At 47.5% G+C, this 118,524-nt stretch overlaps 7 protein-coding genes and 3 long non-coding RNA genes across 15 annotated transcripts; 4 read left to right on the forward strand and 6 right to left on the reverse strand.

Moving 5' to 3' along the window:
* Positions 1 to 2,927: 2,927 nt before the first annotated feature.
* On the reverse strand, positions 2,928 to 4,451 carry LOC139050992 (uncharacterized). The gene is made up of 2 exons (XR_011509179.1): positions 4,247 to 4,451; positions 2,928 to 3,097 (listed from the first exon to the last, which is right to left on the reverse strand). It is a non-coding gene; the product is annotated as an uncharacterized lncRNA (long non-coding RNA).
* A 294-nt stretch (positions 4,452 to 4,745) lies between these two features.
* On the reverse strand, positions 4,746 to 5,450 carry LOC139050323 (uncharacterized). The gene has a single exon (XM_070526556.1). It carries the CDS (start codon positions 5,448 to 5,450, stop codon positions 4,746 to 4,748), a length of 705 nt encoding a protein of 234 aa, XP_070382657.1.
* Positions 5,451 to 12,180: 6,730 nt separating this feature from the next.
* LOC139050990 (uncharacterized) lies at positions 12,181 to 17,795 on the forward strand. The gene is made up of 3 exons (XM_070527925.1): positions 12,181 to 12,511; positions 15,446 to 15,729; positions 17,631 to 17,795. The coding sequence occupies exons 1-3, from the start codon at positions 12,379 to 12,381 to the stop codon at positions 17,637 to 17,639; spliced, it is 426 nt and encodes a 141-aa protein (XP_070384026.1). The 5' UTR covers positions 12,181 to 12,378; the 3' UTR covers positions 17,640 to 17,795.
* Positions 17,796 to 23,333: 5,538 nt separating this feature from the next.
* On the forward strand, positions 23,334 to 77,988 carry LOC135915116 (uncharacterized). Of its 4 annotated transcripts, XR_011509178.1 has the most exons (4): positions 23,334 to 23,493; positions 25,585 to 25,720; positions 55,825 to 55,903; positions 77,307 to 77,988. It is a non-coding gene; the product is annotated as an uncharacterized lncRNA (long non-coding RNA). The 4 variants fall into 4 exon arrangements; XR_010568513.2 differs by lacking the exons at positions 55,825 to 55,903; positions 77,307 to 77,988 and adding an exon at positions 36,604 to 43,247; XR_010568512.2 differs by lacking the exons at positions 55,825 to 55,903; positions 77,307 to 77,988 and adding an exon at positions 34,159 to 35,882.
* On the reverse strand, positions 26,592 to 47,845 carry LOC139050994 (uncharacterized). Of its 2 annotated transcripts, XR_011509181.1 has the most exons (4): positions 47,682 to 47,845; positions 47,340 to 47,460; positions 35,881 to 36,025; positions 26,592 to 27,165 (listed from the first exon to the last, which is right to left on the reverse strand). It is a non-coding gene; the product is annotated as an uncharacterized lncRNA (long non-coding RNA). The 2 variants fall into 2 exon arrangements; XR_011509182.1 differs by lacking the exon at positions 47,340 to 47,460 and having other exon boundaries at positions 26,593 to 27,165.
* On the reverse strand, positions 56,141 to 58,635 carry LOC139050989 (uncharacterized). Its single transcript, XM_070527924.1, has 2 exons — positions 57,707 to 58,635; positions 56,141 to 56,285 (listed from the first exon to the last, which is right to left on the reverse strand). The coding sequence occupies exons 1-2, from the start codon at positions 58,532 to 58,534 to the stop codon at positions 56,277 to 56,279; spliced, it is 837 nt and encodes a 278-aa protein (XP_070384025.1). The 5' UTR covers positions 58,535 to 58,635; the 3' UTR covers positions 56,141 to 56,276.
* Positions 63,294 to 65,872, reverse strand: LOC139050991 (putative mediator of RNA polymerase II transcription subunit 23). Of its 2 annotated transcripts, none has more exons than XM_070527928.1 (2): positions 65,310 to 65,872; positions 63,294 to 63,460 (listed from the first exon to the last, which is right to left on the reverse strand). In XM_070527928.1, exon 1 carries the CDS (start codon positions 65,746 to 65,748, stop codon positions 65,344 to 65,346), a length of 405 nt encoding a protein of 134 aa, XP_070384029.1. In that variant the 5' UTR covers positions 65,749 to 65,872; the 3' UTR covers positions 63,294 to 63,460; positions 65,310 to 65,343. The 2 variants fall into 2 exon arrangements, with proteins under 2 accessions (XP_070384029.1, XP_070384028.1); XM_070527927.1 differs by having other exon boundaries at positions 65,321 to 65,868.
* Positions 77,989 to 80,472: 2,484 nt separating the features above from the next.
* LOC139050983 (solute carrier family 22 member 7-like) lies at positions 80,473 to 82,837 on the forward strand. The gene has a single exon (XM_070527919.1). It carries the CDS (start codon positions 80,594 to 80,596, stop codon positions 82,511 to 82,513), a length of 1,920 nt encoding a protein of 639 aa, XP_070384020.1. The 5' UTR covers positions 80,473 to 80,593; the 3' UTR covers positions 82,514 to 82,837.
* Positions 82,838 to 92,088: 9,251 nt separating this feature from the next.
* Positions 92,089 to 92,550, reverse strand: LOC139050324 (uncharacterized). The gene has a single exon (XM_070526557.1). The coding sequence runs from the start codon at positions 92,548 to 92,550 to the stop codon at positions 92,089 to 92,091; it is 462 nt and encodes a 153-aa protein (XP_070382658.1).
* Positions 92,551 to 92,937: 387 nt separating this feature from the next.
* LOC139050984 (uncharacterized) lies at positions 92,938 to 108,208 on the forward strand. The gene is made up of 7 exons (XM_070527920.1): positions 92,938 to 93,278; positions 94,806 to 94,932; positions 98,133 to 99,013; positions 101,491 to 101,549; positions 103,207 to 103,330; positions 105,775 to 105,937; positions 106,849 to 108,208. Coding segments are annotated over exons 1-7 (1,881 nt in total). The 5' UTR covers positions 92,938 to 93,277; the 3' UTR covers positions 107,375 to 108,208.
* The last annotated feature ends 10,316 nt before the right edge of the window (positions 108,209 to 118,524 follow it).

Here is a 118,524-nt window from a genome sequence, read left to right on the forward strand (position 1 = left end):
GAGGAACACACCAAGTCTCAGGAGCTCGAGTTGTGTAGGGGGTTTCTCGTTTTGTGAGATTAGCGAGAGAGCTGAGGGCACCAATATTTTTCTCATATCTTCTGTAGGTTGACAACAAGCGCAGGTTTAATAGGGCAGGCAATTTAAGGGTTTTAAGCGTGCTGAAAAGAGGAGCGGAATGAAAATCACGAGGCTTATTACAAATGACACGAAGAAATTTCTTCTGGATTACAAACAGCTTTTGAATATTTGTGGCTGAAGTTGTCCCCCATACGAGGCAGCCGTAATTTAGATGACTGAAAAAAAGTGAGTTATAAATCAGCAATTTCACGGAATGCGGCAGGTATCTAAAGGAATAGACAACACCCAAAACCTGTGACAGTTTGCCGGTGAGGAAATCTACATGAGAGCGCCATGTCATATCATGATCGAAGTGAACACCCAGACATTTGATTGATTGGACAACTTCAATAGTACTGGAGTTAAGGACAATATCTCCAGGTAGCACGACATTCATATTTCTTGGACGAAAGAGCAAGGCTTTGGTTTTTGCGGAGTTGATTGTGAGACCATTTTCAAGGGACCACTGGTGTACTTTCGAGAGCACGCTGTTAGCACGTAAGACCAGGTCATCCAGACATTTGGATGAAAAAAGAAGTGTGGTGTCATCGGCATACATAATGTACGTTATGGCAGAATCAATGTTAATAAAGTCATTTACGAGAATATTGAACAAGAGAGGGCCTAAGATGCTTCCTTGTGGGACACCCACATGAACAGGAAGGACACTGGATGATAATCCATTTACATGCACAAATTGATTTCTGTGATTCAAGTAAGATTCAAGTAAGCTGAGAGCAATGCCACGGATGCCATAATAAGTTAGTTTATGAACCAGAAGTTTATGATCAATAGAATCGAAGGCTTTAGATAGGTCGACAAAAACGCCTAACGTTAATAAACGTGCCTCAAAATTTTCAAGGATTAGTTCTTTCTGCTTAAGGAGTGCTAGTTCAGTCGACATGAACCTGCGGAAAGCGTGTTGATGTGGGGTTAATAAGTTATGTTTGTCAAGAAAACAGGATAGCCTACAAAATACGAGGGCCGTTTTTTTTTCAACCTCCGATAGGCTACAAATAAAAGACAAGTTCATCTAAAACAATAATTTTATTACCAAAATATTAGTACAGTTACGGCTACTTTTCGACATAATCACCGAAGAGATTGAGGCATTTGTCATATCGGTGGACAAGCTTTGCAATACCGTCTTCAAAAGAAGTTGCCGCCAATGAATTCAAGTAGTCCTTGACGTTGGTTTGAAGGTCGCCATTGGTTTGAAAGCGCTTCCCACCAACCACTTCTTCAGTCCAGGAAAAAGATGAAAGTCACAGGGTGCTAAGTCTGGACTGTATGGCGGATGATCGAAAATGTCCCATCCAAATTGTTCGAGAAGCCGTTGAGTTGCTCCAGCAGTGTGTGGACGGGCATTGTCATGAATCAGAACAACTCCAGCGGTCAACTTTCCTATTCGTTTGTTCTGAATGGCTCTACGCAAACGTCGTAAAGTTTCACAATAAACAGCTGCAGTGATTGTGGTTCCGGGCTCCATAAACTCCACAAGCAACACACCTTGTTGATCCCAAAACACAGTAGCCATGGTCTTTCTGTTGTTGAAGGTTTTTTTGAATTTCTTTGGTTTGTTTGGTGAATTTGAATGCATCCATTGTTGTGATTGTCGTTTTGTTTCCGGTGTGTCGTATTGAATCCAGGTTTCATCCCCAGTCACGGTTGATTTCAAAAGGTTGTCTCCTTCATCCTGATAACGCTCAAGGAACTCCAAAGCTGACGCCATTCGTCGAGTTTTGTGGCCGTCCGTCAACATTTTTGGGACCCAACGTGCACAAAGTTTTTTGTAGCGTAACCGTTCAGTAACAATAGAGTACAAAACAGACCTTGAAACTTCTGGAAATTCCGTAGATAAAGCAGTAATGGTGAATCTGCGGTTTTCTTTAACCATACCGTCAACTCGTTGAACCAGGTCATCTGAAACGACAGATTTGCGTCCTTGGCCCCCTTCATCATGCACATCATTACGTCCATCTTTAAAATTTCGACACCATTCACGCACACCACCATCACTCATGAAGTTTTCCCCATACACTCGACTCATTCTCCGATGGATTTCTGCAGCACCATGGCATTCAGCCTGTAGAAAACGAATAACACTTCGCAATTCACACTTGGCGGGAGCAACAATAATGGCAGCCATGTTTACGTGGCTGTAGCACAATGCCGGCCGACGCCTGAATGTCAACAATGGCGGAGTGTGTAGCGCGAGAGCTGCGCAGTTGCCTACAGCGCATGTCCGCTTTCTGCTGCCCGCGTAGCGCCTGCACGGAGCGATCGGAGGTTGAAAAAAAAAACGGCCCTCGTATTATCTTCTCTAGTCCTTTGGAAAAAATCGGAAGTATGGAGATGGGTCTGTAGTTCGAAATTGGTGTTTTATCACCTTTCTTAAAAATCGGAATCACCTTTGCCACCTGCATTCTTTTTGGGAATTGGCCTTGGGAGAGACAGATATTGTAGATATGAGCAAGAACAGGTGAAATAATATCAAGCACGTAGCTGACAGGCCTGATTTGCAGGCCATCAGCATCACAGGCACTACTATTACTCAGGTTACGGAAAAGCAGTGTTATTTCATGTTCATTAGTAGGGTTCAAAAATATTGATTCCGTGCAATGAGTATCTATAAATTGACAGGCACTCAGGCTGGCAGTTTGGTGACATGTGCTGGTGAAATGATCATTAAAACAACCAGGAAGCGCATCACTACAGATTTCCTCACCGTTAATGACAATGTGCATCTCGGGTGTATGATACGGTTCTCTGTTTGTTAATGTGTAACTTCTGCCAGATCTCACGGCCATCATTTCGGCATCTTAAAAGGTAAAAAATAAAATCTTAAAAGGATAAAACCTTGGAAAATATGGAAAAGAAACAAAAATTGCCGCCGGTTAAATCAACGAAGTTCACGCTTGCTGCACGGATGACGAACTCATCTGCGAGGTGGCGCCGAAAGGCTGTCCTACTGATCCTGAAATATGAAAGAGACGGAAAAGTTAGGTCGAGCAAAACCAGGCGCATAAAGAAAAGGCCAAGTGACAGACAGATACGGCAGTACGAATGGCATGACACCGTTCGAGACTAGACTTACTGAGAATACTTTGTGGGTGTATTGCCAGCGCGGAAAAGACCAAGGTTATGAGCGAAGCTAATCGGCGAGCAATCCCGCCTTCCGTGGCGTTGGTATATTCACAATATTGTCGATTATAAGTACGATAAATTGCGCATTCCCGCCCACACGGAGTTTTACTGTAATTGGAAGGCATGTAGTTCCCGAAGTTGCACTGGAAGGCAACGAGGGCGCTGGCATAACGCTGTTGCATTCCCCACAGCATACGTACACCGCAGCAGAGAATGGAACCAGGCCTCTAGCTCAACTGCTGAACATTGCCGTCGTCTAGGAGCTGCAGCGGGTACTGAACGGCACGGAAACGCTGCACGATTCGACAGGGAATGAGGGGCAGGCAAGATGGGGTAAAAGAAAGTTGGTGCAACATCGACAACGGTACGCGTCACCTAGTACTTGCACTGACACATCCACCCTGTACGCGCTTTCTGCAATTTAAAGATGCGTATGAACCGCGAGGTATCGCGTGTATGACCAAACAGCCAGCAGAGCAGGTTGCGAGGCTGCGAAAAGTAAGGGTCGAAGGTAGCAAACGACGCAAATGGCCCACGTTACGTGCTTGCGAACAGGCAACGACACGGGGAAGCAAAAATAGAGAATTTGCGTTTTTAACTGGCCGCCACGGGGGCATGGTGGTTACGGCTTGCTGCTGCTGAACACGAGATCCGGACAAAGGCGAAGAAAAAAAGCAACGATTGCATACCATCTTCAAACGAACGATAAAGAACCTCAGTTGGCTAGCTAGAAACCAGAGCACCTCCCACTACGGCGTTTTCAGATGTTCCCTTGTTTTGGGGCGCGACATTCAATTCACTGCCATAATCCTGCATCGGCTCGGCATGTTCCGTATTCCATAGCAGCTCCTGAGCACGAACGCCTTGGTAAATTACACCTACGACGGATGCTGTATGCTAGGTCCCTTCAGTCGGAAACGGCCATGCGCACTATACCTGAAAGAGCGGATGCCGGAAACGTTCACTCTCGAGAACTAACCGTTCACCGGTCCTCGTCCCGCATGTGATCCGGATCCTTGACGCGAGGACGGCGTTGCGGGCTGGGCAGTTTCGCCGGGGCCGGCTTCACTGGATCACGTACTGCGCTTGCGCTGTCGTCCGTCACAGAAGGTTCGTCGAAGATGGCCGAGGAAACATTCGCGTCGGTGGCGTTGGTGACAGTTTCATCAGATCCAACGGACATTCCAGTCATGCAAAAGGATAGACAGTTGGGCGAGTTGGTACGGTAACATGATTTTGGCTTCTAGCGCGAAGTGAAACACTCCAGTCGCACTGACTGTGCTCTGCGCGTACGACTCCACGGACGTCCCCGTCAATGGCAGTCCCGAAGAGACCTTGTGGCCAAAGCGGAACCCAGCGGACGTCGTCCCTTCACTTCCGCTGACGTCCATCGGGGATTTGCGGTTCCTCGCTCGTGGGCGGTTGCGTCGCCTCCGATGGGTCGGGGTTCGTCTCCGCTAGGGCAGGCGCAGTTTGGCTTACGGTCGTCGCTTCTGGCGGCAGGAAGCAGCCGCGTCCGGACTTGCTGACGGAAACGTCCCCTCTGAAACTGTACCGAGCGCCTCCGATCCTTCCGCTGGAGGAGCCATAGCAGCGGCACCCGTTCCCGACGAAGACGAGCGAATACTTCCACTGGCCGCCGTGGCTTGAGAAAATGGCCCAAGTGACAACGACTCTGCCAGTGCAGAGGTCCTAGAGCTGACGCTCAGTTCGTCATCGGCCGAATATTCCGCCATGCTTCCAGAAGACAGTGATATGTGGTGTTTAATGGCGCAAGGGCCAGGTTTGGCCAAAGAGCGCCAAGACAGTGTCACCGAAGACAGGCGAGGATGTGTGCCGGCCAGCGCCCCAGTTGTCGCGCTTTTGCTCGCCGCCTTTTCCGAGGAAGAAGTCAGCTGGCGACTTTCGATAGAGATAGTCAACGCAGTTGTCTCCGTCGACGGGCTGCTATAGGAAGACCCACTGCTATCGGTGGACGTACTTGTGGCACTCGGACGGCGTTGCGCTTCCTCAGCTTCACGGACTTCGGAGGCCGTGTCCATGCCTTCCTCGCGCGTTGACTGTTCCGCTTCCTGCAGTTCCGGTCGCTTCGTGCTTGCCGCCTGCGAAGGCGAACCATCACGTAGCCTCTTCAGGCAGTCGTCGCAGGTCTTGCAGGTGCAGGAGCTGCCACCGGAGTCCATGGTTGCCTGAAAACTATCTGCGATTACCGGCTAGAATGGATGATTGCGGCCACCGGCTGCCCACGCTGCGACGTTCCTTGTAATGCATCCGCCTCAAAACCTTTGCAATATGAGGCAGGCTGTGTGTGACGTCATCGCATCGAACAAGCGAACAGCGCACGGCATGTGTTTGTGGCTCACCGCGTGCATAGCGCATGCGCGGAGGACAGTAGATAATCAAACGACACCAGACTGCCGTCACGCCTTCGATTGAAGCACATGAGTCTATCGCGCGTTCCTTCGGTAAGTACAAGCCGGTAGTGAAACCGTACTTCATGATTTGAATGGGCCGGATTTCAGCACTGTCTGACCAGTCACGTAACATGCTTCGGCAGTGACGACATTTGACTATGGCAGTGTAATGAGAGGGCGCGATGCGCATGCTTTACCGCACATACAATAAACTGCAACTTTTCTATCTGCAAGGGGTCCCGAAATTAAGAGCGTACGGGAAACCTAATAGTACAAAACATCGTTAATAATTCTTCTTTTTTTTGCATGTCACAGAAACTCTATTGTTTCTATGACACAAATACTCCCAAGCTCTGTCAACAATATTTGGTGGTATGGCTCATGCGCAATTGTTGCTCCGATACCTTTCAGCATCGTCACATTGCGTGCTTGCTTTGGCGCCCAGACACTACAATATTCAGTGCAACATTGGATCGGTGTAGTCAACCTAAATTCTGGCGGCAAAAAAGATCGACTGGGGAGGAAAGGCACCAGCTTTTTTTGCAATCGAGTTCTTGTTCTTTTTCTGACAAAATTATTACATATTTATTAACCCGTAACACTTCAGTATAATGGTTGTACTTGCTTGTTAGTAATTAACACTCCTTTATGACTGATATTTTGCTTTTCCTCTGCTCCTCATTTTAGCGGTACTTCGTGCATAATTGTTGCCTAATTGGTTGTTCTATCATTCGTGAGTTCCTACAACCATAATTTCTGTATCACCCCCTTACGCAATGCCTTTCTAGGCCTGTAAGGCATATTGAAATACATACATACATGCATACGTACGTACGTACGTACGTACGTCCATCCATCCATCCATCCATCCATACATACATACATACATACATACATACATACATACATACATACATACATACATACATACATACATACATACATACATACATACATACATACATACATACATACATACATACATACATACATACATACATACATACATGCATACGTACGTACGTACGTACGTACGTACGTCCATCCATCCATCCATCCATCCATCCATCCATCCATCCATCCATCCATCCATCCATCCATCCATCCATCCATCCATCCATCCATACATACATACATACATACATACATACATACATACATACATACATACATACATACATACATACATACATACATACATGAGGTCGCGGGATCGAATACCGGCCATGGCGGCCGCATTTCGATGGAGGCGAAATGCGAAAACACCCGTGTACTTAGATTTAGGTGCACGTTAAAGAACCCCAGGCGGTCGAAATTTCCGGAGTCCACTATGGCGTGCCTCATAATCAGAAAGTGGTTTTGGCACGTAAAACCACATAATTTAATTTTTTAGCTGAGTATAATTTTGGCAGTCTGAATATGATTAAGCTCGGCTGGGTAGAATTTAGTAAATCTGAGTATGAGGTATCTCAGCTGCGTGGAATTTTGGCAGTCTGAATTCGATTGGGCTCGGCTGGGTAGAATTTAGTAAAACTGAGTATGAGGGATCTCAGCTGAGTAGAATTTTGGTTAGTTTGAGTCAGAGCAAGCACAGCGAGCAGAAATTTGGCAGATTCCGCGTCAGAGCAAGCTTGGTTGAATGTAGATTCGGCTGAGTCTGAGTCCGGGTGAGCTCGGCTGGGTAGAATTCGGTGAATATGAGCCCGAGGTCTAAGTATAATTTTGCTGAGTCTGCATGCACATGCCATTAAATCACATCACGGAATAAATCAGTGAGCAGCCCCATCTCACAAGCTAACAACAAGATTCAGAAACACAAGCTTTATGCTGTATTTGCACATCTTCCAAGGTGCATGATACGTTTATTATCAAGGCAGTAATGACAGGATACGGTTATACGAATTTGTGCAGTAATAAATGTGATCGCAAGCTCATAGAAATCTTTCTTATGTATTGTTGGGCATGGCCTATGCCTCGCGATAGGTCTACGAACTTGATTAGCTGTGGACGTGCATGAACCATGCGAACTTGGGTTGATGCTATCTTCCGCAGGAACAGATGCAAGTGGCTGACTTCACTGCATGATTATGATTTGGTTGTGTTCAACGTGCTGCCTTTAGTTTATAAAAAAAGTGTTTGCTGCTTTCCACATTGTTGCATGTGTTTTACGGGAGGTAGAAAGAGAAAGCTACGAGGAAAGGCAGGGGTGTTTACGGTGAAGTAGCTTCTTAGAACACTCTGATATGTTACGACCACCATAAATTAAAAAAATCGGTTCACTGAAATTCACGGGTGGCAGTGACGGACAAGTCGAAGCCGCTCTCCAGGAAGCTGTCGACACTACAGAGCCCTTTCTAACCGGCACGGGACTCCGGTGCTCCCCAAAGAAATCGGAGCTCCTTCTCTACTGCCCAACTAGAAAGGGCCGCAAGCCACAGAACTGGAAAGCCCCCACTAAAATTGACATTAATCTCTACACCAAGTGCGGAGATACCATTCCCAAAGTCGCGGCCATTCGAATCTTGGGAATGACACTCGAAGGGGCGGGCACGAATAGCATCACCATTCACAAACTAGCAAAAAAGGATAGCGTCATCGGTCTAATCAGGCGGGTAGCTAACAGAAGGAGAGGCCTGAACGAAGAGAATCTGATAAGGCTAGTCCACGCTTTCTTCTTATGCCATTTCACGTACGTAGCGGCCATGCACGTCTGGAAGAGGGCCGAGCGAGACAAGCTAAATGCCATGATAAGGAGGGGGATCAAGAGCGCGCTCGGACTACCAAATTACACATGCATCGACCGACCCCTGCTGTTGGGTATTCATAACACCCTGGAAGAAATTGCAGAAGCACAAGAAAGGGCACATATCCTCAGGCTCTCCGGCACCAGGGCAGGCAGACGACTCCTAATAGAGATGGACGTCCTACCGGCCACTGTCGAAGACGCCTACCAAGGCCTTCCGAAAGAGCAGAAAGATAACATCATCATATCGCCCGCCCCGCGCAATATGCATCCCGAGCGCAACGTAGAAAGAAGGAAGGCCAGGGCGGTGGCGCTCCTACGCCGCGCGACAGAACTCCCTGGCGGCAGCTGCTTCGTTGACGAGGCCCAGTATGGAAGCGGCAACGATTTCACGGTAGTGTCGATCAACCACAGGGGTTCGACCGTTAACGCCGCTTCGGTACGAAGCACGTCGTCGCGTGCGGCCGAGCAAGTGGCCATTGCCTTGGCCCTCCTGGACGCCAAACATGCTAATATCTTCAGCGACTCCAGGGCAGCCATCCGCGCCTATAGAGCGTTGGCGCTGTGTGTAAGGAAGCCTGTCGCATCCTCGATGGCAAAGACATCGCTGCCCATACCCTCACGTGGTTCTCCGCTCACATGGGATCCATCATGGGAGGCCCCACAAATCTGAACGAGCTGGCCCACGCCAAGGCGCGAGGTCTCGCTTTCCGCGACCACGGAGAACTCCAACGCCAGCCCGCAGTGGTGGAGAACAAAGATCAACCGACCACATACAATGAAATTGCTCAGCACTTTTATCTCGGCAGGAAAGACTTTCCCCTTCCACACAAGAAGTTAAATAGAGCGCAGGCATTCACCCTCAGATTATTGTAAACATACTCGTATCCCAGCCCGGCTTTATACCACGAGCTTTATCCCGACACCTATGCCACTAGTTCTTGCAGGCACTGCAATGACATCGCTAGCCTAGACCATATGCTCTGGCGTTGCCCCTCGTTACGAGGCACAGAACAAATCAATGAGGAGAAGTGGCTCTCCGCTATCAAGAGCCCCGATGCCGGGGCGCAACTATGGGCTGTCCAGAGGGCCCACGATGCTACGTTCGGGCATGGCCTGACTGTCCCAACGTGGGAGCGGCCCACAGCGCGCTGAGCCGCGTACCTCAGTACATTCATTAAAGTCTTGCATCCATCCATCCACTCACTGAAATAAGTGCAATATGCAATTACCATTTAAAGTTGGTTAATACAGGTGCTGTAAGGATAAATAGTCTGGAACATATTGTAGGTTTATTGCGTTCGGTACAGTGAGAAAATAACTCATCAGAAAAAAAGCTATAAAGCTGATTAATTTATGCTTGTGCATTAATGCTTCGAAAACACATTAACTATGCTGTTTATTTCTAGTGAAAGCGTTAAAAACGCTATTGTAGAACATTCGTTGCGACATGAAGTTTGGACGTTTGCTTTGCGAGCTTGTAGTTAAGCAATCACACTCGCAGCGGAAGTATCGACAGCTTAATGTGACGCTTAGTGCGACGCCTAATTCACTGGGAAACCTACACGTGAAAGCGGACGCGTAGAACGCGACCTTGAAACTCCGGATACTATGCCGTCATGTCATATCCCCTCATCGACACAGCGTTTGACCGTGGCTACATATCTTTTATATTGGTGCGTACGCGTGATACTTAATCATGATACATATATGGCCATAAAAAAACATACCGTGCTATATAACTGTGGCGTTTTCGCATGTGATATCGCAAGCAGCGTGCACAGAACAAATCTGAAACTTGGGAAGGCATTCCGAAGGTCATGTCTTCTCGAGAGGGACACCACGCGGTGCTTACAATTCGCAGTGCGTGTAAATTAACGAAAGGCGCGCAGAAGTACGTACTGTCACCATCTGAAGCCGACGTGAAGAAAATGTGGCCTTAAGTTAGCAACGTAGTGTGCCAACAAATGCACAAATTCCCGCACCGAATCGTGATACATGTTTCACAGCGCAAGCTGTTATGGATGGATGGATGAATAACTTTATTGAGGTTCCTCGCTGCGCGCGATTAGTGCGCCGTGGGCCGCTCCCACATCGAGACAGAGAGGCCATGCCCCTCCGCCGCGTTGCGGGCTCGATGGACAACCCAGAGCTGTGCTTCAAGGTCCGAGCTGCGTAGAGTTCGGTCCCACTCTTCTTTGGGGCTCCTGGCCCCTGGCGCCAGGGGGCGACCCCAAGCATGTGAGCAAAGCTAGCTATATCGTTACAAAAGCGCCACGCATTGTGAGGATGCGCATCCGGAAAGATTTTGTGCAGGAAGGCCGGCCATGCCCGTCTGAGGCCACCTCTACGTGACTTGTGCTTTATTGAGTGCTTTGTGTGGTAGCGGCATGGTTCTCTTGACAAACTCATAGTGCTGGGTGAGATCGTTGTAAGTGACGAGGGGGTCGCGCTCGTTCCTCCATCTTGCCGAAAGGGAGGCCGGGCTCGCACGGTGAGTTAGGTCTCTTTCGGCCTCGTGTGCGGTCTCGTTGAGGTTAGGGAACGGCCCCTCAAATGGTCCCATGTGTGCCGGGAACCAATTGATGTAGTGTGGGGTGAGGTGTTGCGTACCAAGCATTCTGCCGTTATGGGCTCATTCCAATAGCCCTTCCGGCTGGCGATGTTATCCGCCGCCGCCTCCGGTGTCCGCCGCAGCTATCGGCAGGAATGAGAAACAAGATACCCAGTTCCTTACTCGTAATTGCTAATACTTTAATTGCTAATAGTACTCCCTCATTGAAACTGAAAATACACAACCGATAGCCACAAAAATGAAACCACGAGTAGCAGACGGTAACTTGGATGCAAAGGTAGGAAACAAAAAAAAAGCCTATCGAAATTTACAAGTAGGGTGAGAAAGAAATCAAAAGAGTAAATCTGGGCGATAACAGAAAGCGGTCGGGCCTCGTTATTTAAGGCCCGATATGTGTGCGTGAGGAATAAGAGGTGCCGGGGGAGATAGTCGAAACAGGAAGAGGCATGAGTGTGCTCAGTAAAAGTTTGGAAACGACTCAGCGCATTGTAATGGCGTGCCAAAGTATTCACCCAGTAAGACCCGTAGGTATCACCGACCTGCCAGAAGGACTGTTATTTTGAGCGGATGGAAGCATAAACAGGTCAGACGTTTAGAGCATATTGGTAAAAAGAAAGCTGGTATGACATCAACAGAAGCTGAGTCGATGCAAGCATTGGTAACTCTACAATACAGCGAAAGATGTTTTAATGAAGAAAAAAAAAAGATCGAGGAGAGGTATAGCAAAATGCTACACTGCGATATATGTACCTGATTAGACCAGACAGGCTACAGGGGACTATTTTTCGTTGCGCCGGCTTCGAAGAAAATGGCAATAGAAGTCATCTTGCTCATCATCGGCATGTGTAGATACGGCACGCATACACGAGCACGAGGTCAGGAATTAGGTTGGCGGCCATAGCTGCAACACTGAGATGGCAACTGATTACAAAAACCCTCGTATCACCGTGCATTGGTTGCAATTCAGGCGAGCTCTCTGAAATGATCGGCCGAATACGCCGTCAGGAAGCCATTCACACGGTGCCTCGCCAAGCCTCCATTGACCTTGATTACGTCATCACGTAACCATCGCATGCATCACGTAACCACTGAGCATCGTTACATCTTCATTGAACATGTCGTCACGTGGTCCACACACACACACACACTCCCGCACTAATCGTTACACCGTGGAGGCGATAGCCAAGCGCGCACGCCCTAACACATCAAAGGTTCGATAAGGTTACCAGCTAGGTCTCCCATATATCGAAACAACGGCAGAGGTCGCGCTCAGTTGGCCAGCAGCAACGCGAGTAGAGTGGTTCCCCCCGGCACTCCGAGCGTACGCCGAACCTTTTTCCTGTCAGCACTGCTTCAAACTACCAGTGACGGACACAGCTATGTCGCACATGCTCGGTTTGTGCTGCTGCAAGTCGTGCGAAGACTGCCAAAAGCGGCTACGTGCCCGGATGCCGTCGTGCCTGGGTGGTGGGGAAGGAGGAGAAGAGGAACAGCAGCCGCAACAGCAGCAAGGTACACCCTCGCAAGTTTTTTTTTTTCAATAATCCGCGAGAGCGTCGACCACACGGCGTATCAGCGGCCTATAGTATACCGGCGAGCGGTGGCGTGACTGGCGAGCTTATGTGCGGGCGCGCAAGACGATTTCTAGTTGGAATGTATTCTGTCGACGCTGTTGACTTGAGGAGTGCCCCTCCCCATCGCCGGCCGGGCCGTTGACACTGGCTGACACGCCATGCGGTCGACGCTCGCAACGTATCACGTAAAAACATTGTCCAGATACCACGCGCGGTGGGAATCGATGTTAAGGCCAGAATACATGGAGCGAATATGCGACGAATAATCGGCGTTCGACGCCCGGCGGCGTACGCGCGACGGCGGAGGAAACGTCGTTCGCCGCCGATCTAGCTGGCGCAGAAAAGTTCGTCGGGCGTCGACGATACCGGAAGCGGCAAACGAGCGGCGCCCCAAATTGAGCCAATCAGGCCTCACTATCCGCCCCGACTTCCGACTAGGCTTCCCGCCCAGTGTTGCCACAACGCATAGCATCGCCGCTTTCTTTAAACTACATCGGCACATGAAAGCCTCAAACACATAAAAAAATACTAGAAATCATTTCTGAACAAAATTTTACGCGTTTTAGAGTGTTCTGCAATTCAAAAGCGATAATAGTTGTCGTAAAAGTTTTTTTGTGTGTGTCATGTGTTTCACTACAGCGCAATTGCCTCTTCTAGCCACACTGATAACAACGCCGCGAATCGCCGGCGGCGGCCGCCGTGCCTTCGCTCCATGTAGCGCAGCCCGACGAACATACGGCGTCGCGCCGCGGCAGATTTTCGGCCGCCCGAACTTCGTCGTGAAAGTTCGCTCCATGTATTCTGGCCTTTATGCGAAGGATTTTGCAGGTACCTGGTTTTCCAGCATTGTCTGCGCTTCCGCAGGACGATACTCGGCTGGCCAACGTGTTCCCGTAAATTGAGTGGATGTGTGGGTCGAGGGCGCACGTGTATGTGACGACAGCAGCACGGCGATGACCACATTGATGACGATCGCATGGTGGCAACGCCATAATAACGCTCGCGCCAACCGTTAGACGCGAGCTTCTGACAAGCCACTTGGTTTCTACGTAGATAAGGGACGAACTTAAGGGAGAGGAAGGCGGATTGGGACGTCATCAGTAACTGCGCGTTGCGAGATCGTACGTATCTGCAGCTATGTTTTGTGGTCTATATAACACCTACGATGACATTTTGTTTACTACGACGAATAAATTTTAAAGCACGATTAACGTAGGCGATCATAAATTTGGTATACAACGTAGCACAATTTCTACGCAGCGCTGTATGACGAAAGTACTGATGACGGTGGACCGATGCAGAAGTGCGGCCTGACACAGCGCTTCAGAGCACGAGTTGTTACAAGGAAAGAGGAAGGAGTGGCACGGGACGCACGCGTGGAGCGTTTCGAAGTTGGGTGGCTTTTCAACGAGAGAACCATGCATGCGATCGTGGCTTAATCGTTAGCGCGCCGAGCCAGGGGAGTGACATAGCTATAGATCCACGGGGACGATTTGTCTTCTCAAGAACACCTCCCGGTTGCATGAGGCAAACGCATAAGGCCTGTGGGTATACTTATTGAACATATAATTTAAGTAACTAAACTTTTGGCTTCGTTGCTTCCTTCTCACTGTATTTCTTTTTGCCAGCACTTGTCATAACGGTAATGTGTTTATTTTCCGGTTTTACAGCAGAATAAGCAGGCAAACTCTGGATGAAGTGCAAAACGTATTGAGCCGCGTCACACGATCCGTAACGAATCCAACATGGCTGTGCTCGTTTGTCGCGCCCCCTAGCGCTGCTTGAATTCTGCTAGCGCTCTCGCTCACTTTGCAAATTACGTCTTCCGCGCTACGCCGCTGTGCACCTCATTAGAGAGTTTTAGATTAAGGGACGCAAGCTGCTTGCGTACTCAAGAACTAAGGGCCACGGTACTGCGCAGACGCCTCAGTCTGAGTCTGCGCATGCGCAGTACCGTAGCTCCTCGTTCTTGCGTGCGCAAGCCGCTTGCATCCCCTAATCTAAAACTCTCAATTTTATTGCACTCGCAGGAACGTGTGTATTTTCATCACAGAATATATATGCCACTTTTAATCAAGTGTTTATTTCTACGTACGAAACCACGTAGCCCTATGTGCTACAATTGCAGCACGTAAAATGTCGCCACGCATCCGCAGTTCCAGAGAACGCTGAATAGATGCTTGATCCGCCGTCTCGTGGAGCTGTCGCGCCGCTTTTTCGCTGCAGTATACGCGCGGTAAACACGTCCGTGCCGGCGCAAAGCCGGTCCAACTTCGCTGTGTCAGCTTTCGGCAGTGGTCCGTCAGCGCGTTACACGCAACGTTCCTCGATTGTTGACTTCGTTCGCGCGCACCCCGCTTTCTGCCTCTGTTTTTGCCCCCTTTTTATGTCTAGGTGCGTCATCGCCTCAGTCTGGTAAAAGCTCCGCCTGCTCTGCTGGCGCCGCCACTCACGACGCATGAACAAAAGTCTGCTTCAGGCTGCCGCTCGCGCTGCTTATTTTTGTGGCACGTGGGCGGGCAAAACTAGTGTCCCAGTATATATAGGTTAAAAAATGCAGGAAATCCGCTTCAGATTGCCTCTGAGGCGCTGCCGTAGTTCGATTGTGTCTACACCGTCGCGATGAATCTCTACTTTTGTCATCCGCACTGACCGGGCTGCTGTGCTCGACGGCATAAGTTCCATTCCACCGTCGGTTCAACATTGGTTTCTTCTTATTAAAGCGAGACGATAATCTAGCTACCTAGCTGCCTGCCGCAATGTGCCAAGACCAAGGCAAATTGATGATTCGCATTGAAATTGCGCACGTGCACACGTGAACAGGCATGCCGGCCTTCGACAAATCGCATCCTTCGCTATCCGCCACGTCCAGGTGCAGTCACCCAAGAGCCTTCGTCCGCGTCTTCCGAGGGTGCCATCCCTCCGAGTGCAGCTGGTCCTGCTGCGGCAGCGGCTGGTGGAAAGCGCGAAGACTGCTCAAGCTATTCGGACACGTCGTCCACGATCAGCGAGGACAGCTGGCGCCCACCGGCGAGGCTCCCACCGGCGACGCTCCCACCGACTGACTCCCCCCAGCCCGGCCCCAGTGGTATGTCAACGGTCAGCGTCGATATGGTCAAGAACCCGTCCTACACGACCAGCGAGGACTCGGAGACGGTAACTCTCTTCGCTTAATTATTGCGCGAACCGCTCGTCATAGCTATACCTGCTCCGAGCGATCGAAAAGGCGAGCACAAAAAGAGGCTTTACAGTTTGCATAGGTATGTTTAATGAAACACTACAGGGAACTTATTTGATGTGTATTAGCAAGTTACCCAGCTACAACCCAAGAACGGGGGGATAGGCCTGTTGAGCCAAGCAAGAAAAGCGGCTTTACAGCTTGCATAGGAATGTTTATTGGAACAGGGAACGGGGAACTTATTTGAGTTACCCAACTACAACGTAAGGGGAGATGTGCCTGTTGGGCCAAAAAGGAACAAGAACGAAAGACGGTGTGAACGCCGCCCTAAAGTTCCCGCACCAACTCCTCACCATTGCGTCATGCAGGTTGAATGCGTCTGTTTTCGCCTAGCTAACCCTTCACCGGCTACGATGGACAATAACGTATTCTAAAAGAGCCAATGAGTGAATTTGGAAAGTCTCCAATAACTGCTTCTGTGCTAGAATGATCGGGACACGGAAAAAGTACTCCTAAATCCGTGACGTCGCTTCCTTGCTCGCGTTTCAGCGCTATTTAATGCGTAGTTCTTGCTTTTGTCCGCAGCTCTTGCTATGCTCGTGGCCAAACTCGGCTACAGTGTCTGAGGAGTGGTGCGATTTAACCCCGTTTTTTTTTCTTTATCGTAATAACATTTTGTAGTGAAATTAACGACAATGCACTCGTTAAAAGGGATGCATTACCAGTCTCCTGGTAAACTCCTTTATTCTTTCTGTTAATTTCGTATGCCGCGTGCTGGGGCTACCGTCAGAGTGGCCACCACCACCAGGTTCAGGTGTCGTCGTCCCAGCTGCTGTTTAAAGGCTGCTAACGATAAAATACCATTACCCCTTTGCCAACAGTGATTCGTTGGTATACATTATACTAATTTGTAACAAACTTGGTCAAAGTGAAATTTTATTGTAGTTTGCCTTTTAAGCGCTAACGTAGAAAAGAGACTCTGTTAAGACAAACGACCACTGTTAACAGAAACCTCTTGCCTGTGCACTGACTTCTTCCTGTGTGTGTCAGTGCGCTTAAACGTTCCTGACAATGCCTGACCGAGAAGGCCGAACCTTAGCGCTCGTCATTCTCAGCTCGGTTTGGGCGCGCGCGGTATTCAATGTTAGGCTTTCAAAGAATCCTTCGCTCCACTGTCGGTGTTCTCTGTTCGCCCTTCTCTCTGCAACTGTTTGTTTACCCCAGTTTAGCTGCATGAGCGAGCGGTTGCCAAAAGTGGCGCCGCATTGCATACACTTCAAACTGCCTCACCTAAGGCGGCTCGCACGTTGCAACGTTTGTGGAGTCTTCCCTTAATTTCTTGGCATCCATAGCAGCGACGGGCATCTTGCCTGTAGACTGCTCGTGAAACGAGGGACGCCGCTTCTTACCGTGCTGGTACCAACACGTGGCGGGTGTGTCACGTCATGAGTGCATCATTTCATGACGCGCACGTCGCTTTGCGTTTGGATGCCGTTTTTCACCGGTATCATGAATGTTATGCATTGGTGGCTCGGTGCAAAACGCACCTGTCGTGGTGTCAGGTTTCTTGTTTACTCTTCATTGATTTTGACCACCTGATCTCAAGTGCCCGGGTGTATCTGCATTTCGGCCCCATCTATACTCCGGCCGGCGTGGCCGGAATGATACCCGCCACCTAGAGCTCAGTGGCGCAAGGCCATAGCCACTTGGATACCGCTGCGACGTACCTGGTCACGTGTGCCCTTTGTATGACGTGTTCGCCTGTCTGCCTTTTCACGGATATATATATAGGCTTGCAGCTTCATTGCCGTATTCTCGTATGCCCGTTGCTTCGCTTTTCCAGTGTTTTTATTAACAGCACTCAATACTTCAATTTCAGCCTCCTTAGGTGCTGCTATTCAACCTATAGGTGCATCACTCCTACAGAGGACAGCGAACCGCAAGGACATTGTCACTACTTTTATGCCACAACTCTCCCGTAACTTTCTACCACCTGCGAACATTTTTATTGCTTTTTTACAAATAAACCTTCTTGTGAACCTTTGCAGAAGCCTTTTGTGCGTTCATTCTTCGTGATTACTCCCTGGTTCGCAGCGGCAGTCTCTCATGCTTTCTGCCTTCCTCGTTGACCAGCTTCAGTTTCGCAATTGCATCAGTACACGTTAAAATCATCCAAACTACTGTGGATGCACTTCACCAGCATCCACTTTGCAACGGGTCAGTGGCTAGTGCAACCAAGTACCTTATTTTTTACCTTTTTAGGCAGCTCTGCATCTTGGTGACGCGTATTTCCTCAGAACCTAATGTTTTTCATTCGCAGCATTCGTTGCCTCTTACCCGGTACTTCAGTCAACAGGTTGTAAATATTACGTTTCCGACGCTGGGATCGTATCCGACACAAAAGAAAGCGGTTTCATATTCGTTACTCGGAATAGTCTTAGCAGAGGACGCAAAGCTCCCACATAGTCATTTGCTAATTACTAACTTGGCTCCCAGCTAACCTACCCATTCTCGCATACTTCGTTGTTGCGCTCCGAGATACGGCGCTGAACGACTCTAAGGTCAATAGCCGTGCTTTCCTGTGAAAAAAAAATGGAAGGCTATACACATGCATCCCGGCTTGCCTAAGAAACAACATTGCACGCGGGGAAGAGCCAGGGAGTTGCATATTCATAGAGCCCATGGGGACATTCTTTGTCTTGTCATGAGCGCCTCCTGGCTACAGTCAAACGCAGAAATCCTGGCAAGTAGTATAGTTATTGCAGTATTCGTTACATTACTTCACTCTAGAAAGGGAAAGAGGGAGAAAGCAAGAAAGCTCTTTCTTGAAAATGCGTAGTTTTTAGCCAGCGTATTTTCGCTTACATGCTGCTCTGCAGGGAATAGGACGCAGAAGAAGAAAGGCCCTAGAAGGAGGTGGGCAGAAGAAAAAGGAAAATAAAAGGAAAAAATGCAGATCGTGTGATGTTATCAGTAGTAGAGTAAGTGTCCGATGCGGCGCATGTAGAGTGTAAATGCACAAGAAAATAAAATCCGTCTTGATGAGACGACCTGCGTGACTCATAGTTTAGATCGAAAACAAATTGACTCCATATATAAGAACAAGAAGGCCAGGGATTTGAGCTGTTTTGATGGGAAAGGCCAGGGACCCAGCATCCGTGTCATTGTCTAGGGGACTGTCCGTGTTGATCTTGTATTGATGGCGCTCGTCTCTGTATGCTGGGCACTCGAGCAAGATGTGCTCTAGAGATTCTGCCGCGCCACAGTTGTCACAACATGGATTTGTAGTCTGTACATTGCGGAAAAGATTGTTCATGTATGCAACTCCCAGTCGAAGCCCGTGACAGAGGGTCTCCAGATGGCGTAATAGCCATTCCGATAGCCTTGACTGGAGTTCTTGGTCGATGTTGAATAAAGACTTGTAATTGCCTGAAGTTGAAGACCATCTCCTACGCCTTTCACTGAGTACATATCAATCAATCAATTTTATTTACCAGAAACAAAAAGAACTGGAAGGACACCTGGGCAGAAAGCTGTCGCAGCAGCTTGACGGAGGCTCAGGGTCCCTTACGTGGTAGTAGCACTCGCTTCGCCAAAGCTGAAGCTTCACTCTTCGTGAAAACACTCGTAAATGTTATGTGAGCGTGTCCTTTATTTGCGGCCTGCCTCATCCGCTTTTTCATTACCTATTACACCGAAATGTCCTTGAAGCCACTGAAGTCTCATCACATATCCAGCGTTAGATGCCAAGTGGTGTAGGTATGCTATGTCGTGGAGCAAGATAGAGAAAAGGGTGCATAGAAAGGCAGGGAGGTTAGCTAGAGGCAGTTCCGGTTGGCTACCCGGCACGGGGGGAGGGTGAGGGGGATAAAAAGAGAAAGAGAGCGCAAGGGGGAAATAGAAAGAAATAGCGACGAGCACAACCAAACCTCGTACACTACAGAGCGGTAGGGGGCGGCGTTCTTACAGTCTATCGTGAAGCCCCGCAGACCGCAGGAACCTTAATTACGCGAGTAAGGCCTTTAGCGTAAACGTTCTGAGGGATTACTGACCTACAGCTTCGAATTCTGATAAAGGACGATTCTCCAACTGGTCCAGTATACTCTGCACAGCACTTGTCCCTGGGCACAATATCGCGGGCAGACACAGATATGTGCGAGAGTCCAATTGATGTTGCATGTGGCGCACGTTGGGCTGTTGGCCGTTCCAATAAAGAAAGCACACGAGTTCGTAAATGCAACGCCTAGCCACAGACGGTATAGCGTGGTCTGTTCACGTCGTGGTAAGCCAGGTGGTAGGTGCATCCGTATGTCTGGAGACAACGAACGCAAACGACACATGGTGAAAGCGTTCGTGTCCCACAGAGTCAAAGTACATTCGCGGGACATCAGTCGCAGCCTAGCCGCAGCGTCTGTTCTCGAAAGCGGAATGAAGACACGTTGACCGCATTCATGTGCAATTCGAGCGACTTCGTCGGCTTGGTCATTTCCGCTGATGCTGTAATGTCTTGGAAGCCACTGAAACATGATGTTCTGTCCCTTGTCATGGCTACGATGATACATGGGTAGAATTTCTGAGGCCAGTTGTTCATTGGGTCCGTGGCGCATGGGGCTTTGTATGCACTGAAGGGCTGCCTCGGAGTCACCAAAGACTGCCCTTTGTTGCGGTGGTTCCTGATTAATTAAATCGAGTGCAGGACGTAGTGCCGCAAGTTCAGCACCCGTTTATGTGGTCACACATCAAGTTTTTCATTTGATTTCGTCAGATTTTGCCGGGATGATGACTGTAGCAGCTGAGCTGTTGAGTTTTATGGAACTATCTGCGTAGACATGTTGCCGGAATCTGTGTACGCTGTGAATGTGTTCCAATGTTAACTGTTTCAAAGCTTGCAACGGCGCTCCAGCTTTCTTTCGGATTCCTGGAATTGTCATTTGCACTTGCGGCTGGTGCAGACACCACAATGAATCTGATAATCGTGCAGCAGGCGTAAAATCTGATGGCAAGTAGGACTGATGTCTTACAACACTTTTGGCAAAGGTTGAATGTGGCCTTTTTGCTGGCAAGCAAGTAAGATGGTGTGAGGGAATCTGAGTCTGGTGTCGGATATGGGCTATCAGGACATCTGTATCTATATAGACTGTCAAAGGGGTGTCTCCGGCAATGGTCACTGTCGCAATCGAAAACGTAGTTTTGAGGAGACCGAGACAAACTCTGAGTGCTTGTGCTTGCACACTCTGAAGCTTGCGGATATTTGTAGCGCAAGTATTTCCTAGCACAGGTAAGCTGTAGTGCAGGAAGCCCAAAAACAGTGCTTTATATAGTTGCAACATTTATGGTACTGTTGTGCCCCAGGACTTCCCGCCGAGAAATGCTAGAAGGCCCCCGATGGCGGCCAAACGCTTTGTCATGTACGAGACGTGAGGGCTCCAAGACAAGTCCCTATCAATGATGACGCCAAGAAAGCGGTGCGTTCGTCTGTATCGTACAGTTTGGTCATTAATCCACAAAGCATACGGGGCCATCGTTTTGCGAGTAAAGGCAACGAGTGCAAATTTCTCAGGGGAAAGCTCCAGGCCTTGCATTCTTAGGTGTGTTGACACGGCTGTTGAAGCGTTCTGAAGTCGAGCGCGGACTTGTAGACGTGTCACTCCTGAAGCCCATATGCAAGTGTCGTCTGCATATATACGGAGAGCTGAACGGTTTGCGGTAACGAATCGGCGAGACCAATGAGCACCAGGTTGAACAGGGTCGGGCTGAGTACTCTGCCTTGCGGTACACCACGACTGGTATAGCTAGACGGCGTTGGTCCGTCTTCAGTCAAAATAAAGAAAGATCTTCCATTCAACCCAAATGTAATTGCTTCATTAAGTGCTCTTCGTGCAGAGGCTTTGCAATGCTGATTTTGAGTCTGTGAAGATTGTCTATTGCTGATGAACTTGTCGTAGTACGTATTTTAGCGCCTGTTTCATCGCGTACAGCTCGGACAGTGTTCACGACCTTACTCGTTCTAAACGCCATGAAAATGCCTGGTCTGTGGAAGGAACGAAAATACCACAGCAAGAGCTATGTTACGTAAAGGAACCGTCAGTAAAAATGTGCTTTGTATTAGAGTACTTCTCGCTCATGCAGGCCAGGCTGTCTGTAAAATAGCGGCTTGAGACATGTTCTTGGACTCTATTCCAGGAATGTACTTTCGAATTTGTTGAGGAGACAGCATCCATAGAGGGTACTGTAATGCATGATCTGTGGGGCCTGTTTGGGAATAGTGAGTCGAATTCTCCTAACAGCTTGCCCGAATCCGGAATTGTTTAGCGTTTTGATGTTACTCGTGAAGCCATTGTTGTTTTGGAACACGTTTCTTATTTCTATGCAGGTGGTTTCCTGAATTCGCAACAGGTCAAGACTTAAACACTGGGCCTCAGCTGCTGTCCCTATACAAGAATACGCTTCCAAGCTTATTAGTTGGGCACAGTCTCTGCAGGATAGGAAGGCTGTAGCGCACGAGGCCATCAACGTAAGCATTATGCAGCATCACCATCGACCGGCAGTCGCTACCCCACCAGGGTCCAGCAAGAAAACTAATTTGCTTACTTTGCGAGTACCTAGTACGAAGCTACTTCGTTTTTTGTTTTCCGGTTTTACAACAAAATAACTTGGTAAACTCTGGACGTAGCTCGAAACGTATTGAGCCACGTCACGACAACCCGTAATAAATCCAATGTGGCCGTGCTCGTTTCTCACGTCCCCTAGTGTTGCTTGAATTCGGCTAGCATTCTCGTCCACTTCGCATGATGTCTTTCTCGCCACAAAGTTCCAGAGATGGTACTTAACCGGAGCTCTGTGTTGGCTCGCTGTTGTGTTATGACTCAGCGTGTCTTATCAGTAGTGTTATCAGTATCGGAGGCTTCGTTGCGAAGGCGAATCGAGGTTTCTTTTTTTTTCTGCGTCCTCCACTTGTTAGGGTGCGAGTCCTGACACCACTCTCCACTGTTTAAAGCTCCAGCGCCAGGTGACCCTTTTCACTGTTTAAAACAGAAGCCGGCAGATTTCAACCATTTTCCTTGTGTAGATAACCTCAATTTTACAAAGCTAGTCGCAAGCTACACACATGTACCATTGTTAAGCCATTGCGCGCCGTTCTGTATCTCAAAACGTAGGCGGAGGCTTTCTGTACATCAAAAACACCGTGAACACACGCTCTTTGTTCCGGCGTAGCAGACTCATGAAGCAGGCGACAGGAAGTTACATGGGGCCGCAGGCTAGCTCGATGCAGGTATTGCGTGTACGAAACTGTCTAACCGGGTATAACTGTGCGCGCTTTCATCGCGGATGTTTTTCCTCCCTCAAAGCAGGCTGCAATCGAGCACGCGCAACCGCTATGTGAGTGGGCACCAACAGCACGCATCTGCCACCTGAACATCGCCCCCGAGTGCTCCGTGGTCTCTGCGCATGCGTTAGCTGAGAGAAGGTGAGAAAGGAGGACAAATTGACTTTACCGGATGTGACGTCACAGTGTTGCTTGTTTTTGCTTTTTCGAAATACCTACCCTCGAACTCAGACGCATGGCTTGCGTCTCATTCGCGCGCGTTCGTATGGCTGTGGTACAGAGGCTAGAAGGTTTTCCTTCTAGCCTTTTGGCGAATGCTTATAGAAGCTTCAAGTTGCGGACACTACGGTGGGCCAGGGCTTGATGACATTTGTTGCCCAGCTGCTGGTGCTACCGCGACGTACTTGGAGCAACGGTAAGTGTTGTGCGATTACCCGTTCTCTTGCTGACACGTAAAAAACCGGTTGCGCATTCGAGCTGTGGTCGATGTGATCTCGAAATTCGAAGGAACACGAAACGGTTGTCGCAGGTCCCGCAGTGATCGCAGTATAATTTATTCGTTCGTGCCTTCAACACTGCAGTTCCTACGCGTTGCACCGATGTAAAAAAATTAACAAAAAAAAAAACAGCGACATCTTCCACGCGCCAGAAATGCATGCACTCAACTAGCGTGGATGTCGTGCTTCAAAGTGTTGTTTACACTGGCTTTACTCAACAAAGTATAACAAAAACATAGACGTTTCGCCACCTATGCGGGTGGCATCGTCAGTACATAATGGCAACAAATGAGAAATACATCCTATTTATCTATGAAAGTGCCGTGCCATGCATGAGGCGCTTAATGCCGTCCATCATGCCATTCAATTTACATGTGAGACGGAGAATAGTGGCAGCCTAGCCTTTCTAGACGTGCTGGTACAACGGAGCGAAGGAGGTTCGGTGGAGACAGCCGTATATCGCAAATCTTGCGATAGCGGGAGTGTGCTGAGTTTTGACTCTCACCACCCTATAGAACACAAACATGCCGTGGTACGCACTCTCCTGTCTCGTTGCGATGCGCTCTCGTCAACGCAAACTTTGAGGGAGCAAGAATTAACGAATGTGGCCACTCTTTTGCATAAGCGGAGTTACCCTGAGCATTTTGTCAATGATACGCAGCGCCGCATGCAAAAACCTCGTGAGAGCAAGGCCGAAAGGCCAGCTTCCTTTGTGTGCATTCCATATGTCCGCGGTGTATCAGAAGCAGTGCGCAGGGCTTTACGGCCTTTAGGTGTTCGAACTGTGTTTAAACCCTCGTACACGTTGGCAAACGTGTTCCCGAAGCCAAAGGACCGCACACCTCCGGACGAACAAAGTGGTGTCATCTACAAGGTCAACTGCTCGGACTGTGATGCCAGCTACATTGGCGAGACAGGGCGGCGACGTCGCACCCGTATCAAGGAACATCTAAGAGATGCTACGAAAGCCACCCATGCTACACGTGCCAAGACAGAATTGGTTGATCATTGTTTATCAAAGGGACACGCGTTTGATTTTAACAATGTAACCACACTAGCACGGGAACACCGATGGGGCCCAAGAAAGTTCGTAGAATCATGGTTCATCCGTCGTAATCAATCTTCATGTAACTCTAACCGTGGCCCCCTGCCGGATGTTTACGGCACTTTCATAGATAAATAGAATGTATTTCTCATTTGTTGCCATTATGTACTGACGATGCCACCCGCATAGGTGGCGAAACGTCTATGTTTTTGTTATACTTTGTTGAGTAAAGCCAGTGTAAACAACACTTTGAAGCATGAGTTCCCCTGGCTTTTGGAACATTTTCTCACGTGGATGTCGTCCTATGATGTTTATCGCGTTCTTAAGTCTATTTTTCTCCATCTCTATAGGATGACTACGCTATGCCCTTCTTATTTACCCATGCAGCGCATTGCTGCATTTAATTAACTTTCTCACTGCTGACCGCGGTATGGGCGTCAGAGGCTTTCATTCGTTGCAGTGAGATAACGAAAGCGTATTTCCTTCACTTAAAGCTTCTTAGTAGCCCCTTTGCGAGCCGTCGAGTTAAATCATACAATGCGTACGTTGTGAGCGAGATGGTAAACGAACCCACTTTACTGCTGCTGCTACTATCGCTTTTACTGGAACTTTCAAAATTAAACATATATGAGTATGAATCGGCTCACCAAGCTTTATATGCACGTCCGTTGCTTTCGTTCATAGATATTGTGCGTAGCTTTGCAACTGTGACCGATATTTAAAAAACAGCAAGAAGGCAGATGACACAAGTAGTGTGTCTGCTTTAATTGTTGTCTGTGCTGTTTTTAGAATATCAACCAACTCCACGCACTCGTGCTGTTTACAGCTAAAACGTGTTTTTTCTTGTTGCATGAGGAGCATTTGCTTCTAATTGTGGCAGTAACGTTGTGAATTGTCCTCGGCCCAGATCGCTGACTGTGTGCAAATTTGTCTAATTTGTTTCACTTTACTGCTGTCTTTACAGCTTCTGCTTATTTCCTCTGCCTGCACCTTATATTTGTTGTGTTTATTGAGACCTGGCCTGTCTCTGCCTCGTTGAAGACAAATGGACACAAGTACTGGTCGCTGTTGGTTTGTTTGGTTTGCTCAGTCTGAGCGTGGTATGTATATGCATTTGCTAAAAGGGTATGCTGCTGCATCTAATGCAGGTACTGCTTATCTAAAGGTAGATTTAATTAGTAGTGGTTTGAGTGATGTATGACACCAGGGAGTTATTGTTCTAGAAAGGTGACAAAACTGGTCCACAAATTTAAGGTATGGAGATGCTTAACCATGTAAGTGTTCTAAGTTGCCGTGAAGTATTACACACATTTAAAATTTCAGTTGCAAAAGACATAGTAGAAGAATCCAGAAGATTTTTGCTGCCAGATGTCTTGAGACAATACATTGTAGAGAAAGCATTATAGTGTGAGCTGCCAATGATTGTCGTCAGCTCTAACCCATTTTTCTATATAGTCATTGTTGCTTCATAGTCTGTTGCCATCATATGCTTGTTATAAACAAAAAATTGAGCTGCGTGACTCCCCTGATTTTTCTCGCTCATAAGCTACAAATGTTTTGATTTCGGCTGCCTTGGTTCCTCATGGTAGAAAACGAGTGTTTATTAGCCACTTGCCAGCTTCTAAGATCATGTACTTTGTAGTATGGGTGTTTTAAAGGATACTTAACATCTGCCATCATGACTGTGAGTGCTGCTGCCCAGCACTCTTAGGGCTATGCTTAGTACACATGCGCAGCTATCCAAGAAAATTGACATCGGGACAACTGCCATTGAAGCTCACTTGGTAGAGCATTGCAAGCACAAGGCAGAAAACGTGGGTTCAGCTTCGTTGTCTCTTGTGCAAAGCATTACCATGATCCGTCTCCTGGCTTCTTCGTACATCCAGTCAGATAGGCTCAATAATAGTAACGTGCCTGATGGTGGGTCGTTAGTCTGGGTCCTTAGTGCAGCAGCCCAATTCTTTACCCATTAGGCTACAGGTGCATGCATAGCACGCCAGATTAATCTCACTGGTTCTCTCATAGCAGCTGATTCTTTCAGATGTTATGTGACACAGAGTTTGGGATTCTCCCGTTTCAGCTCAGATGCAACATAAAGCAGACGTGTCTATTTTGGTGAGAAGTTGTGTGTGCAGTTGTTTTGGTTTCTCTGTGTTGACGTATTGTGCTTTGTATTTCATGTGGTGTTAGGCATTACCTCAATTGCAGCTTCAATGCTGTGCCCATAAAAACAGTTGTAGGTAGGTGCTCAGGAGTAATGGGAAGCTCATTCTTCCTAATTCTCTCTTGCATACAGCAGGTAGTGCGTCCAGTTTAGTGCCACGCACCTGTGTGGGGCATTTCCTTGTTCTTATTCTGCTGATGTGTTGTACATAGGGGGAAAGTCAGTCCTCTACATCATGGTTGTCAGTGCCGCTGAATACAGTGCAGTCTCAGCCTCGCTGCCTTGAAATGTCATAAGAGGTGACATCTGGGCATAAAGTAGCATCTTGCTGTCCCTTGTCATTGGGCATAGCCAAGGTTGTGGTTGTGCAACCCAAGGATCCTGGAAAAGGAGCAAAAACGTTTATTGAGCTCTAGAAAAATTTAATGAATTTCGCGGAGTCAAATGGTGTCTTCCATCTTTTTAGCAATAACCCTCTGCCTCTAGTCCAGGGCTCCGCTGGATGCCGCTGCCAGCTGGGCCCGTCGGATCAGCCCTAGTTGGATGTCCTGACAGTCGCTAGAGAGCATTCCTTTCCATTGCTCCGCACTCAGGTTTGGTGCCGCGTTTGTTTTCTGGCAGGCCCACGTTATACGGTAGAGCGTGGGTGTTTCCTGGCACCATGGGCATTTGTCAGTGTACTGTGTGGGTTGTATTTTACTGAGTGTGTAAGTTCGTATATGCACCCGTCTGTAGCAGCCTCCAAGCTATGGAGTCCTCTCTAGTGAGAGACCTATGCAGTGGGGGGTACCGCTTCCTGCTGCCCTTATAGTGGTTTAGGATAGCCGAGTATTCTCTGGGGACTGGCTCAGTTTCCTCGAGGTCATTGGTGGAGGGTGCTCGGTATGCTGTGTATTCTCGAGCTACCCTGTCAACCTCACGGTTGCCTTCCACGTCCGTGTGACCCGGCGTCCACACTATCGTGTGTCTAATTGGTTGTTCTTTTTCTGGGTTTTGTGTGTGGTGATCTTCAGAGCGAAGTATGTGGAGCGCTCTGTGACCTATTCTGCCTAACATGTAGTTTCGGCATGCTGTTTGGGAGTTGGTTAGTATTGTTAAAAACCACCTAGTCCGATAGCCCTCCGCTGCTGCTAGAGCGACGGCCGCTTCTTCAGCCTCGACTACCGTGCAGTCCCGTAGAGACGCGCTGACGATTTCTCGCATGTCCGAGTTTATGCATTTGTACATAGCCACCCACTTTTCAACATCGGCGCCATCGGTACCGCAAAAACTTCCAGGATCCTTATTTATAACCCCAACGCAGTAGCGGCGGTGATAAATAAGGATCCTGGAACTTTCTGCGGTACCGATGGCGCCGATGTTGAAGAGTCGGTGGCTATGTACGAGCGCATGAGTGGAATCAACAGATGGGACCCTACGCATATGCTAGTTAACCTGTTGTTCTACCTAAGAGGCATGGCAAAAGTGTGGTACGAAAACCACGAAGATGAGCTAACAAGCTGGGACCAACGCAAAGAGAAGTTGACAGAGTTGTTTGGCAAACCAGCCGGCCGTAAAATTGATGCAAAACAGGAACTGGCCTCCTGTGCCCAATCCCCCATGGAGTCCTGTCTCTTGTACATCCAGGACATGCTGGCACTTTGTCGTAAAGCAAACCCGATCACAACATAACAGAAGCTGAGAAGGTCGGGCATGTGCTTAAGGGCATTGCTGACGACGCCTTTAATCTGCTCATGTGCAAAAGCTGCCCTACAGTTGATGTTATCTTTAAAGAGTGCTGAGAATTCCAGCAGGCCAAAAGCCGATGAGTCTTGCAACCATTCGCCAGACTTCCTAATACTGCTGCAATGCAGACATGTGAAGATCAACCCACACAGCAGCACGCACCGCCATCGGAGGACGTGGTGTGAATCGTTGACATGAACTGGATGTGATGGCGCCTGCATTTCTGTTCGCGTATCCCTGATGCTACATTTTCAGTCCCCTTCTCACAAGCTATCATTCACCAGGAACTTGAAAACATTGGTTTATGTTCTGTCTGTGCTCTTGCCAACACCAGAGCTAACAAATACCCTTCTACTATTTTTGCTCCATCCCGACGCTTCTGTCCGTGTTATCGCAACCCGACTGAGTGGACAACTGCAGACGACCAGCCGATATGTTTCATCTGTCGCCGCATTGGTCATGTCGCCTGATACTGTCGCAGCTCGTCGCCCTTAACACTTCGCACGCCGACCGACCTGAGCCGTTTTGATGAAAATGTTTCGCCCACCGCTGAATCTAACAGCGCCAACTCTGCTAGGAACATGTGGTACAGTTGCTCACCATCGTCGCACGTACACCAGTCTCGTTCACCGCAAACATGTTGCCCATCTTCCTGTTCGCTGCAGCCATGTCGCCTTTCGTCCCCTGTGGCATTTGGCCACACCCGTTCGTAAAACTAAGAAATGCAGCCCTCGGAGGTGGTGCTGCATTGCCTAATGCTGCAGCAAATCCTCTGTCTATGCCCACAGGAATAAGTGTAATTGGCGTTAAAATAGACAGCATAGCTGTCCAAGCACTCATCAACAGTGGAGCCCACATATCTGTGATGAGTGCTAGCCCGTGTAGACGTTTAAAGAAGTTCCTCACCCCAGCAGCTGCCCGAGTGCTTCATATGACTGACGGTGGCATGCTGGTTGTTCTTGGAATGTGTACTGCAAGTATAGCTGGCCGCCCTAGTTCTGTTCTCTTTGCTGTGATCGTCTTCCCTCATAACGTTATCCTTGGATTTGACTTTTTATCCACTCATTCTGCTCTCATCGACTTAATGACCGGCGTTCTTCAGTTAGAACTGCCTCAACTAGCTGATGCTCCGAGCACCGCCTCCCCGCACTTGTGCTCACTTCACGATGTGCGTTTGTCACCCGATGCAGTTACTTACGTCACTTTGACCGCCCAGCCACAGGTTCCTGATGGTGAATATGTTCTTTGCCCCATCATCGATGTGCTTTGAACCAGTCACGGTTACTAATAACGACATCGTTTTACCACTTCTTAATTTCAGCCTGTGCCCTGAAGTGATTCCAGCCAGCATTTTCTTGGACAGCGTTTCTAGTGGTTCTGAATTTGATGTTGAGAGTCTGCATTCTGAGAAGGGTTTATTAGTGCCAATTGCAGCTCCCAGCTCTGGTTCATTAACGGATGACTTTGCAAAAATGACTGCACTTAACCTCACCTCTACACAGGCCAGGGACATACGTCTCCTGCTTGAATCGTACAATGGCATCTTTGATTTTGGCTGCAGGCCTTCAGGCCGAACATCTGTTGTTCACTACCGTATAAACACTGGAGACACAAATCCTATTTGTCGGCGTCCCTATCGTGCATCGCATGAACATCGAGTCATCCAACCAGAGGTGGGCAAAACGCTCCGCAAGGGGGTCATCGAGCCATCAGCCAGCCCTTGGGCTTCGTCCGTGTGAAAAAAGAAAGATGGTGCCTGGCATTTTTGCGTCAATTATTGCCACTTAAATGGGATCACACGAAAAGATGTCTACTCACTACCATGCATTGATGACGCCTTGGACTGCTTGCACAGTGCTAAATACTTATCGTCCATCGATCTTCGATCCAGCTACTGGCAGATTTCAGTTGATGAAATGGTTGGAGAAGACAGCCGTCATCATGCCGGATGGCTTATATCAGTTCAAAGTCATGCCCTTTGGCCTATGCAATGCTCCAGCGACATTTGAACGTCTGATGGACTCTCTTCTGCGAGGCTACATATGGACCACCTGTTTTTGTTACCTTGACGAAGCTGTTGTTTTTTCTCCCATGTTCGGCAGCCGACTTACCCGACTCGCTGCCATTATTGCGGTCTTCTTAAAAGCAGTCTTCCAACTGAATTCCACGAAGTGTCAATCTGGGCGTCGTCAGATTACAGTGTTGGCACACCTCATTGACACATCCGGTGTTCAACCAGATTCGGAAAAAGTTCGTGCCATACGCAGTTTCCCTGTGCCACATTCTGCTTCTGACGTGCGCTGCTTCGTCGGCCTGTGTTCTTACTTTCGCCGTTTCGTCAAAAACTTTGCCAACATTGCTCAGCCTTTAAAGGGCCCCTGAAACGGTTCGGACAAATTTTGTAGGCGCATAGGGTACAGCTTAAGTCGAACATTCGCACCACAATTTAAGTGAAGCGTTACGTATTAATGGAGTTACAAGCGATTAGAAGTTACCCTCCTCCCTAGCCATGCCTTTCCTCCTCAACTCGCTCGCCGAGCGAGCGGCGCTAAGCTCCGCCTTCACTGGTCCTGCGTCACTATGCGACGTCACATCGTCTACTTCCGGTTGTTGGAGCACGCCTCCTCCCGCGCGAGACCTCTCCGCTGGCCGCTTGGCCGTCGACCGAGAGCCATCGAAGCAGCGTGCGTTGCGAGCATTCTGTCGTAGCGCCGAAGGTGGCCGGTATTCCGGTAACCACAGGCAAGCTGGTCATTTCGGCAAATGACTGGAGGCATAAACTCAAGCTGATGAAGGAACTTCAGAGTAGGCGTACGTGAGCAGGCTGATTGGTCTGCACTGTCCAGACACTTGTTGGCGCAGCGCTTAACCAGTTAAACGAAGCGCTAATATTGCTCTAACCAAGTGTAAAACATTTTAAACATTTATAAGAACAACGTGTTGATGATTACACTCCTGCGAAAAATACACACCAGCAGCAAAGAAGAATGCACTTCGTTGCTGCTACTGTGTATGGTTGAGCTCTGTGCCACCAGGTGGCTGCACCGTGCAGACCATTCACATTTACCTTTCTGCTCATCTCATGGCTCATCCCGGCGCAGTCAAGCGACCAGACCCTGTCCCCTTGCGCTTGTGTTTGCCCTAATACCGGACTTGCGAAACGCTATTGCGTTAGTAATCTTCCGCTGTAAAGTGACGGCCACAAACGCGCAAATCCTGGCGCCTATCGGATAGCCGCAGTCCGATGCGCAGCAGCCAGTTCGCTCGTATGCTGCCATGCAGAGAGACACGATTTCGCAACTTCACATCTTCCCAGTCGCTACGTCTGCAGCCCACAGCGCAACAAGGGTGATTCATCGTGCTCACGAAAAGACTGATCGACACTGACGGCGGAGCTCTCGTCAAAGACTGCGCACGTTGTAACACAAGCAGACGACACTTGCTGTGTGCCGGAAGTGCTCAAGTGTACTAAAAAACTATTCTTGTGTATTCTCTTTAAGTTATTTTCTTTTTACAAAAACAAAGTAACTAACATTCCAACTATTACGAGCATCATTTGTTCACCATAAAGTTGGAAAAATTATCGACCGCGCGCCCTGGTCAGCCAATCAGATATCTCGCCCATGTGACGTCATATGGGTTATTTGCATCATATGGGTAGGGGCGGCTTAAAATTCCGCCGAGCAGTGCGCTGCGATCGAGAGCGATGTGCATTTTTAAAACCTTATAATAAATTACACGCTTTACGCAGAACACTTAGATGTGTCAATTAATGATCAGAAGGACCTACTCTAACGACTCAGTACGTTTGCAGAAAATCGCCAAAATCGTTTCAGGGTCCCTTTAACAGATCTTCTAAAGGAGAACACGCCATTCTCACGGGGCCCAGAGCAGGCTCACGCTTTTGCCGCTCTCATCGGGTTTCTGACCACCCCTCCCATACTTGCCCACTTTGATCCATCTGCACTGACCGAAGTCCACACTGGTGCAAGCGGTCACGGCATCGGCGCTGTTCTCGATCAACAACACAAGGGTACCGAGTGCGTGATAGCTTATGCCAGCTGCCTGCTGTCACCTGCCGAGAGAAATTACCCCATCACCAAGTGGGAGTGCTTCGCTTTAGTTTGGGCTATCGTCACGTTCCGGCCATATTTGTACGGCTGCACATTTTCGATCGTTACAGACCACCATGCACTCTGCCAGCTGTCTTCCCTCCGGGACCCGACAGGGCGGCTTGGTCGCTGGGCTTTGTGGCTCCAGGAATTTTCATTTATTGTCACTTACAAGACTGGATGCCTCCAAAAGGACACTGGCTGCCTCTCGTCACCCCGTGGATCCACTTAATCCTTCTACGCATGATCCGATGACCTGCGTGATGGCATTCACTGACATGACTGACATGCACGGCGAACAACGCGACGAGTCCTTACAGCCCATCATCGCCGGAATACAATCACTCCAGCAGCACTGACGGCACATGCCGCATGTGCGTGCCGCACAACGGCATCCTCTACCACAGCACTATCAACGCTGATGGCCCTGAGTTGCTCCTTGTCCCTCCTTGTCATCTGCAATCTGTTCTTGAACGTCACGATGCACCGACAGCGGGACACCTTGGAGTTTTGCGTACATACGATCACGTACGACACCGGTTCTTCTGGCTGGGTCTCTACTGCTTACTGCACTCTTATGTCGCAACTTGTGAATTGTGTCAGCACCGAGAGAAACCTCCCCGACCACCTGTCGGATGACTTCATCCAGTTGAAGTTCCTTCCGAACCGTTCTCTCGCTTAGGCCTTGACTTGCCTGGCACTTTTCCGACGACTAGAGTTAACAAGTCGATTGCCGTCGCTACTGATTACATGACACGCTACGCGATAACAAAGGTGTTGCCGACTATAGTTGTGCAACAGACGTCGTTGATTTTCTCCATCACTGTTGTGAATGTGACCAAGTTCTCGCGGCATTATATTGTAAATACAGTCTTTCTATACTTCCAACATCCCCATAACAGTATGCTTTGCCTCTGGCATGTTCATGATCACCGATGGCATACAAAATAGTGATGCAGACTAAGCTTCGCAAAGAATTAATGTTCCATCTCTTCCTTACAGGCTGCTGTGTTTCAACTAAATCTGCATTTCCTGTGTCCAGTGGTCTCGTTGCTCAATTAGTGCTTGCCTATTTCTGTTGCACTGCAACCCACTAATGTTAAAATGTGATACTTCTCCTCTTTTCCGTTGTCCTCCTGTCCTTTTACACTGCTGCAAACTTTTAGATTTCGATGCTCGAATGATTAACACAACCATTGATGCTACCATATTATGTGAAGACTGTCATGATGGCAATAATTTAGGTGGACCTGAAACTAAATGAAAAAAAAAAGAAAACAGACGTGTGAGTAGGAATAACTTGTGACCAAACTGGCTCCATGCGAAACTTTGCCTCAAGGAAATTGGTCTTAAAAGTCTCAAACCCTTTTCGTGCTCTCGTGACTGTCTAATAGACAGTCACGGAAGTTGCACAAAAAGGAGTGCCTTTCTGTTGGGGAACTGTTTTTATCACGAGTATGCTATACAGCACCAGTTGTGCTATGAGCAGGCACAACTGCACATACAAGCTATAGCCTGAACTTTAAAATAATTTCAGATCTATTTGTGAACTTCCCAAGCCACTTCACAACTGCAAGCTGAATCTGATGTATGCTGTCTCAGGGTCATGACCTATATTTGGGGGAAGACTAAGAATGCAGCCTGTGACTGAAGTTTCAGTGTTTTGAGCCCACCATTTCGAAATGCTTTTTATGTGCACTCAGTAGGAGACAGTTCTCCAAGCTTCTTGATATGATTTTCAGTGATACTAGAAGCAAAGCTTATTAGTTGTATTATACTAAATTTTCATATTTTCTCTAATATACTGTGGTCGCGATAACACCACACTGCTTAAAAGACATAGAAAATAAAAAAGCTACTTATTTGCCCTAGTATAATGTAGAAATCTGCATTCTGCAGTCTGAAAAGTGAAAACAAAAACATTATCGTTGCAACATTCACAACCACTTTAGCTGCTCATAAAATCATTGATGTACATGTAAAGAGCCTCTATGTTGTGTCTGTTAAAAACATGCTCCATCATGCTGCAGCATTATGCACATTAGCTTTGTGTAGAAGCCACAGCAGTTGCAATGTGCTGCACCGCAATGCACCTTGGTTATGTGGAAAAGCTACCATTGTTGCTATGCTCTTTACTGTTATACACGTCAACCTTGTGGCAAAGCCACTGCACTTGCAATGTGCTGCACCTCAAAACGTTTCAGGTATGTGGGAATGCACACTTGCATGCGCTAGATTTGGGCATTTTTAATGCAAATAATTATTTTTTCATACCAAGCACTTTGCAGTAGGCAATTTTACGTCCCGACTCGTTTCGGTCTTCTGCATTGAAAACAAAAATATGTTACAGTGACCCCGAACCTGTTTCCCAGCATAACAACCTGACACTCTAGCCATTTGACCACTGTCGTGCACATACTTCTTGCTCTCCAATGCATTGCTGTGTGTATGGGATAGTGGCACGTGTATAACAGTGCATAATACATGTCAGAGCATGTGTGCATATACAAGTTGCTTATCAAACTGTGAGCATGTCAGTTTCTCCCATTCTTCCTTTGTAGCTGGACTTCGAGGTGCTTTGTTAGAATGCACCACCTTCGGGATTCGCTCACATTTCCAAGTCCCCCTCACTGTAGCAGCTAGCACAACATGGACACTGTACCTTTATGCTGTAATGTTTCTTCACTGGAGTACAAAAAGGAATTGTGTAGATCCAACATACATGTTAAAAGTGGTTAATGAGAATCTATGAAACATTCATATTTAATGCATTGTTGCAATCCAAATGATGGAAAGCGTATTTGCGTTGGCAAGCTAGCAGTAGCAGATGTCACAGGCATGTTATGCAGGGAAGCCACCTTATCACCTATAGCTGTTCTCTGTGCAGTGAGGATGAAGGTGACATGTGCTTGTTTAGTGAAGAACGTTGACAAGAGGTGTATGCACAGAGACATATGACACTTATCTTAATACTACATGTAAGGCTTGTATACTTGTGTCGCAGCGACACATATCTATTCTATGAGATGGGCCTAGAATAGGCACGTGCCCATTTGCGCATACTGCATAAGCCAAGTTTTCCACTCGTCAAAACAGCTGCCACAACAGTGTTAGGAAAGAGGCAAAGAAACCATGCCTTTGCATTCATACTCTCCTCACAAAGCTTGTGTCATATATGCAATCACTCGCCATACACAAACACATTGGTCAACACTGCAATGTTTGGAAGAACCCAAACCAACGCTACATAGCCATTTACCTGCAACATAAATCCCGACTGTGTCTGGAATCTACATAATGTTTCTTAATTTTTCAGGCATTTGGTGGTAGAGGCCAGCGCATTAGACAGAAATCCTTCTTGACTGCAGCAATGTTCAGAATGTAGTATGAGGTACTCTGTCTAGCTGGAAGTTGAAGATGGAAGTTATATTAGTAGTTAAAATATGGTAGCTAGTACTGAAACTACACATGCAATCAAGGCTGAGCCACATGCAAACACGGAAGAGCAGACACACACGGTGGTCACTTGAGCTGGCATTGTGTAGCTTTACCAACAAGCCCAGCTGGACACTGAAGTAAGGCATGTTGTTGGGTTAGTCAGCTTGTAGCTTCAGCAAAATTTTAAACTGTGTGAGGAAGACAGGACATGAACAAAAGCATAGATGCATGCGCAAAGTATAGACTTCCGACTGGCTTTGTTTGGTGAAGGCAGAGAGTTTATAAGGTTCTTCAAAATGGCAAAACAAAAAACATTCGCAAAGAAATTGTGCAAGAGGCAGATATGAAAAATAGCAAGGCCACCTGTGCATTAAGAGTGCAGTAGAGTCCCAAGGTGCCCATCTAAGAATTCTATTTCTTTCCTTGATAGGTATCAAGAAGGTGAGCTAACTTAGTTCTCACAAATTTTAGCGATGTGGAATGCTTTGATGACTTCTCTTTCTGCTTTTGAGCTTGCCTTCGAAAGGAATTTATTCTGTTCCAGATGAGGCAGGCAGCTTTTGCTTTCGCAGCTCCTGCACTGCAAGAGGAGATTCTCAAGGAAATAATTGCCTGCATGTAAAAGAAGTTTCTGGAAGTTATCGATAGGTTCCATCCACTGTCTTTCACTGCAACTTGTGTTATCTAAATGCATGTGTGCGCGACGTGAATAATGTGAAACTTTGTGAAAGGCACGCGGGTCCCAGCGATTGCTCTGGAACATTCGACGACAGATGTATAATAGCCGATGCGCTTGACCCGCTCATCAGATTTTCGATGACCACCGATCGTGTTCGCCGCTACCATCCTTCTTTGAGTGTAGCCTGTTTTTGAGGGCACAAGTTCGCCCAATAAAACGCTCGTTTCATTAATCACAGTTTTGCTGCCCACGTGACAATATTGGGGAGTGCCAGGAATTGAGAGATCGAGACAGACCGCCACTAGAAGTTCCCTGGGCCAGGTGACAACTCAAATGCATCCAAATATTTCTATATTTCACTATATGAACTTTTGTAGAATGAGGAACTTTTCAAGGGTGCAGTTGTTTCACACAAAAGAAAACTATTACTAAATAGTGACCAGTTTCTTTTGTTTTGTAAGCCAGATTGCATGTATTTGACATTGCTTACCGACTCTTACTTATTCTCGCTGTCCGATACAAGCATATGCACTCACATGTTTTCAAACAATGTGTGGAGCCATGTTTTTGGTGGAATAAAATTGGTCCCAATACAGAGCTTCGTGGCACACCGGATCTTACTAGCAATCACGGAGAAGAAAATTCATTAGTAGTTACAAATTGGTTCGCGTTAGTTAAAAATTTACTAATCCAATTTGTAGTCCTGTCAATTCAAAGTTTACTGTCTTTTGTGTATTGGACCAAGCCGATGACCCCTGGCCTGGGCGGGCCCTGGCACTTTACCTAGTGGTGGCCTTTGAAAATAGCAGTGTGGCACCAGTGGTTGCATCAGGATCTAGGCTCATGAAGATAGACAGCAACGTGCACAGGGCAAGGAGTTTGGTGGCCTGGTACTCGTCACAGTTGTGGAGTACACTATAGTTTTTGCGAGTCCTAGCCCCTACCTAGGGTACCAGTCTGTGCACTGTGTATATATATATATATATAGGATGTGCAGGATTGCTCGTTGGCAGCACGTGATCATGCGGCAGCTGACAGGCCTTCTATGTGTTTTGCCCTGGTAGTGCGGTCGTCTTTGTGATTCTAGAGCTGTGCTGGCATTGCCCAAGAACAGGATCTAACGGCATGGTGCAGAATTGCAGAGTGGGGGTGCTCCATTCTATTCCCACTCCATTCCTTCAGAGTTGTGGTTATGCGATTCCAGTCCTTATAACTTGTCAGAATTCTGACAGTTGGACCAGTCCCACTGTTTGAGTGGTCAAACTAATCTACTCCAATCCTCCAATTACAGTAAATAAAACGCTTCCCGTATAATTACTTACTACTTGCGCCCCGATACAGCGATAGCGTAAAGGTAGAGCATCCGCCTCACGTGCAGAAGGACTGTGGTTCAAATCCAGGTGCCAGCATACTTTGCCCCGGCTGACCTTCCACATATGCCCCCATGGGTAATGTCCAAAATACCAGTACGTCTATCTATTCCCGGAATTTCTAAAAAATCGCGAATACCTACCGTCGGCCTCAGACATTTAACACTTGAATATATGTCGAAAGAATATGACTCCTCGGTGAGCGTGTATACAGACGGCTCAGTCTCGTCGTATGCGTCTGGTGCGGCTTTTGTCGTGCCTGCGCATCAAGTCATTCGACGGTTTCGTCTGCATAACAAGACGACTACAACATCTACGGAATTAGTGGCACTAAGAGAGGCCGTTCAATATATTGCGCGGCAGCCTCCTCAAATATGGACAGTTTTCAGTGACGCAAAATCGGCTCTTCAACTACTTAGAGTGGTGTTGAAAGAAAGCGCTTACAGAGTGTTGGCTCTTCAAACTGCCGAGCTCTACACTTTAGCGCAAGAAAACGGCCACCAGATCACATTTCAGTGGATTCCTAGTCACTGCGGTATACAGGGCAACGAACTGGCCGATGCCGAAGCGAAGAAAGCACTCGAAGAACGAGAGTCACTGCTTTCAATTCCTTTTTCAAGAGCGGACGCCAACTGTCTCCTCTCCAGTGTCATCCGAAAATTGACAGCAAAGCACTGGGACAATCCGGATAATCGCCACAGACGACTCCAGAGATTGGACCCCACCATGAATTTTAGGCTACCACCGATAATTCAACGAAGCTGTGCCAGTCTTCTGCACAGACTAAGGCTGGGGGTAGCGTTTACGCGCGGATACGTGGACCTCATGCGATGCACCGAGTCTCCACACTGTGAGGTGTGCAATGTGACTGAGACTATAGGTCATGTGCTTTGTGACTGCCCTAAGTTTGTGGAAGAGCGTGATAGGTAGGTCAAGGACCTTACGCGTCTCGACAGCGCACCGTTGTCGGAGGACGTTATTTTAGGCCCTTGGCCAGACGCTCAGTCGAGTTTCAAGGCGATCAAGGCATTACCGAACTTTTTAAAAATTACGGGCCTGGATTGCAGACTTTGAGCATGCCAAATTGCTTGCCATATGTTCTACATCTTCCTTCTATCGTCATCGTCACCCATCATGCACCTCTTTCTTCCCTCTTTCTTTCCCTCTTCCCCTTCCCCCAATGCCGAGTAGCTGGCTAGAGGAATATACCTCAGGCCGACCTCTCGGCATTTCGTGTCATTAAACTTCTTTCTCTCTCTCTCCGGGTGCCACTCAATTTTCCACCGGATAAAAAAAATCCATGTTGATACAGTTGTATAAACAGGCCTGGTGGCCTGACCCCAGTGACCAGAACTGGTAATGCACTCCCTTACCAGAGCAGGATTGGCCACAACCTCCTATATGAATAGAACAATCAAACCCCGGCCCTCGGTCCCCAGCAGCTGCGAAGCAACTGACCACAGCGGCGGTCAGACCTGTGACGCCACAGAGGGTGCTAATAATCTCTGGATCCGGACAGGCCACCATTGGAATCTGAACCTGGCAACGTTTAACGCTAGAACGTTCTCTAGTGAGGCGAGTCTAGCAGTGCTATTGGAGGAATTAGCGGGCATTAAACGGGATATAATAGAGCTCAGTGAGGTTGGGAGGACAAATGAAGCATATACAGCGCTAAAAAGCAGGCACATCCTGTGCCACCGGGGCTTAGCGGAGAGACGAGAACCAGGAGTTGGATTCCTGATTAATAAGGATATAGCTGGTAACATACAGGAATTGTATAGCATTAACGAGAGGGTAGCAGGTCTTGTTGTAAAACTTAAGAAGAGGTACAAATTGAAGGCCGTACATGTCTAGCCGCCTACATCCAGTGACCAGCAAGTCGAAAGCTTCTATGAAGACGTGGAATCGGCGATGGATAAAGTCAAAACAAGATACCTTTCTCCAGCCTGCTTCTTGCCTACCCTGGCATTGAAGTCGCCCATCAGTATAGTAGAGTTTGCAGAATGGAATAATTTGCGGACAATGAATACCTTCTTCCGCAAGTGGGATAACCGAAAGTGGACTTGGAGGAGCCCGAATGGCGAGACTAGAAATGAAGTAGACCTCATACCCTGCGCTAACCGTGGCATCATACAAGATGTGGACATGCTCGGCAAGGTGCGCTACAGTGACCATAGGATGGTAATATCTCGAATTAGCCTAGACTAAAGGAGGGAATGGAAAAAACTGGTACATAAGAAGCCGATCAATGAGTTAGCGGTAAGAGGGAAAGTAGAGGAATTTCGGATCAGGCTGCGGAAGAGGTATTGGGCTTTAACTCAGGAAGAGACCCTCCTCAGTGTTGAAGCAATGAACGAAAATCTTATGGGCATCATTAAGGAGTGTGCAATAGAAGTCGGTTGTAACTTCGTTAGACAGGATACCGGTAAGTTATCGCAGGAGATGAAAGACCTAATTAAGAAACCAACCCTTATACATAGCTTTCATTGATTACGAGAAAGCGTTTGATTGAGTAAAAACCTCAGCAGTCATTATGGAATCGGGGTGTAGACGAGCCTTATGTAAAAATACTGCAAGATATCTACAGCGGCTCCACAGCCACCGTAGTCCTCCATAAAGAAAGCAACAAAATCCCAATAAAGAAGGGCGTCAGGCAGGGAGATACGAACTCTCCTATGCTATTGACGGCGTGTCTACAGGAGGTATTCAGAGACCTGGATTGGGAAGAATTGGGGATAAGAGTTAATGGAGAATACCTTAGTAACTTGCGATTTGCTGATGATATTGCCTTGCTTAGTAACTCAGAGGACCAATTGCAATGCATGCTCACTGACCTGGAGAGGCAAAGCAGAATGGTAGGTCTAAAAATTAGTCTGCAGAAAACTAAAATAATGTTTAACAGTCTCGGAAGAGAACAGCAGTTTACGATAGGTAGTGAGGCACTGGAAGTGGTAAGGGGAATACATCTACTTAGGGCAGGTAGTGACTGCGGATCCGGATCATGAGACTGAAATAATTTGAAGAATAAGAATGGGCTGGGGTGCGTTTGGCAGGCATTCTTGGATCATGAACAGCAGGTTGCCATTATCCCTCAAGAGGAAAGTGTGAAACAGCTGTGTCTTACTAGTACTCACGTACAGGGCAGAAACCTGGAGGCTTACGAAATGGGTTCTACTTAAATTGAAGACAGCGCAACGAGCTATGGAAAGAAGAAGAATGATTGGTGTAACATTAAGGGGATAAGATGAGAACAGATTGGGTGAGGGAACAAACGCGAGTTAATGATATCTTAGTTGAAATCAAGAAAAATGGGCAGGGCACGTAATGAGGAGGGAAGATAATCGATGGTCATTAAGGTTTATGGACTGGATTCCAAGAGAGGGGAAGCGTAGCAGGGGGCGGCAGCAAGTTAGGTGGGCGGATGAGATTAATAAGTTTGCAGGGACAACATGGCCACAATTAGGACATGACCGGGGTAGTTGCTGTTTACGCAAGCATTTTGCAAATGCGGCTCACTTTTAAGCACCCCTCCTTATGTCTAAAAAAACAGAAATAAACATTCAGTATACTTTTTCAACTTTTACTAAGCTTATCATATAGCTCAGTGTTAACATACAGTAATCACAGGTGAGGTTACAAAAAGCAGTAATAATTGACAGTAAACACTGCTTGGATGGTGAAAAACATGGGAATCAGGTCATTTTATTTTTGACAACAACCTTTTTTGGCATAGGAGGCTCAGGAAATGGTGATGTAGCAACACTGTAAAGACTGAATAAGATAGATGTGGAATGCCTTGATGACTTCTTTCTGTTTTCTTTATTTTGTCTTCGAAAGGAATTTATTCTGTTCAAGATAAGCGAGGCAGCTTTTGCATCTGCAACAGAACATCGGTGGATGTTGTGTGAAGCACTTTTTCTTTGCTTTTTCACTACCTGAGCAAGGTAACTTTCTTTGTGCTTCATCGCGCGATTTCTACAGTCAACTTCCATTAATTCTACCCTGACGAGACTGACGGGTCGAATTAAGATGCAAAAACCTGCTGAAACACCGTTGATTCATTTGGCAGTATGTGCTTGCGCAATTTGCCTCTGAAACGAACATGCATCAACTTTCTATTTGTCCAAAGTATAAAACTAAAGTAGAAATGACAACTCCAAACCAAAGTGGAAACCTATGCATACCTGATTTTTTAGTATGCCAGCCAACTTTCTAAAGTCAGCTTCGCTGTATTACAGCCATGATAAGCGGTAAAGCATATACTGAAAAGATTTCGCGCCAAAGAACAACACACACAAGAAAGACGACGACACCATGGGCGCCTGTGGTGTCGTCTTTCATGTGTGTGTTGATTTTTGGCGCAAAATCATTTCAGTATGCAAGATCACCAACTAGCCCAGCAGTTAACTCTTCTAACGTGAAGCATATGAATGCTACAAACATGGTTTTAGTTTCGCACTTGATTGTACAGCTAGGCAATTTTCGGCACAATGTCCTTGGAAAACAAAAACTGTTCGTTAGAATCAGATACGTACTACAATCAGACATTGTCAGCTACCGTTACAGCTTAAAAATCTTTCTCAGCTGGGTCAAAAATAAGCATTTCAGGCAGGAGATAGCGTTTGTATAACACATTCACTGTCCCCTAAGCTCTGCTCAGGCAGACGTTGCCACTAAAAGGGGTCGTTATTGGGGTCTGGTCAAGTTCGCATTATATGGCGAATGCCAGTTTTAGGATCAAAATACTGAATGTTTAGGCCCATAGAAATGCATGGGCACCGGCCAGGACCGAATTAACTGAAAAATGAAATTAACGAGAGTCGGATTATTGGAAGTTTACTGTACACCCTTTTCTGTTCTACAAGGACTTGTCATTTTAATATGTAGTTTTCTTCTATCAGTGTGGCAGTGGTGCTAAATTTAGCATTTGAAATCATCCATCGTTCCAAGGACAAGTTGCAAAGTAGGGGCACATTTTGAGACTTGAAACATTTGCACATATAAAGGCAGGACACATTAACAGCTGTCCACTTAACATAAGTTGGCTGTATTATCTGCATAGTATGTGGTTGCTTTTTTGGAATGTGGTCATTCTGTAAAAGAAAGTTTTATTTGTTTCAAATAAATTGCTGAACTATTGCTTGTGTGTTTTCCTGTGCTCTCTGTGCTGATTGCGCTTTTGAAAGTGCAGTGAGCGACTGCAGACTGAAATGCACAAGGGTTCACTTCATCATGTCAGGAAGGATTTTTTGGCTTGACCAAGGAGCCTTAACCCCTACCATGCATACACACTTTTTTGTATAAACACATCAAATGAAAGAGAGTGACCTCATCTATTTTAAAGCCTGGCAATGTTAGACAGAGTGAAGTACAAATACCATTTGCTGTTAAGAGGAAGCCTTAGCTCGGGCCCATCTTCGACGCGGCCTATTCAAATACATGTAAAACGCAAAAATGTTTTTCTGAGACTACACCTGGACTGATTTTAATGAAATTTGTTGCATTTGAGAAAGAAAGTTAAATTCTAGTGACTGTTGGAAGTGGAATTTCGATTTAGGGCCTGAATTTTGTTAAAAAGATTTTCAAATATTCGACCGTTTGAAAAAAAAATAGAAGCACGTTTACAAATTTATAGGTCTGCATCAAGAACAGACATCGCGGTTCGGTAAACAGCATACATTAGATCGTTCAAAGCGGACAAATTCGATAGGTCATTTTACATCTTACGTGAATTTGTTACGTTGGTTACAAGGGTTCTGCAAAAGTTGTATTTCCATATTGCTAAAATTTTTTATATTCATGTGTACATCAATTTTGTCCGCTTTAGATGTACTATTAGATGCAATTCACAGAATTGTATTATCCTTCATCATTGTCAGTTAGAGTTGTAAACTTGATAGCTTCGTATCTTGGAAATTTTCAATTTCTGCCAATATTTAATAAAAAATTAATGACCTAAATCGAAAATTCGGAACCAACATTCACTAGATTTTAAGCTTTTCTTTTAAATGCAACAAACCTCATCAAATTCGTTGCAGTGGTTGCCGAGAAAAATCAATTCTCCTTTTACATGTATTTAGATAGGAGCACCTGAGCTAAAGCTTCCTCTTAAGTATTGCTGCTAAAACCTCATGTTTGTGTATAGTATGCACATGCAGTGCTGGCTATGCCGTGGTTGAGCCCCGAAACAGCTTTCTCCACGCTGCTTGCTATAGCATTGCTGTGTTCTGCAAACTGAGGGCAAAACTATAAATATCTAGAAGTTCAGCAGTGCAATTGACAGCTATTTCCGTATGTTTGATGCACTCCTGGCCAGGGACTTTTCGTCCTGTAGGCAAAATAGATGGCCGCCTCGGACACTGTTTTGGAAAAAGTGCAGCATACCTCGAAAGCTTCCTCAGAATGCTTCACCAGCAGGTTCTGCCAGCGAGTGAAGTGGGGCACAATAATCTGACTTTACATGGTGCGGCACAATACCTTAAAATGCTGCTGCTTCTGGCTTCCATTTACTATGACATGCTGGTGCACCTGTGCACCTCAACATGGAGCAACCCCATTTTACTAAAATTCTGAATTCTTCTACCAACATGGTGTGGTGTGGCTATCTATGATCACTGTATAAAACTAGGGCAAAAAGCATGTCTAGAAAGTACAAAAGCTGGTATAACTGTAATGAATGACCTGCAGTCATCCAAAATGTGTAAAATCACAAGAATTGGTCAAGCTCAAACACTGCAGAGTTTAACTAGTCCTGGCATAATTTTTTTTCTTATGCATGTGTAGCTGTCATTCAGTCAATTACACTACGAAACTTCAAATTTCTTCTATGTGCAACAAATATATCCTTAATGCAAACATTTAAACATGTGCCAAAGGCAGTGTGGCCCCATAACCTGGTGACAACATTGCATGGTAGGTCACAAACAAATGATGCATGCTGCAGTTCATAAGTAAGCCATGCCATTATTAGGTCATTGAATACTGAGCATGTTAGGACCACTATGCAGCACAACATTGGTCTTTCCTTTCTGTCTTGGTGCACACTGTGGAGTGGGTGCATTTTAAAAACCTCAGGCGATTAAAGTTAAGCCGGAGTCCGCAACTATGGCATGCCTCGTAATCGTATCGTGGTTGTGACTTATAGAACACTAGAATTAAATTAATTTTAACTTAGATGTTTGAAAAGAGTCATAAGAAAATTTATGTAGTGAAGCAAGTCTTAGCACGCATTAAGAATCCCTCAAAGCACACGCAGCTTTCAGTGGCATGGTATAGTCATAAAAGTTGCCATGTAGAACCAGATTAATATAAAAAAGTCCAGTCCAAAAGTTTAATGTCAGTGCTCCTTTACATGTAAGCATGAGGGACACATCTTTAAAGGCATCATCTAAATCCTGTGTAAGTATATATTGGTGAATATCAAATGGCCCTACGTCTAAGGAAGTTATAGGGTGTTATAACAGGAAGCCACAAGATTTTTGGTATGCACTCTTCCTATAGAGACAATATAGGGCAGCAACAAAATAGTTGGGCCTTGTGAAGAATTCATTCAAGATCTTCGCCAATTTGGCAGGTTCAATATTACTAGAGATAATGAAGGCCAATCACCTTGAAATGCTTGCCCAAACCTCATCAGCATTGCATCACTTATTTCAAATAACTTTCTTTTTGTCATTTTGCCAGATTAAAGTTCTCGAAAACCTGCTTGGCTGGTTTCAAGAACTTTTTGAGAACGGTTTGGTTCCATTCGAATGCAGCATTGTCAGTCTTTAGTGAACTAGACCCATCTTTACTGATATGCAATCAAGTAGATCAAAGCAGATGCTGTCAAAGTGCATGTGACAGAGTGTTAGGAGTGGGCATTCCTGGGTGATGTTCCCAAAAAGGGAGTTGTGAGCTTAATGCACATAGCAGCTGTAGCATATGAAAACCAGCACATTACTAATTTTTTAGATACCGCAGGGCTTGCACTGATGCTGGTCATAGTCTACTATAATTTCCACCATATATGGCCCTTGTAATCACAAGTTTTTATTGTCCTACAATATATTCCCTCTGTATACAATCAACATCTCTGCCAAGGACAACAGAAACAATACGATTGGAAAATGCAGAATTCTCCATCTGCGGAGGTGGCTGGCTGATTGCCGTATAAGATGCTTTGTGAGCTGGCATTGATGTCTAAATCTCAACTCATCTGCAAGCGTGCAAAATAGGCTTTGGGATACTTTTACCACAAGCAGAGACTAGAATGACTGTTGCCTGTGACATATGGCACAAACCCATGACGAAGGATCAGCTAGGATTCCCCATGAATACAACATCAAATAGCTTTATATTCCCACTAACTTGATAGTACATAATACTGATATGTAACAAAAATAAACAACAAAGTAACTGAAAAACGAACAGGTCTACTACGATTGAGCCACAAAGGGATTAAGATGGAAACATTTGTGTTAATAGTATGAAAAATATGTGCCTAAGATGTCATCTTCCCAGCAGCAACAACATGATCATGCACAAACTAGCATTACTTTTCAGGTGCACTCCAGGCTGCTCACACCATTTTCTACAATATTTGAAGCCCAACAGGCAGAAGGGGTCACAATTTGGCCAGTCAGAAGGGCAATGCGCTAAATACAAAAAAAAAACCTACAGGCCCACTATGCAATGCTTTTGCCAAACTATCCCAACCTTCAATGTGTGCAAGTCCACAATGACCAGGAAAAGAAGTAAACAAATTCCTTAAAGATGGAATGAAAAAGAAATGTTGCGACAATTCAGAAATGAATTCTTTGTACTTTCTAGTGGCACATGGATAGACAGCCGGTGGGCACAATTTGAATTTGAACTCACGGCAGTGCTGCAGGGGCACTGCCATGAGTTCAAACTCATACTTCTGAAAAGCGTTGGTTACAATGCTTATTTGGAAGGGAAACATTGCAAATACTTCTTCAGAAGTTCAAGCATCTGACCAGTAAGTTGTTGAGCATGACTAGGGGAAATATCAATTTCACAAATAGCACCATTTCAAATAAACTGGCCCACTGCATTACTATTTTTCTAAAAGCCTCTGTGTGCGTTAATACAACCTCAACCTGAGGCAGCTTAAATCTAGGTCCCATGGAATCAAAAAATACAGCGGCGAGTATAACACTTAAATTTGCTATCTTGCGAACATGAGCGAAAACTTCAATTTGAAAAGGTTTGCTCGAAAGGAAAACTCACGGCTGTAACTCTGCTGCTCGTCGCCAGTTGTGTTAATAATAATAAAAAAACATCTGCACGATGAATAGACACTTCGATATTTGAAGCAGCTCGATCGTTAGTGGATATCAAGGAATGTGCACTGGAAAAGAGCGAAACATGTAACCGACTGACTGACGGAAGTAAGGCTCACAGGATAAGTTTTCTCTGCCTACACCGATAATGCAGAACGTATTGTGCAATTAAATCGCCCGTAATGCGCAGCAATTACCGCACTCGATTGAAGTCGCCATCGCAGCGACGCGCCATTTATTTCAGGACCACGAAAAACAAGGTATTCACTTAAGTACAGCGGCGGTTTACCTGTCGGCAAGCCCCTAACTCGCATATGACGAAAGCAAATCTCACGGAGTCCAAGCCCACGATTGCTCAAGTCAAACTGCGCTCGCACGAATATCGCGCACGTTATACGCTTTCGACACGCACAAAAGCGCGCCATAAGCGCGCGCAGAACGTCTTGCAGCCGACACGGCGGCAATGGCTAATCTACGTTCGAGAGTAGCTTTTTCAAAAAAGTAAAAACAAGCAACAATGTGACGTCACATCCTACAAGAAAGAGTTGTTCTCCTCTCTTACCTTCTTTCAGCTCACGCATGCGTAGCGACCGCGGAGCCCTCGGGGGCGATGTTCAGGTACTGCAGGTCGCATCTGCCTGCCGTTCCCTGTCCAGATGATGATGATGATGAAAAACGTTTATTTGCTCTATTTTGCAGTGATTTTTGCGGCTTCAGATGGACTCTTCCATCTTCTCTCCAGGGTCGGTTCCCCTAGTCCAGGGCTCCGCTGAGGGTAGCTGCCCTGCGTGCACGCCTTACTAGTCCTTGTTGAACTTTCAGGATGTCGCTGGATAGCATCCTCTCCCACTGTTCCGCACTCTGGTTTGGTTTTTTATTATGGCTAGCCCTTCTGTTTTCTGGCAAGCCCATGTGGTATGCTATAGGGTTGGTTTGTCTCCACACCATGGGCACTTGCTCTCGTACTGCGTGGGGTAGATCTTCCTTAGCATGTTTAGGCACGGGAATGTTCCAGTTTGTAGCTGTCGCCATGCTACGGAGTCTTCTCTATTTAGTTGTTTGTAAGGGGGCGGGTATTTTCGTCTGATGCCTCTGTAGTAGTTTAGTATCTCTGAATAGCTTTGGACTACCGGCTTGGGTTCCTCAGCGGGGTTGGGATTGACAGGTATTGTGAGGTGATGATGATGACCTTGATGTGTTTGGCGCATATTGTGAGATAGTCCAATAATTTCTCGCAACGCGATGTTCTTGAGAGTATACGGTGCCCACTACCAGTGGGCACTGTATACACTGTAAAATAATTTAGACACTTAATTGTGCATATAGTCGGATACAACTTTAGAAAAAAGGGGAGGCCCCGCCCAGATGACCGAAGCGGCGAAGTCACCGGCCGTCCGGCGCATGACGTCGGTCCAGAGTGCGCGCCCATTGGTGGACGCTCGTGTGCATCCGCCTCGGAGGAGAAACGCCCCCTTTTTTCTAAAGTTGTATCCGACTATAAGTGTGTAAACAGGTCTATAACTCCCACTAATACCCATTCACCCAAAAATGGTGTAATGGTGGGAGTTATAGGCCCATTTACACCCTTATTCAGTTGTAATGATGTAAATTATTTATTTTGTAAGGAATTATGTGCAATAACTTCTTGTAATCAGTTACGCTTTTGGTAGTTTTGTAATTGATATATGACTTTGTCGGTAACGCTCACTGTGGTTCAATTACGTTTACAGCGTAAGCTCATATGGGCTCATTCCAATAGCTGTTTCGGTTGACGATATTTTCCCCCACCACCGCCGCCGGTGTCCGGCGCAGCTATCGCCAGGCTCCTATCCACTATGGGCGATTGACCAAGAAATGGGCCTGTAACTATTGGATTGTCTTCCAAAGGAAACAAAGTCTCAGCCCTGCGGCATACATACATGAAAGACGTGTGGTATACCTGAATAAATGAAGCAGGCTAGGTGACTGTTTGTAACCGCTGCGTTTCAAAGAGGATCCCAGTAAATCATCACAATCATCATCATCATTAGCATCGCATTGTGCCACTTGTCACGTGATGTGAGATGCGCGTCGCGTAGTGTCGATACGCGCGCACTTTGCATTGGAATTGATTGCATATTATTACACCAGGTGGCACACCATGTAGCAGTTGCATAGGTATCGGTACTAGGTAGTTTGTGTTTCCTATAAAGTATTTGGCTCCTACCCACTATGGGGGATCGACCGAGAAATGGTGGGATTGTCTTGAGGAAGCAAAAAGTTACAGTCCAGCGCCATACATACACGAAAGACGTGTGCATACCCGATTAGATCAAGCAAACTAGGTGGCTGTTTGTGACCACCTCGTTTCGAAGGGTATGCCAATCAATCTACATCAGCATCAGCAGCAGCAGCATCGAATCGTGCCACTTGTCACGCGATGTGGCATGCGCACCGCGTAGCGTTAATATGTGCAAACTTTGCATAGAAGTTGCATTCCACCAGGTGTCCCGATATGTAGCAGTTGCATGTAGCAGTTGGGTCTTGCCTGTAACTGTCCCCGGTAAACTCAAGCAGGCTAGGTAAATATTTGTCACCGCCTGCTTGAGGCGGTGACAAACGGGGATGCCAATAAATTCATATCATCATCCACAACAAGAGCCTCGTATTCGCCACGGGTCAAGGAATGTGTCATCTGCGCCGCGTTGTCTCTATACGTGTGTTTACTCTTCGGTACACTTTATAGCGCCCCCTCGCAAGGTACCAACCGCTGTTGAAGAAGGGAATCGTAGAGATACGCGCGCGGCTACAACCAGGCAACGTCGGGCTCAGCAGACCGCTGTGCAGAGAGCGGCGCAAGTCGTAGATCTCTGTCGTCGCCGGGCGGACAGTTCAGATCGTTATCGTGTAAGCTACGCGCAGAGACTTCGCCGAGAAGGCCCTCTAGTGCGTGCTGCCGAAAATGGAGCTCCTATGTGGAGCCGCTCCTCAAGCCCATACACTGTGTCTGTGCCGGGTGTGCCGTGCCGAGCAAGCCTGCGACTTTCTTCGGTAACTAAATACACCTAACCACGTAGTTACTTAAATTTTGACATGCTGTAACACGCAAGACAGATTTGAGCTCTTGAATTGGGCAGAAACTACAACGTAACACCGGCGGTCGCTCCATGCAGCAGCGTCAGAGGAGGAGGAGGAAAAGCTTTATTTGCTCTAATGGTGTAGAAATTAGCGGTGGCAGATGTGGTCGGCCGTCTTCACGGTCTTCTTCCCCATCTGCGCAGGGTCGACGCCCCTATTCCAGGGCACCACTGAGGGTGGCTTCTCGGTGAGCGTGCCTTACTAGTCCATGCTGGACTTTCGTGTCGCTGCTGGAGAGCACCCTCTCCCACTGCTCCACACTCGGGTCTTTTATTTGAAGGAATTGTTTATTGTGAACGCATCCCCATGTAATCTGATATAAGGTGGGCTTGGCGCCGCACCAGGGGCAAATGTATTTATACTGGATGGGAAACATCTTGCTTAGTGTGTTTAGATTTGGGTATGTTCCTGTTTGCAGCCTCCTCCAAGAAGTTGCTTCATGCTGATTTAGGCTGTTGTGGGGTGGAGGGTATTTGATTCGGACCCCCTTATAGTAATTCAGAATGTCAGAGTAGCTTGGGTTCACTGGTATGGGTTCCTCAGCACCGACCCTGACCAGTGTCAGAAAGGCCAATCCACAGGCGCGCGCGTTTCCAGGGGAGGTATATTCTGCGTTGATCCCTTTCGGCGACAGTATAGCCTCCGTCTTAAAGCTTGCGCTGATTGGCCGGTTGGGCGAAATCGGATGAGCTTCGTCGCTAGTTGGGCACTACGTCACGAGAAGGCGACAGTATCTCGGAAGTGATCGTCGCAGAATATTTCTCCAGTTGTTGGCCAACGATTTGAACCGGCAGTCCTACGTTTTGATGGGGATAACAACTTCGGACGTTGGTGAGAGGACATCAGTGATGCAGACAATCTCTTTCAGCTTTTCATTAGTCCTTCGGGAGCGCTTTCTTCGAGCTAAATCAAAATTAAGTGCTGCTCTTCATAGAGGATCCAGACTCGAGCATTGTGGTTATTTAGTGGCCACAATCGTGTGTGCGAGGTGTTCGTACGGTACTGCACAGCGCTTCTCCCCTGCGCGAGCATCGAACATGTTTTCACTGTCGCTGCTGGTGCCTTCACACGCAAACGAGGGAGGATAACCGACGAAAATACTGAAATTCAATTATTGTTAGTGACGATAAACAACGTGAAATAAAGCTGCAGAGAACGCACTCAAGATACCCAGGCCAGCACGTTATAATTACCGTGTTGACGGAATGTTAATAAAGGTTGCGAGAAAAGTGACGTAGAAATAATCGACTACATTTTAGTAATTGCTCAGTTTCGTGGGGCAGTAATCTGCAATCGTTGTCAAGGATATTTGTTATGAAGTAATTGGTTACCTTTGCGTGTAACTTATACAGCCTAGTTTAAACTAACACGTGCGAATCTTCATCTTGATACCCGGCAAGAACGCTGCAGTTCGCCGCAAGTATTACGAGATTTCCTATACAGCTAAACCTCGATATGACGAAATTTGATATACCGAAACTGTCCATAGAACGAAGTATGTTACTTTTTTTACAACTTGTCCACGTATTTGGAATCAGCACAACGAAGTGCGTTTGTACACGATTTCAATATACGGAATTTCACTGCTGCCACGAAGAAATGCCGAAACACTAAGAGGAAACCTCCGCGGGCGCAGATAGTCAAATGGTTAAACTATGAAAGCGGCTGCTTGCGAACGCACCTCAAATCCCGCCGCGCAAGCGTGACTGACTGCCAAAGCTGACCAGCGTCACGTTCCCTATAAAGTCGGGTGTGAGGGAAAGCGTGCGAAGGTGAGGGGATCGAGAAGGATGGTGGTTTGATGAGGGCCGTTCTTCCCGCGCGAGCAAGGGAAAAGGGGAGGAAGGTAGCGAGCTGGAGGTAACGTGATCGATAGCGCGCAATGAGATGAGCAGGCTGGAACGCGCCTCCTTCCTTAAGCACGGCCGTATAACTGCGCATGGCTGTTAGCGTGGGGCAGCCCGTGTGCCCTACTTTAGAGCTAATCTGCCGTGTGTGCAAAGAATGTGCGTGCCGAGACATCATGAGCACTGTCTTCCCGTGCATTCAGTACTGGAAGTGGCGTAATCTCGAGTTTCAGAGAGGTGTTGAAACGACAGGCAGACGAAGCATTCGGTCCCCGCTGCCAGCGCTTTTCACGATGTCGTGGTCCCACTGCGGTGATACCATCAACTCAGGAAGCAGAGTGGACGCAAAAGCGTAGCTTGACTTCGCTTCGTACTGCCATTGTGAAGATGTCGTCCACACAGCATGAAACCGTAACTTTCGTCGCCGACTCACAAATTCCGGAAGATTAATTTCTTATTCAAGTTTGCTTTTTCCGATGGCCCGATAATTTGGAAAACGTTGCGCTCCCTTCCGTGCAAGAAAAGTTTTGAAGACAGCTTTATTTCCCAAGAGAGACGTGTTGCCGTTCCATCTGAAAGTAAATGTGTAGTCGTCGGGCGGCCCTGATAGCATGCCTAATGTTTTCTTGGGACGCTACGCTTAGCTCTTCTCTTCCGTTTCCACAGCTATTTTTGGTTCTTTTTTGAAAGCTTTACTCGGTGACTGGTGTCTGGCTCAAATGGTTGCAATCCGCAATAAAGGAGACCGATTGCTCGAATAAAATTGCCAATCCATTTTTTTAACTTCAACTCGCTCTCAAATTGTTATAACATGACATCGTACACTTCGTTGCATATTTTCTTGAAGACAATAATTTTCTATCGGCGTTTCAACGTGGTTTTCGAAAACTTTTGCCGACAGTCACGCAGCTTAATTGCGTCTACCGTTCCTGAAATTGCCCTAGCTCTTGACGTGGGCGGTCAGATTGATCCAGCTTTTCTCGATTTCAGTAAAGCTTTCGACTGCGGGCCACACAACAAACACTTAAAAAAACTGCAATGTTTTGGATTACCTGCTTTGATAACTGATTCGATAAAATCTTATTTATCGCACAGATCAGTTTGTTGCAGTACGCGACTGTTCTTCGAACTTGTTACCTGTTTCATCCGGTGTTCCCCAAGGAAATCGGAACACGGTTATAACGGTGCGTTTTGAGAACGGGACACAGAAAGAACACACACTTTTGGCGACTGTCCTACGAACATTCTTTCTGTGTCCTGTCCTCAAAAGGTCCCGTTATAGCCATGTTCCATCAAGCCTGCAACCAACTAACCTGTTGTTACTAAGTCTGTTAACCCCAGGGAAGTGTTGCCGGCCCCAATCATTTCTTTTTGTGTACATTAAGGACACAAAAATAGCTACAGATTATTTATGACAACCGTATCCGCTAATTTCCGGACCACTGTTTAGTTTTCAGAGAAGTCCATTGTCCTGGTTATAAATTTTAAGTTTAAATCGCAGCATTGCAGGTATGATGATCTCCCAAGAGCTATCACGGTCCCAATCAGACTGTTTGCTGATGACTGTGTCGTATACAAAACAATTAAGACCCCAACTGATCAAGAAGAACTGAACGCTAATCTGCATGCAATAGAACATTGGTGCGCTAAGTGGCAGATGGCGCTTAACTCTGACAAATCCATAATTATGTCTGTTACTAGAAAGAAAAATATAATCATATACCCTTACTCCATTGCAGGTAAACCAGTTAATAGAGACCATCAGCATAAGTATCTCGGCTTAACCTTCACTTCTGACCTATACTGGAATACACACTTAGATAATGTATGCTCCAAGGCACGCAAAGCAATTTGGGCACTAAGACGCAACATCCGTAATGCAACTCCCGATGTAAAAACACTCACTTATAACACCCTTGTAAAACCTGTAATTGAATATGGCAAAATTGTTTGGGATCCTTACACTGCGTCTAACAAATTAAAAATTGAGAAAGTTCAGAAACTTGCTTCCCGTTTTATTTTCAATAAATATCGCCGAACTGATTCACCAACCGAATTATGTTAATTAGCAAACCTTAAAAGTTTAGAATACTGCGCTAAGGTAGATAGGCTGAAGTTTCTTTACCTTTCAATTCATGGCCACTTGAATATCAACACATAACCATATTTTACAATACACCCTAAAGAGACATCAAGACACCGCCATTCTATGTACATTCCTGTGCCGCGTTCTTATAACGATTGTTTTAGGTACAGTTTTTTTCCTCGTGGTATTAAAGAATGGAACATGCTGCCTGATTCCATTGTAGATATTAACTCCCTCGATGCCTTTCTAGAATGCCTGAAAGCTTACCTGGACCGTAGTACACCAATGTAATAGTTGTGCCTCAGCACTTGCATGCGTTTTCTTATCCACTGTTTGATTTTTCCTTTGTCTTTTGTGTCGATATCGTAGTTGTGAAATGTACCTCGTTTAGAATGTGAATTTATTAGATTTTCCACTCCTGTAATAGCCTGAGAAAGGCTGACAGTATCAATGAATGAATGAATGAATGAATGAATGAATGAATGAATGAATGAATGAATGAATGAATGAATGGGGCAAGTCACGGTCCATGACGTTGAACTCTGAAATGACAGCACTGCTTCGTGTGACGAAGGAACAGCAAGCTTTGATTTTCTTTTACATGATTAGTGATCAGCCTGTTAGAGAAGCATATAAATATCAGCACTTAGGCATCGCATTTACAAGTATGTCCTCATGGTCAAAGCACATTACAGACATATGTGCTCATCAGTCTCTTCCAATCTAGGCTTTCTTAGGCACAAGTTCAGATTGGCGCCTGTGCTGCTGTTAAAACTTTCGCATAAAAGTCTTACGTTTCACCAAAACTGGAGTATGACAGCGGGGCATGCGACCCTTTTTACAATAAATACAAAGGCTTGAAATGGCTCAATGGCATGCGGTTCGTTTCATTTTTAGCAAATACAGAATAAGCAATTCAGCCTGTGCTCTCATGCTCCAAACTAACATTTCTACGTTAACATTGCGAAGAAAGGTGGCTGGGTGAAAATTATTGTATTCGATTTTCCACAGTTCTTTCATTATCCACGTCCACACGTATGCTCAACCGTTCAAGACGCGCACCTAATGTAATTCAACCGTAAGTCACGCACTTTTCAGAAATTCATTCTTTCCCTGTAATAGAAGCGAGTGAAACCCTTTGTCCACCGATATTGTTTCATCAGATAGTTCAGCCGATTAGAATGTGCCTTGTATTCCGCATTTTCAACCTACACTCGTTTTCGCCATTTCCATCTTTTATGAGAACATGTGTCAGTATATATACCAAAATGTTTAAGCTTTGTTTCTGCTACTAATCGCCGAGTTCTTTATTTGTTGTTTTGTAGCATTTCTGCTATTACTTTGATGTTGCCTTGATGATCGTAAAAACCTTTTCGTTGCAGCACCTTTTACCATGTGTACTTCCGAATTAATTGAATCAAGACGTGAAAAATTCCACCTGCATGGTCCAACGTGACCGCAGTAAGTAGTGAACAAACGAAGAACTAAAGTCTATCGGCGACTGTACTTACTAGCGCAAGCGGTCGAATGTCGGAATAACAAAGCATATCGACAAGTTCACCGACATCATTTATCAAAGTTTAACTGCATATTTCAACTAAGTGAAAGTAAGCCAAGGCTGCGGAGCTACAGCCGTTACACCACGAGTAAGGAATGCATTTATGAAAAACAATGAGAAAGAAATGCACATCCTGACGATTTGATAAGGGACCACGTGTTTATTCATCTAAAAATCTGTAAAATCTTCAAAGTTGCTGCCGAAGATAGCAACGAAGTCCACGTCACAGCCACACGCGTGATGGGCATGTCTCCGAAGAGCCGTTGAAAGGCTGTCCTACAGAGCCTGAAATATAAAAGCGACGGAAAAGTAAGCTCGAGAAGAACAATTAACAGAAAGAAAAAGCGAGCGACAAATATGCGAGTAGCAATGGCGCGACGCCGTTCAGAGTAAGGCTTCCTGATAATACTGCGTGACATTAACAGCGCGAAAGGGACCGTTAGGTCACGTGACCAGCTGTTTCGCGTGCTGACCGTCTTCCCCGCTATTGGTATATCCACAACATTATGGATCACATAGGGCTTCTATGCATTTTAGCGACTGAGACGGCATCTCATTGCAACTGATGTGTTCTGGTACCGAAAGTACGACAGGTTGCAAAATATGGCCTTGAATGGACTGTCAACCGCAAGATTATAATGAAGGCTGAGGTAGCGTGGCTACGTCAGCCTTCACAACACACGTCACCCCATACGGGCGTCGCAGTGGTGAACTAAAACGGCAACATTTAAAATTATGGGGTTTTACGTGCCAAAACCGCTTTCCGATTATGAGGCACGCCGTAGTGGGGGACTCCGGAAATTTCGGCCACCTGGAGTTCTTTAACGTGCACCTAAATCGAAGTACACGGGTGTTTTTTCGCATTTCGCCCCCATAGATATGCGGCCGCCATGGCCGGGATACGATCCCGCGACCTCGTGCTTAGCAGCCTAACACCATAGCCACTGAGCCGGAAACATTTAGCTGAGCAGCTGAACACTACAGCCGTCGAGGTTACTGTGGCAGGTATTGAAGGGCTTTGAAACGCAGCGGGGTGTGACAGGCAATGGGCGGAAGGCAAGATGGGGTGAAGGAAAGGTGATGTAGCTTCGATAACTTCTTGCGATGCAGAACTGGCATCCGCGTAAGGAACCACGTGCGCACTTTTCACAACTAAAATTTACATGGTTGCATCGTCGTGCTCGCGTGAGTGACAAAGCGTTCAACGTAACAGTTTATAATTGCCAGGCTGCAAGAGAAAGAAATAAACGTCCAAGGTGGGGAACGACGTAGTGTATCCTGTATTACGTGCTCGCGAAGAGGCAGCGACAAATTAAACTATCCGCCATGTGGCTTATATATCGTTCTAAGCAAGAGGGTCAGGTGCAACCAGTCCCATCGGCCATTGTATACGGAGAAAGGAAAAAATACGTGCGCCTGCCCATCCTTAAACGAGCGTTAGAGGACCTCACTTGGCTGGCAATTAACTCGAGAACCTCCCACTATGGCTTTCTCAGACGCTCCCTTGATGTTGGGCGTTACACCTAACCAGTTCGTTGAAATCAGGTATAGGGACGCTGTGGCAGATCTGCCACATCCCACAAGCACGGAACCCCTTTGTCGGGGACACGTCGCTATGCAACGTCGCTTACTGCAGTCAGAAAGACCACGCGCCCAACGTCAACTCTGTGGAGCGGACGCCCGAAACTTTCGCTCGAGATACTCACTGTTGACCGATCCCTGTCTGGATCCTCTTCCGACGCAGAAGAGTCGCCTACTGGGTCCGAGCAACCGCACACGTCGGAGACGTCTGCAAGAGCGTCGGAAGTTTCGGCGGACTGCGCCCCTTCACTTCCGCCGACGTCCATCGGGGTTGGCGGTTCCTGGCTCGTAGGTGGCTGCGTCGCCTCCGACTGATCGGGGTTCGTCTCCGGTTGGGCAGGCGCAGTCTTTCTCGGGGCAGGCGCATCCGGGGGCAGGAAGCAGTCGTCGTCGTCGCCTTCCGGACTCGTCGCATCGGAACTAGTTTGCTGTGCTTCCGTTGCTCCCGCAGCAGCGGCACCCGTTTTTGACGGAGACGTCCCGAGAGCTCCAGTGGCTCGAGAAGCGGGCTTACGTGACAATGACTTGACTTTTTTAGCGACCGCAGAGCTGGCGCTCATTTCGTCATCGGCTGAATATTCTCCCATGCTTCCAGAAGACAGCGTCGCTGTGGACAGACGTGGGTGTGTGCCGGCCTGAGTCGCAGTGGCGCTCTTGCTCGCCGCCTTCTCAGGGGAAGAAGTCAGCTGATGACTCTCGATAGACAGCGTCAACGCAGTCGACTCCGTCGAGGGGCTACTGCAGGAAGATCCACTGCTACTTGATGCCCTGGGATCGCGTTGCGCTTCCTCGCCTTCACGGACGTCGGAGGTGGCGTCCATTTCTTCCTCGGGCATCGGCTGTTCCACCTTGGGGCGTTTCGTGCTGCCCTGCCGCGAAGACGGGCTATCACGACCTCTTTCCAGGCACTCGTCGCAGACGCCGCACTTGCAGGAGCTGCCGCCGGAGTCCATGGCTGTCTGAGAAGTTCCCGAGGCGACTGTCGGCTAGGAAGGAGGATCGCTGCAACCGGCTGCCCGCACTGCCACGCTTCGTGTGGTGCGACCGCCTCAAGGCCTTTGCATTATGAGACAAACTGCGTGTGACGTCATCGTATATAAGAAGCGAACAGCGCACGACGTCTGCGTGTTGCTCACGGCATAGGTGGCGCGTGGGCTGAGGACACCAGATAAAATAAAGCAGCGCTTGGCTGCCGCCACACCCTTTATCGAAGCACGATAAAGTGTCGCTTGGGTAAATACAAGCTCATGCCGCAGTTCAATCGCACGTTCTGATTTGAAAGTGCCGGATTTCAGCACGGTCTGTGTAGTCACGTTTAATGTGTTGGCAATGACATAACATTTTGGCAGTGTAATGTATGTATGTATGTATGTATGTATGCATGCATGCATGCATGCATGCATGTATGTATGTATGTATGTATGTATGTATGTATGTATGTATGTATGTATGTATGTATGTATGTATGTATGTATGTATGTATGTATGTATGTATGTATGTATGTATGTATGTATGTATGTATGTATGTATGTATGTATGTATGTACGCACGCACGCACGCACGCACGCATATTTATGTATGGTGTGTGCGTGTGTGTGTGCGTGCGCGCGCCAATTGCTGATCACCAGCGATGGACGGACCGAGCCACTCTTCAATAGTGATGGAAGGATCCGCCCCCTGATCTGCCTTTAGGCGCAAGCGTTAGCTTGAATAAAGGGAAAATCGAGACATCCACCAGTTCGTAGCAATTGCTACAAAGGAAACCCATACGGGTTCCTCGAAAGAAAAGCCTCCGGACCAGGACGAATTTTTCTTCAGCTATGAGGCTTTTGTTTCGAGGAACCCGTATGGGTTTCCTTTGTCAATTGCTACGAACGGGTGGATGTCTGATTTTCCCTTTATTCATTACTTCTCTCCACCTTGCGGGTTTCCGCAGAACTACTACGTCAAGCTTTAGCTTGTGCCCAACTCCGATGCCGACTACTCACATACGTGTAAAACGCAGAAATGCTTTTCTGAGATATTCCCTCTGCTGATTTCAATTAAACTTGTTGTATTTTAGATAAAAAGTTAAAGGGGCCCTGAGCTAGTCTTTTAGGTGGTGTTGCCTGAACCACTCTTTATCAAAGTCGAGTGATGCATTTAAAGTTACATTTGACTATTTTGCAAATACTTCGCCGCAAAAAGCTTTTCAATGCGCTCTGCAGAAGCGTAGTTATTGGCAATCAAACATAGCATTCGCGGTGCTTCCGCTTCTTCAATTATTCCCACTGCGAAGGCTACGGCGGGGAGCGGAGTGCTCCCCACGACGCTCCGCCTACTGAACTTCACCGTGGCGCGCAGTTCAAATTTGGTTTTGGATGTTCAAGTAGACGCCACTACTTCCGGTTTTTTGGCACCTACGACGTGCCAAACGTTAGCGGAACGTTAGCCAATTGCGATTGTCCTCAGCAAACCATAGTGCGCTCAGCCAGTGGACTGGTAGCGCCACCTCGCGGCGGCGGCGGTCCCTACGCTACGTATCTACGTACGCTACGTACGCTAAGTATCTACCTACGCTACGTACGCTACGTATCTACGTACGCTACGTGCAAATGCGGCGTTTGCTTTGTGCACGACGAGGCTAGAGTGCGCGCTTACGTGCTCTTGTCTGGCTGCGCTACGGGATGAGGACCCGCTTTTCTCCTGCACCACCTTGACCGGCGGATACTAGCCGCATCCAACTTGCGCATTTTGAAGCGTCATCAATCACTCAATACGAAGCGGAGTCTACCGAGGCGGCTAACCAGGAGTGAGCGCGCGTGTGGTCTGAACTTAAGTCTCGCGTGGTTCGAAGCTTGTTGAGTGTGTTCAGAACTACAGTCGAAATTAGCGAGACCAGACGGCTACGACACCGATAAGCAGGGTGGCCAAACTTTATTTCCTACGTGGGCGGCCGTGGCCGTGCGTGAGCAGACGATAGTCAGCTTCTTCCGGAAGTACGTAATTATTGTTGAAACGATGTTATGCAGCCGCCACCAGGAACCCGGAGTCACGCTAGCGATAACGTTCCAAGATATAGATCGAGTAAACATGCAGAAATACCCAAGAAAGTGCACGGGGGGCCTAGTCGCCATTCTAGCTCAATTGGTTGAGTATTGAACGCCCGATATATGGAAACTGAAAGGCAATGCGCATGCGTGGGGGAAACAAAAGCACTATGCCGCTGAGAGCTGTTGCTCGAGAGAAACTCGCTGGGCCAAATATTCATTCTCTCATGTTTATCAGCCCAACCTATGATAATATAACCCTAAGAAGCTTTAGGAAGTAATTAGCCCTCACAGTACCTGTACTGTAAGTCTCACTAAAGAATTTAATGAGGTTTTCTCCGATGCGGAACGTGCTGATATATTGAATTGTACCTTTTTATTTGTTTATACGGTGGAAAGTTACGCACCATGTTCTTTTTTTATACCCCCCCCCCCCAAATGCCACCTATTGCAATGTCTGTCTGCGGTGCATTTTCTCACGTTAAAAATATCAACCTGTCCTCATCATCTACTATGATGATATTACCTCACAGTTCCAGAAAAATACTTATACGTACTTCTGCTATCTATCTATGTTTGTTTTACTCGCAATATCTTGCTACTGCCAGCTTACTCAAGGACTGGATAGTGGGAAACGTCCTTCCAATCTACAAAGCCGGTAACAAAAACTCTTTAAAACTGATGGTAGCGCTAAAAAGGAACGGACACACGAAGAAAAAACGACACTAGCCAACTAGCCCAGCACCAAGTTTTATTGAACAAAAACTCGCCATTAAAATACCGTCCAATTTCCGTAACCAGCGTTCCTTGCGAACTCATCGAATACGTCATTAACGTCATATATCGCGAATTTTCTACACTCGAGCCATTTCTTCAATCCTTCACAACGTGGTTTCCACAGAGGTCTGTCATGCGAAACCCAATTGGCCACTTTCCTTCATGATTTACACGTTACGCAACTTACAGAGAGCCGCTGTCTTCTTAGATTTTGTAAAGACATTCGACAAAATGGCACATAAAAGTCTAATACTAAAACTTGGCCACCGAAACATAGATCCCAATACTATTGAATGGTTTGAGGAATTCTTGGCTAACCATCTCTAAACAGTTCTTAATAACAAAACCTCTGATTTCCTCCCAGTAACCTCATGTGTACCACAAGGACGCGTCCTTGGTTTCCTTTTATTCGTGAGTTACATTAACCATTTGCCTTAAAACATATCAACTAAGATCCGTATGTTTGCTGACGAATGCGTCGTTTATCGCACTATTCATAACGCCCTGGACCAACAAGCTTTACAGACACATCTTAACCACGTGTTATACTGGTGCAACCAGCGCCTAATGACGCCTAATTGTAATCATTCTAAATGTGTAACAATATCGCGCTGTTCTCCCCCCCCCCCTTCATTACCGGTACCCAATTTCAGCTGTTGGCGTATAGAATCCGTTGACTCATTCAAATACTTAGGTATAGCCTTATGCAGCGACCTGTCCTGGCGTACTCGTATTGCTAACATCATATCGTCTGCCAATGAAACACTTGGATTCTTGAAACGCAACCTCCGCCCCCATGTCCCCGTACATGTAAAGACCTCTAGCATGTAAATCGCACGTCAGACCTAAGCTCGAACACGCATCCACCATTTGAAGCCCACACCTGTCTTACCTCACCCCCTGCTCTGGAAGCAGTTCAGAGCCGCGCTGCTAGAGTCATCCATTCCACTTATCAATTGTACTTTAGCGTATCATCCTTAAAACAAGAATCCGGCTTATGAAATCTCTATCTTCGTCGTCGCATTGCCCCCCTCTCCTTGCTCCAATTTTTTTTTTACCGTTCTCTCGGCCATCCACCTTACGTCGTGCCCCTCGCATGCGTATCCCATCACGTAAGCCACGAACTTCAAATGTCACGCCCACGAGCCCTAACCCGTTACATTTTGCTCTTTTTTTTTTCGCGCACAGCATCAGAATGGCACGGCCTTATTGCAGCAATCACTTGTCCAACGACGTTCTTGAATGATGTAACCAATTTTTTTTTTCTTTCGGAGTGACGTCACGTGGTTACATTGTGAAATCACCCCTTATGTAGTACACCTAAGAGGGGTCTTTAAGGAAATAAAGTGATTTGGGCGATGGTAAACAGTGCGGAAGCCGTGGATTAGGAACCCAGCAATATGTTTTTTAGAGCATTATGTTCTAGAGAAATTAATTTCGTGGAGCCATACAAAATTAAAATTATAGGGTTTTACGTGCCAAAACCACTTTCCGATTATGAGGCACGCCGTAGTGGAGGACTCCGGAAATTTCGACCACCTGGGGCTCTTTGACGTGCACCTAAATCTAAGTACACGGGTGTTATCGCCCCTAATGAAATGCGGCCGCCGTGGCCGGGATTCGATCCCGCGACCTCGTGCTCAGCTGCCTAACACCATAGCCACTGAGCAACCACGGCGGGTTTGGAGCCATCCAGAAAAACAACGAGAACGTGCCTGGTCGCACTAGCCACTAAAATACCGTTACTAAAGGGTTGTGATCACACAAATTTGCATGCTTTTCACGCATACTAAGGCAAATGAGAAATGGAAGCCGGCCAATGGGGAAGGCAGACGAGCACGAGAGACATGCCACCGTAAACGAGAAAGAGCCATGACGAAGAATGAACGCACACTGAGAGGCGTCTGCAAAGTTATGAAAAGGAAAGTTTATTCGTAAAATAGCAATAAAACATAGGCACGCTGCAAAAAGACACAACATAACTGTGGCATAAAAGCAGTTACAATGCGCATGCGGTTCGTTGCCCTCTGCAGGTGGGCCGCACCTAGGTCGGACAGCAGCGCCTACGGAGGCTGCAAAAAACAAAAAGAACATGAAGTGAGCGCTGGTGGTAAATGAACAACACACAGAGCAAGTAAAGCAACGGGCAATATGACAATGCGACAATGAGGTTGCAATGTTTATATATCGCCGAGAAAGAAAGGCCGACAAATCGACAAGCAATCCAGAAGTGCAGAAAAGGCAGCAGTGGCACTCATTTCCCTAATGAGAACGAGATAACGTCTATTGCAGATAAACAGATTAACAGGGCAGGCAAATCGCGCGTGTGACCAGGTGTCCCCCCACAGTAGGATAGTTCACTGTTGAGCTCGAGGGTTCGAATCCGACCGCGGCGGTTTCATTTCGATGGGGGCTGAATGAAAGAACGCTCGGGTACTTAGGTTTAGGTGCACGTTAAAGAACCCCGGGTGGCCCAAAATACAGAGTGGCCCATTACGGCGTGATGCATCATGTCGTGATTTGGCCCCGTAACACCCCAGAATTTTTTTTTATACGACCAGCGCTGGGGATTTGTAGCAGTGACGTGGTGGATGACAGGCACATCGGATTGATAGAGCCACCTGGTATCGTTTTCATGTTCGTCGCGTCTGTGGGGTCCTTGCAAATAGAAAAAAAATGCCAACTTGTACTATTTTCGATAATACGGCAATAGGTTGATTGCTGGCAAACAAGTCCCGGGCGCACCATTTGGTAAATATACGTTTCACTTCCGATTCATTTAAGGCATTCGCTATTGTGGTTCTTATACATTGTTTTGCAATGGCTTCGTCGTGGCCGCCGCCTTGTAATACCAGCACGTCGAGAAGCTACGCAAACACGAAACGTGATGTCACGACAGCGGGAAAGGAGCACTGCGCAGAGCGACCAATCGATAACAGTGATGATCCAGTATAATGACAGTCTCAAACAGTAAAACAATCTACGCGTGATGACAAGGTGCACTGATTGCACCTTGCATATTAGCGCAGCGAGAAGCTATGTCCGCGGTTGCTGTTCTACGCATGGTAAACTTCCGCAATATTTTTGAAATGTTTATTTGCGGCATTTTGAACCAATCAGAGACCAAAGCAGCCCTCTGGACCAATCGGAGTTGGCGAAGTCGACAATATCGTGGAATCTGACAATATTCGGAATTGTATCCCATGGCTTCGCGTTTAAATCGTCAGCAATATCGACCAGTCGGCGCTTTGGGTGCCAAGAAAACGGAAATAAATCTTGCAAAATGCAATCTACCGTAGTCAAAAACAGTTCCGAGTGTCAGTAATGTCTCAACACATTCAAAAACCACTAGCTCTTCGGGCTAAGCTGCGAGAAACTTGAAACCTTTCAGATGGTGCAACAAACGCAGGACCACGATAGCTAAGTGAAGGATAGTTTGAAAGCCCAACACTCAAGATTGAGCATGCGCAAACCAAGCTGAACGCAAGTAGCCTTAGGGTTCAGCCTACTAGGCAAGACAAGCTTAGGAATGTTGAAGCGTACCGACAGATAGGCAAGAGTTTGTGTGGACAGTTGTCCGTCTCCGTGTGTCACTACGTTTAAAGGCCAACTGGAACGAAATTTACCAAATTTGTTACAGGGGATTACTGTGTGCTACAGAAGCAATTTCAGCTAAGGTAAATCTGGCAATCTTTAACTTGGCAATTGTTAGCAGCCTTCAAACAGCACCTAAGCAGACGACGCGTGTACCTTGGGGTTGTCGCCACGACGCGAGCCCCAGCACTGTCTCCAAACCTTTTCAGCGCCCCGCGGGGAACCCGTTATCTCGGAGGTTATTCCCGAACGAAATTGAAGGCTCACTGTCTCAGAGTCCTCACTGGAGGTATTGAACGGGACCTTTAGTACATCATCGACGCTGACCGTTACCGTACCGCTGGTGCCGGGCAGTGCAGAGTCAGTCACGTAGCGTCACTACGGAGAAGGTGGTGTCCATGCTCGTTGGCGATGGCTTGCTCAGTGTGGAGGACGTGTCCGTATCGTCCGCGCTGCCTTTGGGCATGTCCCCCACTCCAGCAGCACCCGAAGGTGAGGCCCCTTCGGGAGACGAGGACGGAGGTTCTTGCATGAGTGCGTCAGGGCGTAGTGGAAGCAAGGGATGCGCCTCCTCTGGGTCCGGTGCCTGTTCCGACGTACTTTGCTCCCGCTGCTGCTGCTGCTGCTCCGGTTCCTGCTGCTGCTGCTGCTGCTCTCCCTCTTCTCCTTCTTCCCCTCCACCTAGGCATGAGGGCAGCCGGGCGCGTACCCCCTTTCGGCAATCCTCGCAGCCCTTGCCGCAGCACAATCCGAGCAGGTGCGACATGGTTGTGTCCGCAACTGGTACTTGGAAACGGTCGTCGCAGGCAAAGGTTTAGCGTCTGCCCGAATTGCAGGGAAACGCTCACGTCGCTGTTTGATAAACTGAGCTACAGGGGGGTCGAGCTGTTGACTTTATCGAACCTTTAACGTGCAGGGTCATTGCCCACATGTCTATCGCTGACTCGATGCCGCGATAAGTGCGGGGGCATGCGAGCCACGAGGACGCATGCTCAGTGATGAGTCAAGCATGCTCAATGATTGCATGATGTTAATAGATTTACGCAATGATTGCGTGATGACGTAACCAAGCTCAACGAAGTCTTGGCCAGGCACCATGTCAGGAGCTTCCGGTCGTTTCAGAGCACTCGGGCAGTGCCACAGTGGCTGTGCAGACTACCTTTAAAGCTCAAATACACTCCCTTAAAGCGAAACCTTCTTTACCTCTTCCTTCTACTTTTGCACCGCTGCTTCTGCTTGCTTCCCTACACGCCGCGTAGGGGGGGGGGGGGGTGAGAGTTCACGGCAGGAGTGCGGGAGACGAGATAGGCGACGTCAACGACGTTTTGGTGGAGCAGGGCCACCACAATAAAAGCTTTAGATTAGGGGGACGCAAGCGTTGGGGTCCTCTAGCGCTTTGAGGCCCCAACGCTTGCGTACCCCTAATCTAAAGCTCTCTAATGTGCTATGACGCATCCTGGGGGAAGCCGCAATCCCCTCTGGACGTCGGAATTAGGCGTGACTCCCCGCAAGAGCATTGCAGGAGCTGTAGCACTTCTCTACGTGCTCACGCACGACAGCAGCGGCCGTCCAGGGAAGAGGCAAAACGTTAAAGAGGAACCTGAGAGAGAGAAGGCAAGAAATGAACACAACCGGACCCCGACCCAACGCAGGCAGGAAACGGGTGATTAACTTTACGCCGTCTGAGCTAGTGGCAGTTCACCTAACGTGGTAAGAGGAAAAAGAAGAATGCGTCGTCAGAAAGCATTGTTCATCTGGAATCTCTTCAGTTAAAGCAATGAGTGAACAAATGCCACGTCTCTCTGTGTTCTGTGTACTACGTGGACAAACACAAGTGGTGCGGGCAAGACAACGTCTTACATGAAATCACGACGGTCGTGTGCCGTCAACGTCACCGCAAAAAACCGCCAATGAACGAAAACAGCACAGAAACCTTCGCTTATGTGGATCGCCACAGTGTGGGATTTCCATATTTTTTTTTTAGTTCTTGGTTCTTTTTTCCATCAGCCCGCCGCGTTGGCACAGTTGTTTTACGTTGTGCAGCTTAGCAAGAATGCATGTGTTCGGTCCCGGCTGCTGTGGCTGCATTTTCTCTCTCCCTTCTCTCTCTTCCCCTTCTTCCTTCTCCCAGCGTAGGGTAGCCAACCGGACTCTTGATTGGTTAACATCCTTGTCTTCCTTATCTCTCTCTCTCTCTCTTTTGATGTGGGCATGTAAAAACGCTCGTGTACAAGCTTTACGTGCAGGCTTAAGAAGCCCATGTGGTCAAAGTTATAGCAGAGCCGTTCACCCTACGGCGTCATTCATGAGTTATGACACACTGTGCCAGTTTCCGGACGTTAAATACCACGAAGGCACAGATTATATTTTAACTGCCCTGCACTCCGCAACAACTTATTAAATGCTCCAGTACGCTCACCTCACCTATTGTTCAACTACCTCAGCATCCAGCGTTTGCGTGGTTCTTCCAACGGTTCAATAAATCCTTCCTGCCCACCGCCGTACAACAATGGAACAATCTTCCTGAATATATTGTTACCTAGTCCAATTCCTCTATATTCCGGCAGCTTTCAACCGTCCACTTCAACCTGCAATAACCACTTCCCCGAATTCCTCTCCGAGCTATCCGTGCTGCAGGTACTACTGCGTCGTCATTTTTTTTTCTGGGGCTTTGTTCTGTTTCGCATTTTATTGATTGCCTGAAGTTTCTTGACCACTTTGTTATTCTTATTGATTTTTGTTCTGCTTTCTATGCGTGTTGTTTTTATGTATGACCTTCTTACAACGATGTATCCCCACCTTATGCAATGTCCCTGTTGGGATCGTTAAGATAACAATAAATTATAAGGACTTATTTAATTTTACTTTTTTATATCCCTGCAGGGTGCAAACAGATAACTTTCATGCCTCAGTCCCTGTTGTGACAATGTTGCGAATCTAGAAGTCAGGATTCGATGCAACTGGATTACCGATATGGATCGTACGTGCTAGATCAATTTGTTAAACATTAATTCCCAATTTGTACCGATTGAATAGTGATATGCGCGTTCTTCAACATTGATTCTCAACCGCCGTGGTTGCTTAGTGGCTATGGTGTTGGGCTGCTGAGCACGAGGTCGAGGGATCGAATCCCGGCCACGGCGGCCGCATTTCGATGGGGCGAAATGAAAAAAAACACCCGTACTTGGATTTAGGGTCACGTTAAGGAACCCCAGGTGGTCCAAATTTTCGGAGTCCCTCACTACGGCGTGCCTCATAATCAGAAAGTTGTTTTGGCACGCAAAACCCTATAATTTAATTTTAACATTTATTGGCCTTTTTCATCCTGTCTGTTTTTGAGTCACGCGAATGTTTCAGTAGTGTCATTTGGTTTATTTCGTGAACTGTTCTTGTTGCTTTTCTTAGGCAGTCTATCACGATAGTCAATCCTTTCAGTAGCCAACCTTCCCATTTTTATTTTTGCATAGCTATCAGTGATGGTACATATGCTTGACATGAACAGTAATCAGAACTTTAATGTTAAGCTCATCAATTAAAAAAAATTGTGGGATTTTACACGCTAAAACCACGATCTCATTATGAGGCACGCCGTAGTAGGGGACTCCGGAAACTTGGACCACCTTGCCTTCTTCAACATGCCCCTAAATCTAAGCACACAGGTGTTTTCGGCCCCATCGAAATGCGGCCGCCGTGGCCGGGATTCGATCCCGCTACTTCGTGCTCAGCAGCCCAACACCATGGCCACTAAGCAACCACGGTTGGTCGATCTCATCAAACTATTGCGCTAGACGCAGCCGCAGGAAACTGCAGCTTTCGACCATTTCATGTGACGAAGCAACTAGCTAACCAGCTCGCTGGATAGGAAACTCGCCTGCGCCGTGCTTGAAACACGAATGACACGACTAAAGACGGGACACGTAAGGACACTGTCACAGCGAGCGCAATTCGATAACGCGTCACGTGACGACATATATCAAAGGTTCCACACGGGTGAAACGTGACTTTCATTTTCGTCAGATAGCGTGCCAACGGTAACACATGTCAGTCTTCGTACTGCCCAGAAAAGCTTAAAAGCGCAGAAGCCCCCGAAACCTTGCTCCTGTTCGCAAGTTGCGGCTGTACTCTTGACACTTCTAGAAGCTCCCATAGGCCGACCTCGAGCGCGAGTCTGCGTACAGTTGACTGCAAAGGAAGAAGCGTATCGGCGAAGTAGCGCGCGTCAAAATCGGCGTCTCTTCGACTAAATTTCGACTGCCAGTCCTCGGAGAGCCGGCGTGCTCGAAAGGCAACCCACGTCTACTAGCAGCGAGCGCAATGTCCGACAGCGAAGGAACTGGTAAGCGGTCGCCCAAGGACAAGCAGCCGGCGTCCAAAGATGGACCACCTCCGCCAAGCGACGAGTCGCAAGGTGACCAGCCGCCTCCGAGCCCTGCTTCGCCTGGCGGCGGCTCGCCGAAGACCACCTCGCCGAGCACCTTGACCACCCCGCAAAGCATATCGCTCCCTGGGGAGCTGTCTCCGACGAGCGGCGACACGTCGTCCTCCAAGAGTGGCGACACGACCCGGGAAGGGTCGCCGACCAGCCAGGGGAGCAGGAGCCCCAGGAGCCCGGACAGCAAGCGGCGGCGACGTAGCAGCGTCAGCTTCGTCAAGACTCCCACCGTTCACCCAATTCCACCCAGAAGCCGAAGCGCTCCAGCCTCCCCCCCGCCCGGGTGCCTGGCCGCGGTGGAAAGCGCGGTGGGGCATTTCGGCGCCAAGATGAAGAAGCTCGTGAAGGGCAAGGTCCAAACGCCTCCCCTGAGCTCGTGGATGAAGGAAGTGCCGACCAGGCGCTATCGTTGCGATTGCGGCCGACTCTACAGCTGGGACGAGCCCCCTAGCGCAGCCGGCGAGGCTGGGCCCAGCAAGGCGGTGCCCGAAGGCAAGTGCGATAAGTGTGACAACTCGGGCCCTAAGGCGCCGCTCGCGGATCCAGAAGAACTCGCCGAGTTGGAGCTGGAAGAACCTGCCGTTCAACAGCCACAAGTCTCCATTGTGGTGCACCCTCCCACGGATGAACCTATGCTCGAGGAGCCTTCGGCGGAGGAGCCTGAACCCGAAGACCCTCCGGCAGAAATGCCTATGCTCGAGGATCCTCAAGCTGAGGAACCTCCGTCAGAAATGCCTGAGCGCCCACCTGAGCCGCCCTGTGATGAAGCGGCCTAAGAGAGCCCCGCCTGACAGCCAGCCAAAGCATCGACAGAGAGCGTGCAAAGACCACGTCTTCAGTTAACTTTTAATCGTGGCGAGCTGAAGAGGAGTGGGCGAGGCCCATTTAAAGAAAACTTTGCGTCTAGGTGACAGCTAGATTAGTGTGGTGCCGAATAACATGGCTTTAAGCCTTCCCATCACTATTTTGTGTACTCCGCAACCCCCCCCCCCCCTCTTCGAGTTTCGTTTTCATTTCATAAGAGCCCTATCCGCGATCATGACTCCCAAGTGTGCTTCATCCACATTTCTCTATGTACGCGACTTTGCCAAAAATCTCCGTTTTATTGCACGTGCGAGCAGTTCTCATATGCAAGATTGTCTTCAACGATTTTAAGCTTCATTTCATCAGTCACTGTGCTCTCGTCATGCGTGAACGTTTTTTTCTAAAATGCCATTTACTGTTCAGTACCTTGGTGTCAGTTTCATCGAAACCCACGTTTTTGCACGTCTCCGCTTTGCTAGAAATGTCCCCGCACTGAAGATTTTGTAACCTTCATTGAGAGGATAAGAATTCTTGGCAGTGAAACGCGTGCCTTTTCTTTTGTTAATCTGTGTTGTTTACGACATCTGCGCGCATGCGTTGTAGAAGTTACGGCTCCGTAGCTTTGAGGCTAAAATTCAGCAGTGAACCGCGGCAAAATTGTACTTCGTTGGAGCAACTTGAAAGGGGAACAAAAAGAATTGCTGTAGCGGCCAAACACACATTCAACGCCCAACATCGTTTATGCCACTAAACGTTCTCGGGAGAGCTACCCTCTGCATGTTAAAACGTCACATTTGAAGTCGCACATCAAGAGCAATTTTTTCTATAAACCAAGTTCTGTGTCCGCGTTCATGTTGCTCGCGACTATACAGTAGGATACCCTAATAGGCGAACAGTATATTTTTTTTTCATGAATCCCCTTGCACGCTAACGTATGTTAATTAGTTAAATTATGGGGTTTTACGTGCCAAAACCACTTTCCGATTATAAGGCACGCCGTAATGGAGGGCTCCGGAAATTTTGACCACTTGGGGTTCTCTAACGTGCACCTAAATCTAAGTACATGGTTGGTTTTCGCATTTCGCCCCCGCCGAAATGCGGCCGCCGGGGCCGGGATTCGATCCCGCGACCTCGTGCTCAGCAGCCCAACACCGTAGCCGCTGAGCAACCATGGCGGGTACAAACGTGTCACCACCTTGTTAGCAGAGTTGTCGGGCTCTAGAAGAGTTGACTGTTGGGCCAGTTGGCCGTCCATATTTGAAGTAGTAGCTTAGCGCAAATAAAACCACGGGCACAAGGAAGACAGACAAGGACAAGCGCTTGTCCTTGTCTGTCTTCCTTGTGTCCGTGGTTTTATTTGCGCTAAGCTACTACTACAAATATGTCGGGCTCTGCACAGTATTTAACGTCTACATCGACAACCCCTCCGCCATCACTTTATCACTTCGATTTATCGCCGTCCGCGTACACCTTCTTTCGACTGCCAAGTATAGCTTGGCTGTTGGCTCCGTTTGCATGAAGCAGACGCGAACTGTTCGTGTCGGAAGTCGGACTGACCGAACCTGACGTGAGCCCACTCACATGAACTCGCTTTTGACAGGTGCGGACAAGGACGGCGCACAGCGTCGGGCCGAGACGGCAATTCTTATTAACAGGGATTCCGCAGCCGTCTGCGAAAGCTCTGCTTAATAGCTGTTATCGTTTCATGGATGAGGTTGCGCTACACAGTGGGCCGGCTGGGTCGACCTCCCTCATGACGCTTCGTCCAGCCTACCCCGACTCGACACTAACCCTACATGACCCGATGGTGTTCACATGAAATCCACGAGTCCACCAGACCTGCTTGGCAATATAAATCGTGACGATGTAAACGACCTGGTTAGGTGTACTATCGCTAAGGTCAGTTAGCGTGTGTCGCGAAGATTCGGGTGAAATGCCGGCACGAACCAGTTGTCAGTACCATCAGGAATCGCGGTTATGGAAGCTGCGTTTGAAGTGCGACAGGGTAAGAAGGGAACAAGCTATGTTAAAGAAAAGCAACGTTTTAATTGAGAACAAGGTAATATTTATTTCAAATAACGTGACACGCCCGATCAATTTCTTTTGGATATAGCGCATAAAGAGATGACGTCGACGTCTGCGTCGCAAGAGATCAGCGGAGGAAAGAAGGGACGAACAGGAGGAGCGCGAACTGGCCATGAATCTTATTTGGTAAAACCGTGCCCATACATTGAATGCTTGGATGAGCAGATCCAAAGAGCAAAGTGAAGCAATGTAAGTGATCCAATACGCTATCGCAAAGCCATGGCCATGAGAAAGCGTCTTCGCATCGAAGCATTCAATATAAGCCTGTTCTCACTGCACAAAATTAGTTGCGAGTTCACGCTTCTTCTGTCATTTCCTTTTCATCGCTAAACTTTCGCGCCGCAAACATTGGCAGTTCTGCACTGGCTAGCCCAACAGCGTACACTTTGTTAAAGGAAAAAAGTACTTTTTAAGTACTGTCTTTTACTTTTTAATCTATAGCTCTCCTTCAGCGTCCGCTACAGAAAAAGGGGCCACCATCAGTAGTCGCTATCACTGTCGGCTACGAGCATGCTCTAAGCAAGCTCTCTTATGCTTTAGTTCGCATGCCAAAAGATCAGATACTGAAAACATTTTTGAATTCATACTGGCAATTCACAGACGCCGATTCCCTTAGTCCACTGAAATCCGATACAGCAAAAATAGTTAACACACGCACCGCGGCTGCTGATGCTCAATGTCGCATGTTCGCGCAGCCAAGAAAAATTTTCGCATACCGTAGTTACCGCTGCACCGAAAAGCTTCATACTGATTCCCCGACGAGCTTGTATCAACTAACGTGTAAAATTCACGGGGAAACACAAAAGAATCGGAGGACACCTAAGCCCTTCTTGAGTTGTGAATTGGAAAGCATTGATGTCCAATTGAACGGCGCTGAGCGGTCCTTCCAGTTTTGCGTACCATGTAGCGGTACATGCTGCCCGAGTCAGCCAGCAGGAGCAGCACCCTGCGGTGCCAACGCCCAACGCCGCATGCCACCGACGCGTTGATGCCCTTTCCTTCACGGAAGACCTGGCGCGCTACTACAGCAGCAGGTGTCCCCTTTGGCCCGCAGTGCCAACGCCTCCTAGATGGCACAATGCCTGTGCACTTCAATCTATGACGTGATGCAACCTTACCCGACTGCCGTAGAATCTAATGCGGATGCTCCCAAACAAGCCGCGGTGATTTTGACGTCATCGCTTTCGTCACGCCGAGCTTGACAGTGGAACTTTCGGTCCAAGTCGCATGACGTCATAAATCGGAGTGCAAAGGCCTGCTATGGCTCTTCTCCGTTGAGGAGCCTTCGTGCCGAGAGCGAGGAGAAATCTGGCGTCACGGCAAAGCCCTCTCCCCTCATACAACACCCGGCGCTCTAGCCTGCCAGAGGGTGTTCCCTTTCGGCCGCTCTGCTCCGTCGAGGTCCAGCTCGCGACGTGGCGTCGCAGCCAATGGCAATGCGAGTTTAGCTGCCGTTTCGCTGGTGCAAACGGCACACGCTGGCTTTTTGGTTCATTGGGCCGTTCGACGCTTTCGCATCAAAACATCTACAAATCGTTCTGCAGCACGTGACGGCAACTTATTCAAGCAGCGCCGCGCCAGCTCGCACATTCCGGACAGGAGGAAAGGCCCTCCGCGCGCCCTTTCCTCCTCGCTTGGTCCATACAAGCCAAATTTCAACGCACGTGTCACGGCCTCCCTAAGTGCGCCAGTACAGCAGTCACAATCGCCATGGCGCATGACCACTCTATAGCAACGTAGATTGCAGTCTACGCTATAACAGCGCGCATTCGACATGTCGCAAGGATATCATTTCACCGTCTTGCTTGCCTGCCGACAACTAGGCTGCTTACGATTTTTAGCCGTATCTTGGCTACAGAGCATCGCTACCATCGAATTACGTCCCAGCAGCATGGCCTTCGTTGCCACTGCAGTCTCTGCATCCACCTCAAGTGTGTCTCACTATTCCAGGCATCAAGAAGCAGGAACAAATGCCGTCAGCGGCATTGGAGCAGCCAACATTATCGCTATGAAATGAAGGGCACACACGTGACCGCTCGCATGTCTACACTGATGGGTCGGTCGTGTACAATTCAGCAGCTGCAGTATTTGTCCAGCAGGGTTGGAGGGACATACCCAGACCATGTGGTATGTGTCCGCAAACACCTCCCCGCAGTGCGGGCACTCGCCCGAAAATGCCGGGTTGAAGTGTTTCAGCACCGCCGGGCACAGTACTGTATTCGTGTAGAGACGGAGAAGCCAGCGCTCCTCCTTCCTATTGAGGCCTTTGCAAGGGGGGAAGCATCGGCCGTGATTAAGCTGATACAGCTGTGTGATTTCTTTAAAGGTGACCGTGGTCCAATTCCCGGTGGCAACAATGACGTACAGGGAATATCCTCTGGACATCCACTGCCAGGCTATGGGTATCCTAGAGGTGTGTCGAATACGTCCTGTGGACGTATCTGGCATGGTTGTTTGGCCGCACTTACCGCGTCCTGCGGACATCCTCATTGAATGTCCGCGAGCGACATCATATGGGGGACATGCAGCATGCGTTTTACGGAGAGATGCCAGGGCCTGTTGCACATTGTAATTGTTGTAATGTGCGTCTGTCGCGTTCGCAGAAGTGCAGTATACTACTCATTTTTTTCTAGGCCTTCCGACAAGCACGAGTGTCTTATTGAACAAACTGAAGTTTTCAAAGTAAATTGCGCCAGAAAATTCGCAGAGTACGACGTACTCACAAGCTGCAGACGCGATAGCTTGGGATTGTAATCCGAACATATCAGAAAACTTAATTCTGCTGCGAGAAAAACCCAAGGACAGACTCGATTACGAAAGGCAGATATTATGCGTGTATCCTGAAAAAGGTCCATGTGCGACATCCTTCGGACATCCCTTGTAGGATATCCGAACAGGGTCCACGTGCGATACCCTTGGGGCGTCAGTGGTAGGACATCAGAAACTGGACGTTCGACGAATGTCCTAGCTACTTGTACCGAGACGGTGTACGGACATTAGGACATGATTCAAATCGTATTCGACATGACGGATGAAGTGTTTTCACTGGGTGATTACAGCATTGGCCTGCTTTGCTGGAGTACCGCATTACGATTAAACCATCGTTCACGTATTTCTTTGTATCATTACAGGCGCAATTCACCAACTGGAGGTATTTAGCATAAATTTCGAGGTGTTCACGTCACAGTGCGCACGAAATCACAAATTTGTAAGAGGTACGAGGTAAAGCCACTTCCATAAAGCGAATATCTTTCTGGAAGCGTTTGGCTATTCGCTTACACGAACAATCGTAATCGATGGTATCAGCAGCAGCAGCAGCAAACGACTTTATTGGGGTCCTGAGGAGCTAAGCGGGGGCCTGCAGGTCACTACCCAGCCGCTGGCTAGTCCCATGTCGGAACAGAGAGGCCATGCCTCTCCGCTCGTTCACGGGCCCTCTGGACAGCCAGGAGCTGGACGTCCTGTCTCGAGTCTGTGATGGCCTTCGTCCAGTCTTCTTCTGTATTAAAATCCTGTAACACAGGGCACTGCCAGAGCATGTGATTTAATGAGCTAAATTCAGTGCCGCAATCTGGGCAGAGTGGATCGATGTCCGGGTGGAGCTTGTTCAAAAAGCCCCTAGAGGGGTAGGACCCCGTCTGGAGCATGCGAAGCGTGCTAGCTTGTGGCCTGTTAAGCTTATGATGGGGGAAAGGAAAACTCTGCCTATTCCCTCTGTAATGAGAGGTGATTTAATGAAAGGTAACCAGTGGATCACTGTGGACGAGCTCTCCCGAACTCACGTGAGACACCATCCCGTCGCGGCATACGAAACCTCGCGCACGGTCATGGGCTATCTCATTGGGGTTCAGGTGACCCGGTAATACGTCTGGTCCCATGTGAGCTGGGAACCAGACTATGTGGTGAACAACGTCAGAGGGGTGTTTGCCGTTTAGAATCCTGGCTGCTTCTTTGGCTATCAATCCCGATGCGAACGCTCTAACGGCTGCTCGGGAGTCCGTGTACACCGTAGTGCGTTTTGAGTCCAGTAATCCGAGAGCTATAGCAGCCTGTTCCGCCACATCGACCGAGGAGGTTTTCAGCGAGGCTGCCGAGAGGAGTTCTCCCCTGTCATTGACTATGGCTACGGAGAACTTGTTGGCACTGGCGTGTCGCGCCGCGTCAACAAAGGTCTCCGTTCCGGATATGTTCTTTAAGAAAGTTCTAGCCCTCGCTAACCTTCGACCTTTATTGTGTTGGGGGTGGACATTTCTTGGAAAAGGGTCTGCAATAAAGGAGTTCCTTGTCTGAACATCAAGTTGCGTGATATTTTCCTGATTGAAGCTAGGACGGAGGCCTGCCGCATCCAGAAGTCTTCTGCCTGCTTTGGAGTTTGATAATCTAATAATTTGTGCTGATCTTTGTGCTTCTATTAATTCCGATGTTGTGGTGTGTACTCCCAATGTCATGAGTTTCTCTGTGCTAGCCGTGATTGGCACGCCGATCACCTTTTTGATACTTTTGCGCATAAGCGTGTCTAATTTATCGATTTCTGTTTTCGTCCAATTGAGGGCTGCGACTATGTAAATGACATGGCTGATGAGGAAAGCATGGTGAGCCCTAAGGAGTATATCCTCGCCTATGCCACCTTTCTTGTTGGACACTCTCATGATTAATCTAATAATGTTTTCAGTTTTCGTGGTGAGTTGGGCTATAGTCTTAGCGTTGCATCCCTTTATCAGCACAATTTTTCTTACTTCAAACTTCTATAGTGCAGAGGTTTCCCCGCCGCTTCCTTGTTACTGCTTGTCCGCTCAACTCGCAAAGCATAAAGCAAGGTGTTGGGTTGAGCTACAGTCATAGTAACAGATCAACAGCGCAAGTGAAAACCAACGACCGAAAAAGTGACAGCGTTGCTTTCTTCCTGCTTTTTTTTCTTTTACGTGCGCTGTTGCTCCGTTGCCATGCAGGGAACACAATGTGTACGTGCTTTACATGACGGCTACGCACTTCTCCTGTTTCAGAGTCAACGTTCCTTTCCGGAATATGGAAGAGTTTCCCGCTGCCTTCCGATGCCCAAAAGGCTCCGCAATGCGACTTCCGAAAGATGAGAGATGCGTGCTCTCGTGACACAGTAAAGAGAAACGCCCATTGAGATTGCCAAACTCTCCTTTTGGCCTTACTCATATGATCGACTTACCTTTGCACACACGTTACAAGGAGCCCATTGCATACGTGATGTTTCAACCCCTATTGCGTTTTGCCGTTGAGCGTGAAATGTTTCAGGCATTTTTTTAATAAACAACAGCACCCCTACACGAATATAGGCCGCTCGTAAATACGCGAAACATGGTTTCGTGATTTTTTTTTACCCCGTTTCTGTACCAATTACGAGCTGCATGTGTTGGAATACAACCTCCCCTCAATGTTGAATAAATATAAAAACACGTGCAACTAAACCAAATCTCAGGCACGACATCATTTTGTATGTAAATGAAAAGTTGTGTTTGCTTTCCGCTCTTTCTTCTTTTTTTATAATGTTTTATACAACGCTGACTTTTGTATATGAGGACTGTTCATTTCGTCACTCTTGTTTTTCGAGTTTTTTGAAATGGTTATTCATGCTTTTTTAAGACGTACGCACTGCTCTTTTGTATTGTGATTTGCTTTGGTCTTGTCCCAATTATTTTTCTATCTCGCAATCCCTTTCTCTGTGTCTGCCTTGTAGTAGGCCCCTGTCAAACTGTTCATGCAGCTTTCAGCCAGAACTATCTGGTAAATACAATTAATTAAATTAAAAAGAAAATTGAATTCCGCAGAGTGGGCGTCCTTGACAATGACGTCTGACATAACATTTCCCTGTAATTACGCAGTATCCAGGTAACCACAGGGAAGTGGTTCTGTGGCCTTCCCTCGTCGCTCGTGTTTGCTTTGCGTTGATTTCATAGAGTATAGTAGATTGCGCTGATATTATGTTTTTTGGTGTTCTCGAGAAACAAAGGTAGATATTGGATCTCTATGTGTTCAAAGAGCCACGAGGAAAGAAAAAAGCTGGCTTTTTTATGTACACTCATATATTTTTAATTCACTCCAACGAAATGTCCTCGATGCGGATTCCAAGAACAAACTTAAAAATTCGCGAAGGCGCAATTAAATTTAATCCTTGGTTTAAAGTAAATGTATGTACTATTATGTCACACTAATAATGCGTTGACCTTTTCTTGTGAACTGTGACCCAATTTTCTGGGAGGGTGTTTGCCTCCATTCTTTGTTTTGCCCATAACGTCAATGCAATATTTCACAGATATATTGTTTTGCGGTATTTCGCTGCCTGCCAGGCTCTGGCAGTCAAGACCTCTGGGGCAGAGGGCTTTGATAGGTTCGAGTTTTGTAATTACATGTCTCTTTGCAAATAATAGAGATACGTGAGAGCGAGTCTGTGAAAAATTACCCACTTTAGTGCTGGCTGATTATCGACATGACGTTAGAATGGTTAGAACAATCGCATGGCGTGGTTCGCGACCTGGTTAGAACAAGCGCGTGAATCACACCGCGCACTGATAATGCGTCTTGGCACGCAAGTGCGTACTCTGAGATCAAGTGCCATATTTAGGCGAAGTATCCACACCTATAACGAAATGACCGTTTATTACCCCGAATCCAGGCGAATATATCCATCCCCGCACGAGACACTGACAAGAATACAGGCCACTAACCACGGGAGAGTACAGACTAGATCTGTACTTAGTGCAAAAAGGCCAGCTGCAATGACCGGTGGTTAATATTCACCAAGCTGCAAACATTGTAACTGCCCCCTGGCGGACCAAGGTCACATCTTGTGGGGATGCCAAATGAACCCTCCCCCGAGAGAACTCTTCAGGCGAGCTCCCTCACATGACGAGTGGTAGATGAACACGAAAACTTCCATCCCGCAAGACCAGATATGGTTGGCGGAATGGGCTGATAGCGTCGCGGCAAAGCAGACGCCACGCTAGCCCACAGCGCCGGGAGAGAAACCTCCACTCAAACTTGACAATAAAAGTTTTCTCTCTCTCTCTCACACCTGCACCACCGAGCTCAATATGTTGCACATTCGCGCGGCGCATTTCAGCGAAACATTTGCCACCAGCTTTTTTGCAGAAGCGGAACCACGCGCGAAAAGACACAGGACCTTTGCACAGCGACACCGGCCACAAAGCGTTGTCGTCTATTGCAGAGTGACCTCAAATATGGCGGCCAGCACCGACAGCGCTGAGGCACCGCAGCGCCGCGGTGCGGCCGAACTTGAGTGCATACACCCAGCAGCGAAGCACAACGAAGTGACCTGTATTGACGAGCGGTTTCGCACGTCCTAAGTGCTTCTGTATAAGGGAGTTGGATTGCATCACCGCACTCCGAAATGGCGAAAATCAGAAGATACCAATTGCAAATTAATAACGCAGAAGCAGGTGATTAACAAAGAAAAGCCAGTTCCACAATGTGAAAGCTGTCAAAACGGCGAAGCTGGTAGTCGTTTTCTAGAGTTTGAAGTCGTGTTTAGCGCGATTTTCATGAAAGTATTTTGTCTTCTTGTCGTCGTTTTGCTAGATTCGAGCTTCGGTTCCGGATTGCGCGCACTCTTTAGTTGCGTGAGGTTGTGAGGTGTGAGGCTCGGCCACACATTATAGCTGTGGCCCCACTCACGCTCCTCCCTCCTACCCCAGCGCGCCCTCTGATTGGTCCGCTATGATCCCGGCGGGACGCCGGATAGATGGATGGATGGATGTTAGGAGCGTCCTCTTTGGAACGGGCCGGTGGGTTGCGCCACCAAGCTCTTGCTATTATACTGCCTAATGTCCTACCTAGGTTAAACAATGAAAAAAGAAAAAAAATTATTTCATTTATGCATGCGCAATAAGGAGGTGAAGTTATCGCTCGGGCTGCATGCTCTGCGAATGCGCAAAAGACTAGAAAGAAAGCGACGTGTATCTGTGTCTCTTCTTTGTAATTGTGCATTCGCGCTACATTTTGTCGGTAAGCAAACACCAACTAGACCAACAAGTCTTTCTGCAGACTTCATAGTGTTTGGTGAAGCCTGTTAAAACCAGTATTTAAGGCAATCGTTGAATTAGCGGACATGTTCGGAAAGCTGGGTAAGGCTAGCCCGCATGTATGAGCACGCGATGCAGAAACACAGGGATAAGAAAGACAAAGAAGAAGATCATCTCTCTACCATGACTTGCTTCGTCGGCTTTGAATCTTAGCATCCTGCTCCAACGAAGTTCCGGGCAGCATATCCCAAGAGCAAGTATCTCAGAGCCTCCTCTATAGGATGGACCTCCTTTTCCCGCAACGCCTCTCTAGCTGCGATCTCCGGACAAGCGAGTCCTTCGACTGCCAGGAAGGCTTCGGCTACGGTGCCTTCCAGAAGCGCTTGTTCGTTCTTCTTCTTCTGGCTGCCTTGTCGCTGAACTGCCAAACCACCGTGCTGCCCATCATCTTAGGTGACGTGGACCACTGGTGCAAGCGGCCCGAGAACCTCAACATCTCTGCAGCCGACTGGAAGAATAGTGCCATACCACTCGAAGCCGACGGAAAGCCCAGCCACTGCCACGTCTACGAACGATGCATGCCGCCAGCTGACCAAGACGTTTCCACGAGGCAGTGGGTCGACAGCGCCGCGCAAGGGCAGACGAACTGGTATTACAACGAGTGCGTGATCAACAACCGCGCCCCAGAAACCTCCAACGACACACGAGAGATGTCCTGCGAGGAATGGGACTACGACAACCGGACGGCCAAGACCACGGCGGTGAGCACTTGGAACTTGGTGTGTCATCGACGCCTGCGGCTGGCTGCCATCAGCGCACTGCAGAACGCAGGCAGCGTTCTTTTCCTCGGCCCATTCGGAGCGTTCGCAGACTCGCTAAGTCGGAAGACCACACTCCTGGCATCCGCTGCAGCGTTGGTGGCCACCACGTTATGCACATTTCTGGCAACCAATTACCACCTTTACACCCTGGCACGCTTCCTTGTCGGAGGCAGTGTCGGCTTGAATGACGTCTTTAGCATAGTCGTTCCATTCGAGGTGACGACGCACGCACACAGACCACTGCAAGTCCTCTTCTGGACGGCGCTGGGCATTCTGCTTGGTGACGTGTGGTTTATCGTAGTACAGCGTGTGTCCGTCGATTGGTCACTAAAACAGATAATCTTCCTTGCGCCGGCTGCCCTTCTCCTCCCGGCCTCCTTCATCGCACCAGAGTCGCCTCGCTGGCTCGTGGCGAGAGGAAGGTTGGAAGAGGCTGAGGCGGTGATGATGCAGGCTGCCGAGACTAACAACTTCCCTATTGCCGACACGGCCGCTCTTATGGACAAGCTAAAGGAAGAGATCGAGGCAAGAAAAGCTCCCCAGGCAGCCAACGAGGAAGAGTTACTAGACTCTTACTCTCTGCGACGGCGAGCACTCGCCATGTTCACCGCCTACTTCGCGATGACATTCTCATATTACGTCGCCAATTATTCATCAGCGCCGATGGAAGACGCGTGGATCCCATACGTCAAGGTCGCCGTCACGGTGGTGGCCTACGGGATGATGCACGTCCTGGTTACCGGGGTCGCTCTGGTGACAGTGCTTAGCGCGTGCTTCGGGGTGACCGGCGTCATGTACTGCCTGCTGACCGTCGCCGCCGCCGCTGGACTCGGCACGGTCGAAAGCCTATTGCTCGTGCTGTGCAGAGGCACCTCAATCGTGATAATCCTTCACTGTTTCGTGTACCTCTTGGAGCTCTTTCCGTCGGCCGTGCGTTGCGGCGCGATGTGCTGGATGTTCGCGTGCGGGCGCGTCGGTGCCACGTTCGCGTCCGTGACCTTCGTCTTGAACCTGGCGGGACACGAAGACGTGGCCTTCGGCCTTGCGGCGACGCTCCTCTTCGCCAGTCTGCTCGTGATCCGCACCCTTCCCCGCACGACGTTGATCGAGCGAGCTAAGGAGGAGTCTCCGGGCGATGCGAATTGCCACAGGAAGAGCTATGTGGGACACATGATGCGAACTCTCGACCAGCAGACGGTTCACAAGACCGGCGAGGGCTCGAAGATTCGAAAGAGCACTGGTGGCAGCGCTGAAAGAACTGCTAAGACAGCCGGTGGGCGCCACGGCCACATACAGGGAGTCACCCACGCACGCTCGTCCCCAATCCCTCCAGAGCAATCCGTGCAAAGAAGGCACAGTCCCAAGTCGGCGCAAAAGTGACGATGCCATCGCAAGTTCATCGAGCCTCGACTGCAGTGTCGTCCTTCGGAGTGAACGTTACACTTCAGAGGCTTGTTATCATAAATTCGGCGATTGATTCTGACACTGCTGGAGAAATTAGCGTGGACTTATTTTCACAGCGTATTGCTTTCTTTATCATCGTTATCTTCGCATGCGTTTCCAACGTGTTAGGGCATGCCTCATATGTTTTATATGAGCTGCCTACTGCGTAGCCTTCTTTCCGGTCTACCTACCTAACTTGATTTTCTTGCCGAAAAGTTACTCTCATTGTAAGTAAAATCTTAATTTGCTGATATTGGACTAAACTCTGGCCCGTCACTACCATTTCTTAATCGATGTGTTAACAAGCTCGTTTACTGCACTCGTTTACTGTTCATCTAGATACAATCGTGCGTTTTTAAAACGTATTTATGATCTCTCTCTACAATATGTGTTTTAGGCTTTCTTTGACTACTTCCCCTGGTTTTGTGATATATTTGTAGATATGTATACGCGAAAGTCATGTCATGTGTTTTCCAGCGGCGCAATCGGTCTTTTTCTCACGGTAACAGCTGCCGATTCGGCGTAATTCATTTTTCATGGTGACAGGATGGATGGATGGTTGCTATGCGTGTCGCCATTGAAGCGAGCACGTGGGTTGCACCACAAAGCTCCTGTTTTTATTTCGCCTAATGTCCTACCTATCTTTCCAAAAGAAAAGAACACACACATGCAAAGAATTCCCAGCATGAAACTTTCTGAACCATTACTGGGAATTTTGTTTCTGCACGCCTCCGTTGTTTGTAGTCTCCATACTTTTCTGCCACCAAACCTCCGATCGCCTCTTACTAATCTATTGGGGGCGAGGAGTTACGGAGTCGCCATCTGTCGGAAGCGCCTCCCTCGCGTAGTATGAGGGATCACGCGGCGCGCTCCTCATAGGTTTCGCTTACGGCGCTAAAAAAAAATTGGAGGCTTATCAAGGTTAAGCCCAGTGGATGCGAAGCATGTGTCACGTGATGCAGCGATGGTGGCGCCGCCGCCGCGTCGCGCGTGACTGCGCGAACCGAAGCGTGGAGGCCTCCGCCGGGCGACGTCCGACGGCGCGATATGAGGCCCCATCTGCAGCCGGTGTGACGTCATCACGTGATGGCATGTCACGTGACCTACTTGAAGGTTACTTGAAGGTCAATGGTGGCCACCGCCGGGAGGCGACCGACGGCGCGATATGAGGCCCCATCTGCAACCTGTGTGACGTCATCACGTGACGTCATGTCACGTGACCCCACTTCAGGGTCAATGGTGGCCACCGCCGGGCGTCGCGCGAAAGCCCGAAACCTACGTTAATATGCTTCGCATAAAAACACCACGCGGCAGCCATCCTGGACATTTATGTAGGTGCTCTCAAAACGAGGGAAGCTTTTGACTGTTGATATAATAACCTTGAGAAAACTGAAAGCACAGAATCATTTACAGACGATATCTCTTTACCGATTACGTACAGTGAACGCCACTGCGCGCGGTCGCCGCGATGGAATCTCCCGAACCGGAGGTCTCGTTTTCTTCGTCCGTGTGCTTGCGCATTCGGTCCCAGTCGGTGATCCGGGCTTTGCCGAGGGCTGCCCGGTACCTTGGTCCCTTGATCGTTACACTTATGATACTGTGGTCGGAGCCCAGGTCTACGTCTTCATTCCGCCAGGCCACTTCTAGGGAGCCCGCCATCCACGACAGGTCCGGGGTGGTGTCCCTGTTGACGCTGTTTCCCTTTCGGGTGGCGACGCCCGGTTCATTAAGGAGCGCCATTTCTTGGTCCTCCATTGCCTTTGCTAGAGCCTTGCCTCGTTTAGACTGGTACTTGTAACCCCATGTAGTGTGAGGGGCGTTGAAGTCGCCTAGGACCAGGAGCGGCCTGTTCCCCGCCAACCTCTTCGCCTGGCTCACTGTTGTTTCAAAGTCGTACTGCCTTTGTGACGGCCTGCAGTATGCGCTCATCACAAACAGGTTTCCGGCACTACCAATAGTCCTTGTGTGAACCTCGACCAGCGTGTGTTCGCAGCCCTTTTGCGCGGTGAGGTGCTGGGTGGCTGCTATGTTGGTGCGCACCATTAACGCCGTCCCGCCTTCCGTCGGATCCGTGTACGTGATGTAACCCGGGAGTCTGGGTCTGCCGTGTGTCTCTTGTAACGCGATAATATCCGGTTTCTGGTCGAGCCCATCTAAGTGAAGTTGTAACTCGGCTTCCTTGGTGCGGATGCCCCTGCAATTCCATTGGTAAATGATCGTTGTTTCCCCCCCCCCCCCCCCGCGGATTTGCTTTTTACTGTTCGGCGTCTGCGCCATCTTCCTTTGACGTTTTGATGCGACCGCGCCTGTACGCGATCGATTCCTTGACTTTATTGGCGCGTTCTTTCCTTAGTGCTGCGAACGTGTTCTTCACGGTTATCGTCGCTGTCTTCGCCGCCAGTCGTTCGTGCTTGACTGACAGGATCTTTATTTGACCCTCGAAGACCTCTAACCTGGCATTCATATTGTCGAGATTCTCGTTAATTTGATTGATGGCTGCGAGTATCGCTGCCAGTTTGCCCTCTTGCGGTAGTTGCTGTTGTTGATTTGACGTCTGCGGAGGAGGGCAGACATCAAACGTACGCAGAATGGGCGCGAGAACAAAAGATCGTGCTCGACAGATTTATTCAAGAAGTTGTGACAACGATGCAGACGCCCTTCGTCGACGCCAAACTAGCACACATGTGGGAGGCGCGGCACTCGCTCACGCGAAGATGGAAGCGTCAACGACGAAACAAGCTCGTCAAACGCATCGCGCTCCTCAACAAACAGATCGCTGAATACGCAACCAAGCTGTGCCGAGAGAACTGGATGAGTACGTGCGACGGGCTGCAGGGAAAGCTGTCGGCGCGCAAGACCTGGTGCCTGCTCAGACACCTGATCGACCCGTTGAGCAGCAAGACCGCAACCAACCGCAACCTCACCAAAGTTCTGAACGCTTACGATGGCAACGGCCAAAGGCTCATTGAAGACCTCAAGGCGATCTACCTCAAGACGGAGAGAGGGCGATTTCCGATACCGGAGGAGTACGGGGGACCGGAAAATCCGGCATTGGATGAACCGTTCACCATCACGGAGTTACTAACAGCCATAGACGAGAGTAATAAGGCGAGCGCACCAGGAACGGACGCCATTACATACAAGCTGCTCAATAACATGAGTGATGCGGCAGCACGTGGGCTCCTGGGTCACATCAACAGAACCTGGGAAAGCTCGAAGTTGCCCGCAGAATGGAAAGAGGCCGAGGTACGGTTCATACCTAAAAAAACCTCTGACCATCGAGAACATGCGCCCCATCTCGCTCACGTCCTGTGTGGGCAAGGTCATGGAACGCATGGTTCTCAGAAGACTTCAAGCACACCTGGACGAGACAAATCAGATGCCGGCGACCATGTATGGATTCCGCCAGCACCTGAGCACCCAAGACGTCTTGATCAAATTACACGAATTGGTGATTAAAAAAGCAACGAGGCACGCGCCCCGGGGTATACTGGCTTTGGACCTCAAAGGGGCCTTCGACAACGTGTCCCACGCCAGCGTGCTCGAGAACCTGCGCAAGACGGGGTGTGGCCGCAAGACCTACGGTTATATCAAAGATTTCCGAACCAATAGAGCAGCAACTATCCGGATAGGAAATGAACGGTCAGAGCCTGTGGAGCTCGGAGACAGGGGTACCCCACAGGGGTCTGTCCTGTCGCCTCTGCTTTTCAACCTAGCACTCCTACCCCTGCCCGAACTACTCAATCAGATCGAGGGCGTGGACCACGCGTTCTATGCCGACGATATAACGGTGTGGACGAACCGCGCGGGTTCCGATGCCTGGGCGGAGGAAGCCCTGCAGAGAGCGGCAACGACCGTCCACGAATATGCCAGGACCTGTGGCCTGAGCTGCGCTCCACAGAAATCGGAGCTGCTCATGGTACAGCCCGGAAGACCAAAGAAAGAGCCGCCGCCAAACATAATCATCACCATCGACGGCACAGAGAACAAACCAACGCAGCAGATCCGGATACTGGGCCTGCTGTTGCGCAGCGACGGCAAGGCGCACGCAGCCGTCAACAAAATCAAGACCACATCCGAGCAAGTCCTCAGCATGATCCGGAGAGTCACCAACCGGAACAGAGGAATCAAAGAAGAAGACGCACTGCGCCTGGTGCAGGCATTCGTCGTGTCACGCGTAACGTACTCCGCCCCGTACCTCCAGCTTGCGAAGGTGAACCGCGAAACGCTGAACACGACGAAAAGGAAAGCAGTAAAACTCGCCATGGGCATCCCAGTCTACTCGTCAACGCAGAAGCTGCTGGAAATGGGTGCCCACAACACGGTGGAAGAGCTGGTGGAAGCACACCTATCCCACCAGAGGGTAAGGCTGAGCCGGACAGAGCACGGTCGGGCCGTCCTACGCAAGATAGGATGGCAAATTGAACAGCTACCGACAACGGAGCCGCTCCCCACAACGTGGAGAGACATTATTAAGACCAAGCCCCTCCCCCGGAACATGCAGCCGGGGAGGAACAACGAGAGACGCTCTGCGCGGGCCAAGGCACTGGCTCGACAGCTGGAAGAGGACCCCGAGGTCCTCTACGCGGACGCCTCACTTCCCAAGCACGGAACCAGAGCAACGGCGGCCGTCACCACCATCGATAAACTTGTCACAGGCGCGTCGATACGGACGACGAATACAGCCGAAGCAGAAGAAGTGGCCGTGGCCCTCGCACTCGCACAACCGGGAGTGAGGACCGTTGTCACAGACTCCCAGACCGCCTACGCAAGCTACCGCAAGGGGAACATCTCTTCCGTGGCACTAGCGATCCTCAACAAATGCAAATCACCGGGGCGGGCCGTTGAGCTCGTGTGGGTCCCGGCTCACTCGCAAGTGGAAGGCAACGCACTCGCCGACCACTATGCCCGAGAACTATCGATCCGGGCCGAGGACGAGCCAGGGCTACCGCACCCCGTGACAAGCTACAAAGAAATCACGCAAATGTACAGAAGCGGCAGATGTAGGCTTCCCCGTCCGCATCCGCAACTCAACCGAATTCAGCAAACGATCGTGCGACGCATGCAAGCGGGGTCGCTAGCGAATCCAGTGCTCTTGCATAAGATGTTCCCAACAGAGCATGACACTTCATGCCCTTTTTGCAGACGGTCAAAAGGCACTCTAGCACACATCCTTGCAGAGTGCGCTAAGCTCAAGAACCCTCCACCATCCCTACCCCCCACCCTCCCCAGCCCCAACCCCCCCGAGCGATGGGAGACCTTGTTGTCCAGCCCCGACCTACCGACCCAGCTCGCGCTGGCGGCTAGGGGCCAGGAACTGCTGGACACATATGGGACCTGAGAATAAGGTTCCACCCCATCTGGTGCCAGCGCGCACCACCCGTCACCAAGGGCTCGGCACAAAAGTTGATTCTCTCTCTCTCCCGAACCGGCTCCTTGCGTGTAAGGTAAGCAGACGCTGAGAGTAAACTATGTGAGTTATGTTCTTATAGGGGGCTGTCTGTATAACCAAATGGGACATAACAGAATGAAGCCTCAATGTACCGATCGCACGGGTTCGAAGCGAACGACAGCACGTCTGCATGCATGTCCGCGCACGTTTTGCTTTCGCTGTGAGCGCGTTTTCGCACCGTGCCGTGAGCTTTAGGCTGCAGCATATGAGCATTTGACAGTACACTAGCAACCATTGTTGCGTGGACGCCTCCCTCCCCCTCTCCCACCCTCCCCCTCCCTTTTCTGCTGGGACCGGTAGGATCACGCCGCCCCCCCCCCCCCCCTCCTACCTTTCTTCGAAACCCGCGGTCTGTACGATCTTTGAAACATGGCGGCCATGGTGTGTTTTCGGCTCCGCAATCACTTTCGGCGCATGCAACTTGCAATAGCACAGTCTTCGCGTTCTGCTTTGCTAGTCAGAGGGGTAATTGTCGCTGGGGCGTTGATTTGGGCCTGTCCACTCGGAGCTCTTTCTGTCCTTTGCTCCCATACCCTTCTTCCTCAATGCTGGCCGCCGCTCACATACAACATACTCAGCTATAAAGATCAAGTTACAGTTTTAGGGAGTAGTATTTTACTCCCGTAATTTTCTAAAATATTAAAAAAAACGATATATGCGAAATCATGCTCCCAAGACCTCATCCAATTAAAGAGGTCTTCCGTCTAGCTGGTTCAGAGCTGTGCTGAGGTCACGTTTCTCGCTTTCGAATGACTGTGTCCCGTCCACCTGACTGAGCATGCTACCGAGCAACAGTGGACTTTCATCATCATCATCAGCCTGGTTACGCCCACTGCAGGGCAAAGGCCTCTCCCATATTTCTCCAACAACCCCGGTCATGTACTAATTGTGGCCATGCCGTCCCTGCAAATTTCTTAATCTCATCCGCCCACCTAACTTTCTGCCGTCCCCTGCTACGCTTCCCTTCCCTTGGGATCCAGTCCGTAACCCTTAATGACCATCGGTTATCTTCCCTCCTCATTACATGTCCTGCCCATGCCCATTTCCTTTTCTTGATTTCAGCTAAGATGTCATTAACTCGCGCTTGTTCCCTCACCCAATCTGCTCTTTTCTTATCCCTTAACGTTACACCTATCATTCTTCTTTCCATAGCTCGTTGCGTCGTCCTCAATTTGAGTAGAACCCTTTTCGTAAGCCTCCAGGTTTCTGCCCCGTAGGTGAGTACTGGTAAGACACAGCTAGACAGTGGACTTTATTTTCTCTTAATCTATCGCTCCCCTTTCTTCTCGTGCAGGGTAGCCAACCGGGAGCAGTCCTGGTTAACTTCCCAGCCTTTTATTCATGCTTCTCTTCTCTGTCTTCTTCTAATGAACAACCCATTACTAGACCTTGGCCTTCGAGTCTGCGCGCGCTGGTAAGTTTTGTTCCCAGCAAAAAAAAGCAGTGTAATCGGCGCGCGCGCCCGGCTGTCCCAAGGCACGTCTTTGGTGAATGTGTATAATAGCCGATCACTTTGAGCTTTCTCTTCTGAGGGTCACTCTCGTCCTGCTAGTATATTACAGCGCCAGTACCATAGTGGGAAGCGTCGGTGTTTGGCTCGGACGGCTTTGTCAGTCCGGTATTGTCAGCCCCGGGTCAGGTGATATAACGTCTCTTCGCCCAGCAACGCCAGAAGCACCATCGAGAAAGTTCCAATGCTCCTGTATCCTATGCTCCTGGCTCGCTAGCGTGGCTTTGGATTCCAGCCTCTACCACTGGACTGTCACCGAAACTCGCGTCGAAGTACCAAGGCCCATACCGCGTGATCAAACAAACGTCTCCAGTCAACTATATTGTGGAACCCCTCGAGCTACCTTTGGATCATCGCCGTCGTGGACGCGAAATTGTGCATGCCCAGCGTCTCAAGCCCTACTGTGATCCGCCTGTGCTGTCCTACCCGTAGTTCACCGGGACGGCTTCCTTTTCCGCGGAGGAGATAACTGTATTGTAAAATAGGGAGCAGTGGGGCTGTGGCCAGGAGATAGACAACGACGACGAGGAAGGACAACCTTGTTTCGGTGCTCGGTCGGCGACACTACCTCTCGCTGCTCCAACGTTCTAGTCGCGAACGCTTACTGCCCAAAGTGCTTCGGGACAATATATATATATATATATATATATATATATATATATATATATATATATATATATATATATATATATATATATATATATTGTGAGTTCATTGGCATCGTTTTGGAGAGCCTGCAGGTCATAGAGTTTCGTACAATAATTGCATATTGCAGGAAATTCTATGCTGCAGGTTGCCTTCACCCAAAAACCTCGCGTACTCGTTACGCCTACAGCAGAAAGAATATTCCACATCCGCCGCCAAGGCTTGTGAGTGGTGGCGCTGGCTAACTCTCCAAGGATTAGTTCTAATAGTTAAAAAAAACATAAATATTCCAGAAAGCGGATGGGGGAAACGGCACCACAGTAGCTCACTTGATGATAATGATGATGATGATGATGGCAACATTATTGTACCGCCGGATAAGGAAGTCCCCGACTCCCGGCATACAGGCCTAGGGGACGGAGGCCGGGACCTCCGCGGTTAAAAGCAGGCGAAGAGGTCTTGACTCTTCGCGGCTTCTTCCGCCAGGCGGATGGCGTGTTGCTGTAGAGTAGAGTCCTCGCTCCGCAGCAGGGCTTCCCAGGCCGCTCTACAATTTGTTTGCTTCAGCCCCTGGGGAGCTAGCGCATTCCCAAATTATGTGGTCGAGGGTCCCTCTGGCCCCACAGTGTTTGCACTTATCGTTTTCTCTACCATGTATAACGTCGTATGCCCAGAACCCCAGAACAGGTTTACGAAGTTCCCAGCTTGCAGGCGCCGCCATGCGACTGCCTCTCTATTGTTTAGACTTGTATCTGGTGGTGGCACCAGCCTCCTGCGTAGCCGATAATCTTCGACAATCGCCGTATAATTTTGCAGACGCTCGTCCATGTTTCGGCAGTCAGGCGGCTCCATATCCACGCGGAAGTAGAGAGCTCGGGCCAACTCGTGGGCCGCCTCGTTGCAAGGAACGGACGTATGTGCGGGGGTCCAAATTAGGCAATACTTTCTATTCAGCCGTCTACTGGCCAGAACCCTTGCCGCTTCCGGCGAGATCCTACCCTTTCCAAAATTCTAGATGGCCGTTTTGCTGTCGCTAATTAGGAAATTTGCTTCCGTTCGCAAGCGAGCGCTGTCGCGACTTCTTCAGTCGTTTCTGTGTTGCGACTTCTAATGGTGGCGGCCGATACGGAGGCCCCTTGGCCGTCGACCACCGAGGCGACCGCCGCACCCGCCCTGCCACTTGCCGCGTTCACGTACGCAACCGGCTTGCTGTCCAACGAATCGAAGTGTTTGATCAGAGCTTCTGCTCTCTTTTCTCTCCTCTCCGTGTTGAATATGGGATGCATATGTTACGATGGATGGAGGGAATGATTAGATTTTCTCGGCAGTTCAGCGGATCGATGTTTGACTTGCCTCGTAGTCCCCTACCTGTTTTCATGCCTACCATTTCGAGGATAGCTTTGACACTTTGATAGCTTTGATAACTCTGACAGCCTCCGCCATTTCGTCCTTCTCCGCGGAGGTGCTACCTTCTCCATGGAGGTGCTGACCTTCTCTGTGGAGGTGCTAATTGGTAAGCCTAAGGCCTTTATGCACCGTCGAATGAGCGAGTCGAGTTTCCGCCTCTCATCTGACCTGACGTTTAATTAAGAAAGGCGTGGCATCGCACACGCGGCTTATTACGTATGGTTGGGTTAGTTCAAGAAAGCATCTTCCCTTCAGGCCTCGTTCTCTCAGCGCAACCATTCTATATATGCCAAGGCCTTGCGTGGCAAATCCCTCTAGATTTTTTATTGTCCCATTATTATATCCATTTTCCTGTATGAAAAGTCCTAACATTCTGATTTGGTTTACCCTTGGGACTGGTTGCCCCCAACTTTATTGTCAAATTCTAAGCTGCGCTTGCACCGGAGCGACTTTGGGTTGTAGACGAATAATTCCGATTTTCGCGTAGGACTTGAGAGACTAGCTACTGGCAGCATAGTCCACGACACTGTCCGCCGCCGCCTGCAGGCGCTCCTCGATGCTCGCATCGCTCCCCTGGTTGGTCCAGAGGGTGATGTCATCCGCATACATACTGAAATTTAGCCCCTGTATGCTTCTCAGAACTTCGGGGAGGCCCCTCATCGTCACGTTGAAGAGGAACGGGGAGAGAACCGAGCCCTGCGGCGTGCCCCTGCTCCCGAATTTAAGTGTGGGAGATTCAATGTCTTGGAACTTCATGCAGGCAGTTCTGTCTGACAAAGAGTCCTTGACATGGCCGAGGATTACCTTGGCCTCTGTAGAACGTGAGTCAGTTATGTCATGTTTGAGTAGGAGCATCACGTCCTGCATGCACAAGCCCAGTCGGAAACCGATGATCTCGTGCGGCCACAGTTCGTTCTGCTCCACAAAGCGCGTCAGTCTGGTCTGGACTTCGCGCTCCATCAATTTCCCTATGCATGAAGTTAGGGAAATGGGTCTTAGATTTTCTGGATTTGGGGGTTTGCCCGGCTTTGGGATTAGGATCACGTTTGCAGACTTCCACTGGCGTAGCAGGTGACCTTTAGTCCAAATTTCTTGAATGTACTCCGTCAGAGCGCTGCTCACTCGATAAGTTGATAAGTGGTTCGTACCCACTTGCGGCCAGTTGTTTTTATATCGGCTTTCATTTTCATTAATTTATAATTTTCTTTAATTCAATCAGTAAGCACAAGTGATTCCCCCTATATTGTTCTTGGTGCCCTTGTTTGGTGGCTGCTTACGCTATGATTAATAACAATCGGGCCCCTCGGTCCCCTTTCTTCTCTTCAGCTGTTTTCACGAAAGTCGATGGAAGCCAAGCCAGGTCAAGTCAGACTGAGTCCATTTTGTAGACGCTGGCTGTGTGGCATGCAACCCTACTTTTATAGCTAGCCTCCGTAACCCTTACGCATGCTTACGGTAAACTGCGAAAAAGTTTACTGTAGTTTTGGCACCGGTGGCCTTAAAGTGGCTAAATCTGTAGTAAAAAGGAACCCGCAACAAGCCTACAGCAGCCCCGCCGCTCCCTGAGACTTTTAACGATCCTGGCGTCTCGTCCGGCGGGAAGCGATGCCTCTGTGAAAAGAGGCTAGCGTGACCAGTAAATCGGCCAACAGCGCGCGGTGTTTTGGCGGAGCTACAACCACCAGTCAGTGAGTTTGTTTCTCATTCACTCTCTAAAAGTGTTGTTAGCGTACTGCCGACGCTGTAACTACCACTGTCCCATGCGCCATTTGAAGCATCACGACACACCGTCGGAAACTCGCACTTTGTGTATTCGTTTCGAATGCTCACAGCTGCTCCCTGATGATTCGTTACATAACTTTTACGCAAACAGATGGAGACATAAGCCCGTGCTTCACCGTGAACTTCTTCAGTAAACAACGGGAGCGCTACATCACAACTGATATTGAGAAGCATGAACTAGAGCAGGGCGCTGACATACTGTCGGGCGGAAAGCAAAGCGTGAAAGAACAGTTGTTTTTGGGAACAACGCAAGCCATCATCTATGTCATCTTGACTGCTGGCACGTCCTCGTTGTAAATTTCCGCTTAAGAAACCAATTATGTGAAATTCACTCATATTTCAGCCTCTATTTGTATATGAAGTCACCGCGGCGTTCTTCATTCATAAATGAAGAACGCGCAAAGGTAGTGTAGTTTGTTTTAATCACAAGATATGGTATCTTTGTCTGTTCATTCATCGCCGAGTCTGCAGGAGTTGTGCGTTGTGAAAAGAACACGTTCATTTTGTGTTGCTCCTTGCGTAGAGAATGCCTCTGCTTATCAAGGTTCGGTTCGTTGAGGGTATATCTGAACTATTTGTGCAGCTTGTGTGGCAAGCGCAGCCCACCTTTTTAGACAATGCGCTTCTGGAACTTAAAATTACAGTGAAACGTTGCTGTGAAATTTGAGCTTTTCCGTGGTGTTGCTTTTTTTTTTTTCGGTGTTCATTGTCTTAAGCTTTCGTAAGCTAAAAATCCAGCTATCCCTGTAACATCACATTTTAACATCTCTGCTAGAAAAATAAATGGCCATCATTTGTTGTGTTTGAACATGGGCATTGCTTTCAATAAAAAGAAAAGTTGCAATATAACCTTACTCTCCTACTTCACAAATGGTTCTGACGGGTCACTGTAAGGGTTCTGTCAAAAAATATAAAATCACTTCTCTCGCGAAGTTCTGTTAAATTAACAAACAGTGGTTCACGAGCACCATAAAGCAGATTGCTGCAATGTTATAACCAATTCCGTGGTCAGAGTTTTATGATTTGGTTTAATGAGCATCATTGCAGAATGTTGGCCAATTTCATGGCCTTGATGGGCACACTCTAGGCTTCTCTGAAAGTCCTGAACTGCACCTGAGGCATAACCTTAGTAAGCTCCAATGCAAATTCATGGAGGCAGATTTGTTAAAACCCAATAAATGTGGTGTTTAGAAAAAGTGAGCTGAGCTCTTTTAAGGACATTGAAGGACCTACCTAAATTTTATTGGAGAATTATGCATGCATAGTCTTTCAGATTTGACTTAATGCTGAACTATGCAGTCTTCGGTATTGTCTTTTGGCGCACATGACCAAAGCACCGAGAAATAAATGTGCGCTACAGATTTCGCCATTGGAGCTTAGCTTTAAGAGTCGCACTGCTTGTGGCGCTCCAAGAGGTGTGGTTGTCTTTGCAGTGGAGGAACAACCCTCGCAGCAGAAGCCACAAGAGGAAGAAGCAACAATGCAAGGCTCGTCAGACTGCGACGTCTTACGATTGTGCAAGCAGCTGCAAGAGATACGTGCCCAGCTTGCCAAGGCCAGGTGTGTGCATTCAGACTGTATTCTGCTGTTGTTATTGGCTGTATGTTTGATCAGAGCTATGCCCTATTTCAACGACAGTGGTAAGTTTCCCGAATTACCACTGTTGTTGATAAGTAAAGTGTGCGAACATTGCATTCTACCAGTGCTAACATATGGGGCAAAAAACTTGGAGGTTAAAAAAGAAGCTTGGGAAGTTAAAGACCGTTCGAAGAGCAGTGGAATGAAAAATATCAGGTGTAACGTTGTGATTCAGTGAACAAACAGGGATAGCTGCTATTCCAATTGAAATTAAGAGGGAAAAAAAAGAATTGGGCAGGTCATGTAATGCATAGGGCAGAAAACCAGTGGACCATCAGAGTTACAGAATGGGTGCCAAGGGAAGGGAAGTGCAGTCAAGGACGACAGAAATTAAGTGAGGTGATGAAGTTGGGAAATTTGCAGGTGGCTGTTGGAATCGGCATGCACAGGACAAGGTTATAATTGGAGATCGCTGAGAGAGGCCTTTGTCCTGCAGACAGGAAAATAGGACGATGATGGTGGTGATAATGCTTTATTTTATGCTTAGCAGGGCAACGCTTTGGAAGCTGTACAAATAGCGCAGTCATAGAAGTTTCACGCTCCAGGTTTCGCGCTGCAGTTGTTTACCATCTGCAATGCTTCCTACAGATTAACTACTATTTATGTTAGAACTGCAATTTGGGGACATAAGGTCATGTTAAATTGTGTGTCATCTGTGCACCTTTGCGCTTATAGTATGCAGTGCACAATGTATTGGTTGCAAGTGCAAATGGTGTGCTGTGGCTGCTTGTTGCGGCAATGCATTGAAGAGCAGATGTACAGGGGCACACACTCCCCGCTGACAACAAATTTTATTGGGAAATGCGTGCTGTACACTGTCAACCTTATATTGTTCTTTCACTTTTGTTCCAGTTACTGTCATTCACCATATTGCCACTGTTATAGCGTTATTCGTCGTCGTCAGGCACACCTACTATATCCAGAATAGCTTGGAACGTTGTCACCAGTTCTGTAGCATGAAAGACTTGTCTAATCAGATTGCGTGTGCAATGCAAATAGTAGTTATTTACATTCTCAAATGTACACAAGCACCACTGGTTACTCGTTTATAAGTAGCATACTGATTTGGCCCGTCTGTAAAGGTTTGATGACTGACAGCTGTGCCTGCCTTTGTAGTTGTAATTCGAGTGTTAGTCTTTGTGGGCACAAGCGGGATTCGTGCGATGGGACAGAGCGCCAATTCAGCCAGCGAATGAGCATGACGTAGCTCGGTGTCGCCGAATCACGCCACACGCAAAAAATGTCACAGAGAAGCTGGCAGTTGTGCCTTTTACATGTCACAGACTGTGAACTGGATAGGCAATCCGTCTCGTCGTGTGAATCCAGCTTTAAAAGGACATGAAAGAAAAAAAAATTATATTAGTCAATCACAATTCTACAGTATGAAAAACACATCTCACACTTGATAACAGGCTTGCTAAATCGCAATAGACGCGAATACCAAGGACACATGGCAACACCAAGCTGAACTCTAGTTCAGTCACTTAAAAGTCAAGCACCATCTTGCCACGACGTTGTGGATATTAGCTGAGCCTGCTTGAGTCTCGTTAATTGTTTATCAGTAAATAAGGACTATGACGTTCTGAAGGAATTGTACAGAATGCGTTTCAAAGACTGACTATGCCACTGCAGTCCAAATAGGAGAAAATACTTTGAAATCCATGATGTCATGCTGACATGGTGGCACTGGGATCTCGGCTTGAAATTCGAGAAGTGGACCCTTATCCTTCATTTTCTCTCATGGTAGTAATCAACCTCTTAAAGCAAACTTAATAAAAATAAGGTTTTGAAAGGATGATTTATCAAGCTAAACTGATCTAGTGCTTCTGAATTAGCATCCCTTTAAGTTGCATTTTTGACAGTTCTTCACCAATATTACATGACTTTACTATTGTACACACCATCATAACTACCAGCACGGCGTAGCCATTGTGCACTACACCACACCACCAACACTACACCACACAACGTTGCAGTAGGCAGAGCATGTATTACCAAATGCACGCATGTTGATAAAACACCAGGAACATGATGGCAAAGCTTTTTCCAACTTGGCGTTGCAACTCTCGCCGAGCATGTGCAAGGAAGCCCCATCAACTCTTTCGTTCATGGTGCTGTCTAGAAAGCGTTTACACGGGAATTGTTTGATTGCACAAAATGTTTCAGCTTCTATGATTTCTCGAGCGTATTTGCAATAATATTTCTTCCAAGTCAGCATTGTCTGTGCCTGCTCCTGTCCATCCTCTGTAACTGCACTGTAAGTCCAGTGATGTATCGCCCAAGAAGCCATCATCATCATCATAAAAACTTTATTGTAAGAATGAGGAGTCAACTTTCCATGTGCCTGCCCTGGCAGCTCAGTGGCTGTGGCGCTACGCTGCTGAGTACAAGGTCGCGTGCCCGATTCCCAGGCGTGTGCACAGTAACGGAACCCAGGTCGTCAAAATTAATGTGGAGCCATAAAAGTCGAAACTTGTTCTCTTCTGACCTTGTGATGGCCACGGTGCTGGCTGTTACCAGTGTTGTTAACTCAGTTTTGGCTTTGTAGCTGGTTGTAATGCACGAACAATTTTTGGACGCTTCTCCCATTTTCTTTCCTTAGAGGTGTGCCGTTAGAATAGGTAAATAATGTATTTAATGTGGCCTTTGCTCATTTGTCTCTTACTGGAAGACACAGCTCATTGGCCATTTAGACAACAACATTATTTTGTCTGGCAAAACGCTTTGAAAGCTCACTCTATGTTCCACATAGTCACCCGCTTCATTACCGTGGAAGGCATAGCCATTGCCTGCATTCACGCAGCTTTTTCTTTTATCTACGAGCATTTTCTCAACGGCTAGCATTCAGGTGCCTGCCAACCCTGGTGGCATTCACGTGACTAGGCGAAAGCTGCAACGATGGCCATTTGCAGACAACACTTGTGTAAGACAAGTTTTTGTGAACGTGTGTCCACGTTTTCTTGTGGATGGCTGTTTTTGCCGTACTTACTTGTACGACTCTTGTGCCGTAACACTTTACACAAGATAGAGCCATCAAACAATGAGGAATGTGGTGTCATTAGAGTGCTTTTTCTGATTGCAACAACTGACTGACCATGCATCCTCTTATTTTTGTTGATCAGGGCCAAGGTGCAGGTCGACGGCACCATTCAAGACAAGGCGGCGGCAAAATTAGATGAAGTATGCGAGTTGCTACAGCAAGAAAGCCAGAGTGACAGTTCTACCTGTCCAAAAGATGGAACCCCATCGGAAAACAATGCTTCGACGATGACCGAAGACGATGCCGTTAATGCAGTTGTTGAGGGGCCGGCCTCCGGTCCAAGTTGTTGTGCTGCAAATGAAACAGTTGGGGGCGACGACACTGCCGTTTCGCAGGCGGTCATTGTGGACACGGCAAACCTTGACATCGCCTGCGAGACCGTCTCGACCACAGACTACTGCGTCGTTGCAGAGAGCCCGCCACCTGCGGAAGCAGACGAAGTACGTAACAGCACACTGGGAAGCTCTCCTTACAATGAGGACCACTGCTACGCAGCAGGCACTAGTGGCGGTGAATGCATCCTTCCCGACTCGCAGGCTTCGTTAAAATTCATCCACCAGAGTTCGGAGAAAAGGCCTGCTCCCACCGACACGCAAACTCCAGATGCGAAGAAGTTGAAGACCATTTCGTCGATCTCTTCCGGCACTCCACTCAAGGGCCAAGTGATCGTGGCCGGAGCCCGTGTTCCGTCAGGGACCCCGGGTCCCGTGATTGTGCGTCGGTGCATTCTGCAGCCCGCCGGGACGAACATTTCACAGACACTGCGGAACTCGTCGCTGCCCATTGCTAGCCAGTCCAGAGTCACCATGGTAGTCAAGGCGAAGGATGCCGGCAAACCGATTCGGGTGCCGGTCCACATGTATTCCTCGTCGAATCAGCAGAGTGGTGAAGCTGGCAAAGACTCGCCGCAGAAACTCACGATCGTGCACATGAAGGTCCTGCAGCAGTCACCACAAACTAGTAGTGAGTTTTCTTCCTTTATTTTTTTCTCTCGTCTTAAGGCATGTTTTAATATCTTGTTAATTTATTTTTGCCCACTGTGGTTCTTCGTGTTGCTTCTGATCTGGTGCACTGTGGCACTGACTCTCTGCGCATCGAGAAAGTTTCAAAGGAACACAACTCCTTGGGGACTGACCGGTGGGTCATGACGGGTTCGAGCGATTTGACAAGCCACCCACCAGTGGGTCATCACACTCAAGAATCGAGACTCTTAAAAGTGGCGCCACAGTGAATGTACTTAGTAGGAGGTCGCTGGTGAATTCCCAGTTATGGTGGTGAAGGTACATTTAAAAAAAACAGTCGTTTAACGTGCTTCAGGTGCTTGTTAAAAGAACCCTAGGCAGTCAGAATTAATCAGGATCAACCTAGCGTTTCATAGTTCCTACGGTGCTTGGGAACGTGGAACCAGGTTTATCAGCCATTTCATGCTTTTCCTTGGTTTGAAAATGTCTTTTGTGTCTTATTGCACACACTAACTGTGATAGTATGTAGTACATACTATCGTTATGTAGAACTACATAAGGCACACCAAGTGTTGTTCAGTAGATCATGGTGCTGGGCCCATCGGCATTGCCGTGTTATCAAAACTATGAGTTATTTTTGTATCTGCATGCAAATGATCACTTTTCTGTGCTAGCCTGACTTGGAAACATTGGCATGTTTTGTGCAAGCGATTTCAAAGGCTTTGTACTTTGTAGTCACATGTCACACCACGCACCAGCACATTAGTAGGAAACGGCAACACAGAAATTTGTTGTGCGATTACGATGTCGTTGCATGTTTAAAAAGAAAAGAAAATGATAAGCAGCTCGTACCTCTGATCTTGCATAGTTCAGATGCTTAGTATCACTCATTAGGTGAACGGCATATTAAAAAAAAAAAGGATAAATGATATTTGTTTTACAGACAACTATGTGCAGTTACTAGTGCAAAGACTTGCAAAGGCTTACAACAATGGATTAAACTGGGTAAACTACTAGGACAGGTGTCATTCTGACACGTGGCCACCTCTCTCAATTTGCGAACATAATTTCTGGAAAAAGCCCATGAGATTTTTCTTTTTGTTGCTGCCAAAACATGCCATTTCAATTACAGCGTTTCGAAAAGTCAGCACTATGGACCTAATCCTAACATTTCTCATCGGCTGGTCCTGCAGTGTACTTCATCCCGAAAGGGACCAGCATTGAACAAATGTGCTCGCACACACAAAGCTTTTATCACTCTGTACGTAAGGGCCACTCGATTTACAACATGAAATGAATCAAAAGAAGGCATGCGAACTGAAAAATGCAAGATTTGACTGCGTACTGCTGGGCACTTCTCTCACCGGCAGGTTTCCCTTGAAATATATGCAGACTTTCACGAACCGCTACTGGTGTTCAGTGTTTTCAATGCTGTTGTGGCACTGAATGACACAGAAAATCCTGTCTACCAAGCTTGCCAGATGACGAGGTCATTTTGCCATCGTAAAAACGGAACCACGGGTAGCACACGCTCCAACACAAATAGGCTCGCGGTCACGCTGACGGCACAGAAGGTGACCCTCGACGTACGAATCTGCCCACTGTGGGGAGCAATCGGTGCTGGTGGTACAGGTGGAAACTTTACGTTGCCTCACCTTTTGCTAAGTTTGGCAGCCGGCAGACTTCACAGAGACTGAGAGGGACCACAGGTGAATCCGTACTGCACTTCTGCTGCCATCCGACCTCGCCCTCCCAATTGGTCGAAATCTCCTTTAGCTACCACAGCTCTCAGAAAAACTACTACACAAGGCCGCGCTGCTTGGGCCACTGGGCCTAAGTTCATTCAGTTATTATTTAATGCTGGAAGTAGGTGTCTGTGCTACTTAATCGCCAAAGTCCTAATTATCGGGTGTCAAAGAAATTGGCCAGTGACTCTACGCGTCATTTTTGTCATCAGAACGCATATATTTTGAGGCACCTGCATACAAACATTTGCTTCACTGTAACGGATATTTAATTGGCTACTGCGTTTTCAGTTACAGTGGTGAAATAAAGCACGGCCAACCAAATTTTATATTTACTTCATTTTAGCCAATAATTTCTTATATTTGTATTCGCTACATTGACGTTCGACTGTAGTGTTTCATTAACTGCATCACAACCTCTGCTTTGCACAGATTCCAAAATGCATTGGAACTGCTGGATCTCTTTACCTCCTTTTCTTTTTTCAGTTTCGATTTGCAATATGCAGAATTTAGCAAATTGTTTCTTATGCAGTAATTAGCATTTTGCTCCGTATCTTCTGTGTAGCTACATTATTACTGTAAATATTTTTTATGTGATGCAAGATTTTTCTGCGGTTGGCCTTCGAGCTCATGCGGTGGTGTGGACAGTTGCGAAGCGCCTGAGCCGTGTTTAAATGAAATAGATGAAATGCTTTTTGATGATGCGCTTACCAGTAAATCTTTCTCCTTCCAGAAGCAGCAACTCAAGAAAAGGCACAGAAAACACAGAAGACAATGTCCAAGGGATGTCAGGTATGAGGGCCATCTCACACATGATGTTGGTGGCTTGAGTCTACCACGGTTGACAAAACCTTGCTCGCCCCTTTCAAGTCCCTACCGCGGTGACTCGGCAGCTCTTATGTATTGTTCAACGCTAGGTCGCTCTTTTTACTCTGGGCCATATCGGCTGCACTTTTATGGGAATGGTATACAAGAACACTCATTTATCATGCATTCAAGGGGCACTACAACAACAACAACAAAAAAAAACTGTTTCAGCTGAATTAGTTCAGTACCCTTCTGCAGTACCAAGCTAGCCACTTTTTCCGTTCGAAAAGATTTGGTAAGCCAGAAAAAAAAAACAGAAGGATAGACTGTTGGGGATGGCCACCGTGGAAGTTCCAGCTCCAGCTTGTTGTGATGGCATGAACTTTGCTCATGTGTAGCTAAATTTCTCGTGGTAATAACAGACTGTCTACTTCGTATTATGAGACTGCTGAGAAAATCTCAAGCGCTTAAGCTTAGCCACAAATGTGGAAAACAATTGGTAAAGAATGTTGAAATCTGTGACGTCACGCCGACTCACCGGCACTGCGGTGTTGGCATAAGATTTTTAAAATGCAACTTTGACCGTCTTTTTCTCTTCGGCTAATCCCCTCCTTGTGTGAAGTTAACGAAAATAGAGTTTTGGGAGAATAACACACGAGTCTAAAGTTATTTGGTGTTTCTTTTTAGTTTGCATTTAAAGATAGATGCACCTCAGAGATCCAACCCAGACCGGATTGAATCCCGGCCACAGTGGCTGCATTCTTATGGGGGCGGAATCCAGAAACGTTCATGTATTTAGGTACAGGTGCACATTTAAAGAAACCCAGTTTAGTCCGAAGTATTCCTCTACGAGGTGCCTCATAATCAGATGGTGGTTTTGGCACATAAAACACCAGACTTTAGTTGTTTTTATGTTCTTGTTAGGTCCTGGGCACTCTTACGGCCCCCCTTTTTTTTTTCTTGTAGCTTTACTGAGCAGGCTTGTAAAAAAACTTGACACCAACTACAGTGGGTGGAATAAGATCAGAACAAAATTCTAAACCTTTTTCTTTTTATTATTAAAAGAAAAAGGCATCGCAGGGGTAGTGTGCAAATCACCTTAGGTAGTGCTCTGCGTGTTCAGATAAATCCAACGAAATGAAACATGCGTACACTCGTCTGCTGATAAACAGTTGATCTGTGTGTGAAAAAAAAAAAATAACTCGTAATTTCAAGGACCTCAGTTCTGGTCATGACTTGACTGTGCCGGTGTGCAAGGACCTGGTGCACACTGGTGGCTTATTCTCCACATCCTCCCCCGTGTAAGGTGGGGGAATAAGCTAGACGTAGATGAAAATTCTGCTAAGGAAAGCAGTTGCCGACAAGTCAAGTCGTCGTTGGCTCCAGCGACATTTCTTGATCAGTAGGTGTTCATCACTTCAAGCTTCCACCTGCCCCGTGAACTTCTGAGTTGGCTGAAGGGTTGTGGAATTCAAGAAATTTGTTTGGCCTTCATTTCCTGTTCCGGTAATCGTTGCACCATAACCAAAATAAATGAGAGTGAGTTTTGGGAAAATGTATCAGCAGTCTCTAAACAGGTTCAGTGCTTTCTCTTTAGCATTTATTTAATTTGGTTGAATTTTTCACTGTTGCCTACATGCAGACGACCAGAATCACCAGGGCCCAGACAAGGAAAAAGGCTGCTCCCGTGGAAGTTAAGCAGGAGCCCTGTACTGCACTCGTGAAGACATTCCCACAGCCAGATAAGCGCAAGGGACGCAGGAAAGGTGAGCTTGGGTTGTTTAAAGGGCCCCTCACCAGGCCACAATTTTGGTGACACGTTGGAAGTTATGTGCCCTCTAGGGAGCATTCTGCCGCAAACATTGCTCAAATTGGTTCATTAATAGCCGAGACTGAAATGTTTAGGTGCCGCGAACCAATGATTTCAGAAGGCGGCCTTCGCGACTGACATAGACACACACTCCACTTGCCCCGTCCAGCCTCCGCAAGCGAAATTCCTTAACTGTGTTATCCCGTACCGGAGCTCGAGGATCACGTGGCGCATATGTCACAGGCTTTCTTCTTTCTTTTCTCTCATTCTCTCTCTCTCTCTTTTTGCCCTCGCTTTCTTGCCGCGCAGTGTACTTCCGCTGACGGCGTTGCGGGCAAGCTGTTGCGTTTGTCTCGTTTCACACAGCATGCGATTTTGCACGCTCTGCATGAGAACACCTGACTAGTGGTATAAGTCAGCGCTACACAAACACTGAGGCATACACAAGCGGATCACAGAGCATGATCACACGCTGGAACATGGTAGAAAATGGCATAGTTTTGTTTCCTGCACACACACGACTGAACGACGTGGTAACGAGCAGACAAAACAAAGTACATCTCTCTTGCTGCAGTATGAAATAAAACAAAAGCATGCAGACATTCGGTTTTTGTGTTTTATTATTTCTCTAACCTTTAATTTGTCTATTGAAGCAACGGATTACACTAATAACAGGCGTTGCCTTGAATAATTCTCAGTCACGTGTCACTATGAGTGACGTCACAGTACAGACATGTAGTACATAGGTGCACTTGCGCATTTACATCACCTCTCCAGCTGGGAGCACGGCGCCCGCGAGGAGAAGACCAAACAGTATTTTGTTCAAATTTCATCTCTTTCTGCGGCGGTTAGCGATGTAATACTTAGCAGACACGATCGTTAGCATGCATTGTATGCACTGCACTTGTCAACTCGATATGGCCAGGCGTGATGAGGGACCCTTTAGGAGATTGTTTGTGGTACACACTTTTGGCATTCGAGACATCAGCAAGTTTGGACACTTAGCACCTGTGACGCGGGTTCTTTTCTTTCTTTAATGTCTCAGACGGTTTCCTGAAGCAGAGCCTCTGAGAGCCCAATTAAGGACAAAGCCGTTCGTTGCAAAGTGTACACAACACTTTTAGTGCCACTCGTGCAAAAAAAGAAATATATAAAGTAAACACTCAATGAAAATTCAGAGCAAGAAACCACTACACTCAAAGCTAGAACAGTACCTCCACCACGTTAGTCAGGGCAGATCATGAGTGCGATTGCATGCAGCAGTTCGATGTGGGCCTTTATTCAGGAAATCAATAGGGAAACAAGTTCTCTTTGCTTGTCATTGTCATCTGACAAGGAGACGGTGCTTTTCTTGGGTAGTACTCTCGGCCAAACACTTTGGGAGATAGTTTCACTTTTGCAAAATTTCGCATTACCAGGCACCGAAAGTGCCCCCAGCAAGTGTTCCTAGCGCTGTGCCCAGCTCATTATCAGTGCTAACAGTAGGCTAGCAGATGCCCCAGTACATCGGTTCGGAAAACTTGGGACGGTGCCAGAAGAGAAAAACGCCCGGACGGGACTTTTTTTTTTTCTATTGTGGAGGTGACAGCGCATCAGGTTTTGCAAGCACGTCCTCTGCCCTAACAAGGGCTGCCTAGCAACGTAGGTGCGTCTCATCCATCTTTTGCCCTTCTTTCTGCAAACACTCTTTCTGCGGCCATACCAGCTATGCACGGTGAGAAATATAACCTCTGTGCTAGCGAGAATGTGACACAGTCGCACTTTCCAAATAGTGTCGTTTACACGCGCTTACACTTTCTAATAGTTCAGGTGTCCACCTCGAGCGAGACAGTTGGGGTGTCCACAGCAAGAATTGTGAAAAATAAACAAACAAAAACATTCCACTTCATTTAGGCGACATCGAGCTTCCTCTTTGTCTGTGGTTTTCTGGGCATCAGCTTCTCATTTGCGGTTGAAACTCTATATATGGCGCTTTGGGGGTGCATACAGTGGTGGTCATACAGTGACAGCTGATAAACTAATGAGTTTACGGGGGAAATGGTTAATTTTGGGGCTTTCACTGTAACAAACAATTTGCTGCGATCCCGTGAGGTTCGTTATATTGCGATTTCACTGGACTACTACATTTCAAATAAACATAACAATCAATTTCCCCAATGCCTTCTTTGGCATCAATGACTGTGTGCGTGTCTTGGCATGGTTGCGACTAACTAAACATCTTGCCCCTCGGATCCCCTTGTCTATATAGCTTCATTGTTGGAGTGTTGACTGTGGTCTGTTGTGCGTCATGCAAATTTAGGATTCACTGAGGTCTTGAGGAAGTTGTTGTAGAGATTCCGCTGTGGTACATTGTAATCGTAGAATACTGTTGCCTGAGCACTTCTGTGTTGTATGCTGCAGGCAAGAACGCCATGACCACCCAGTGTGTGGTGTTCTGCTGCGAGGCGTGCGGCGACGCATTTTCGGCAGCCAAGCACCTGCACCGTCACTGGCAGACCCGGCACCGGAAGAGGCAAGAGGGCAAGCACCAGTGCTCCTACTGCACCTACAGCAGCGACCGGAAGTGAGTCCGTCTGTCTTTTCTTTTTAGTGTGATGGCAATCGCAGTAGATCCTTCGGCCATACGTGTTGAGAGAAGAAAGAAAGAATGCAATAATATACACGCTGACTGGGAAAACATACAATTCGAAGTCACTAAAAAAAAATTCGTTAGGCTCAACTGTAGCTAACAGTACTTAACGCGAAGCATTGCAGAAGTTGCTACAACACGAGATGCTGCCACGCTCCAAGCTGGGGGTGCCTGAGCTGCCCGAGACGTGCTTTGTTGTTTTCCTATTGTATAGTGTTTTAAAAAAGACCGGCGACAAGAAACCGAAATGAAATGGAGCTGGTGGACGCCGCCGTAATACGGTGCCGCCAGAGTTACATGGGACGCTCAATTTGCGTTGCCTGCAGCTGCGATCGGCAGTGTGTTTGGGTTATTGCCCACTAAAAGCGCTCAGTGAATTTTCTATCAAAATTCACAAAAAATAGATTCAATTTATGAAAGCGTTTTGGAATTGTTGGAGGTTGAGGACAAGCCTAGATTGGACGGAAAAAATTGTTTTGGTGCCTGTGGCACCTTTTTGTGAAAGCGCAAGACAAAACAGAGGACCACTCGCTTTAAACTTCATTATTCAAGCAGGATCCTGAAGCAGGCCAAATCGGCGAAAGCAAAGCTGCTGGAAAGGTCACTGCGATCTGAATACTGTGTTGCTTCTTAACCTCTGCTGCACCCTATATGCTGGTTATGGTTATAGCATGGTTATGTATCCCATAAAGGGCGTTTGTGCTCACGGCAAACAAACAAAAATTCTCTCTCTCTCTCTATCTATCTATCTACCAATCATGTTCATGAGTATTACTGCAAATTTTAAAACTTCACTGGGCGTCATAGTTCTGCTAACGAGCTCTTTCACTTCTCTCCTCACGCAGGGCCCATGTCACCATGCACGAGCGGACCCACACGGGCGAGCGCCCCTTCTCCTGCTACGTGTGCCAGAAGGGCTTCTACCGGGCCGACGACGTCGAGACCCACATGCGCGTGCACACCAAGGAGAAGCCGTTCGAGTGCAACGAGTGCGGCCAGCGCTTCAACGTCTCCTCGAACCTGAACCGCCACAAGAAGCTGCATTCGGACGACGCCGAGATCCACGCCTGCGCCGACTGTGGCAAGACCTTCAACCAGAAGGTGCACCTCAAGTCGCACCTGCGCACCCACACGGGCGAGCGGCCCTACCAGTGTAGCCAGTGCACCCAGCGCTTCACCGAGCTTGGCAGCGTCCGGAAGCACGAGCGCATGGTGCACGCCGGCGACTACCCGCACTACTGCCCGCACTGCGGCAAGGGCCTGGCCAACAACTTCAAGCTGAAGAAGCACCTCCGTGCGCGCCACTTTCAGTTCAAGATGGAGGACTACGTGGACGAAGAGGAAGAGACACCGCAGACGGCGGAGACGTAACAAAAGCGGTTTGAAATGCGTGGAATTTAGGGCAGGGGACGAGGTGCAGCAAGGCAGCGTCTGGCATCGCGGGTTCCGCAGTGCCAAGCAAAAGAAGGAGAGTCAGACTCTGCTGTCCGCTGTCCGCAAGCTTGTGCACGCCTGGAAGCATTAGCTCACGCTTTGACCAGTAGCTTGGAGCCACAGGTCCTGAAGTACGAACACTATCGGCGTTGCGACAGTGATGCTTGTAGAAGCAGACGCCATTTGAAGGGCAGTTCTTGTGCTACTCCCTGAGCTGGCAAAAAAAAAGGGGGCTCGGCAAGCAACAGAACTGGCATGCCTGCACCTCTGGGTCTGGCTTGTGTGCTCATGAGCAACAGCGGAAATTGCAGACACGGAGACACATAATGGATTTACAAATAGGCACTCTTGAAGAGTAAAGATAAAAGACATTGCTGAGAGGATCGTGCTTGTGTGAAACACCCAGGAATCCTGAACAAAAGCCAGACAACGCTTTCTAGAGGCAGCAGCTTGACGAATGACTTGAACAGAAGAAGCACTTGCAGATGCGGCTTTATTTTCATATGCACTTCAAGGCAATTAAGCGCAACAGAGCACGTATGACGGGAGTAGTAGAGTTCCGAAAATGTAAGGAAGAATACCAATGGCACCACATTTAAATTGCACCGTGTGTCATTCCGGCGAGTCCAGCAGTGCACGCAATGTGACCTGAATTTTTCAGACGAACTTGGGAAAGGAGGACTTGAAGTCAAAGAAACATTTGTGTATGCAGAAATGAGCTTCACCACAGAGTGTGTTGCCTAAGCATTAATAAACAGATTCTGGTGGGAACTGTCGCGGTTGTGCTAAGGGCGAGGGCGAGCGAAATCACCAAGCCAGAAAAATTCTGAATTGAACTTTTACTGGCCTTAAAATCAAGGGAAGTGGTCGAAGAACTGAAAGTTAAAGAAGCGCCGCGGAGAAGCTCGTTTACCTGGCTATTGCGTAAACGAGAAGTGGATGGGTAAGTTGTACAATTCAAATTGCGTCTCGAGATGCAAAGTTAATCACGGGAGCACTAACAATGTGTATATGTATTTGATTTACGGAAAGTAAAATTTTGGTAAGATGGATCAAATAGCCTGCTGCAACGACTTAGTGGCTGTTGTGTTCTGCTGGTTAGCATACGGTAGGTCATGGGTGCGATTCCCGGTCGCCGCCATATTCTGGTGGCAGCAGAATGCAAAAGCACTCCTGTACGGTGCTTTCGGTTCGTGTTAAAAAAACCCCGGGTGGTCAAAACTATGCTCCATTTCATACGTAGCAGGCAACTCTGCATAAGCTGCACGAGTAATGCAGCTGGTGAAGTCCCATCCCTCATGTTTCACAGTGCAGTTGTTCTTGATCGAAACATTTTCTATGAAACTACAATAACTACATATACAGTCGAACCCTCTTATAGCAATAGCGGTTTTAACCATATATTGGGTATAACAATGAACAGCAAATTCACCGTCAACTTCTGTAGGTGCTCCGGGGTAAAATAAACCGCTTACTACAATGCTCCCATGCCGCATTATCGGTTATAGTGTGTTCCTAAACGAAAAAAATTTCGAAATCTTCGGGGAAAAAAAAATAAGCCCGAGTTCTTTTTTTCCTTGGTCACACCTGCCCACGTGCCGCCCCCGCATGGCGTTTTGTCACCCCTCTCCCACTGCCTTCCACCCTCTCGACGATGTCGGGGGGTTGGAAGAGATCAGTGTTTGAATTTGGGGCTTGTTGGTGTAGCAATTTGCAGTTACGACAATAAATGAGTTAGTACGTTTGTTAAAAATTGTGTGTTACCTCCGTATTGTGTGCTAAACAGCTTCACTGGCCACCCAGCTTCACAGACTGGAATGGCTCATGATTTTCCTGGATTTCACGTTTCTTTTTGGTGCAGACGCCCACTAGCCACATTAGATTGTCATAGCCAATTATTCAGCATGGGAACATTGTAGTGAGCGGTTTATTTTAACGTAGAACACACACACAAAAGTTCAGATTGGTGCGGCTTCTCATTGTTATACATTCAAGTATTGTTAAAACCAGCAATGGTATAAGTGGGTTCAACTGTGCTTATTTCTGTCTAAATAAAATGCTTGAACGTTTTTCGCCTCTGCTTTTTTGGTGTAACCCAATTGTCATTTATAACAGTGCAATTTTTTTCGGCACTTGAGTATAGGTAAGGGTGGGTTCCAGCGTATAACAACCACAACTTGTTGACCGAAGTTTACATCAAATCACATGTGCGTATCTATGCTTCTAGTAGGTGACACACTGTCTTGGTTACGAGCATAAGTCACTCATTGGGGCCACAGGTCGCAGATGTTGGTTCGTAAATAGGTATGGATCACTGATGCATGTCGTGTAATATATATATATTTTTTTTGCATGAAAGTGCAAATTTACAATTTGCATGAACGTGCCTAATTTTACATTGAATTACATGGCACATGCCTAATATCTTTCGTATGTGATGCACTACTTTTTGATCGTGAATTGGAACAGTGAGAGAAGTCTATCTTGCCTTTGTAGTGTTGCCTGCTACGTATAAAGCGGGAGTATGATCCAGAGCTTCCCGTTATGGTGTTTGCATTGCTCAGTTTGGGATGTTAAACCACGCAATTTATTGTCGTGTAACGTGTAAAATCACCTTGAACACTGTGCAGAGAACTTGTGGCCGAGTAAACTTCCATTTACCGAATGACTTGAGGAGGGTGGCAAGCACGTGGTCTGAGAACGCAATAAGTGTGAGCTGTAATCACTTGCATTCTCTTGTGCGATTCCTGAGGGACATAACTGGAAGAGAAGGAAATTTGTAATCTGACTGAAGGACCAACCTTTCCTGCAACACAATGGAAAACTGTGCGTAATGTTAGTGTTGCTCATTTGGACAACGGTTTAAAGTTGAGAACATTGGCTTACTGATGCCTCTAAGACACACCTGCCAAGCCTCCCAAATTTTTTTGAAATGTTTATGAATTGGGGCTTGTCCTGCCGTTTCCCGAAAAATTCTGTTCACTAAAAAGTCTTGCTTGTTGGTCTGTGACTGTACCCTTGGAAGTCTTCTGATGATGAGAGGACACCAGAGGGGGGCCAAAGGAACAGGTTTATGCAGACACGCTGCTATGGCATGCATAATTGGCATCAGATAGATCACCGAAAAGGTTACGGCGGCTTGTCAGTCTATGCTAAACTAGGTTTTCAGCTGCTTGTGGGCTGCGTCTAAAGATAAATCACTTGTTAACAAAGTGTATAATACATGTCCCAGAAAAGATCTCTAGGCAAGGCATACTTTCTTTTTTATTTAATGTGGTATTCTTTTACTAAAGAAAAGCCTGATTACAAAGCCAGTTTGTTCATTATTAGGAAACTACACTGCAGATGCCACAAACTTATATAACATGTAATAAAAATATTCTGTTTCTTGCATTAGAAGAGAGGGTTGAAATTTCTGGGCCGTTGCCAAGGAGCACTACTGGCACGCATGTCTAGCTCCAAAGCTTTGCGTTTATGGACCGTTTTGAGCGCCGCTGCATGGGCACTGCCATCTTGGAAGACATTACCGTGCTGGCGTAGCGCGCTTTCTGGCTTCTTCCCGATAACAGACAATGTGCCGAGCAGGGCAGAATTATGCAGAATGGGTAATTTTTTATGGGGAATGGGGAGTATTCATCTGTAATGCAACGCTTTCAACTGAAAGAGTGAACAGAGCATTTGCGCTGGGGTCAGTTTACGCACAGCCTTATTTTAGCCCTACAATGGTGAGCGATTCCTATGAGTCTCTGTGTGTTTTCATTCTTTGATGAAGCGACACACGCTTGCGTACACTTCTTTTTCTTCGGTTTCCTCGTAACAGCAGGTTGTCCTTACCACTTCAGTACTGTGTAAGTATCAGTCGCCTAATTAATGAAAGGATAGATATAATTTGTTTTGCATCTTACGTGTGCATATTTTGCTTCCACGAAACTGCAGTCTGTAGGGATATTTCATTATGCTTTTACAGGACAATGCTTGCAGTGAAACCTATTTAATTCCCGTACTTGCCACAATGCAGGAAAATGTATTTACACGGGGGGCATTATAACGTTTATTGACACGACTGTGTGCCTAGTCCACTAAGATTGCACGTACGTACAGGTCCTGAATAGTCGTCTCCTTGTGTGAATAAAATGCCCATTACTGAGCGTGAAATTCTTGTCAGGAAGCACGGCAGTGCAGTGACATAAGTGTGTGAGAGGGCGCTCAATTGTTCCTGCTCCCTCAACCTTATAACTGTTCATTTCATGGATACATTTCTTTTTTCTTTTTTTTTAGGAAGTGAGTAATCTACAAAAAATATCCTGTCAAAAGCAACCATTTTAATTCTGCACAACATGTTAACTTGCATTTCTTCTTGGAGCTGCAGAGTACGATGATATTGCAGAGTGTTGGAGCATACTTTTTTCAGGTGTACCTTGTCACTGTTTGCTTCAGATGGCCAGTAGCTCATCCTGCACAGTCAATAGAGTTAGCACAGGCTCATTCCTCTTTTGTGGTGATTCAGGCATTTGGTTGCACTTGAAGGGCATCGTATGGCGTTGTAGACGATAGCGCCATCTATTTTGCGCTACAGAAAAGAGGTCTATAGCCAGCAAATGGTATCTGTCGGCCTTGAACCTTCTAGGATGACCTATAGACCTTGTAATATTCCAATGACCTTTTCATCTTGTATTGAAGTACCTGATGCTCACTGTATTGATAAACATTGATAGGCATGGCACCATTCTGTAATTTGTATTGCAGCTGAATTAGCTGGCAAGGACCATTAACTGCTGTCTTAATTGATGGTAGTCGCCTGTACTAGGGAAGCTGGGATTTCTGGTTTATTTCTGCACATTTGTGTTGTATATAAAGATTTAATAAACACTTTCTATTGCAGACCATAATGTGGTATAAAATCAGCCTCAGACTCTCTATGCTTTCAGGGTCCAGGTATACCTGGAAAGACCCAGGCATTTAAATGCATAGTCATAGCATAAGGATGATACCACTGGACACATTGAAGTCTTTTAACGAAAATATTTGCGTGTTAGCATTTTCACATCATGAGTTAAATGTTTTTCATCATAATGTCATGGGCACAGGTGGCAGTTGTTTCAGTGTCAACTTTTACCGTCTGATATATATTAAAAATTGGGAATTCAAAATATGTGGATCCCTCACACTGCGAGAATCGACATTAGCGAAGCTTTCTGTGCCGTTTTCTTTGAGTGATAATAATTGGCGGCAGTGTTGACGGCGAATGTTTAATTTCTTCAATGTTTAGTGCAATACGAGAGTGGTGAGCTCATGGGGAAAGTTACCATTTGTACACCACCACTCTTTGTCTGTATAGTACACAGAACACACAGCAAGATGTTTTTGTTTGAGGCATCGTCGTGCACCATTGTTCATAACCTCCGAGAGGTTAGTATTGTCACTGCCTCACACGGTACATCGCATTGTGGCAGAAGTCTTAAACTTTACTTGACTTGGGGGCCTGTACATACCAAAACCACAATCAGATTATGAGGCACACCGTAATGACAGACCACGGATTAATTTTGACCCCTGGGGTTCTCTAACGAGCACCGAAACTTAAGTACACGAGCTTATTGTATTTTGCCACCATCGAAATGTGGCTATCGTGATCAGGATTGAACCCACGACATCAAGCAATGCCATACCTGCAAAGGTACCATGGCTGGCACAAAAGTGTTGAAATGGAGTACCTAGACTCTATGGTGCTACGATGTTGCCAAGATGTTAGGGTGCTATAATGTGGCTATGAGTCTGCACACCATCTGTTAGTTGTACGCTTAATAAATTTGCATGGCGTTTATTTTTCAGAAATAGCAGCAACGTACCGTAGCTTGAACTTGCATTTCATTAGTTTTTCCGCTATCGCCGTCGTGTTATAGTAGCTAGGGTGCCTCAGAAGCATGCACATCAAGGCGCCCTAATAGTAACATTTCCTCGCCTTCTCATGTCTCCTTATCCCTCTCACACCCTTCCTCCATGTATGCAAGTTGTGAGCGAAGAGTGCCAAGGCTGTGTCATTTCTTCCCATTCTCTATCTTCTCTCCCCCACCTCCCTACCATTCTATATACTTTCCCTCTGCATGGTTGCACATTAGTAGAAAGGTCGCTGCAGTTTCTGCAGTGCTTTCGCACGGGGTCATGGATAATGCAGCCGTCAAGGGGCTTTTGTGGAGACGCCTAGGGAGCTCCGGGGGCATTGTGCACATCCGATGCAGTGCAAAGGTCCAAACGTGTTCCTCTCTTCACCTTTCCTCTCTGCCATGCTCCTGCCATGTATATACACGCTCTGAACCACCCCCGACGTGGTGTGCAGGGCAACCGCAGCAGCAGCCGCAGCAGTGGGAAAGTCAAAGCAAGAGGCAAAGAAAGCTTTGCTTTAAAACAAAGCCATAGTTTTTTGTTATTGTTAAGATTAGTAGAGTTTGGTAGGCCATGTAATGCCCAAGGCATATAAGCCAATTGTCTGTTAGTTATCAGGGAAGGGAAGTGCAGCAGAGAATGGCAGAGAATTAGATGGTGTCATGAAATTAGGAAAGTCAGTCACTTTTGCCATTTTTCTTATTTCTTGTTTAACTGTACTCTATAGGGATTCACTAGTGCCATGTATCTCGTTTAATTCTGCTGTAATGCCATTTTATAACATATATTCTTTATCTTTTCAGAGGCTACAATTGCCAACTCAATTTAGTCTAACAAATTAACATTTACTCTTTTTCAAACTTTATATGCTCATTTTCTAACTTGGTCCCACCTCTCAAAAATTAAAATTATGTACAAAAGTAGATAATTGTTTTCTGAAGTGCCCAGCAAAAATTCTTATTAATCAATTAATCTACAAAAAACCCTGCATAAAAAGGAATTAATGAATTAAAGGCTAAGTTTATTAATGATTAATTGTTAATCAAATTTTAAAAATAATTGACCATCCCTAGTAGCCCCAAAGTGCTGTATGTTTCATTGTTGCTGCAATCTGTTTCCCCGCTATCCTCAGTGTATCTAGGCGGACATTTTAGTAGGCCTTCATTTATGTATTCACCCAGGCATTTTAATTGCTTGAGTAGGGATGCGACTTGCTGTTGAGTTGATACCATGCATGTCATTACTCATCACATCATTAAAGGTCATAATTCACGATTTCTCTAATGCTAAAGTTAAGGCCTAGGCATGTCACTTCCTTGTTGCATACTATTTTGAAGTCTCTGTAAAACCCCTAGTACATTGTCCACTATAGCACCATGTCGCCCACATACATCAGTCCAGGGGCCCCTTCACATTTAGCCCTTCATTCACATCACCCGGTGGTCAGAAAAAGAGCAAGACATGAAAATGCAAACAAAGTAAAAAAGAATACATATCAACTGCAAGCCAAGGTCAGTTGAGGGGGGATCGTCCAGTTATTCGAGCACGGTAGTGAGCACTTTTTTTGCCACGCTGTAATGGTCACAGTCACAAAGGAGGTTTTTGATCATCTCGTTGCAGTCACAGTTGTCACAAGCAAGGCTGTTGGCCATTCCAATGCGGAAGGAATGAGCGTTCATGAATGCCATGCCAAGCCACAGGTGGCACAAAAGTGTTGCTTTCACTCTTGGCATTCCTGGTGAAGGATGGAAGTTTCAGATGTGGATACAATCTATGGCGATTGGCGTTATTAAATTCACTTTTGTTCCACAAAGTCAGTGTAAGCTTTCGAGTGAGTGAAGCCTTGTGGCTGCATCTGTTCTCGACGATAGTATTGGTATACAGCAGACGCCATTGTGGGCCGATTGGGTTCATAGGTGATAAGTTCACAGAAAGGCGCTAAAATGAATGAAAAATCAAATGTGGGCAGGTATCTCAAATCATAAAAAGTGGTTGACAGGCCATGTAAAGCGTGGAGCACAAATGGGCTTTTTAGAAGTATAACAAGTAGGAGTCCAGCGAAGGGAGAAATGTCCAAGAGCAGCAGAGGATTTTGCAGAACGATGAGCCTGATTGGAGATTTTTGGTGGAGGCCTTCATCCTGAGTGACTCAATGGCACACTGAATATGAATGTTACAAGTTAAGCTGGATTGGTGAATTGTACGAGAAACGCCTTGAAAGTGAGCCAAGTTTCAAATCAGCTCGAGTTCCTGCTCTAGATGCTTATGGCATTACAAGCAGTGTTGCCAACTTCTTTTTGACTGTGTCACAGTTTTCGGCGCTTGTAGAAGGGGAACTAAATTCCATGACACACATTTCCTTTATTAACTCGGTGATGATAATTATGGGACCTTCATACAAGTCAACTGTTAAGTTGCCATCCCTTAATCCAGCCGAAAGCTCCGTGCAGCGTCATCTTTGTCAGAAAGCCATGTGAAATGGAAATAAGGCACTCAAATTCGTGCGAACATGCCCAGCAGCTTCGATATGTGCGCCTTTCAACATGGAGTTGAACTGTGTTATTAGTCACCTGCTGTGTTACAAATGTTGCCATAAAGTGTATTGCAATGTTCTGATAATCTACTTCAATGCTTGCAAACGACCACCAGTCAAAAGCATTTAGTGAAACTGCAGCACCCTTAGCATAAGGGTGGTCAATAAATAATAAAAAACACGCCTTTTGTGGCCAGAATGTGAAGCAAGTTTTCTTGAGTGCAATTAACCAAAACATATGGCGCCCGTGAGCAGACGCCGCCGTTGCTTCGTCATGGTCACAGAGCCCACTCACTGTATAGTTTATTTCGGCCATCTTCTGTAGCTCTTGAATAATTAAGTGCGTTCTAGAAAGCCATTTACGGCTCAGTTTAACTTCTAGGTTGATAATACGTCGTCAATTGTTCCTTGATCACTAAACAAAGCCACTGGTCGATAAATGGAAAATTTCGTTGCTAAGCAGACTAAAAAGTCACTATGTCTAGTGACAGAATCGCTAATGTGGCAACACTAATTATGAGTTATGTACCCCACTCTGGACTAATCACTTAAAATTATTGGGTTTAACGTCCCAAAATGTAACTGGAGTGCTGTACATCAATTTTGACCATTTGAGGTTCCATGATGTGTACCTAAGGCACAGTTCATGAGCATTTTTGGCATTGCACCTCCATTGGAACGGGATCATAATCGCAAGTAATCAAACTTGCAACTTCGCACTTGGTAGCAAAATGCCATGGACATTGTATCACTGCAGTCGCCATGGACTAATGAATGGCTCATTATTAAACATGGATTACATTGCATTTAGGAGTCGTCCTGGTTTCTCTCCTTATTGCCGTCACCTTATTGTAGCACTTGTGTACATATGTGCAATTGTGATGTCAGGTGTCAGGATGAAAATTTGTGCATGTTTGACATCTATAGGTAAAAGGGGTGCAAAGGACAAACAGATAGATTGACACACACAAAAGCAGTTTGTCGGCCATGCCTTTTACCTAAAGAAAAATATTTTTTAAGGATTTGTCATCCACATGATAGTAGCACAAAGTTCCGAAGAAAACCCTGAACCAGCACAGAGTATTTAACTGCAAATATTTTTAATTAGGAACTCGTACAGGGTTCCTTTGTAGTTTTATGTTACTGTCATGTGGACATGGATGGCAAGATTTCTTTCGTTTTATGAAACTTCCTCCACCTGGCAGATTTCTGCAAAACTAATTTGCTAAATTCTGATGCATTTCGTCCTCCATGCCCCAATCCAGACACACTCTTCAGAGGACATGCACAGGAGCTCGGACATCTACGGCTGGACACAGAGAACCAAGGACAGTGTCAGAGTGTCACACGAGTGGAGTGCAACACACGTGGTGCGGTGAATTTGTTTGAACAAGACACGGAAAGACATTTGAACAGCAGCCTCTCCGAGCCCTGCATTCAAAGACTGCCGATGACCGAAATTGCCTTCTGCTCCGTTGCCGCCGTTTGTGACGCAGACGACAGTTCCCACCTACATCTGCAGTCGCACGCCACTTTGCTCTGCGCTACCCCGCTGTTGGACTTCGAGGGTCAGTGAAGTAAACTTTAAAAGACTTGAAACCGAGTTGCACTTTTTGCTGTTGTTGGGGATATGAAATTGAGGTGCTTCTTTTGCCACTGCAACTTTGTTGACAGTTTGTGGCATCCAGCAAGAACGCTTGTTCCATGCACGTGTGTTTGTCAGCGTGTGTTACTACGTTGCGGAAGTGGTGTACAGACATTTTGAACGTGACGCAACTGCCTGCCCGCGACCGTCGCTCGCCTGTGCAAGTATCAACAGCAGTGAGACGCTGCACAAACTTGAGGCTTCCCATCTCCTAATGGAAGCATTGTAATGATTTTCTACAACGGTGTCCTTGTAGAGCATCGGTTTTGTTGGCTATTTTCTTTGTTCATTGCATGTTGATCTTGAAAGTTCTAAGCTAACTTTCGTGGTTGTTTGTTTTCTTCTATTTTTTTATTTTGTTCTAAATAATCTGCTTTAGCAGTGTCAGTCTGCTGAACATTATTAATCTTTGGCGTGCTTCTGTATATATTGCATGGGGTAATGATATTTCGGAGCAAAGTTCTTGGGGAGCAAAGTCACACTTTTATTTTTTAGTGACCACATCTCGGAAGTGGTAGGTCTCATGCACATATATGTTATGTTGTGCACATCTCTGACACAAAAAAAAAACTTATTTTCACTTGACTGCATCCTTATGTTTTGAAGTGGCACCCTTTTGTCCCCCCCCCCCATTTTTTTCGTTTTTGTTGCCTCAAAGTTGAGGGCTGAAGCCGGGAGTGTGCGAGGACTACTGCAGTAGTAAATTGCAGCTTTTGTTGTTGACATTTCTACAGCACCCTCCGCTACTTTATTTCAAAGCTATATTTATTGTTTTTCTTTTTTTTTGCATGCTAATATAGTAGAGGGCTCTTTGTGATTGTTTGTGGGTGGTTTCTGTTTGATTGCAATGCAACTTTTTTTTTTCTTAGCAACTGGACTGGTTGTGATAGTTAGAAACTGGAATACACTGACCAGAACACTGCTGTTTTGATATGCAGTGAAAGAAAAAGGCACGCTGTCGCAGCAGGAAAAAAAAATGATTGTCAGAACTGCGAGGAAGTTTCGAAAACTTGAAATGACAGTCGG

Source organism: Dermacentor albipictus, chromosome 10 (assembly GCF_038994185.2).
Source record: "Dermacentor albipictus isolate Rhodes 1998 colony chromosome 10, USDA_Dalb.pri_finalv2, whole genome shotgun sequence".
Classification (NCBI taxonomy): Eukaryota; Metazoa; Arthropoda; class Arachnida; order Ixodida; family Ixodidae; genus Dermacentor; species Dermacentor albipictus.

What these genes read in the sequence shown, in the direction of transcription:
- LOC139050323 (XM_070526556.1), bottom strand. Translation starts at nt 5,450, where the DNA reads ATGGACTCCGGTGGCAGCTCCTGCACCTGCAAGACCTGCGACGACTGC.
- LOC139050990 (XM_070527925.1), top strand. Translation starts at nt 12,379, where the DNA reads ATGTCGCACATGCTCGGTTTGTGCTGCTGCAAGTCGTGCGAAGACTGC. An exon ending in GCAGCCGCAACAGCAGCAAG is followed by an intron (nt 12,512 to 15,445) that starts GTACACCCTCGC and finishes CGCCACGTCCAG; the next exon opens with GTGCAGTCACCCAAGAGCCT.
- LOC139050989 (XM_070527924.1), bottom strand. Translation starts at nt 58,534, where the DNA reads ATGGACTCCGGCGGCAGCTCCTGCAAGTGCGGCGTCTGCGACGAGTGC.
- LOC139050991 (XM_070527928.1), bottom strand. Translation starts at nt 65,748, where the DNA reads ATGTCGCACCTGCTCGGATTGTGCTGCGGCAAGGGCTGCGAGGATTGC.
- LOC139050983 (XM_070527919.1), top strand. Translation starts at nt 80,594, where the DNA reads ATGGACCTCCTTTTCCCGCAACGCCTCTCTAGCTGCGATCTCCGGACA.
- LOC139050324 (XM_070526557.1), bottom strand. Translation starts at nt 92,550, where the DNA reads ATGGAGCGCGAAGTCCAGACCAGACTGACGCGCTTTGTGGAGCAGAAC.
- LOC139050984 (XM_070527920.1), top strand. An exon ending in GCAGTCACCACAAACTAGTA is followed by an intron (nt 99,014 to 101,490) that starts GTGAGTTTTCTT and finishes TTCTCCTTCCAG; the next exon opens with AAGCAGCAACTCAAGAAAAG. An exon ending in CAATGTCCAAGGGATGTCAG is followed by an intron (nt 101,550 to 103,206) that starts GTATGAGGGCCA and finishes GCCTACATGCAG; the next exon opens with ACGACCAGAATCACCAGGGC.